The sequence below is a fragment of the Myiozetetes cayanensis genome, unplaced genomic scaffold, assembly GCF_022539395.1.
Source record: "Myiozetetes cayanensis isolate MyiCay16 unplaced genomic scaffold, myiCay2020 scf3, whole genome shotgun sequence".
Lineage (NCBI taxonomy): Eukaryota > Metazoa > Chordata > Aves > Passeriformes > Tyrannidae > Myiozetetes > Myiozetetes cayanensis.
In genome coordinates, this window is record NW_026087521.1 from 222,343 (window position 1) to 338,021 (window position 115,679).

The 115,679-nt window shown below is 55.9% G+C and overlaps 10 protein-coding genes and 2 long non-coding RNA genes across 18 annotated transcripts; 6 read left to right on the plus strand and 6 right to left on the minus strand.

Annotated features, from left to right (window-relative positions):
- Positions 1-1,428: 1,428 nt before the first annotated feature.
- Positions 1,429-20,337, plus strand: COPG2 (COPI coat complex subunit gamma 2). The gene is made up of 24 exons (XM_050325455.1): positions 1,429-1,513; positions 2,383-2,435; positions 2,923-3,003; positions 3,321-3,392; positions 4,366-4,445; positions 5,536-5,611; positions 5,741-5,833; positions 6,351-6,437; positions 7,820-7,977; positions 8,519-8,652; positions 9,383-9,450; positions 9,925-10,113; positions 11,188-11,283; positions 11,740-11,983; positions 13,522-13,597; positions 14,441-14,544; positions 15,126-15,251; positions 15,699-15,761; positions 16,153-16,292; positions 16,422-16,593; positions 17,362-17,459; positions 18,376-18,514; positions 18,624-18,722; positions 19,846-20,337. The coding sequence occupies exons 1-24, from the start codon at positions 1,477-1,479 to the stop codon at positions 19,974-19,976; spliced, it is 2,616 nt and encodes an 871-aa protein (XP_050181412.1). The 5' UTR covers positions 1,429-1,476; the 3' UTR covers positions 19,977-20,337.
- A 96-nt stretch (positions 20,338-20,433) lies between these two features.
- Positions 20,434-27,036, minus strand: MEST (mesoderm specific transcript). Of its 2 annotated transcripts, XM_050325459.1 has the most exons (12): positions 26,986-27,036; positions 26,057-26,211; positions 25,333-25,412; positions 24,890-24,967; positions 24,397-24,533; positions 23,884-23,942; positions 23,612-23,652; positions 23,357-23,427; positions 22,722-22,823; positions 21,957-22,033; positions 21,546-21,609; positions 20,434-21,099 (listed from the first exon to the last, which is right to left on the minus strand). In XM_050325459.1, exons 2-12 carry the CDS (start codon positions 26,208-26,210, stop codon positions 20,982-20,984), a joined length of 981 nt encoding a protein of 326 aa, XP_050181416.1. In that variant the 5' UTR covers position 26,211; positions 26,986-27,036; the 3' UTR covers positions 20,434-20,981. The 2 variants fall into 2 exon arrangements, with proteins under 2 accessions (XP_050181416.1, XP_050181415.1); XM_050325458.1 differs by lacking the exon at positions 26,986-27,036 and having other exon boundaries at positions 26,057-26,287.
- Positions 27,037-27,242: 206 nt separating this feature from the next.
- CEP41 (centrosomal protein 41) lies at positions 27,243-39,599 on the plus strand. The gene is made up of 11 exons (XM_050325456.1): positions 27,243-27,286; positions 28,037-28,100; positions 28,872-28,919; positions 32,243-32,304; positions 32,965-33,034; positions 33,931-34,066; positions 34,776-34,927; positions 35,171-35,238; positions 35,910-36,024; positions 37,160-37,372; positions 37,549-39,599. Exons 1-11 carry the CDS (start codon positions 27,254-27,256, stop codon positions 37,689-37,691), a joined length of 1,104 nt encoding a protein of 367 aa, XP_050181413.1. The 5' UTR covers positions 27,243-27,253; the 3' UTR covers positions 37,692-39,599.
- A 742-nt stretch (positions 39,600-40,341) lies between these two features.
- Positions 40,342-44,350, minus strand: LOC126644692 (carboxypeptidase A1-like). Its single transcript, XM_050324345.1, has 11 exons — positions 44,274-44,350; positions 44,026-44,107; positions 43,580-43,714; positions 43,393-43,494; positions 43,205-43,306; positions 43,015-43,116; positions 42,800-42,910; positions 42,256-42,346; positions 41,651-41,850; positions 40,643-40,727; positions 40,342-40,529 (listed from the first exon to the last, which is right to left on the minus strand). The coding sequence occupies exons 1-11, from the start codon at positions 44,336-44,338 to the stop codon at positions 40,342-40,344; spliced, it is 1,263 nt and encodes a 420-aa protein (XP_050180302.1). The 5' UTR covers positions 44,339-44,350.
- Positions 44,351-45,298: 948 nt separating this feature from the next.
- LOC126644679 (carboxypeptidase A1-like) lies at positions 45,299-50,976 on the minus strand. 2 transcript variants are annotated; one of them, XM_050324311.1, is made up of 12 exons: positions 50,912-50,976; positions 48,991-49,072; positions 48,288-48,422; positions 48,059-48,157; positions 47,565-47,666; positions 47,172-47,273; positions 46,967-47,077; positions 46,691-46,781; positions 46,403-46,602; positions 45,946-46,030; positions 45,616-45,849; positions 45,460-45,475 (listed from the first exon to the last, which is right to left on the minus strand). In XM_050324311.1, the coding sequence occupies exons 1-11, from the start codon at positions 50,974-50,976 to the stop codon at positions 45,662-45,664; spliced, it is 1,260 nt and encodes a 419-aa protein (XP_050180268.1). In that variant the 3' UTR covers positions 45,460-45,475; positions 45,616-45,661. The 2 variants fall into 2 exon arrangements, with proteins under 2 accessions (XP_050180266.1, XP_050180268.1); XM_050324309.1 differs by having other exon boundaries at positions 45,299-45,849.
- Positions 50,977-54,239: 3,263 nt separating this feature from the next.
- Positions 54,240-65,068, minus strand: LOC126644872 (carboxypeptidase A2-like). The gene is made up of 12 exons (XM_050324685.1): positions 65,017-65,068; positions 61,396-61,483; positions 60,659-60,740; positions 59,798-59,932; positions 58,827-58,922; positions 58,231-58,329; positions 58,002-58,103; positions 57,237-57,347; positions 56,865-56,955; positions 56,181-56,380; positions 55,416-55,500; positions 54,240-54,478 (listed from the first exon to the last, which is right to left on the minus strand). Exons 2-12 carry the CDS (start codon positions 61,458-61,460, stop codon positions 54,291-54,293), a joined length of 1,254 nt encoding a protein of 417 aa, XP_050180642.1. The 5' UTR covers positions 61,461-61,483; positions 65,017-65,068; the 3' UTR covers positions 54,240-54,290.
- Positions 55,265-59,569, plus strand: LOC126644873 (uncharacterized). Its single transcript, XR_007630035.1, has 3 exons — positions 55,265-55,548; positions 56,834-56,981; positions 57,786-59,569. It is a non-coding gene; the product is annotated as an uncharacterized LOC126644873 (long non-coding RNA).
- Positions 65,069-65,164: 96 nt separating the features above from the next.
- Positions 65,165-77,028, plus strand: TMEM209 (transmembrane protein 209). The gene is made up of 15 exons (XM_050324683.1): positions 65,165-65,215; positions 66,936-67,077; positions 67,380-67,438; positions 69,005-69,208; positions 69,919-70,151; positions 70,232-70,430; positions 71,016-71,191; positions 71,416-71,487; positions 71,958-72,054; positions 73,170-73,295; positions 73,967-74,064; positions 74,715-74,829; positions 74,918-75,015; positions 75,984-76,057; positions 76,324-77,028. The coding sequence occupies exons 2-15, from the start codon at positions 66,941-66,943 to the stop codon at positions 76,376-76,378; spliced, it is 1,743 nt and encodes a 580-aa protein (XP_050180640.1). The 5' UTR covers positions 65,165-65,215; positions 66,936-66,940; the 3' UTR covers positions 76,379-77,028.
- A 2,795-nt stretch (positions 77,029-79,823) lies between these two features.
- Positions 79,824-86,959, plus strand: LOC126644869 (uncharacterized). Of its 4 annotated transcripts, none has more exons than XM_050324680.1 (20): positions 79,824-79,934; positions 80,550-80,678; positions 80,792-80,892; positions 80,984-81,092; positions 81,174-81,290; positions 81,423-81,490; positions 81,567-81,671; positions 81,818-82,003; positions 82,084-82,186; positions 82,351-82,492; positions 83,193-83,376; positions 83,552-83,651; positions 83,752-83,870; positions 84,349-84,386; positions 84,494-84,606; positions 84,759-84,907; positions 85,087-85,181; positions 85,418-85,496; positions 85,976-86,084; positions 86,576-86,959. In XM_050324680.1, the coding sequence occupies exons 1-20, from the start codon at positions 79,865-79,867 to the stop codon at positions 86,647-86,649; spliced, it is 2,190 nt and encodes a 729-aa protein (XP_050180637.1). In that variant the 5' UTR covers positions 79,824-79,864; the 3' UTR covers positions 86,650-86,959. The 4 variants fall into 4 exon arrangements, with proteins under 4 accessions (XP_050180637.1, XP_050180638.1, XP_050180636.1 ...); XM_050324681.1 differs by having other exon boundaries at positions 81,818-81,979; XM_050324679.1 differs by having other exon boundaries at positions 80,984-81,290.
- Positions 86,960-89,131: 2,172 nt separating this feature from the next.
- On the minus strand, positions 89,132-103,563 carry KLHDC10 (kelch domain containing 10). Its single transcript, XM_050325047.1, has 9 exons — positions 103,419-103,563; positions 101,044-101,265; positions 98,807-98,961; positions 95,638-95,786; positions 95,042-95,126; positions 92,619-92,685; positions 92,158-92,205; positions 91,150-91,289; positions 89,132-90,423 (listed from the first exon to the last, which is right to left on the minus strand). Exons 1-9 carry the CDS (start codon positions 103,561-103,563, stop codon positions 90,214-90,216), a joined length of 1,221 nt encoding a protein of 406 aa, XP_050181004.1. The 3' UTR covers positions 89,132-90,213.
- Positions 95,815-97,664, minus strand: LOC126645091 (uncharacterized). Its single transcript, XR_007630067.1, has 3 exons — positions 96,798-97,664; positions 96,667-96,751; positions 95,815-96,529 (listed from the first exon to the last, which is right to left on the minus strand). It is a non-coding gene; the product is annotated as an uncharacterized LOC126645091 (long non-coding RNA).
- A 992-nt stretch (positions 103,564-104,555) lies between the features above and the next one.
- ZC3HC1 (zinc finger C3HC-type containing 1) lies at positions 104,556-113,077 on the plus strand. 2 transcript variants are annotated; one of them, XM_050325046.1, is made up of 10 exons: positions 104,556-105,003; positions 106,106-106,248; positions 107,776-107,859; positions 108,287-108,414; positions 108,978-109,138; positions 109,957-110,215; positions 110,877-111,080; positions 111,179-111,385; positions 112,637-112,796; positions 112,932-113,077. In XM_050325046.1, the coding sequence occupies exons 1-9, from the start codon at positions 104,822-104,824 to the stop codon at positions 112,703-112,705; spliced, it is 1,437 nt and encodes a 478-aa protein (XP_050181003.1). In that variant the 5' UTR covers positions 104,556-104,821; the 3' UTR covers positions 112,706-112,796; positions 112,932-113,077. The 2 variants fall into 2 exon arrangements, with proteins under 2 accessions (XP_050181003.1, XP_050181002.1); XM_050325045.1 differs by having other exon boundaries at positions 104,557-105,003; positions 110,874-111,080.
- Positions 113,078-115,679: the final 2,602 nt, after the last annotated feature.

Consider the following 115,679-nt stretch of genomic DNA (forward strand, 5'->3'; position numbering starts at 1 on the left):
TTTTGGTTTTTTTTTAATTGGGAAATAATTTGCTTTATCCTAATTCAGGGATTCTGCAGGAAAAGGTGCCCGTGCCGGGAGCTGGATTTGTTCCCCGTGGGAATAAATGCTGGGAATGGTCCCTCGGATCTTCATGTCCTGCCCAAAGTTGGGGGCTGGACTGTTAAACCCAGCTTAAACAGCCCAGGAAAGGACCACAATTAATATAAATCCCTCATAATTAGGATTAAATCCCTGTGAATGACCACACTGAGGCCCTGGAGCGGGAAAAATCCCATGGGAAGGGAAGGAGCTGGCATTATAAGCGGGAAAAGTAGGGAAAATATGACGGAATTAAGAAATCTGTTGTGCTCATGGAACAAAAATTCCACGAAAAACCCAGCTTTGGGAAGAAAATGCCTTATAAATGGAGTTGTGAGCTAAAGTTCCCTCATGCCAGGACACTGATCCTGGGCAGGGATGTGACATTGCAGGCACTGACCCCACCCATCCGTGTCCCCAGGTGCCACATCCACAGGGATTTGGGGGATGGGGATCTGCCCTGCCCCTTCCCGGCAGGAATATTCCCGAAATCCAACTCGAAACTCCCCTGGCACAGCCTGAGGCCGTTTGGTGGCCAAGGGGATCGAGGGGTTGGTTTGTCGTGGGAGTTACAGGGGAGTGACAGGTGAGTTACATGTGAATAACGTGGGAGTTGCACGGGAGTTACATGTGGGTTTATGTGGGAGTGACAGGTGAGCTACACATGAATAACATGGGAGTTATGTGTGAGTGACAGGTGAATAATATGGGAGTTATGTGTGAGTGACAGGTGAGCTACATGTGAATAACATGGGAGTTATGTGTGAGTTACATGTGAATAACATGGGAGTTATGTGTGAGTGACAGGTGAATAACATGGGAGTTATGTGTGAGTTACAGGTGAATAACATGGGAGCTACACTTGAGTTCCATGGGAGTGATGTGTGAGCTACACGTGACTTACACATGAGCTACATGGGAGTTCCGTGTGAGTTATGCGAGAGTTATGTGTGTTCCATCTCAGCTACATGTAAGTTATCTGCGAATTGTGCGTGAGCTCCACGAGTTACACGCGAGTTACGTGTCAGTTACACGTGAGTTACACATGAGTGAGCTACACATGAGTTACACGTGCGTTCTGTTTTTGCCGGGGGCTCAAATGGCCGCTCTGCCCCGGGAGCTGCCTGCGATTTCCATGCGATTTCGGTGTATTTTCCCCGCGTTCCCGGCCGGTTCCTCTCCTCGCTCCCCTCACGCACCGCGCGCGGCCCCTTTAAGGCTCCTCCTCCCCTTCGGCCCCGCCCCTTCAGCGCGCGAAGGGCGCGAACCCGCCCCGGGGGTTGATTGACAGCCCCGCCGTCCAATCAGCGTGCGGGGCGGGGGGGGGCGGTGCTTCCTGCGGGCCGGCAGGCGGCGGGGCGCGGAGGGGGCGCGGAGGGAGCGAGCGCGGCCGCCATGATCAAGAAGTTCGATAAGAAGGACGAGGAGTCCGGTACGGGGGCCTGGGGGGCTCGGGAGGGGCCTGAGGGCAGTGACGATCGGGCACGGGCTGCCCCTGCATCCCTGTGGGTGTCCGAGGCCGGGCTGGAGCAAGCTGGGAGAGGGGGAGGAGCCTCCCAGGTGGGACTGCATGGTCCTCAAAATCCCTCCCAGCCCGAGCCGTCCCGTGGCCTCCCGCCTTTCCCAGCTCTGGGGTGTTTGTGCTTCTGCTCTAGGAACTGACTGTCAGAGTATTTGTAAAGCCAAAGGAAGCGGGGCCTGTTGGTTCTCCTTGTTTGCACAGAGGATTTTACCCATCTCTGCCCAGTGCAGAGTGCTCCCTCCCTTCAGGAAGAGATTCTTTTCATTTACTTGTATATTTAGATTTATATCCGTGCCTGAACAGTGTTGTAATATATATATATAGACAATAAACATTTTTTAAATCATTTTGATACAGAACCCCAAAAGGCTTCAGAGAAGCCTTTCAGCATCTCCCCTGCCTGGACTGTTTTGTTTCACTTTCACTTTCCTTCTGCTCGGTGTGTCAGAATGAGGAATAAATGATCAGAAAATCAGGAATTGCTGCTGAGGGAAGAGGGGCAGGAGTGGTAGGAGGGTTTGGAGGGGGTTTTGTGTCTGATGGTGGCTCTGGGGGTGGTTTCACTTCTGTGTCAGGTCCTTCTCATCAGCTGATGCCTTCAGTGCTTTTGGTGCCTCAAGGGATAAAAATAGGGGATCTAGGCAAAAAAATAAGGTGCAAATCCTTTTATGTAAAGGGGTGTTAATGCAAAATAACTACTTAACACCTTTCTTTTCCTTCACCTTCCAGCTATGTTGAAAATGCCCCTTAATTTCCTTAACCGGTCTGTTGTTCCTCAGGTAGTGGCTCCAATCCCTTCCAGCATCTGGAGAAGAGTGCTGTGCTCCAGGAGGTAGGGATAGTCTGGATATAATATAATTATAATATAATATAAAATAAAAAACTCTGGAGTTTTTTATTCCCCTTCAGGAAATGTGAGTGGATAAATTAATGTAGTTTAATTTAAAACCACTGAGGATGTAAATAAAGTCACTTCATCTGCACTTAACGAGAGAGCTAATTAGATGGCAGGATCCATGTGGACACGTGGCATCTCAGGGGGCTCTTTCTGAAGGAGAGAGAAATGCTTTATTTCTGAATTAAAAATGTTTTCTTTTAAGGTGCTGTGGTTAGATCCAGGTGATAAAAACTGAGTGGTTGTTCAGACCCAGCGAACTGCAGGTGGATGAGCTGAGCGACAGGAACGTGTTCTCTGGGACAAATGTTTAGAATGGAGAGATGTTTAGAGCTGAATAAAAATTATAAGCGGCTTGGTTGAAAATTTCCTCACTTTTTGTGGTGAAAGAGAAATAATTACTGTTTTTATTCCACGTTTCCAGGCACGGATCTTCAATGAGACCCCCATAAACCCACGGAGATGCCTTCACATCCTCACCAAGATCCTTTACCTGCTGAACCAGGTAACTGTGGGGATTTCTTCCCAGCCAGAGTGAATATTCCAGAGGCTCATTCCCACCGGCTTTCAGTGGGGAAGAAGTTTCCCTGCTCATCCTGTCAGCAGGAAAACGACTTGGCAAACCATTCCCTCGTGGGAACGGGATTTGTATTGAAAACCAAGGGGTAAACTTGACATGTATGCCCTGGGAAGGAGGGGGAGGGAGGGAAAACCTGCAGAAAAAGATTCCTGGCGTGTGGGAAGGGATTAGAAATGGGAGTGGAGGTGGAGGCAGCTCAGTGACGACGCTGCTTTTCCTCGCTCCCTCCACGGCAATTCCAGGGCGAGCACTTGGGAACCACGGAGGCCACGGAAGCGTTTTTTGCCATGACCAGGCTGTTCCAGTCTAACGATGTGAGTACCTGGTGCTCTGCTGCTTCCCTGCCTTTTCTGGGCTCGCAGGGGCTGCTCAGGCGGTTGGGATTTCGGGATGTGGGAGGCAATTCCTGCTTTGGAATCGTGGAATGGGAACAAGCGGCTGAATAGTCAGGCGGTTCTTCTGTGGGTGGTTTTGGTGGGCTCTGAGCTGAATGGCTGTTGTTAAGGCTGTGAATGATGGCAGAGCCTCAACACGCACAAATCAGTGTGATTATAATCGTCGCTTTTACCTGCAAACACTCCCTGTGTGCTCGGGAATGAAAGGGCTGCCTGCGGATCAACCGCCGCTGTTCCCGGCACCACCGGGCCTTGAGCTCCCCGAGCTGAGGGGTGAGAACATCCTGAAATCCGGATTAAACTCGGCAATCAGCAGAATGAGGAGGCCTGCTGGGATCCCTTCGGAAAGCTCGGGCCACTTCTTGTGTTGGGTCTCATTAATTTCAGTTAAAAACGGCCTGGGTTTTTTTAGGGATTTGTCCACGGGTAACTGGTTAGAGATGGAATAACAATTTTGGGAGTACAGACTGTCAGGAACCTTCCTCATACCCACATTTAGAGAGTTTTTTAACGTATGGATGTTTTTTTTTAAGATTTACACTTAGAGTAACAAAGTTTACAGTAACAAAGGAAGTCGTTTTTCAAGCTTTTAAACTGATAATTGTGAGGCTTCTGACATAATTCATATGCATTTTCTTTTGATTCTTACAATTTCACAGGATATCTATCTCTTCCTCTTCTGATCTGATAGCAGGGAGTTTTGCTGTCACCCACTTACCAAATGTAGCTTAAAACACCCTGCTTAGAACTTTGAACAGAACACGTTCCATTTAAAAGCTTTTTTAGCTTTTCCAGTGGAATATTTCATGTTTCTTCAAGTTCTGCAGCTTCTGGAAGGATATTTCTGGGTGGGTTTTATGGAGTTTAATGTTCCTCTGCCATGTTTTGGCAGCAAACCCTTCGAAGGATGTGCTACCTCACCATCAAGGAGATGGCCAACATCTCGGAGGACGTCATCATTGTCACGAGCAGGTGGGGGCACTCCCAAAAAACCCAGGATCAGAGCTCTGAAAATGCCTCTGCAGGTGTTTCTTTGAACTGCTCTTTGGAGTGGGGCACAGGGTTACGTGGCACCTCCTGAAATGGTGTTTTTCTCCTCGCCGTCTTCTGTGTTTGCCCAAAAGGGCTGCAGAGTTTTTAATTACAACAATATTTTTAGTTACAGGCAGTTTTTTTTAATTGCAGAAATTAGCAGCTGGTTGCTACTTTGTTTTCCTTGTGGTTTGGGGTTGTTTTTTTGAAATTATTGGTGCTCCATGGGTTTGTCACAGCTTAAGCTGTGACTTCACTTTGTGTCAGGGAAAAGCCCAGTTCAGTCTCCCAACTGAACTATCAATGTATTGGACTATAAAATAGTCATTGCTGTTGTTGCAAGGGCGAAAATGGGCTCTGTAGCATGTGCCAACCACTTTATTTTATATATACTTTATATATTTTTATTATCCATTTTTTATAATACGTTTCCATTACTTATATTTTCTATTGGTTGTATCTTTGAGCTGTTCAGCAAACTGAACTCCGCTATTATTAAATCAGATTTTAATTATGAGGCATTTTAATTATTAAGGATTTTATTTATTAAGGATTGTAATTATTAAGAAGTTGTTTGTAGCCAGCTTATTAGTTCTGTGTTGACAACTAAATGAGATGAGATGAGTATCACAAAAGGAGATATCGGAGAGATGTTAGAGGAGATGTCAAGGGGATGGTTTAAGGGGATGATCAAGAAGATGATTTAAGGAGATATCAAGAAGATGATTTAAGGAGATATCAAGGAGATATCAAGGAGATATCAAGAAGATGATTTAAGGAGATATCAAGAAGATGGTTTGAGGGGATGGTCCAGGAGATGGTTTAAGGGGATGGTCAGGGAGATGATTTAAGGAGATATCAAGGAGGTGTTTTAAGGAGGTGTTAAAGGAGGTATCCCGGAGATGGTTTAAGGGGGTGATTTAAGGGAATATTAAGGGGATGTTTAGGAGATGTCAAAGAAGACATCAGGGAGGTCTGTCACAAAGCAGGAGGTGTGCAGGAGGTTCTCACAGGGGATGTGTTAGCACAGTCTGACCAAGGACATGACGGGCAAGGAGGACGTGTATCGCGGGCCGGCCATCCGGGCGCTCTGCAGGATCACTGACGTGAGTGCCCAGCCCCTCCTGCTCTGCCAGCACCTGCATCTCACTGCAGGCTGCTGGTGTCCCTGCTTCCTCCCTTCTCTTCCTCCAAAGGACCCACAGCTCCTCTGTTCCCTCCTTTCCCCTTCCCAGGGCACGATGTTGCAGGCCATCGAGAGGTACATGAAACAGGCCATCGTGGACAGGGTGCCCAGCGTGTCCAGCTCTGCTCTCGTGTCTTCCCTGGTGAGTAAAGCACTGAGTTATTTCCAGTCTGGGCTGGAATTAGTCTGGTTTGTTCTTTCTCCATCTCCTTTTCCCTGGAGATGATCCTTCATTCATCTCCTTTTCCCTGGAGATGACCCTTCATCTCCTCACTGGGACATAAAAACAGTGGCAAAGGAGTTTCCTTTGTCTTCCCAAACTCCTTCAACATTCCCTTGCTTTGGAGCACATTCATTGTAATAATTTACTACAAAATGCTCATCATCTCTCCGTCTTTTTTAAGGATTGAAGGATTTGACCCCTCCAGGTTTATTTTTGCCAGGAGGGCAAGAGGAAGAAGTTTGCTCTTGTTTTCCCCTGCCTTGTGTGGGAGAAAAGGCAGGGAAAGCTCTCCTTCATAAATATTTTTATTTAAAAGAAAAGCAGAGGTGAAACCCTGGTAGTTTGAGGCTGAAATGTAAGAAAAACATAGTTTTTTAGTTGTGTGGGATGAAGAGGTTGGTAAATCCCACCTGAGTTTGATTGTGGCCTCTTCCAGCACATGATGAAGATCAGCTATGATGTGGTCAAACGGTGGATCAACGAGGCCCAGGAAGCAGCTTCCAGTGACAACGTCATGGTGCAGGTGTGTTTTGGGGATGGCTGTGCCAGGAGACCCCAGACACGCTCCTGGGGTTCAGTGGTATCCCGGGAATTCTTTAAAAACCCCTGGAAAAAGTGCCTGGTTCTGGTTTTCCCCTTATTCTCTGAAAACCAGGAATGGCCATTTCCAAAACTCCCGAGTTTTCCCCGGTCCCAGTGCAGGGTTGTTGATGAAGAGCTGGCTCTGGAGGGCATTTCCCTTCCCTGTCCCTGGCAAACAGTGGGATATCTCTGCCTGTTCCTCTTTGAAGTGCTCACTTTGCTGCCCTCTTTGCAGCCTCACTGAGCCCTGCAGGGAGATCTTAGGGCCAAAAACCCCAGAACAACTCGAAATGTTCCTTTGTGCTTCCATCATAAACCCCTGGAGGGCTTTTACAGTCATTTCAAGGCCTTGGGATACCCTGGGTATTCTATTATATATCTATATATTATATATCTATATCTATATATATAAAAAAATTACATATATACCATTATATTATTATTATTGTATTATATTATTAATATTATTGTAATATTAATAATATTCTTAATATTATAATCATTCTTATATATTGTCATTCTTATATCTGATTCTCATGTCTAATCATTCTTACATATACTCACATATATAGTTGTATATATAATTTTATATACACATTGAATAGATTTATATAAATATATATGTAAATAATATATAATATATATTTTTATATGGAATTATATATACAATTATATATAATCCTATAGTAATTCTTAATTACTGTCATATTTTATATATATTATATGTTATATATAGTATATACTATATATATACAATTGTATATATATTGTATATATTATATATAACTTCAGCTCACTATATAGATAATATATACACTAATATATAATAGACTATAATACATAATAATTATATATAACATACAATTTTATATAATATATAATTATTGCAATAAATAACATACAATATATACAATTATGTATAATTATAATATGTAATATTTTATGTTATTGTCTATATAATATGTACAGTGAGCTGAAGTTCCATTTAAAGGGGAGAAAAAGGCACCAAATCAACCCTGGGGCCCTTTGGGTATTCCAAAATGCTTGTTGGTGTTCAGGGGGAGAAACACCCGAGGGTTTGGGGTGGGCAGGAGGGGCAAAGGGAACCCTGCAGGAATTTCTGGGGCAGGTCCTCCCTCTGGAGCTTGGGGGGGTCCTCTAGGAGGCAGGAGCTGTCTGGAGCTGTGTGGGGGTGTGTGGAGGTGTGTCCCAGGTGTGTCCCAGCCGTGTCCAGGCGTGTCCCAGCCGTGTCCAGGCGTGTCCCAGCCGTGTCCAGGTGTGTCCCAGCCGTGCTCAGCGTGTCCCCCGTGTCCCGTCCCGCAGTACCACGCCCTGGGGGTGCTGTACCACCTGCGCAGGAGCGACCGCCTCGCCGTGTCCAAGATGCTCACCAAGTTCACCAAGGCGGGGCTGAAGTCGCAGTTTGCCTACTGCATGCTGATCAGGATCGCCAGCAAGCTCCTCAGGGACAGCGACGAGGGGTAAGGCATTTAAAGGGGAGAAAAAGGCAGGGGGGCCGAGATTAATCAGCCTTGGAGGCATCAGCAGCCTGAAAACACACCCAGGGACCAGACTGTCGAGTTCAGATGGGACACAGGGGCAGAATGACTCAGCTGGGGGCTGGGATTTTTCGTAGTGCTGTCCTGGGAGTGCTGAAAGCTTCAGAACGAGTCCCTCCGGTTTGCCTTTTCCACCTTTTTATTTGGAAAAACAAGAGTTGTGGCTTGAGGGAGATGACAGAAATCCCGAGTGTTTTCCACGATGCCAGCACGAGGTTGTGAATTGAGAGCTGGCTCTTCAGTGCACTTCTCTGGGTGCTGATGGAAGTGCTGATTGACAGAATGCAGCATTTCTGGCTCGAGGCAGGTCCTGCAAAGGTGAATAAAATGACAGTAAATGTAGAGCTCCAGCGTAAGGGTGGGGTTGAAACGTGAAAGCCAGCCTGGGGCAGTGCTGGGGAGAGGGCTGGGCTTGGATGATCTTGGGCAGGTGCTTTTCCAGCCCCAATGATTCTTTTTGCAGCCACGAAAGTCCCCTGTTTGACTTCATCGAGAGCTGCCTGAGGAACAAGCACGAGATGGTGATTTATGAAGCCGCCTCTGCCATCATTAACCTCCCCAACTGCACTGCCAGGGAGCTGGCACCCGCCGTCTCAGGTGGGCCCCTGACACCCCAAAAAAGGGGGGAATAAAGCACAGCACAGGCAGGACAGCAGAAAGCAGAGGCTCCAAACCCTGAGTTTTCTGCTCCTACCCAAGTTAAAGGGCTTTGGCATGAGGAGCACTTGGATCCCTTTTCCCCCTTCCATCCAGGGCTTTGGAGAGTGGGCAGCAGAGGTGACACAGGGGGACTTGCCTTGGCCCAGCTGTGGGAATTTGGGGTGGGAGGAAGTGATGGAATGGTTTGGGCTGGAAAGGACCTGAAAGACCATCCAGTTCCAACCCCGGCACCTCCCACTCTCCCAGGTTGCTGCAACCCAGCCTTGGACACTCCCAGGGATCCAGGGGCAGCCTCAGCTCCTCTGGGAAATCCAGTCCAGCCCCTCCCCACCCTCCCAGCCAACAATTCCTTCCCAATATCCCCTCTGTCCCTGCCCTCTGGCACTGGGAAGCCATTCCCTGTGTCCTGTCCCTCTCCAGGCCTTGTCCCCAGTCCCTCTCCAGCTCTCCTGGAGTCCCTTTAGGCCCAGGGAAGTAGAAGAAGTGGATGCCCAGACGTGCCCCAGGCAGCTGTGCCACCCCCTGTCATTGATCAGGAGAAAAACCCCAGGAGGTTATTTTTAACCTGCTGAATTATGCACGGAGCTGCCTGAATATTTAGCACAGTTGAGTGGAGATAATTTAGACTTTCCTCTCTTTGAAAGAAACTCTCTTTTTCTGTGCCCAGTGTTGCAGCTTTTCTGCAGTTCCTCCAAACCTGTCCTGAGATACGCGGCCGTTCGGACCCTCAACAAAGTGAGTGCTCCCAAACCCTCTGAGCTGCTTCGACTTCTGACCTTCAGGGCAAGCCAGCAGTGCCTGATGATGGGATTTACTCTACTTGGAGCTACTCCAGGCTGGGGAATTGCCTTTTCCCTGCCAGATACCCTGGGGTGTCAGAAATCCTTGTTGCAGCCGGGCTGTGCTTGCTCGTTTTCGGACTGCTGTGACAGGCTGTGCTTTGACACCTTGTGAGCTGCCAGCTGTGAGGAAGCAGAGTGCTGGGTATTGAATCCTGCCCAATCTGCAGGAGGGAAGGAACCCCTTGATTTCAGAGCTGCCCAGCAGCACTTTGTGCCTTGAACCTGTGAGCTGCCCCTTGGAACGCTGACCCAGCAGAACCCATCAGAGCGTTCCGTCAGAACCAGCCAGCTGAGCCTTGCTTTCCCCCAGGTCCCTGCACTTTGAGACGTTGCTGCCGTGTGATTGGGGACTGCCTTCCTCTTGCAGGTGGCCATGAAACACCCCTCTGCAGTCACTGCCTGCAACCTGGACCTGGAGAACCTGATCACCGACTCGAACCGCAGCATCGCCACCCTGGCCATCACCACGCTGCTCAAGACGGGCAGCGAGAGCAGCGTGGACAGGCTCATGAAGCAGATCTCCTCCTTCGTGTCAGAGATCTCAGATGAGTTTAAGGTGTGCCACTGGAGGCCTCTGCTCTTGCCACCTGCAGGTTTTTCTCCCATTTCTTGTTTTTTATGGAGCTTTTCCCATTTGTGTTTTTTTTTAATCTGGCCGTGGCTTGGTCTGGTAGAGCAAAGCCAGGTTGAAATTCGGGTGTAATGCTCTGCTTTCCAGCTGAAATGTCCTCTCTCCTTTCCTCCCACAAAGGAGAAATGTCCTTTGGTGGATTTCCTGTCTGTCCTTTCTTCCCAGCTCTCCAAGAGAGGAGAAATGTCCTTTGATGCACTTCTGGCTCTGTCTTTTCCTCCCATCATTCCAAGGAGAGATAATTGTGAATTTGGTGAATTCCTGGCTTTGTCCTTTGCTGTCACCACCCCAAGAAAGGATAAATGTCCTTTAATGTACTTCTGACTCTGTCCTTTCAACCCACCATTCCAAGAAGGGACAGTTATCATTTGGTGGATTCCTGGCTCTGCCCTTTCCTCCCCAGCATTCCAAGAGAGGATAAATGTCCTTTGGTGGATTCCTGGCTCTTGTGCAAGATCCTGCAAAACCTTCTCTTGCCTTCTGGTTTCCTCCTTGGGGAGAAGGATGGATTTTTAACTGTTGTGGTTGAATCTGTATCATTTCAGTCTGATACATATTTAGCAACCAGTGTGAGTGATAAATTTCTCCCTCAAAGTTTTTAAACTCTGGTAATGAATTGGTTCAGGGTGGATCACCTGTCCCCTTCGCATCACGGAGTTGCCTTGAGGAGCACAGCAGGTCTCTGCAGAGTCACCACGTGCTCACAGTGCTCCTAAACTCCTGGTTTTGTGAGGAAATGGAGTAAGTACCAGACACATTTGAAACTGAAAAGGGTTTTTGAGGCAAGATGTGACTCGGGAGGTTAGGACTGGGTTAGCAGTCCATCCTAAATCCCAGTCCCTCTTGCAGAGCCAGGCCTGCAGGCTGACAGGAGGTTGTTAAGCTGAGAATCCACCACCCGACTTTTATCCTGGGGCATGAACTTCACCAGGCACGGTGACAGACTGAGATAAACCCTGCGGTTTCCGTGGCAAACCAGCCCTGTGTGCTGCTCTGCAGGTGGTGGTGGTGCAGGCCATCAGCGCCCTGTGCCAGAAGTACCCTCGGAAGCACAGCGTCATGATGACCTTCCTGTCCAACATGCTCAGGGACGATGTACGTGGGACACCTGGGGCTGGGGGACCTGGGGGCTCTGCTCTGGGGGCTGGGGGACCTGGGGGCTCTGCTCTGTGGGGCTGCTGCTGGGGAGCTGGGGCTCTGCTTTGTGGGGCTGGAGCTGGGGGGATTTGGGGGCTCTGCTTTGTGGGGCTGGAGCTGGGGGGATTTTGGGGGCTCTGGTTTGTGGGGGAAGGGTCTCCTGTGTCAGATGTGTCATGGGAAGTGCAGGGACTGAAGGGTCTCCTCCCAGATGTGGATCATGGGAAGTGCAGTGGCTCAGCAGCTGGAGCTGGGCCATCCCAAAGATGCGCAGCCGCTGTGCTGGGGGGCTGTGCTGCCCTGCTGGGTCTCCAGCTCCTTCTGCTCTGTCATTCCCTACCAACCCCCGTTTCTCCCGTGGAACTTTGCCGTGGGAGCACTGTGGGGTGACCGCCCTGGGCTCTCCCCCTGCAGGGCGGCTTCGAGTACAAGAGGGCCATCGTGGACTGCATCATCGGCATCATCGAGGAGAACCCCGAGAGCAAGGAGGCGGGGCTGGCCCACCTGTGCGAGTTCATCGAGGACTGCGAGCACACCGTGCTGGCCACCAAGATCCTGCACCTGCTGGGCAAGGAGGGCCCGCGCACGCCCGCGCCCTCCAAGTACATCCGCTTCATCTTCAACAGGGTGGTGCTGGAGAACGAGGCCGTGCGTGCCGGTGAGTGACCCCTTGCTGGCAATTCCCACCCGGAATGGGCTGGGGGAGGGATCCTGCGGGGGGGGCCGTGTCTGCAGGAGCTCTGCCACACCCCGGCATGCTGGCAATTCCCACCTGGAATGGGCTGAGGGAGGGATCCTGCGGGGGGGGCCGTGTCTGCAGGAGCTCTGCCACGGGTGGGGCCCGCGTGGCAACTGCTCTGCTCAGCAGCGGCGATTGGGCCTCGGGGTTAGGGGGTTTGTAGGGGGTTATGGAGTTTCTAAGGGTTTATGGAATTCTGAAAGGGTTTATGGAATTTTGAAGGGGTTTATGGAGTTTTGAAGGGGTTTATGGAATTCTCGAAGGGGTTTACGGAGTTTCGAAGGGGTTTACGGAGTTTTGAAGGGGTTTATGGAATTTGAAGGGGTTTACGGAGTTTCGAAGGGGTTTACGGAGTTTCGAAGGGGTTTACGGAGTTTCGAAGGGGTTTACGGAGTTTTGAAGGGGTTTACGGAATTTCGAAGGGGTTTTACTGACTTTTTAAAGGGTTTTACAGACATTTTTAAGGGTTTTAGTGACTAAAAGTATCTTAGAGACTAGAAGTCTTTTACAGACTAGAAGTCTTTTACAGACTAGAAGTCTTTTACAGACTAGAAGTCTTTTACAGACTAGAAGTCTTTTACAGACTAGAAGTCTTTTACAGACTACAAGTTTTGTGCAGGATGTTTGACAGAAATTTTTAAGGGTTTTACAGAATTTTTTAAGAGTTTTACAGAAATTTTTAAAGGATTTTACAGACATTTGTAAAGGATTTTACAGATTACAAGTATTTTAGAGAAGCATTTGACAGAATAGAAGTATTTTAGAAAAGAGGAGTATTTTAGAAAATAGAAGTATTTCAGGGAATGGAAGTATTTTACAGAATAAATATTTTACAAATAGATGTGTTTTAGAGAATAAAGGTATTTCATAGAATAAGTATTTTAGAGAATAGAAGTGTTTTACAGAATATTTTACAGAATTGCAGTATTTTATTTTACAGGATAGAAGTATTTTACAGAGTGTAGGTTTTTTACAGGATGGAAATGTTTTCCAGGAGATTTGACAGAGTATCAGTAACAGATTGTCTTCTATGCTGCCCTTGGAGTGTGTCTTGAAGTTGAGAGGCAATTCCTGAGGAGGGGCCGCTGCTACTTCCCTGTTTTATTGGGAATTGCCTCTTGCAGTGTCAGAAACTTTGTACTTCCTAACCATCTTCTCCCTGGGTGTGGAGTTGGTTCCGTGTGAGCTGAGCTGCAGTTGGGTCAGTGGTTGCAGGTTGGGGTTGCTGAGGGGTTCCAGCTCCTTTGTGTGAGGAAACCCCCCCGGACTGATCCCATTCCCCCCCAAACTGTTCCCACCTGTAAGCACAGGAGCCCTGGAGCCTTCCCCCCAGCCCTGCCGGTGTGTGGGGGTGGGGGGAGCTGTGAATTGCACATCTGGGGCCGCAGGGTGCTCTGACTGAGGGCTGGGGGTGAATTGAGCTGAGCCCCCCGTGACGCTCCCTGTTCTCTCTCCAGCTGCCGTCAGTGCCCTGGCAAAGTTCGGGGCCCAGAACGAGAATCTGCTGCCCAGTATCCTGGTGCTGCTGCAGAGGTGAGCTCTGGGGGCTCTGGGTGTGTGCTGAGCTGGGGGGGGGGGATATGGGAGCAGCGAGGTTGGAACTCGCTCTGGGGTTGTCAATCCTGGGGTCCATCTGCACCTGCCCTGCGTGGCTGCAGGGAGCACGAACTGCTGGCAACAAGTCAATAAAAGGTGGGATTAGTCGTGGGAGTGGGGGAGTGGTCTGGTCTGGAACATTCCTCGGTGGGTAACGAATCAGAACCGTGGGATGGTTTGGGTGGAAGGGACCTTAAAGCCCATCCAGGTCCAACCAGGGACACCTTCCACTGTCCCAGGCTGCTCCAGCCTGGCCTTGGACACTCCCAGGGATCCAGGGGCAGCCACAGCTTCTCTGGGAAATCCAGTCCAGCCCCTGCCCACCCTCACAGCCAGCAATTCCTTCCCAATATCCAACCTAAATCCCTTTTAGTACCAAACAGTGTTCCTCTGTATCCTGTCCCTCTCTGCCCACATAAAAGCTCCCTCTCCCTCTGCAGAACTTCACTGCATGGGAACCTTCTTTGGTTTTTAGGCACCCCTTGAAGCAAGGAAATGTGTTCCCAGTTTGCTCCTAAATAACTGCAGTGTCTGCCTGAGCACTCTGGGGTGTTCCAGGCTCGTGGCTCTCTCGTTGAGACACAGTTTAATCTCATTCTCTTGTATTTCCACCTGCATTTAAAGCCCAAGTTAAACTTCAGCTCCTGCTTTTACAATGTTGTGCTTCCTTTGGGAACGCACGGAGGGAGCTCCAGGGACGTTGTTACAGTGTCAGGGCCAGCCTTAAGCTCAGCTCTGGGCTCTGCTGAGCTGAGCCTTGCCCTGCTGTGCCCCCCCCAGGTGCATGATGGACAGCGATGACGAGGTGAGGGACAGAGCCACCTTCTACCTGAACGTGCTGCAGCAGCGGCAGCTGGCGCTGAACGCCGCCTACATCTTCAACGGTGAGAGCAGCAAACAGCCCCAGCTCTGATTGATTCACCTCTGGGGGCAGCAAACAGCCCCAGCTCTGATTGATTCACCTCTGGGAGCAGCAAACACCCCCAGCTCTGATTGATTCACCTCTGGGAGCAGCAAACACCCCCAGCTCTGATCAGCTCTGGGAGCTGGGCCCTGCCCTGGCTGAGTGTGGCACAGGAGGGCTGCATTGTCCAGGGAAAGCTGGGAGGGTGAGCTGGGCTCTCCCCTCTGATGGGCCCTCACCTGGGACGTGTTCCTGACCTTTGCTCCGTGTTTGCCGGGACAAAGCCAGGAGCAGGCGTCTCGGTGCCAGCCCGGGCTGTAAATGGGTGGTGCTGTGTGCAGTGGAAGCTCCTGGGAGCACAGCAGCACATTTGGGATCCCGGCTGCCTGGCTTTGCCCCACTCAGGTGTTTATGCCTGGCAGCTTTGTGTCACCTCCAGAGCAGGTTGTTTTTACTCTCTAAGTGCTCTGTGTGTGTTTGTGGCTGGGAGAAGCACCTTTGTCACCCCTGGAGGCCTTTTCCTGTTCTTACCACCGAATTTTCCTGCTGTTTGCCTGGCAGGGCTGGCAGTGTCTGTTCCTGGCATGGAGAAGGCCCTGCACCAGTACACCCTGGAGCCCTCAGACAAGCCCTTTGACATGAAGACAGTCCCTCTGGCCACGGCCCCCATCTTCGAGCAGAAAGCAGGTACCGCTTCAGCTCGGCTTGAACGGGGTGCAGGCCCAGCTCAGAGCACCCAGGGGTTGTTGTTCAGCTCTCCTTATCAGAGGCAAGTCTGGAATAATCAGGGTTTATTAGTTCACAGCCTTTGGAAAAGCTCCCTTCCAGAAGTGCTGAGTCACTTCCCTGGCTCTCCTCCACGTCCTTGCTCAGCTGCTGCATTCTGACCTTGCCCAGTGCTTTAACAAAAACTTGGGGGCTATTTATTTTTCCCCCTTTTTCCTCCTCCTCCCGTTTTTCTAACTGAGCTAAAATGTGGTTTATTTCTCTCCATAAAATGCAGTATTTCCTCACAAAAAAACCAAAAAAAGGGTATTTCAGTGTGAGAGGAACGGGGCTGGAAGTGGTTTACAGCAGGACATGTGTGAGTTTTGGTGTAGTTGAGGGCACAAAGCCTTTGTTTTTTCTCCCCAGAGATTGCCCTGGTGACCAACAAACCTGAGAAAGTTGCTCCTTCACGCCAGGATATATTCCAAGGTATGAGAAGATCAGGGGTTTTCCAGAACTTTCCCACAGGAGAGCTGGAGAGGGACTGGGGACAAGGGATGGAGGGACAGGACACAGGGAATGGTTTCCCAGTGCCAGAGGGCAGGGACAGATGGGATATTGGGAAGGAATTGCTGGCTGGGAGGGTGGGGAGGGGCTGGACTGGATTTCCCAGAGCAGCTATGGCTGCCCCTGGATCCCTGGAAGTGTCCAAGACCAGGCTGGAGCAGCCTGGGACAGTGGGAGGTGTCCCTGCCTTAAGGTGATCCTTCAGTTCCCTTCCCACCCAAACCGTTCCTGGGTTCTGTGAATTGCTGGGATGATCCCGTGGGTGGGAGCAGTGGACAAGCCTGTCCTTGCCCTGGCTCTGCTCCCTCCCCAGAACAACTGGCAGCCATCCCGGAGTTCCAGAGCCTGGGGCCCCTGTTCAGGTGCTCCGAGCCCGTGCAGCTCACGGAGGCCGAGACCGAGTACTTCGTCCGCTGCGTCAAACACGTGTTCACCAACCACATCGTGTTCCAGGTGAGGCCTCGCCGGCCTGGGGGGTCAGTGGGGGTGGCAGAGGCCGCTGGGAGCTGGGGGGTGGCCGCTGTGTGTGCCAGGGAGTGTTTTTTGGGCCGGTTCCACGTCGTGCCGTGTGCTCTGCTGCAGTTCGACTGCACCAACACGCTGAACGACCAGCTCCTGGAGAGGGTGACGGTGCAGATGGAGCCCTCGGACGCCTACGACGTGCTCTGCTGCATCCCAGCTCCCAGCCTGCCCTACAACCAGCCTGGCATGTGCTACACCCTGGTCAGGATCCCCCAGGACGACCCCACTGCAGGTACCGGCTGTGCACAGAACCCCTCCCAGACTCCCCGAGTGCTGGGTTTGGCATCCCGGGATTGCCCCTGGGGTTGGGCTGCGGGTGGAGCCCGAGTGTGTGCCAAGCACTGCACGTGGGTTTTAAATGACCAGCGGTGTTGGATGGTTGAAGATGGGATTTAGAGAAGGTTTGAGAGTGTGCAGGTAGTGGGAGCTTGAATGAAATCCCTGGAATCAAGGAGAGGAGCAGGTTTGAAAGCGTGAATGTTTGGTGATGTTAAAGACCAGAGCCAGGAAAAGGAAAATGCAAGTAGTAAAACAATGCAAATCATTAGTGGCTCAGGGCTCTGTATAACTGATCAGTGGAATTCTTCCTCTCTTCAGTGAATTAGCATCAACTGTGAAATGTAGGAATGGGATTTTCCTGGCTGTGAAACTTCCCTTTCTTTTGTTCCTCTCCACTGCATCTGCAGTGGGTTTAACGTGACTCAGCTCGTCTGTGCAGTGGGATTGCTGTAACAGCAGGCAAGATTAGGACTAATCTGAATTCCCTGAACTCTGGGTCGTGCTTCCCTTGGCCGAAATCCTTGTGGAGTTGCTCCTGGCAGCAATCCCACTGCAGCACTGGGAGTCAGGCTGCTCGTGATCCCACAGCCCTTTCTGGTCTTCCCCTTAAAATCAGCGTGTTTGTGGTGGCTCTTCACTCCAGTCTCATTTTCTGGGAAGGGAGGGCTGTGGCACAGGGGGCTGCACTGCTGATTATCCTGCATTCCCCTGTCCCTGGCAGTGTCCTGCACCTTCAGCTGCACCATGAAGTTCACGGTGCGGGACTGCGACCCCAGCACGGGGGTGCCGGAGGAGGACGGCTACGAGGACGAGTACGTGGTGAGTGCAGGCTCTGCTTTGCTCCCCCCCTGTCATCAGCTGGGCACACGTGTGGCACACTGTCCTCTCACACCTCAGTCACTTCTGGAGTGACACAAACATCCTTCCTGCCCAGAACGCCAAAATGCTCCCAGCTTGTCCAAAAAACTGCCCTGCGGAGACAGGATTGGTGGGGACAGGCAGGGAAACAAGGAAGGAATAACTTCCCTGGTTTGTTTGCACAATCAGTCCCTCCACCCCAAGCGTTTGCAGGTCTGATTATCATGGAAATACAAGTCAGGTGTCAGGAAGTGCTGGGAGAAGGGAAGGGTCCAGGGAAACCTGAGAGCCCCTTGCAGGGCCTAAAGGGGCTCCAGGAGAGCTGGAGAGGGACTGGGGACAAGGCCTGGAGGGACAGGACACAGGGAATGGCTTCCCAGTGCCAGAGGGCAGGGAGAGATGGGATATTGGGAAGGAATTGCTGGCTGGGAGGGTGGGGAGGGGCTGGACTGGATTTCCCAGAGAAGCTGTGGCTGCCCCTGGATCCCTGGGAGTGTCCAAGGCCAGGCTGGAGCAGCCTGGGATAGTGGAAGGTGTCGGGGTTGGGCCTGGATGATCTTTAAGGTCCCTCCCAACCCAATCCAGTGGCATTCCATGCATCCTGAGGAGGTCTCTCCCTGTGGATGCCCAGTAAGGGCTATAAAGGGATGACCTGATTTTCAGTTCTCTCTTAGTCCCTTTGGTGTGAGTGTTTTCAAGGTTTATAAATGACCAGAATAAACACCATTTCCCCGTTTCAGAAGCTGTTGTTGTGTGCTTCTCCCGAAATCAAAGCCACACCTGGCACAGCTGCCTTGGCAAATGCTGCTGGATCTTCTTCCCAGGGTGAGAATCCTTCCTGTCCCTGCCCTGAAAATCTGCCTCCCTTTTCCCTCAGCTGGAGGACTTGGAAGTGACCGTGTCTGACCATATCCAGAAGGTGCTAAAGCCCAACTTTGCAGCTGCCTGGGAAGAAGTGGGAGATGACTTTGAGAAGGAGGAAACCTTTGCACTCAGCTCCATCAAAACCCTGGATGGTGAGATGGCCCCTCGTTTACTGGGGGGAAATCCTGCCGTGCTGGGAGGTATTTTGGGGATGTTGGGAGTTACCTGGAGGTCATTTCCTTCTTCCATCTCTGAATGCAGAAGCTGTCAACAACATCATCAAGTTCCTGGGAATGCAGCCCTGTGAGAGGTCAGATAAAGTGCCAGAGAACAAGAATTCCCACACACTCTACTTGGCTGGTGAGTGTTCCTGCTCTTGGGTTCCACATTTCCGTGTCCCCACAGATTTCTACCAAAGGAAGGGAAATTATTTAGGAGGTCTCGCTGTTATTTTGGGAACTTTTCCTCTGTAGAAAGAGGGTTTCTTTCTCTGTGAAAGGCTGCAGTGAAGCAGTGAGTTGGTGCTGCCTTGGCTCCTGCTGCCTTGGATGTGCTCAGCCTGAGCTCTCTGTCTCTGGGAATGGAGGAATTCTGCCTGTGGAATCCTCTGGATTGAGAACTTCCAGAGCAGACACCTAAATAAATTCCCTGCCTGGGGATAATCTCAGAAGGGCAGTTCCAGTACCATCTTCTTCCCGAGATCCTGCTGCTAAAGGCACGTCCTGGACTGCCCTGCAGCACCCACAGCTTCTTCTGGAATCAGGGAATTGCTGGCCTTGGAAAAGCCCTCTGAGATCATCGAGTCTGACCACCCCCAGCTCTGTCACCGTCACACCTGACCCATGTCCCCAAGTGCCACATCCACAGGGATTGGAAATCCCTCCAGGGATGGGGACAACTCTTTCCATGGAGAAATTTTCCCTGATATCCCACCTGCCCCTCCCCTGGCACAGCTTGAGGCCCTTTCCCCTTGTCCTGTCCCTGTTCCCTGGGAGCAGAGCCCGAACCTCCCTGGCTCCCCCCTCCTGGCAGGGACTTGCAGAGCCAGAAGGTCCCCCCTGAGCCTCCTTTTCTCCAGATGAGCCCCCCCAGCTCCCTCAGGAGTTCTCCAGCCCCTTCCCAGCTCCCTTCCCTTCCCTGCACACGCTCCAGCCCCTCTGTGTCCCTCTTGAACTGAGGGTCCAGGTCCCAGCACAGGGGGACAATCCCTTCCCTGGTTTTGCTGGCCACACTATTGCTGATACAATCCAGGTGCCAGTGGCCTCTTTCCCACCTGGGCCACTCTCACCAACCCCCAGGGCCCTTTCCCAGCTTTCCAGCCTTCTTGCCCCTCCCTGGAGCTCTGTGGGCTCGCAGTGACCCCCGGGGTTAGGGCTGGCTCAGCGAGCCTGTCCTGAGCTCCCCCCTGCCTGTCTGTGCCCCAGGTGTGTCCAGGGGTGGCTGTGCCTCTGCTGAGCTCCCCCCTGCCTGTCTGTGCCCCCAGGTGTGTACAGGGGTGGCTGTGACGTGCTGGTGAGGTCCAGGCTGGCGCTGGGGGACGGGGTGACCATGCAGGTGACAGTGAGGAGCAAGGACGAGGCGTCGGTCGATGTCATCCTGGCGTCCGTGGGCTGAGGCCGAGCTGGGACCGCCCCTGGAGAGGCCTGTGTGTCCTTCTGCATGTAGTTTTTATTCCTCAGTCCGGGAAAGGTTTTGTATGAGGTCCCAGACGAGTGGCTGGCCGGGGTTTGGCCGTTCCCACATCCCCTGCCCTCGGTGTGCCGCTCACAGGTTCCCACCTCATTTACACATTCCCACCTCATTTACAGTGAAAAGGGGAGGGAAAAGGGGTGTGCAGGTGGGGTGAGGGAAATGGGAGTCAGGCTTTTGAAGGTTTTTTTTGTCCAAAATTGGTTTTTATTAACAGAAAATAAACCCTGGTTCAAGTGGTGGGATTGGTACGAATGGCTTGTTAATAAAATAGAAATCTCTTGTTCTGCTTCTGGCTGGTTTTCAGCACAGGGAAAAGAACAAACCCCACCAGCCCATAATGGCCCTTTGTTAAACAAAAGCCCCCTTATTCCCAAATTAAATCTCCAACACAGGCTGGCAAAAAACCACAGAAAACCTGCAGATTTGCAGGGGCTTCGTGACTCTTCCCCACAGGAAGAATCCACGTGCAAAAGAGACTGAGCTTCGTCTCTTGAGGCAGATTCGTGTCAGGGCATTCCAAACACCAGCACAGCCCGTGCTGGGCTCCAATGGGAAACGTCCCATAGCAAAAACCGGGATGGGGGACCCTGGGGGAACTTGTGCACCTCTCTGCTGCTGAACTGCTGTTCCTCTCCCAAGCCAGGCTGAGGAAGGAAGGAAGAAATACTGATTTAACGCTGAGTTCACCTCTAAATCCGGGCTGGGCTGGTCCAGAAGGAGCAGGAGCTGCTGGCACCCTGGAACTCTGCTTTTCCCACATCCCCGGGGTCTTCCCGGTGGTGAAAAAGGATTCAACTGCCCCCAGGGCAGCCCTGGGTGAGGGGGGGAGTTCCCAGGGCTGGATCTGGGAGGTAAAGCCGAGGTGTTTTCCTGCTCCCAAAGCCTGACTGGGAGCCAGAGAGCGAGAACCGGAGCAGCAGCAGCGGCTCAGAAGGAGTTGATGAAGTTGAGGTATGAGTTCAGGAATCCCATGGGATCCTCCAGCTGGGGATAGTGGCTGATGTGGTCATCCAGCACGGACACCGTGGACATGGGAAGCACCTTCCTGTGGGAAGGATGGAGCCAGGTCAGTCAAAGCTTAAGGTTAAGCACAGGAACAGCAGCAGGCTCAGCCTGGGGCCACCGGGGAGGAGGGCAGGGCTGGGGTTCCACCCTGAGCTGGCTTTGGGATCCACGAGCCACAGCTGGCCACTCCTCCAAGTGCTGAATTTCCCCCAGGTTGGCTGGGAGGAGAAAAACCCCTCGGGGATTAAATCTTCCCTCCGTGATTTTAAAATCTGTCATTGGTTTGACTGAAAACTCTGATGATTTTTTTTTTGGGTGCCTAAAATAGGAAAGCAGTTTCCAAACTGCACAAGGCTTCGACTTGGGGTCACTTGGTTCCAGGTGGGAATTAAGAACAGCCTCCATGAGGACGGGGTTGGAGGGAAAGGCAGCCAAAATACCCCTTGGAATGAGGCCCATTCCCACTCAGTGGGGGTGGGATCTTACTTGTAAAGCTGGAGAAACTCCGGGTGTGGATTCACAGGGTCCAGGGGGCCGTAGATGAGATGCACTGGGAGAGAGAAGAAGAGGGAATTTGCACCCAGGGACATCCCTAAATTAAGCCAAGGGCCAAATTCCCCCCTCCCAGGGAGCTTGGGAAGCTTCCCGAGGAGCCCTGGGTGCTCCAGGGCTCCAAGAGCCCGCAGTGTCCTGGTTGGAACTTCCCTGGAGCAGCAGCTGGGATGAGCCTCTCCGGGAACGTTGCTCTGCTCCGTGGGACAAACCGGCCTCGCCAAGGTGAGGCTGAGCCTTAGGCTGGAAGTCTGGGATGTTCCCCCGGGATTGGAGCTCCATTGTCACCACCAGGGGGACGATTCCCACCCATCCCAAGCAGGGCAGGAAGGGGCTCCTACTCACGTGGGACAGAGGAGGACACCAGAGCCCCGACCCAGCGGTCCCTGTGCTGCTTCCTCTGGTTGATGTACTGCAAAACACTGACAGAAACCCCTGCTGACCGAGCAGCCGGGGCTGTCCGGCCGGGCTGCGCTCCGGGGTCACCCACAGTCAGCGGGGAGCTGCATCTCCCAGGGATCTCCCACGGATCTCCCATGGATCTCCCACGGATCTCCCAGGGACAGGAGCGCCACAGCATTGTCCCCGAGTTTAGGGACTCCAGGCTTCCAGGGGGAGGACATGCTGAACAGGGACACTGAACTCACAACCAAAACATCCTAAAACCCCAAACTGGAGTGAACAGGACCTTCCAAACTGGAATGAAAGGACCTTCCCAAACTGGAGTGAACAGGACCTTCCCAACTGGAATGAAAGGACCTTCCCAAACTGGAGTGAACAGGACCTTCCCAAGCTCCCAAACTGGATCAAACAGGACCTTCCAAAGTGGAGTGAACAGGACCTTCCCAAACTGGAGTGTCATGGTTTGATCCGGCCTCTGCCACATTGGATCACTGCAGGCTCAGACCCAATTCCAAACTTCATTTACCTGCCCTGCATCGTCCCAGTGAGAATTCCCACTCCTACATCACACCCCAGCTCTTTTCTGGGATGAAGATGATCCCAGATTGCCACCAGAGGCAGCTGGAGGCTCCAGAGAGCCTGGATGAGCTCTGGGAATCTCGGAGCAGGTGTCCAGCTGATCTCCTGCAGGAATTCCGGGTGACCCACCTGTCCATGACCAGATTCCCATCATTATTCCGCACTGCCGTCCACATGTCCCAGAATTCTGCCTGCGAGGGTTGTGTGTGGGGCCCAAAAACTGCTCCAAGCCTGGCAAAAAAGGGAGTTTGGAGAGGGAGTTGTTTTTTGGGGGGGCAGGGGGGTGGAAAAAGAGGGTTTTCAACGCTGGGAAAAATCTCTAAAGGTGCTTGTGCACCAAAGGCAGGGCCTGGGTGGGGGTTTGTTGCCTCTGGAATGTGGAATTCCAGTCCTGGCAGGAGAGAAGGAAGCAGGTGGTTTAGTATTAGCCCAGCCTGGACAGGGACCTGCCCGGAAGGTCAAGGTTCAAATCCAGAGGCAAATCTCTCCAGGGAATCCCCTCACCTGCCAAACCCCTGCTGAGCTAATTCATGGACTCATGGAATGCTTTGGCTTGGAGAAGACCTTAAGGATCCTCCATTTCCACGGGCAGGGACACCTCCCACTGTCCCAGGCTGCTCCAACCTGGCCTTGGACACTCCCAGGGATCCAGGGGCAGCCACAGCTCCTCTGGGAAATCCAGTCCAGCCCCTGCCCACCCTCCCAGCAGGAATTCCTTCCCTGTTGTGTCCCGTTGGAGCGGCAGCCGCAGCAGCTCAGCTCACCCGCGGGAGAAGAAGAAGAAGTTCATGAGGCGCAGGAGGAGGGGGGAGAGGAGCCCCCCGTCCTTGAGCAGCTGGGGAGGAGGGAAAACATGGATGGAACACCTGGATAAATCCTGCTCTTCCCAACCACTGCCCAGCTCAGCCCCCACCCCGGAGACGCCCGCAAGGTCTCCTGGTTTGAGGGACCCCAGCGCTCCAAGGGGTGTTTATTTGGGATTCTGGGATTCAGGCCGGCCAGAGGGGGGAGTAGCTCACCTTCTGGATGAACCGGGGGTGGTTGGTTTCCGGAAAAATCCCTGGAAGGAGGCAGAGAGCAGAGCTGGAAACCTGCAGGTGCTTCGCTCCTCATGTCCCAGTCCCTCCCCGTCCTCGTGGGGACAGGAATGTGGGACAGGGAGTGGGGATCGGTCTCCTGCTCACAGCACCCTCAGTGCACCTCTCCTGGGGTTCAGGCCAGGGAGATGGGGAGGCCACCCCATCCCAGGGATCCCCATCCCACAGATCCCACCTCCCCAGGCACCGCTCACCTCCGTTGGACAGGCAGAGGCTGTTGATCAGGATGCTCCCGGTTTTATTGTGCTCGTACCTGGGGACACCAGAGGAGAAGGTGGCACCCATCCCAACCCCTCCAGGAGCCAAGGAATGACCGCCCAGGACAGGGCCAGGCCAGCCCTGGATCCCTGCTGGGATTTGCATGGGTGGGACCCTCGGGAATGACACACCCTGAGAGCTCCCAGCCTTGGGAGGCACGAGGAAAAGGGGGATCCCACTGATTGCTGGGAATCATCTCCATGGGACAGCAAGGGGTGCCAGGGTTGGAATGGTGTCCATGGAGACAGCAAGGGGTGTCAGGGTTTGGAATGGTGTCCATGGGGATAGCCAGGGGTGCCAGGGGTTGGAAGGGTTGGAATGATGTCCGTGGGGACAGCAAGGGGTGCCAGGGCTGGAATGGTGTCCATGGGGACAGCCAGGGGTGCCAGGGCTGGAATGGTTGGAATGGTGTCCATGGGGACAGCCAGGGGTGCCAGGGCTGGAATGACCTGTGGAGCAGCTCCTGGGCCACGGTGTCGCCGTAGTCGTGGGCCAGGAGGTTGATGCGGTGGTGCTGGAGGCCGAGGTGCCGCGCGAGCCCCTCCACAACGCTGGCCTGCTCGAAGATGGAATAGCGGTGGGGCCTCTGGAAAAGTGGGAGAGGGGCCCCAGTGAGAGCCTGAGCCTGCAAATCCCAGGAGAAACCCCCTGCTGGGATGGAGAGCAGGAGTTTGTGAGCCTGGACCGAGCATTGGGATGTCCCGGATCACCGGTGGTGTCCGCGCTGTCCATGCTCCAAAGGGATCAAGGAGTGCTTTGGGATCACCTCAAACCCACGTGAGGCTCCACCACAAAGCTCCCCTATCCCTCCCCCTGTTGGGATCCCTTTTATCCCACGTCTTATCCCCTTTCCAGGTGTGAGTGGGAGGGAAAGCTGTGCTCCAAAATGCCCGGCTTTGGAGCTGGAAAGCACCCAGGAAACCCCTCCCCGGGGCTACTCACGGGCTTGTCACTGAAGCCAAATCCCAGGAAATCCAGAGCGATGACCCGGTGGAAGCGCTGGGTCAGCCCCTCCCAGATCTGGGAAGGGGAGAAATCCATTAAAAAAAAAAACCTCTGGAAGGAGCATCTGGGCACTGCTCCACCCCGACCCCCCAGGGAGCCTCTTCCCACTCCAGGAAAACAGCAGGAGGTCCCAATTTCCCAATAAACAGCCAGACCATCCCAAAAACCCCAAACCAACAAACACCTTGTCCAGGAAACAGCTGTGGGTCCTCCCCAGCTTTGGGCCGGAGCGTGAGGAGAGTGCGGATCCCAGGCAGAGTGTCGGGAGAACGGGGTCGATATCCCAGAGTGGGGGCTCCAGAAGGGATCGGGAATTGTCCCCTGGAGCGGGGCTGAGCCCTCCCCGGGATGTGCAGCCGCCCCTGCCCCGCTGCCCTCACCTTGCTCCAGTCGTAGCTGGAGGTGGGGAAGCCGTGCAGGAGGATCACGACGTCGGAGCTGCCCACGGCGCCGCCGGAGTCTGCAGGGAACGGGCACACCTCGGGATTACCCTTGCCACCGGAATTCCCGCCTTTTGGGATAGGGCTTGGGGTTTGGGTCCCCCCCAGGGCACGGAGGAGCCTCTGCCCTTGCTCCCCAAAACCCAGGGGTGGGGTGGATTCCCACCACAACTTCCCAGTGGGACACCCGGAGCGGCCGCTGGTGCCGGGCACGGGGGGGAATCCAGGGATTCATTCATCCCCAGTTATTTGGAGCTGCCACTGCTGTTCCAGGGAAAAGGGGCTCCCAGGATCTTCTCCGTGCTGGGATCCATCAGAGGCTTTTGGGATCCTTCCCAACACCCCCAGGGTACAGGAACAGACCTTCCCCAGGGTTTGGGGTCATCCTGCTTTTGGGGTCTGAGGAGGACATGGGTCCCATTTGGGGTCTGAGGGGGTGTGGATCCCATTTGGGGTCTGAGGGGGAAGTTGGTCCCATTTGGGGTCTGAGGAGGACATGGATCCCATTTGGGGTCTGAGGGGGAACATTGGTCCCCTTTGGGAACTCAGTGCTGAGCTCCAGCCCCGCTGGCTCCAGGCAGTGGCTCCTCTTGGATCCCTTCCCTTTTGGGACGGATCTTCCCTCGGGAACACGGCCAGGGCCTCAGCCCCGCTCCCCCCTCACCTCTGTAGAAGATGTTCTGGTCCTTGTAGGTGAAGAAGGTTCCGGAGGCTCTCCAGGAGCGCAGGGGGGGCGAGGGCTGGGGGGGGGGGATGTGCAGGTACACGGCCAGGAGGGGCACCCCCAGCAGCCCCACCTGCACCCACCACTCCTTCATCCTGCGGGAACAGCGGCACACGGGAACGCTCCCCCCAGGGCCCACAGTCCAGCCCGGGGGCCCCAAAACTCCCATGGTCCCATAACTCACTTCCAGACCCCCAAAACTCCCCCCATTCCCATAACCCACCTGCAGGACCCTAAAACTCCCCCGGCCCCATAACCTGCCCATCCCCAGGGTGGCAGGTCCAGCAAAGGTCTGGGGGCTGAGGGAGGATGTGGGTCTCTTTTGAGGGCTGAGGTCCCCATTTGGGGTCTGAGGGGGCCATGTTCCTATGTGGGGGCTGAGGGGAGACATGGACCCATTTGGGGTCTGAGAAGGGGAGTCATCGCCCCATAGGGGTCTGAGGGGGTCATGGGGTCATTACGGGATGAAGGGAGAACATGGACCTAGGGGGGAGTCTGAGGGGGTCATGGACCCACTGGGGGGTCTGAGGGGGTCATGGGATCACTGGGGGTTCTGAGGGGGTCGTGGGATCACTGGGGGGTCCGAGGGGGTCGTGGGATCACTGGGGGTCTGAGGGGTCGTGGGATCACTGGGGGTCTGAGGGGGTCCATCGCCCCCCGGAGCAGGGGGGTCACTGGGGGTCCACAGCAGCCCAAGGGGGCTGACAAGCCCCGCCCCCGCCACACCCTCAGCCACACCCCACAAGCCCCGGCCCACACCGCCACGCGCACCGCGCCCTTTCCTCCGCCCCCGCGCGCCCCTCAGGCCCCGCCCCTCCCCTCAGAGGGGGCTCAGTGGGCGGGGCCCGCGCGCGCCCCTCACCCCTCACCTGCCGCGGGCGCCGCCGCGCGCTCGGCCGGCTGGGGGCGTGGCCTCGGCGGAGGGGCGGGGCCGCCAGAGGGAGAAGGGCGCGCGCGCGGCCCCGCCCGCCCCGCCCGGCCCCGCCCCCCGCGTCCCTGCCGTCGCCCGGCAACGCGCGCGCAGCGTCCGGTGAGGCTCCCGATTGGGCGAGGGCGCGGCGGGCGGCCAATCAGCGCCGGCCTTGCTGCGGGGTGCGCGCGGCGCGAGCGAGCGAACGCTGTGAGGGAGGCGGCGCCATGGCGGCCAAGGCGGCGATCGGCGGAGCTCAGGTGGGGACACGGCTGCGGCCACGGCACGGCCGCTCCGCGGGCAGCACCGCGGGACGGGAAACGGAGCGCGCTCGCCGCCTAGAAACGGGAGGAGTTTGTCTTTTAGGGGCAAAAAACGGGAGAAATTTTTGTTTTAGGGGCAAAAGACGTGCCTTTTAACGGCCAAAACCTGGGAGAAATTTGCCTTTTACCGCCCAAAAAGCGGGAGAAATTTGTATTTCAGGGGCCAAAAACGTTAAATTTTGGTGGCCAAAAAAAAAAAAAGGGAGAAATTTACCTTTTAGTAGCCAAAACTTGGGAGAAATTTGCTTTCTAGAGGCAAAACCGGGAGATATTTGCATTTTGGTGGCCAAAAAATGGGAGAAACTTGCTTTTTAGCGGCCAAAAAACGGGAGAAATTTGCCTTTGGGTGGCCAAAGAGCGGGAGAGTTTCCCTTTTTAGTAGTAAAAAAAACACAAGAAATTTACCTTTTAGTGACTAGAAGAGGGGGGAAATTCGCCTGTTAGTGGCCATAAACCGGGAAAAATTCGCCTCTTAAGGTTTTAAGTGGGAATTTAATCCCCGGGTGGGGGTTCAGGGGTTTTCTTGCCTCGCTCCTCTTTCTCCTGCCTTTCAAAAATCGCATTTTCTGTTCGTTTTGTTTGTTTGGGTTTTTTTCCCTTTTAAAAGTATTTAAATATTCTTCAAAAAGCGTTTTAAAATATTTTTAACCCCTTGGCTTTCTCCCTGTCTCTCCCCCTTTTCCCCAGTACCTGACCCGGCGCATCCCCCAGAACCCCAAATACCAGCACGTCAAGACCCGCCTGGACACTGGTGAGGCAAATAAATAAATAAATATATAACATAATGTATAAACATTATATAACATGATGATGATATGATATATGTATAAATAATTACTCATAATATTTTATATTTCTATTTTGTTATATTATTTCATCTCTAACCCCAAACCTGCAGAATTATTAATATTTTTTTATATTTTTATGTATTTATGCATATTCATATATATATTTATATATATTTATATTTATCATCCCAAACCATTTTGCATGTCCTCCAAAACGGAGATTAAATGGTGTGTTTGGAGTCCAAACCTGTTTATTTTCTCTGTTCTTCCTTTTTTAAATTAAAACTTGAGGTTGAAATCATTTAAAAGAGGGGTTGAAATAGCTTTAAACCGGGCCAGGCTCTGTTGTGATGGTTCCCATGGAATTTACTGCCCTTGGAATTCCTCCACGTGGATTTTTCCTTCGATCTTCTCCAGGCTTTGGGCCAAAATAATTATTTGGGGGGGTCTTTCTTTTGGTGTTCAAGCAGCTGAATTTGATCCAGCACCTGCTTCTGTTTTCCTCTCCCAAACCCTGGGGAAGAGGCAGCAGATCCTTGGATTTTTCAGTTTGGAAAAGAGGGAAAAGGTGGGATTTTTGTGCCTTGTGTTGTGGTGGGGAAAGAAAATCCCCAACAAACAGCTCTTTCCTTCCAAAAACTTCAATTTTGGCCTTTAATAGACCTGGGAAAAAACCCCTCCAAGAAATAAATAATTGGGATCAACTGATGTTGTTGTTGTTGTTGTTGTTGTAGGAAACAGTTTGTCCAAATACCTGGAGAAGGTGGAGGAGATGAAGAGAAGTGAGTACTGGGGGGGGAACGGGGCAGGATGGGGCATTCAGGGGGCAATCCCAGGAGATTCTTCCCTGGGGACTCCCCTGGGAAGGCCCAGCCTGGAATTCTGGGGTTTCCTTTCCCTTTGAGGGCCCATCTTGAGCTCTTTGCCCTTTGTGGAAGTGAAATTTGTTCTCAGAATTCCCCAGGGCAGGAAAAAAACACCCAGATAATTTCGGTGTTTCCACTGAGTTCACCCCCAGTAAATGCTGGTATTTTAAACATTTTGGGTTGTCCAGGCTAAGAAATTACCTTTAATTATAAATATATTTAAATATTGTTTACTATAATAATAAATTGGTTTTATCTATAAATATATTTTAATATTGTTCATTATAAATTTATACGTTGGTTTTAATATTTTTATATTACAAATTATATTTCTCTATAAATATGTTCATAAAATTTTTAGTAATACATTTTAATATTACTTATTATTAACTTTTATTTATAAATAGATTTTGATATTATTATTACAGGTTATTTTAATGTATAAATAGATTTTAATATCTACTGTAATATCAGAGTTTAATTTTATTTAGAAATAGATTCTAATATTATATTATTACCCGTTACTTTTATTTATACATAGATTTTGATAGTATTATTACAGGTTATTTTTATTTATAAATAGCTTTCAAGGGTGACAGAAAGGCACATTAACTGCAAGTCCCATCCAGGAGCATTCACTGGGATGGGCATTGGGATTGCCTGGCAATTTGATTTCCAGGTGTGATTTCCAGGGGTGATTTCCCACTAAACTTCCCCAGAGCAGCCCCCTTGGCTTTTCCCCATCTCTCCTTAACCCTGCAGGGCTTTTCCCATCCCCTTCTCATTCCTACTGAACATCCCATTTCCAGAGCAGGGCTTTTCCCATCCCTTTCTCATTCCTGCTGAACATCCCATTTCCAGAGCAGGGCTTTTCCCATCCCCTTCTCATTCCTGCTGAACATCCCATTTCCAGAGCAGGGCTTTTCCCATCCCCTTCTCATTCCTGCTGAACATCCCATTTCCAGAGCAGGGCTTTTCCCATCCCCTTCTCATTCCTGCTGAACATCCCATTTCCAGAGCAGGGCTTTTCCCACCCCCTTCCCATTCCTGCTGAAGGATCCCGTTCCCAGCTCCCGTTCCCAGAGCGTTCCCCTGCATTTGTGTCCCAGGCGGGGTTTTTGTGGCCTGTTTGTTCCCTGTGGTTGCTGAGGGGGAAGGTTTGAACAGAGCCCTTTGTTGGCAGGTGGGACAGAGCCCCGGGCCCCTCCTGCTTTCCCAGGGAAAACCGACACCCTTTGGGCTGGGCTGGGCTGGGCACAGGCACAGGCACAGGCTCCGCTCTGTCTCTTATGTAACCCGAGAGGAGTTAAACCCGCAATCGACACTGCAGGAGTTATCCCGGCCAGGCTGCAGCCACCACCTCCAGTTATCCCGGCCAGGCTGCAGCCACACACGGCTCTCCATCCTCCCCTGCCACTGCAGGGATTCAAAAATCAAACAGCCCCCAAAACATGTCTGAAAACTCCAGCGGAGCTGCCGGGACCCAGCCGGGTACGTGGGGCTGCTTTTGGCAGGGGATGGGTTTTGGGGGTGGAAAAGGTTTCTTTTCTGGGAGAAATAATTGTTAATTAAAGGAGGAAGAAACTGTCCAGGAGCTGTGTCTTTACAGCAGGGTGTTTTTATACATCCAGCATTTTATTTTATCCTTTCACTTAAATTTATTCCCTGGGACTGAAAGGCTCTTTAGGGGGGTTCTGAGCAGGGGGGGTTGTGTGGGGCAGGACAGGGAGATAATTAATGCTGATTGTTTTGGAGGAGTTCAAGGAGGATTTAACAAGCCCAGCTCCAGGCTTGAACACAGGTGGTTTGGCAGGAAGCAGGAGGGGCACTTCCCAGTTAAACTGGATTTGGGGATGCCAATTATTCACCTCCTGTCCTGGTTGGGATGCTCAGGGCACCTTCCAGGGATAGGTTGGGTGGGCTCCCTTTTCCCAGGACAAGTTGGGAGTAGCAAGAAGGGTTGTTTTGCAGCCTAATCAAAATTATAGGGGGTGGGATGTGGTATTTGGGAATTCTGGTTGCTCTGAGTGCGCTGGGAAGAGAGACCTGAACCTCCAGAGTTCCTTCCCTTGCTTCCACCAGCTATTCCTGTGGGAATTCTGTGCAGGAATGTGGCTGGGAGCCCTCCCTCCTTCTCCTGTCCCCCAGGCTAATGGGGCACTCAGCAGATGGTTTTAGGGGATTTACACTTGCTTAACTGAGTGGATTTGCTAAAAATCCCCGTGCTCCATTGTCATCCATTGTTATCCCTCTGGGAGCAGCTGGAGAGGGATCAGGATCTCCCATTCCCAAAGGACAGAGCTGCCCTTGCTCCCCAGGAGAGGCTCTTTCACCTCAGGATCTCTCTGCTGATAATTGTCACTCCCAGCAGGTTCCTCCCTTCCTGCTGTTTCTGCAGCTCCAGGATCCAGCTGGGATCAAACTTCCATCCTTCCCTTGGCTCTGGGAATCTCTGCCTCTCTGTTTTCTTGCTCCTTAAGCTTTGCCTCTAGGATTAAGATCCAATTAGCCCCGTTTCTTGTGTCAATTATCCCTTAAGATCCAATTAGTCCCCTTTCTTGTGTCAATTATCCACCCCTGCAGGGATCCCCTGGCAGCAAATCCCAGGAATTGGAGTTGAATTGTCAGATAAACCACGAAAACCTGGGATGTTTTCATGGGTGAGATCAAACCTCCGTCTTTAGCTTAGTGCTTGGAATGGCCCTGCTCTAATTCCCACTAATTAATAACTCAGGGAAATGAAGCTTTGGAGTTCAGGGGCTTTGTGACCCCAGTGGGCTCCAAAACCAGCGGGACTGGGGGAAAAACCCAAATCCTGAGCTGATTCCAAAAGGGATTCATATTTGAGCCCCAAAACAACTAAATCTGCCTCCTCCACTTTAATCATGTCTGGAAAGGATCTCTCTTTATAACTGGCATTGGTTAAACCCCCTCTTTATAACTGGCATTGATTAAACCTCCTCTTTATAACTGACATTGATTAAACCCTCCCTTTATAACTGGCATTGATTAAACCTCCTCTTTATAACTGACATTGATTAAACCCTCCCTTTATAACCCGAATTTCCCCAAACCTCCAGATTTCCAGCCCTTCGACAGAGACTCAGTGTCCTGAAAATCCTGCTTGGAGAAGAGGAACCTTAATCCCAGAGAACAGCTGGGATTAAGCCAGCTCCTGGTCTTCCCAAAAGCTGGGAATGAGCAGTAACATTTACCTCTTGTGTTTTGTGTTTTGGAAGATTACAGGTATAAAAAGGATGAGCTGTTTAAGAGGCTGAAGGTGACAACGTTTGCCCAGCTGGTAGGTACCAGATCCCTCTCTGGCCTCCCAAAATCTCTTAGGAAACAGTGGTTTTCCTTGGAATAAAACTTTCTTTGTGGTTTTGTAGCCTTAGGATGAAATTCCCCTGGCTTGGCTTCTTGCTGCCCTTATAAATTTCCCTTAATTAAAAGCAAATCCTGAATTTCCTGAGTGGCCCGAGTGTTTTTAGTTACAAATTTAAGTTTGTGGCGACTCCCTCTTTGAGGTCATTGCTGATTTTATTTGTTCTTTAATTTGAAAGGATCCTCAAACCTCTTAAAAAAAGAGAAAAGGTGGGTCCAAAAGCACCTAAACCTGAGCTTTGTGTCCAGTGGGCCCAGGTGGGCAGGTTGGGACTTCCAGGCTTATTGTAAGTCAGTGTAAGAAACCAAGATATTCAACAAAGAAAAAGGGAAAATTGATCAGTAAATGAAGAGAATAAATAAATTCAAGAAAAATCAAGAAAATTATTTAAAAAAAAAAAAACAAACTGGGGGAGAGGGAAAGGGAAGGTTGAGCTCTGAATGTCTCAGGGCTGGAGCTTTAATAACCCCTTGAGTGGGGGGTTGATGCCAGCCCTGGGCTCGGGGCTGGATTTTGCTGCTGCCTTGGGTGCCCTTTGGGCTGTGAACTCAGGGTGTCCCTGTGTTTGTCCTGCAGGTGCTGCAGGTGGCCTCCCTCTGCGATGACAGCCTGGCCGTGACCAGCGAGGAGCTGCGCAGGCTGCAGGGTGACAGTGGCACTGATTGTCCTCACACGGGCTGGGGGGACTGGCAGGGACCCAGGGCAGGGAGAGAAACCTACCCTGAGCCCTGCACCTTGGCCTGCTGGGACACAACATTCCTGACACGCCTGGGGACAGAGAAACCTCCCCTGAGCCCTGCAGCTTGGGACACAAACACTGCTGACACCCCTGAGATGGGGGGGGTTGGAGGGGAGAGGTCTCATCTGGCTGCTCTGCTGGGAGAAATCTGTGAGGGTGCATGGCAAGAGTTGTGTTTTATTGGGGTCTGCAGCCCCTGGGAGCTTTCCTGGGGATTTGGGCTCTTTCTGTAGACTTTTGGGGCTCTGCTCTTTATTGTTTAGGCCGACCTGGTTATTTGGGCCCTTTATTATTATTATTATTATTGGCCCTTTATTGGTGATTTGGACCCGTTATTATTATTATTATCATCAATATCATCAATATCATTAATATCATTGATATTATTATTACGTGGGCCATTTTTTATTATTATTATTACTACTACTACTACCACCTGGGCCATTTATTATTAATATTATTTGGGCTCTTTATTATTAATGTTATAGTTATTATTATTTGGGCCCTTATTATGGCCCATTATTATTATGTGGGCCCTTTATTGATTATTTGGGTCCTTTCTTTATATGATTATTTGGGCTCTTTATTGATGATCTGGGCTCTTTGTTGTTTTGCCCTTCATTGCTGTGAATACCTGAGGCTCTTTGTTTGGCCCTCTGTTTAGAGGGTGGGGCCCTGGGGAAGGATCCCCGTAAGAGGATGAGGCCCAGGCTGTCCCCCTGGAGTGCAGGATTAGGAACAGGGCTCAGGAGCCCCTTGCTGTCCCTGCAGCTCGTTCAGTGACGTCCCCGCTGTGTCCGCAGATGCCGCTGCCGCCGGTGAGGATGCCCAGGTGGCACCGGGGACCAACGGCAAGGGCAGCCCTGAGGAGCCCCCCAATCCAGTCCTGTTCCTGAACAGCACAGCCCCTGGGGAGTCCCAGCGTTCCACGCTCCAGAGGTGCCTCCTTGACACACTTCCCTTCTCTTTGATCCATTGATCCAGCTGTTGAAGTGCCAGCTGAGTGGCTTCATCCTTTATTTCTCATTAAAGCCTGGCTTTGGGGTGAGGGGAGAAGGGTCTGCCAGGTTTTCCTGCTGGACTGAGAGTGGAATCCAGCTCTGGTGCCACCTGGGCATGGTTTAAATGGCTGGTGAGGAAATGTGCTGGTAGGATTCCATCCAGGGGCTGTGTGCTCTACTCAGCTCAGCCCTCTCTGCCTTCCCAGGGATCTTGGTTTATGAGGATCTTCTTAAGAGGATATGGCGTGGCAGGACAAGGGGGAATGCTTTCCTGCTGCCAGAGGGTTAGATGGGAGATTGGGAAGCAATTGCTGGCTGGGAGGATGTGGAGGGGCTGGGCTGGATTTCCCAGAGGAGCTGTGGCTGCCCCTGGATCCCTGGGAGTGTCCAAGGCTAGGCTGGAGCAACCTAGGATAGTGGGATGTGTTGGGGTTGGAACTGGCTGATCCTTCAGTTCCCTTCCAGCCCAAACCATCCTGGAATCCTTGAGAAAGAGCCCAAATCCCGAGTTCCCCTGTCCCTGCTCAGGGGTCCAGGAAGATGCTTTGTCCCAGCTCTCCCCAAGCACTGGGAGCTGCTGGAGAGGCCCAGAGTGCTGGGAATGAGATCCCCCAGCTCCCCCCTCAGCCTGCTCTTCCCTTTCCCAGTGTGATCAGCGGAGTGGGGGAGATGGACATCGAGAAGGACTCTCCCAAGAAGGAGGACACCCAGGCCAAGGACCTGCCCTATCCAGACTGTCCCTTCCTGCTGCTGGACGTGCGGGATCGGGACGCCTACGAGCAGTGCCACATCGTGGGAGGTGAGGGACACAGCTCCACTGCCAGCTGGGCTGGGGTACCCAGCTCTGCCTCCCTCTGTGCCCCAGCTGGGACATCTCGGGGTGCCCTCACCACTCACCTGATCCACCCTGGAGGGACTGAGCTGATCTTAATCCCTCTATTCCCAGGGTTTCCAAGGCTGTGGAACCCCAGTAAATCCCTTTTGTATCCCAGCCACTGGGTGATTTATCCCTCTTTTTTTGTTTTTTCCCCCTCTCCTGCAGCTTATTCCTACCCTATTGCCACGCTGTCCAGGACCATGAATCCATACACAAACAGTATTCTGGAATATGTATCCTTTCCATGGAAAGTGCTGGCACAGGGAAAGAAAGGGGGACGTCTGGGGGAGGGGGGGCTCCCAAAACCAGCTGGATCTCAGCCAAGCAAAATTGGGAATCCCGAGGAAGGTGGGACAGGAGCTCCTGGCATCACCTGGGGCAGCTCCACTGCTGGATTCAAATTCCTCCAGGTTCCTCCTGGCTCCAGAGGGAGCTGGATTTGGCATTTCTTGGGATTTGGGCCGCTGGAAGGCAGAGCCCTCCGTGGTGCTCTCCTGTTGTTGCAGGGATAGATCCCTCAAATCCTTTGGCTTCCTGTCAGCACCTTGATGGGGATTGAGGGCAGAGAAAGAGGATTAGGAGGCTGGATTAGGCTGATCATTCCCAGTTGTTGGCTGGGGGAGGTTGTGGGTTTTAAACAAAGGTGCTTCTTGCTGATCCCTGATACCAGCCAGCCTCCAAAGGCTGCATCCCGTGGGGATTCTCCTTCCAGCGTGTGCCAAGCCTCAGCCCCTGGGAATTCAGCAGGAAAAGGCTGAATTCCTGCTCCATCGTTCCCCAGGCAGGAGCGATGAACGATGTTTGTGAGCTGGGGAGTCCCTCAGTCCCAGATCCCCCTTTTGTGGCCCCAAATGTGTTTGCTGCCCCCTCGAGCCCAGCAGTGCCTCCTTAGCCACCCCCCCAGAAAAACGCCCACGGGAAGATCATCATCGTGTACGACGACGACGAGCGCCTGGCGAGCCAGGCGGCCACCACCATGTGTGAGAGGGGCTTCGAGAACCTCTTCATGCTCTCTGGGGGTCAGTGGGCTGGGATGGGACCCCACACATCCCTGGGGGGGTGGGGAGAGCTCCCACACATCCCCTGGGCCTGGGAAGGGATCCCACACATTCCCTGGGCATGGGAAGAGCCCCCTGAGAGCTCCTGGGGGAGGGAGGAGCTCCTTGAGACCTCCTGGGTAAACAGAGTAGAGGGTTGTGTGAGCTGGAGGTTGGATTGTGGAATGACAGAGTGGTTTGGGTGGGAAGGGAACTGAAGGATCAGCCAGGTCCAACCCCAGAGGACACCTTCCACTGTCCCAGGTTGCTCCAACCCGGCCTTGGACACTCCCAGGGATCCAGGGGCAGCCACAGCTGCTCTGGGAAATCCATTCCACCTCCTCACAAGGAAGAATTCCTTCCCAATCTCCCATCTGTCCCTGCCCTCTGGCTCTGGGAAGCCATTCCCTGTGTCCTGTCCCTCCAGGCCTTGTCCCCAGTCCCTCTCCAGCTGTCCTAGAGCCCCTTTAGGCCCTGCAAGGGGCTCTCAGGTCTCCCAGGGGAGAGGGACCCCCCCAGCTGTCCCAACCTGGCTCCAGAGCAGAGGGATCCAGCCCTGGGAGCAGCTCCAGGGTCTCCTCTGGACTATCTCCAGCAGCTCCACGTCCTTGTGCTGTTCCCCAGAGGGACAGAATTCCCCCTCTCCTCCTGCCCACTTTCCTTCTTGCATCTCCCGCTCCCTGCGGTGTTTCCCTGGTGCCTGGTGTGTCCCAGCCCCGCTGTGCTGATGTGTCTCTGTGTCCCAGCTGTGCTGAGGTGTCTCTGTGTCCCAGCTGTGCTGAGGTGTCTCTGTGTCCCAGCTGTGCTGAGGTGTCTCTGTGTCCCAGCTGTGCTGAGGTGGCTGTGTCCCAGCTGTGCTGAGGTGGCTCTGTGTCCCAGCTGTGCTGACATGGCTCTGTCCCAGCTGTGCTGAGGTGTCTCTGTGTCCCAGCTGTGCTGACATGTCTCTGTCCCAGCTGTGCTGAGGTGTCTCTGTGTCCCAGCTGTGCTGAGGTGTCTCTGTGTCCCAGCTGGGCTGAGGTGTCTCTGTCCCAGCTGTGCTGAGGTGGCTCTGTCCCAGCTGTGCTGAGGTGGCTCTGTGTCCCAACTGTGCTGAGGTGTCTCTGTGTCCCTGCAGGCCTGAAGGTGGTTGCCCAGAAGATCCCCGAGGGGCTGGTGACGGGCATGCTGCCGCTGTGCTGCCAGCTCCCGGCCCCGGGGTCCGCCCGCAGGAAAACCTCCCCCCGAGCACCCCCCGCCCGCGCCGAGAACAAGTGGAGGTTCTCTGCAGAGGATCTGCAGAAGCTCAAGTTCTACCTGGCCGAGGAGCACATTCCTTTGGACACTGCCAGTAAGATCCTGGAACAGGGTGGGTGGGAAGGGACCTTAAGGATCACCCGGCTCCAACCCCAAACTGGCCCAGGTTGCTCCAACCGTCCCTCCTGCCCTTGAACATTCCAGGATGGGGTGTCCACAGCTTCCCCCCGGGCCAGCCAGTGTGTGACTGTGGGTTGTTCTTCCCCCCAGGCCGCCTGAGCCGGGGCATTTCCAGCCGGGATTCCAAGCCCGCATCCGTGAGGAGCAACCCCAGCCTGCACGGCTCCAGCGCGGGATCCCTGAGCTCCCGCACGCTCAGCAGGACCAGCCTCCAGAACAGGCCCTGGAAATAGCCTGGGGGTCTCCTCCCACCGAATAAAGGATTATCCAGGTTTTGGGAATAGCCTGAGCAGTGCAGCCCCTTTGTGGTTTTAGGAATCTGCAGGGAAAAGCAGCCGAAGGTGTGGAAAAGGCAGCTCGGGTAAGGCTGGAATGGGGGTTCCTGGAGGCAGGAATGTCATCCCACAGCTCTGTAGGGGTGGGAGCAAACTGGTAGTGAAGTCTGGGGCCAATAGGAACTTCCACAAAGCTTTTAGTCCAGGAGGTGGGATTTGCATCCGTGGCATTCCCTGGAGCCACCTGTGGACACACATGGAGGTGAAGGGGCCAGAACTGTCCTGGGAGCACAGAGACACTCAGCAAGTTGCCAAAATGGAGAGAAGATCCTTTGAAAGGCTTTTTTTGGGGAGTATTTTAATTAAGTTGTGCTAATGAACAGAAGTATTTCTAATAAAGGTGTTTTTGGAAATCAGCCCGAGGTGGTGCTGGGACCTGAGGGTGGTGTTTGCTCCTGGACTCCGGGAACTGCTGTGGCTTTTTTGCTGGAAGTTTATTCCCAGTTACACCTTTCCCAGAGGTTTTGCAGGAGCTCCTTTTGAGGTTTTGGTGGCTCAAGGGAAACTTTGTGCTGCTGTTAGACCAGGACCCGAAATCCCAGCAGGGCCCTGGAGTGTGGGGCTGAACAGGGCGAGGCTTACGTGGAAAATGAGAGGCACTGTTTTCCTTCTGGGAATCACCTGGTTCTTCCTGGTGACAAAGCAGAGTGAGGCTTAGGAAGGACCTGCTCTTTAGTCTTGACTTCCAGCCCTGCTGAGCCTGGTCCAGCTTTGATTGTCATGGGGGTTTGTGTGTGTATTTTGGGATTTCAGTGCTTTTTTCGCCCTCTTTTTGAAGCAGGAAATGTTCAAGGCCCTCCCCAAAATTCGCTGGGGATTTTGGGATAATTCTGGTGAAAGGGCAGAGGGAGAGAAATTGCACAGAATTCCCAGTTTGGTTGTGTCTCTGAGTGTTCAGTCACTCCTAACTCCAGGAATGGAAGTTTTAGTCTCTTAAGAGCCATATCCTTGGGCTTCTCCAGGAAAGAGGGAGGAGATCCACCCAAAATTGGGATTCTGTGTCAGGATCATCCATAGGGAAAACAGAAGAAATAAAACAAAGCTAGAGGAAGCTTTCAAAGGAATTTGGTGTTGAAGCACCACAGAAATAGCCCATTTAGCTTTGGAAGTTGGGATGTGCAGCAGCTCCATTTTTATCTTGTGGTGGAAAAGATGGAATAAAGCAGCAGCTCCTGTGTAATTCAGGAACATCATCCCCCTTCTCCACAGAGCTGGATGTGCACAGGGAAGGGGAGATCCCAGGGAGCCCCAGGACAAGAGGTAACGGCCTCAAGTTGTGCCAGGGGAGGTTTAGGTTGGATACCTGGGAAAATTCCATCCTGGAAAGAGTGCTCAGGGCAGTGGTGGAGTCCTCGTTCCTGGAGGGATTGAAAATCCACGTGGATGTGACACTGGGGACGTGGATTTGTGGTGGCCTTGGCAGTGCTGGGAATGGTTGGATGTGATGATTTCAGATTTCCCTGATTTATTGGGTGCTTGAAATGCAGGGATTGGTACAACACCAAGGGCCCTGTGGGGTGGGAGCAGCTTTGTCACCTCCAGGAGCTCTTGGAATTGTCCCTGTGTTGGCTGAAATGCTGGCTTTGCTGCCTGTCCCTGGTTCCGTGACAGCCTCCTATGGAGGGGGTGAAACTGGTCTGAGCTGTTTGGTACCTCCCAAATCCAGGAATCCAAGGAAGGACTGAAGGACTTTCCCGCTGCCTTGGTGGATTTGGGTGTGTTTGGACTCTTGGTGCTGTTTGGTGGAGAGTCAGAGTCTGTAAATGCTGAGAGGTGTAATTGTTTAATTTAATTAAATGTAAATGACACCAGACGATTGAGTGGTTTGGGTGTTTGGTTTTTTTCCCCCAATTTGAGCTTTGAGAGTTTTGGAAAATCTGGCAAAGGTGGGAGTGGGCAGGGGCTGGGCTCCCCTTCCCTGGGGACTGCAGCGGTCCCTGAGGAGGGACCATGGAATAGTTTGGGTGGGAAGGGACTTAAAACTCATCCAGTTCCAACCCCAGGAACACCTCCCACTGTCCGAGGTTACTCCAGCCTGGCCTTGGACACTCCCAGGGATCCAGGGGCAGCCACAGCTGCTCTGGGAAATCCAGTCCAGCCCCTCCCCACCCTCCCAGCCAGCAATTCCTTCCAGTATCCCACCTGTCCCTGCCCTCTGGCACTGGGAAGCCATTCCCTGTGTCCTGTCCCTCCAGGCCTTGTCCCCAGTCCCTCTCCAGCCCTGGAGCCCCGTAAATCCTGTCGATCATTGCCTCATATCCCGGAGCTGCTCCAGCTGCCCAGTGCCAAACCAGCCCTTTCCCCTTCCCCTCTACCAGAACAGAGGGAAAACCCCTTTCCTCCTTTCATCCCTGCTATTTTAATGCCCTTTCCATGCCCTTTCCAGCCCAGCACACCCTGTTTGGGTTGGCACACGCGGGAACAGCGGATCCATCTCCCAAAAGGGCTTTTCCACCCGACTTGGGAAAAAGGGAAAACAACAAAACGCTTTTGTTTTTCTCCTCTGTTTATTTCCTGGGCTCTCCCCCTCTGCAGCCGCCGATGCCGCTCAGTACAGGTTGTCCCGGGTGTGCTCCATGATGACCTGGAGGGCCAGCCACGTCTCCTGGGCCGTCGGGACGATCTGGTTGGCGGGCAGCAGGAACCCGTAACGCCCCGTGTCCCGCAGCTCGAAGGTGAAGGAGTACTTGATGCCCTGGTTGTAGGTCCAGTCGACGGTTGCTCCACTCGCCTTGTCTGAGGGAACAGGAGGGCGATTTTTATGGGGTGTTTCATCCCATGGTGGTGTGAGGCATGGGCTTTGGGGTGGGTTTGGGATGGGTTTGGGATGGGTTTGGGGAGGCACTCACAGATGGTGGTGATGATGCTCCCGTACTTGTAGTTGGTGCCGTACAGGGAGGACAGAGCGGCCACGGCCTTGGCAGAGAGCTCGTGCTGGGAGCGAACAGGGAGAAAGGTGAGGGGAGATTGTGGGGGAAAGCCATGAGGGGAAAATCATGAGTGGAAAATCGTGAGGGGAGAATCGTGAGTGGGAAATCGTGAGGGGAGAATCGTGAGTGGGAAATCGTGAGTGGGAAATCGTGAGGGGAGAATCGTGAGTGGGAAATCGTGAGGGGAAATCGTGAGGGGAGAATCGTGAGTGGGAAATCGTGAGGGGAGAATCGTGAGTGGGAAATCGTGAGGAGCGTGAGTGGGAATCGTGAGTGGGAAATCGTGAGGGGAGAATCGTGAGTGGGAAATCGTGAGTGGGAAATCGTGAGGGGGAAATCGTGAGTGGGAAATCGTGAGGGGAGAATCGTGAGTGGGAAATCGTGAGGGGAGAATCGTGAGTGGGAAATCGTGAGGGGAGAATCGTGAGTGGGAAATCGTGAGGGGAGAATTGTGAGGGGGAGATCATGAGCCAAAAGAAAGGAAAAGATGGGTAAAAAGAGGGAAAAGGATGAGCTGAAGGAGGGGAAAGGATGAGCTGAAGGAGGGAAGATAATGAGTCAAAGGAGGTGAAAATGATGAACGAAAGGAGGGAAAAAGTTGAGCTAAAAAGGAGGAAAAGGTGAGTCAAAGGAGGGGAAGTGATGAGTTAAAGGAGGGAAAATGGTGAGGTAAAGAAAGGAAAATGATGAGCCAAAGGAGGGGAAAAGAAGAGAAGATGAGCTGAAAGAGGAAAAGCTGAGCCACAGAAGAGCAAAGCGTGTGGGGTCCAGAGAGGATTTTCCCAGGCAAGAAAGGTCACAAAGTTCAATTCCCAGGGCTGGCAGAGGAGCCAGAGCTTCCCACTGCTCCGTGGGGCAGGATGGAGGTGCCTGGGAGGAGGAGAAGAGCAGCCCCACATCCCCCCCAAACCTCCCCAGGAGCCCTACCAGCTCCTGCTGGTCCGGGACCGGGGTGGTGGTGTATCCATAGGGATAGAGCAGGAGCTGGGAATAGCTGTGGATGGACACGAAGGCCTTGATGTTCCCGTGGGCCTTGACGAAGTCCACGATGGATTTCACCTCGGGCTCCGAGTTGGGGTAGGGGCCATGGTAGGTCTCTGTGCAGGGGTTCCCGCTGGCCCCAGAACCTGTGGGGAACGGGAGAGGGGAAAACGGGATGGGCTTTGGTGGCTCAAAGACTCCCAAGGGAAAAAGGGTCTTTTCCCTTTCCACCCCCCGAGTTTTTCCCACCCCTCCAGGAGTGGCCGGTGAGGAACATTCCTGAGGCTCCTCCTGGAGATCTGCATGGAGACTTCCCCTTGTGGTCCCCACTCTGCTGCCCATCAGACCCTGGTGGGGCCCCCAGGCCTCGGATCTGGCACGCAGAGCAGATCCCACCTCATCCCCAGGGATCTGTGAGCCAGGAATGGGCTTGGATCTGGCACACAGAGTAGATCCCACCTCATCCCCAGGGATCTGTGAGCCAGGAACGGCCTCGGAGCCTCCACCCAGAGAGTGGGAACGCCCCGGAGGGGGAATGGGAAGGCTCTGACCTCCAAAGCCTGCGTCCCAGTTGCGGTTGGGGTCGACGCCGACGCAGATGGAGCCCGAGTGCTTGGACCTGGTCTTGCGCCACATGCGGTTCTGGGAGGGCAGAGCCACCTCAGTGCTGTGCAGGGCCATGGAGTGCCCTCCCCGTCCCATGGGAACGGGACAGGGAGGCTCTGACCTCCCAGGGAGGAGCAGGATCCCTATCCCTCTCCCCTTCCCATCCCATGGAAACAGGGAGAGGGAGCCCTGACCTCCCAGGGGTGAGCAGCTCCCAGCCCTGCTCCCCTTCCCATCCCATGGGAACAGGGACAGGGAGCCCTGACCTCCCAGGGATGTGCAGCACCTCAGTGCTCCTCCCCATCCCATGGGAATAGGGACAATATAGGAGGCTTTGTCCTCCCAGGGGTGAGCAGCTCCCAGCCCTGCTCCCCTTCCCATCCCATGGGAACAGGGACAGGGAGCCCTGACCTCCCAGGGGTGAGCAGCTCCCAGCCCTGCTGCCCTTCCCACCCTGTAGGGAGCAGGGAGGGGGAGCTGGGGCAGTACCGTGCTGTGGGTGTAGGCAAAGCCATCGGGGTTGGTGACGATCTCCAGGAAGATGTCCATGGTGTCCAGGATGGAGGCCACCCCTTCCTTATTGGCGTGGTCCTCGACGATCTACAAAGCACAGGAGGTTTGGGGCTCCCTGGGGTCACCCCCTGGGTCCCACAGCGGCTGCAGGACCTCTGGGGACAGAGGACGGGCACGGGAAGTGTCCAAACCTTCTTGGCAAACCAGACCCCGCTGGCCTGGGTCACCCACTCGCGGGAGTGGATCCCGGTGTCGATCCACACGGCAGGGCGGTTCGAGCCCCCTGTGCTGAACTGGGACAGCAGAGAGGGGGAGTTGGCTTTGTTCTTTGTCCCTGACCCCGCTGCCCCTCCCCGCTCACCCCCAGAGCCCACCCCTCACCTTGAGCACGTAGAGGGGCCGGTTCTCGGTGGAGCGGCCAATCTCCAGTTTGCTCACCAGGTTGGGGTTCTCGGCCACCAGCATGTCCATGAAGGCGTAAATCTGGGACAGGGGGAGGGGAGGGGTCTCCAGCAATTCCAGGATGCCGCTTTTTCCCCCCAAAAGGCCCCGACTCTTGTGCCTCTCACCTCGTCCAGGGTGTGGTAGGCCTCGTAGTTGAAGGTGCTGGTGGAGAGCGCCAGCCGGCGGCTGCTCCGGATCATCTCCCTCTGCTCCTCATCCAGCAGTTCCTGGGGCACACGGGGCACCATGGGCCCTAATTCCCAGCAGGATGAGCCCCTGAGTCCCCCCCAGCTGCCCTGGGGCTCCACTGACCTGCACGTCCTGGATCATGATGGAGTAGGACACCCCGGCGGCCTCCAGGTGGGCTTTGACAGGCTGCAGGCTCGGGAAGGGCACCCGGATATCCACGGGAGAGCCCAGGCCACGGGGGGCCAGCCAGAAATCCAGCTGGACACGGACAAATCCAGGTGAGAAAGGGGAGAAATCAAGATCCTGCTTCAGGCTGCACCCCCCCGGCCACCAGCAGCAGCTTCTGTCCAGGTTGGTTCCCCCCATCCCAAATCCAACCCCCTCCCGGCGCTGGCCCAAATCCCACCCTGAATCCAAGCCCAAAACCCAACCCCAAATCCACCCCCCAAATCCAACCCCCAAAATCCAATTCCAACTCTACCCCCCAAATCCAAGCCCAAAATCTAACCCCAAAGCCCAACCCCAACCCCGAATCCAGCCCCAAAACCCCACCCCAAAGGGCCCTGTACCTTCAGGTGCTCCAGTCCCTGCAGCTCCTGCAGGCTCTGCAGCTCCTCGGGGCTGGTGGGGACCACGCGCAGCACCTGCTGCCTGTGGGGTCGGGGGGTTTAGGACCAGATCTGCCCCCCTGGCTCCAGCCCAGTTCCCACCCCGCCCGTGCCCCCAGCCCGGGGAGCTGCCCTGAGCCCCCCCAGGGGCCGAGGCAGCTCCTCCCGGCCCCGCCAGCGCCGCCGTCCCCGCGGCGCAGCCCCCGTACCCCACGAAGGTCTCGGTGCAGGCGGCCACGGCCACCAGGGCGGCCAAGAGCGCGGGGACCCTCATGGTCAGTGGGGACAGCCGGGCTCGTGTCCCGCGGCCACCCCCGCGCCCCTTAAATCCCCTGGTGCCACCTGCCCCTTTTCCCAGCGCCGTGGGAAGGACCGGCCTGGCACCGCCAAGGTCAGGCCGTGCCCTCCCTCCATCCACGGCCTTGCCAGGCCTGGAAAAACCTGTTCCAGGAACCTGCCGGGCCGCGGGGGAGGCACCGGCCAGGGGGGACAGGAGGGGCCAAACCCCACCAATCCCTCCGGCCCAGCGGGGACAGAAAGAGAGGTGGGGTTGGGAAAGGGGGAGATGCCATTTACACATGGAGAGAGCCGGGAGATGGACCCGAAACCAGGACCGTGCTGGGGGAACGTGGCCTGGAGCTTGGCCTGGGAACATGGCCTGGAGCTTGGCCTGGGAACCTGGCCTGGAGCTTGGCCTGGGAACATGACCTAGAGCTTGGCCTGGGAACATGACCTAGAGCTTGGCCTGGGAACGTGGCCTGGAGCTTGGCCTGGGAACGTGGCCTAAAGCTTGGCCTGGGAACGTGGCCTAGAGCTTGGCCTGGGAATCTGGTTTAAAGAATCTGGTTTAAAGCCCGGCCTAGCAGAGGTGGGAGCAGGTGCTGATTTCCCCTCCCACGTGCACAGAGAGATCCCCATGGAGGGGCCGAGGGGGCGAAGCTGCTCAAACCCCCCCAGCTCCGGCTTTGGGGGCCCCAAAACTGCCCGTCCTGCTCCTGCCCCTCCCTGCAGGGCCCAACACTGGGGGCTGGGGGCCCAACCCACAAGTGGGGATCCCCACCCAGGCCCCTTTCCATGGACAAACAGAGCCAGGAGTGCCCAGGGGGTTTATTGCAGGAAGGGGCCAGGGGGGTTTATTGTGGGAAGGAACCAGGAGTGCCCAGGGGGTTTATTGGGTGAGGGAGCCAGGAGTGCCCAGGGGGTTCACTGGGGGAAGGGGCCAGGAGTGCCAGGGGGTTCATTGGGGGAAGAAGCCAGGAGTGCCCACGGGGTTCATTGGGGGAAGAAGCCAGGAGTGCCCACGGGGTTCATTGGGGGAAGAAGCCAGGAGTGCCCAGGGGATTCATTGGGGGAAGGAGCCAGGAGTGCCAGGGGGTTCATTGGGGGAAGGAGTGCCCAGGGGGTTCATTGGGTGAGGGAGCCAGGAGTGCCCAGGGGGTTTATTGGGGGAAGGAACCAGGAGTGCCCAGGGGATTTATTGGGTGAAGGAACCAGGAGTGCCCAGGGGGTTTATTGGGGGAAGGAACCAGGAGTGCCCAGGGGGTTCATTAGGTGAGGGAGACAGGAGTGCCAGGGGGTTCACTGGGGAGGGGGTGGCTCAGCGGGGCTGCTCCAGGCTGTGGCCCAGGATGGCCAGCAGGGCAGGCCATGTCTCGGTGGCCGTGGGCAGGATGTGGCTGGAGGGCAGGAGGAAGCCGTGCTGCCCCGTGTCCCGCAGCTCCAGGCTGAAGGAATATTTCACCCCCAGCTTGTAGGCCCAGTCGACAGTGGTGCCTCCGGCCGGGTCTGCAGGGAGAGGAGAGCGCCGGGATCGCCTTCCCGGGGGAACGCCGGTCCCGGCTGCGGGCAGGGAGGAGGGAGGGAGGGAGGGAGGACACTCACAGATGGTGGTGGCGATGCTGCCGAAGGTGTATTTGGTGCCGTACACGGCGGCCAAGGCGCTCACGGCCTTCTTGGCCAGCTCGTTCTGCAAGGAGAGCCCAGAATGGGGGGGAGCTGGGGGAGCAAAAACCTTGGGACGAGAGCCCGAGAGGGGTGGGATCTGATGGGCCAGGACCTTAGGACAGCAGGGTTGGGACTGGTGGGATGTGGTGGAGAAAAAACCTTGGGACAGCAGGATCAAGAGCCCAAAAGTGGCAGGATGTGGTGGACCAGGACTTTGGGCCAGGGGGATCAGGAGTCTAAAATTTGTGGGATCTGGTGGATCAAAAACCTTGGGACAGCAGGATCTGGAGCCCAAAAGTGGTGGGATGTGGTGGACCAGGACCTTGGGACAGCGGGATCCAGAGCCCAGAACCGGTTGGGAACAAGCCCTTGGGACGTTTTGGGGCCACCTCACCAGCTCCTGGTGGTCGGGCGAGGGCGCTGCCGTGTATCCATAGGGGAAAAGCAGCATCTGGGAGTAGCTGTGGATGGAGATGACGGACCTGACGTCCCCATGGCCGCGGATGAAGTCCACGATGGCCTTGACCTCCCTCTCAGAGTGCGGGAAGGGGCCGTGGAAGGTGTCGGAGCAGGGATTGCTGCTGGAGCCAGCACCTGCAGGAGCCCAGGTGAGGTCCCTGTCCCTCGGGAAAGCCGGGATGATCCCAGGGATGGCAGATTCCCAGCGTGGGGCCGCCCTCACCTCCAAACCCCACGGCCCAGTTCCTGTTGGGGTCGACGCCCACGCAGTGGGACCCGGCGTTGAGGGACCTGTTCTTGCGCCACAGGCGGTTCTGGGGGCACAGGGAGGGCAGTCCCACCCTCTGGGGACGGGTGGCACCAGGGCCCGCAGCCCAAGCACTGCCAGGGCTGGGAGGAGGTTCTCTGTCCCCCGTGGGGAGCAGCAGGAACGTCCCTCCCCACCCAAACCCACGGAGCCAAGCCCAGCCCGGGCCCCCCTTGGTGCCGCGGCACTCACGGCGCTGTGGGTGTAGGCGAAGCCGTCGGGGTTGGCCACGATCTCCAGGAAGATGTCCATGGTGTCCAGGATGGCCGTGAGCGAGGGGTCCTGCCCGTAGGCCTCTGCGATCTGCAGGGGGGCGGGAATGGCCTCGGGATGAGGGAGGAGCTGGAGCAGCACCGGGAGGGGGGGCAGGGGAAGGGGTGGGGACCCCCCAGGTCACCTTGTTGGCCGTCCAGACGCCGGTGGCCTGGGTGACCCACTCCCGGGCGTGGATCCCGGTGTCCACCCAGGCGGCCGGCCGGGCAGAGCCCCCGGTGCTGAACTGTGGGAATCAGGGAATCCCTGAGGCTGGAAAAGCCCTCCTAGCCCATGGATCCACCCTGTGCCCCATCCCCACCTCGTCCCCCAGCCCAGAGCACTGAGTGCCACGGCCAGGCCTGCCTGGGACACCTCCAGGGCTGGGCACTCCAAACCTCCCTGGGCAGCCCCTGCCAAGGCCTCACCACCCTTTCCAGCAACAAATTCCTCCTCATGGCCAGCCTGAGCCTCCCCTGGCACAGCCTGAGGCCGTGTCCTCTCCTCCTGCAGGAGGTGGGGGGGCCCCAGGACTCACCTTGAGCACGAAGAGGGCTCTGCCCTCGTAGCTCTGCCCGATCTGGATCTTGCTGACGAGCCCGGGGTGATCCTCCACCAGGGTGTCCATCCAGGCATAGATCTGCAAGGAGGAGCTGCCGGCTCAGGAGGCTCACCCTGGGCTGCCTCTTGGGTTGTAGGGCCTCCAGCAGCAGAGGAATGTGCAGGGCTGCCCTGGAGGACACCTGGGGCTGCCCTGGAAGAGACCTGGGGCTGCCCTGGAAGAGACCTGAGCTCCCCTGGAGGAGACTGAGAGCTTCCCTGGAAAAAAAACCAGTGTTTCCCTGGGAAAGCTCTGAGATCCCCCAACACCATCCCAGCCTCCAAAAATGAGGTTGGAAACACCTTCCAGCCCCAGAGCTGTCCCAGGGGTGTCTCCCCTGCCACCAGGAATGTCCCCACACGGATGCAACCACAGCACAGGTGGGGTGTGACCCCAGCCAGGCACAGCAGAGCCTCTCCAGGGAAAAGCACCTCGTCCAGGGTGTGGTAAGAGCCGAAATCGAACGTCCTGGAGCTTCTCTTGACCCTCCTGGCCCTCACCATGGCTTCCCTCTCCTCATCCAGTAACTCCTGTTCGGGAGGCACAGAAACCCCAACACCAGAGGCTGGAGGGAGGTGGGGGTTGGGTTCCAATTCCGGCTCCCCGTGGTTCCCGAGGGTTTGGCCCTGCTTGGGATGGAGCTGCTCCTGCTCCCGTTACCTGCACGTCCTCAATCATGACGCTGTAGGAGAAGCTGTGGCTCTCCAGGAAGCCTTTGACTGCCTGCAGGCTGGGGAAGGGCACCCTCAGGTCGGTGGGGTGGCCAGGGCGGGAGGGGGGACGCCAGAAATCCACCTGGGCAGCAGAGGTGGAGCTGCAGGAGGGAGCTCAGCCCCACCCCGAGCTGGTGCTCAGACTCTGAGCCCCCCAGAACTCCAAGGAGCCTCCCAGGAGGGATCTAGAGAGGCTTTGGTTTGAGTTTTGGGACACAGGCGGGGACCTGGAAAGGAGAGGCTGGGCTGAAAGAGTTTGGCTGGACCTGGGAGAGCCCCCTGTGGTGGTGCTCACCCACTGAACCCTCCAGGGAGCTTCCAGGAAGGATCTAAAGAGGCTTTGGGATGAGTTTTGGGACACAGGTGGATGGGTTGGCCTCACTCAGTGGAGCCTCTACTCAAACATGTCTCAGCCCAAGGGGGTTTCAGGCCACAGAAGCCCCTTTGGACGATGATTTTGGGGATGTCCCCACTCGAGGTGAGTTGGAGCTGAAGGAGCCCCGAGATGAACATCCCATTTACAGAGGTATAAATGATACAGACCCAAAACGGGGAGGGCAGAGGGATGTGAGGGCAAAGGCAGGACCGAGCCCTGGATGTGTCCAGGCTCTCTGATGGGGGGGATGTTTGGGAGCCCCATCCTGGCTCACCTGGAGCTCGTCCTGCTCTCCCAGCCCCCTCAGCAGGGCCAGCTGCTCCTCGTCCCGGGCCGTGATCCGCAGGACCTGGTCCCTGCAGGGGGGCAGAGGGCGGGCAGGGATGGGGGCTCAGGCTGGGAGGAGCCTCGGGAACATCCCGGGGGCTCGGAGGGCTGGGAAGTGCAGCAGGTGTTGGTGGGAGAGCAGAAAGTGCAGGTTTGGAGCAGCCACGGGCAAAGAGGCAGTGCTGGAGAATCTGAGGGGGGTCCCAGCCTGGCTGGGCAGCTCCCAAAATGTCAGGGAATGGCTAATATGGATGTGCTGTCTGTATCCATGGATTTGTGTCCGAACAGCTCCCACTCCAGCCTGGCTGGGCTCTCCCAGGGTAAGTACAGCCCTTGGAAGGGAAGGAATTCTCTCCTCCAGGTTCTCCAGTCTGGGATCACTCCTGAGCCTCTAAGCTCTTGTGCTGTTCCTGAACACCCTTTTCCTTTCTCCCAAAGCCTGAATTCCCTCTCCTCGTTTCACTGATCCTGAAATCCTGCAGGGATCCAGTCCCTTCTCCCAAAATCCCACATGGAGCTCTTCCACCTTCCCCCTTTCATCCCTTCCTTCTCTTCACACCCCCTTTATCAGTTTACCCACGGACAACAATTCCCACCGGCCCATTCCATGCCTGGAGGAGTCAGGCAGGAGTTGCATTCCCAATTTTTCCAGTCCATGATCCCTTCAAACCACGGCCTCCTGTCCAACAAGGGGGATGTTCCCACCCCTGAGGGGGAGAGAGGACCTGGGGTCTGTAAATGCTCAGGATGGAAAGGGATAGAAGTCAGAGGATCCACCTGAAATTCCAGAGTTTTGTTAGGAAATGACACACTTGGCCTGGGAATTGTGGGTTGGAGGAAGGGCTGGGGGAAAAGGGAAGGGAGAAGGAAAAGAAGGGAGGAAAGAAGGAAGGAAAGAAGAAGAAGGAGGAGTAAAAGGAAGGAAAGAAGAAGGAATAAAAGGAAGGAAAGGGTGGAAAAGAGAAAGAAAAGGAAGGAAAGAAGAAGGAATAAAAGGAAGGAAAGGGTGGAAAAGAGAAAGAAAAGGAAGGAAAGAAGGATGGAAAGGACAGGAAGGGAGGGAGGGAGAAAGGAAGGAAATTTTAGGGAAATGGGAATGGGTTGGAGGCTCTGAGGGTCCCTGCATTCCATGCCCTCTCCTGACCTCACTCCTGCACCTGTGCTGGGCTGTTACTTATTTCCAGGAACTGCAACAGGAATGTTTGTCCTGGAAAATCCCTGCCCGACCTCCCCACGGCCCCTTCTCCGGCCACAGCTTGTTCTTTCCCACAGCCTGTTATTCCCAGCAATCCTTGGCTCTTATTCCCTGCAATCCTTGGCTGTTATTACCAACAACCCTTGTCTGTTATTCCCAAAATGCTTTGGCTGTTATTCCCAGCAATCTTTGGGTGTTATTCCCAACAATCTTTGTTGTTCCAACAATCCTTGCCTGTTATTCCCAACAATCCTTGCCTGTTATTCCCAACAATCCTTGTCAGTTATTCCCAACAACCCCTGGCTGTTATTCCCAACAACCCCTGGCTGTTATTCCCAACAACCCCTGGCTGTTATTCCCAACAACCCATGGCTGTTATTCCCAACAATCCTTGGTTGGGAATCCAACCCAACAATCCTTGGTTGGTAATCCAACCCAACAATCCTTCCACAGCCATCCAGCCCCCACTGTTTGGGACAGACCCCTTATCCCTTCATCTCCCGGGATTCTGCCCCCCTGGCAAAGCCTGGGGTGACGCTTCCAGGATCCAGCATTCCCTAATTTCCAACCTCCCTCCATCCCAGGGGGACAGCATCCTTTGTCCGGGTTGGGAAGCAGCCCCGAGCCGATGGATTTCCCCCGGGCCGTCCCCCCTGCCGTGGGAAGGACTCACCCCTGGAATCGCCGCTCGGCGCCCGCGGCTCCCGCGAGGGCTGCGAGCACCAGGAGGACCCGCATGGTGGGGGTGAGGGCACCCCGAGCCCCGCGATGGAGAGACCCCCAGGCCGGGGGAAGCCCCTCCGGGAGCTCGTCCCGAGGCCGCGGAGCCGGGAGCGGGGCAGGGAGCGGGGCTGGAAACGGGGCTGGGAGAGGCTCCGGGAGCTGCTCCGGGAGCCCAAACGTCCGCTTGGCTTGGCAGAGTCAACACCGAGCGGGGCCGGCTCTCAGAAGGGCCCTCCTCGCTCCCGGCCCGGCCCGGCCCGCAGCCCCCGCGGGCTCCGGAGACCCCCAACCCACGGCAGGAGGGGACGGGCGGCACAGCCCCCAAAATCCACCAGCAGGGACAGGCTGGGCGTCCACGAGTGTCTGTGTCCCACACATTCCCTCCCGGGGGACTCTTTATTCTTCATTACACATCCCTCTTGACGAGCCAATTCTAATTATGATTTCTGTGTAATTAGAAATTCACCGGCGGGAAAGCAAGCAGGTATATATATAGATATGATTCTATAGATAGATAGGATTATATACATACAATAGTCATATAGCTATGGAACTAAAAATAGATACAACATTCAAATAAGTTATTCAATTTATTATTCAAATTATCATTCATATTATTATTCGATTTATTATTCAATTTATTGTTCGATTTATCATTCGAAATATTGTTCAAATTATTATTCATCATTCAATTTATTAATCCATTTATTGTTCAATTTATCATCCCATTTATTACTAAATTCTTTATTCAAAATGTTATTCAAATTATTATTCGATTTATTATTCAAAATATTGATCAATTTATCATTCGATTTATTATTGAATTTATTAATCTATGTATTATTATTCGATTTATTATTCAATTTACACCCTTCACTCCCGGTGCTGTTCATCCATCCCCATCCCAGGATGGACGGATTGTGCCCATCCAAATGGATGTCCCGGAGCGGCACAGGGACGTTCACCTGAGAGCCAGGGGCTCTGTTTTGGGTGGAAAGGGAGCGATTTTGGTATTTTCTTGGCGCGGGGGGTGCGGGCGGTGGCAGCCACAGCCGGGCTTTGTTCCGGGCTCACAGCGGCTCTTTGTTCCCGGCACAGCAGCGCCTTTGTGGGCCCTTTATCTGCGGAGCTCCCACCTGGCCCGGCCGGGATGTTCCGGCTTCCCAGGCCGCATTCCCAGCCCGGCTCCCGCTCCCACGGCGCCTTTTCAGGGCAGGCGTCGCCAGGCCAGGTTTTCCCCCTTAAAACCGGGATTTCCTCCCTTAAAACCGGGATTTCCCCCCCTTAAAACCGGGATTTTGCTCCTTAAACCCGGGTTTTGGGGAAGGTGCCGCGGCCCGGGGGGGTTGCGGCTTTGGGAAGGTGCCGGTGGTGCTGGGATGGACCTGGAGGGGGGTGGGCAGGGAAGTCTTTGGAGGGGTCAGGAGGTTGTTGGGGTGGGAAGGGAACACAGGAGGTGGAAATCCACCCTCCTGGATGGAGCACAGCCAGCCCTGGAAGCAGAGCAGGTGCCTCCTTGAGGGGCCTTGGACTCCCCCAGGATGATCCCGGGGTTGTTGAGGTGGGCACGTCAGGTGAGTCTGAACTGAACTGAGGAACCTGAATTCAACTGAGTGTGAACTGAGCTTTTGTGTGGCACATCAGGTGAGTCTGACCTGAACTGAACTAAGGAATCTGAGTTAAACTGACTCTGAACCGAGGTTTTGTGTGGCACATCAGGTGAGTCTGACCTGAACTGAACTAAGGAATCTGAGTTAAACTGACTCTGAACCGAGGTTTTGTGTGGCACATCAGGTGAGACTGAACTGAACTAAGGAATCCGAGTTAAACTGAGTGTGAACTGAGTTTTTGTGGGGCACATCAGGTGAGTCTGCACTAGCACAGGGAGTGTGACCCGAAGGCAGCGGGTGTTTGCTGTCCTGCCCTGCTCACGGAGGGCTGTTTGCTGTCCTGCCCTGCTCACGGAGGGGTGTTTGCTGTCCTGCCCTGCTCACCGAGGGGTGTTTGCTGTCCTGCCCCGCTCACCGAGGGCTTTGCTGTGCTGCCCTCGGGTCCCGTGTGCCGCGGGAGGTGTTTGCTGTCCTGCCCTGCTCAGCGAGGGGTGAGTAACTCCGCAGCTGCTGCGGGGTCACAAGACTGCCGAGATAAACCCGTCAGACCTGACGGCCAGCGCAGCAGCACCGGCTAATCCCTGATCCTCCTGAGCTCTCTGCTCTTAATCCCAAAGAAATTAATTAGCGGGGGGACAACAGGAGAAGGGAGGGGGGGATCCCGAGGGAGCGGGACTGGCGGTGCTGGAGGCAGGGAGGGAGGGACAGAGGTGTCCCCCCTCTCCACCCTCCCCTCACCGCGTCCACCGGGCAGAGGTGGGAGGGGAAAAGGGGCGAGATAAACGTATGGGGACAGTAAGGAAGGAGATCCCCCTGATGGCAGCGCTCGGTGGAACGTCCTGAGGCTCGTTAAAGGCAATTAAATTCCTCTAATCACCTGACAGCCTGGATTAGGGGGCTCCCAGCAGCCCCTCGGCACCTGCCTCTGCAGGCTGGGGAAGAGAGGGAACCAGGGAGACCTGAGAGCCCCTTGCAGGGCCTAAAGGGGCTCCAGAAGAGCTGGAGAGGGACTGGGGACAAGGCCTGGAGGGACAGGACACAGGGAATGGCTTCCCAGTGCCAGAGGGCAAGGATAGGTGGGATTTTGGGAAGGAATTCCTGGTTGGGATGGTGGGGAGTAGCTGGACTGGATTTCCCAGAGAAGCTGTGGCTGCCCTGGATCCCTGGGAGTGTCCAAGGCCAGGTGGAGCAACCTGGGATCATGGAAGGTGTCCCTGCCCATGGCAGAGATGGCACTGGATGGGCTTTAAGGTCCCCTCCCACCCAAACCATTCCAGGATTCCATCACTGCCTTCAACCATCAGGGAATTTCCTGCTTCCCTCATTTCCCTGTTTCCCCTCTTTTTCACTGTTCTCCTGCTTCCTGACAAGGGCAAATCCCGCTGAGCCCGTCCAAATCCCCGTTATCCGTGGCTTTTATCGGACTCTCTTTCCCTGCTTTTCCGAGCCCAGGTCCATCCCTGCCCGCCCCTCCCGGCTCTCCCTGTCCCTGGGAGTGTCCCAGGCCGGGCTGGGCTGGCGGGAGGTGTCCCTGCCCACGGCCGGGGGTGGCACTGGATGCGTGGAAAGGAAGGGCCGTGTCCGACCCCTCCTGGGGGGTGTCCCACGCTCGGGGAAGGAACGAGCCCAGACACGGCACGGGGGGATGCGCGGGGGGTGGGGGTTTATTCATCTGCACCGTCCCGGCCGAGGGGAGAGCGCTCTGCTGACCGCCGGCTCTTAGGGCTGCTTCTTCAGGACGTGCTCCATGATCTTCCTGAGGCCCATCCAGGTCTCGGTGGCGGCGGGGACGATCTGGTTGGCGGGCAGCAGGAACCCGTAGCGCCCCGTGTCCCGCAGCTCGAAGGCGAAGGAGTATTTGATGCCCTGGTCGTAGGCCCAGTCGATGCTGCCCCCGCTGGCCTGGTCTGGAAAGCAGGGAATGCAGGGATGAGCTCGGGAATCTGCGAGCTCGGGAGTCCTGCTTTTTGTGTTTGGGAGGGGTAAGGGGGCAGGTTTGGGGGAACACGCTCAGAGATGGTGTTGGGGGGGAGGTCACGCTGTGGGGGGGTTTGGTTGGGATTGGTGTGCTGGGATAGGGATTGGAGTGATGGGATAGGGATTGGAGTGATGGGATTGGTGTGCTGGGAGAGAGGTTGTTGGACAGGGATTGGTGTGATGGGACAGGGATTGTGGGGGACAGGGATTGGTGTGATGGGACAGGGATTGGTGTGATGGGATTGGTGTGCTGGGAGAGAGGTTGTTGGACAGGGATTGGTGTGATGGGACAATGATTGTGGGGACAGGGATTGGTGTCCTGGGATAGGGATTGTGGGGACAGGAACTGTTGTGCTGGGATAGGGATTACTTGGGGGGGAGAGGGATTGTTGTCCAGGGATTGTGGGGACAGAGACTGGTGTGCTGGGACAGGGACTGTGGGGACAGGGATTGTGGGGATGGAGATTGTTGGACAGGGATTGTTGTCCAGGGATTATGGGGACAGGGATTGGTGTCCTGGGACAGGGATTGGGGAAGGACAGGGATTGTTGTCCTGGGACAGAGACTGTGGGAGGGACAGGGATTGTTGTCCAGGGGCAGGGGCTGCTGTCCAGGGATAGGGATGGTTGTCCAGGGATGGGGATGGCTGTCCAGGGATGGGGATGGGGATTGCTGTCCAGGGATAGGGATGGTTGTCCAGGGATGGTTGTCCCAGGACAGGGATTGCTGTCCAGGGAAGGGACTGCTGTCCAGGGACAGGGATGGTTGTCCAGGGAAGGGACTGCTGTCCAGGGACAGGGATTGCTGTCCAGGGAAGGGACTGCTGCCCAGGCCCAGCCCAGGATCCCAGAGCAGCTCAGCACTCACAGATGGTGGTGCAGATGGGCCCCACTTGGAAGGTGGTGCCGTACACGGATTTGATGGCGTTGGCAGCGGCTCTTCCCAGGGACTCCTGCAGAGCACAGCCAGGGACAGGTCAGGAAGAGCCAAACTTCAGCAGGTACTCAGAGAAACCCCCACCCACCCCCAGCACTCCCAGCTCCCACAGCATTCCTGGGAAGGGGCACTGCAGGTGGAACGATCCCCAACAGCTTCCAGAATGGATCATCCGGAGTTTCATTCACTGCCTCTCTTGTCAAGGGAAGGTTCAAGGGATACCAGAAAATCCCAAGGAATTTTGAGATATTCCAATACTCCATGGCTGGGTTTGTCCTCACTTTAACTACCTAAGAGGGGTTTTATGGAAAACAGAGCTGGGATCTTCATGGGAGTGGGAAAAAGACGAGTGGCAACAAATTGCCATGGGGGAAAAATTGCATTTAGGCATTAGGGACAAAGAAAAAACCCACGAGAGTTTTTGGAAGGGTGGGACTTTGGGAAGGTGTGGGATTTGCCTTTAGAAGCATCAAAACAAATCCAAACAACCACCCCAAGCTCGGTTTGATCAAGGCAAGGCCCTGACTGGGCCACCCCCTCCCAAAGCGGCTCTGGCTCCAAAGGGCTGGAGTGGAGCCCCCCAGAGGGCTTTCCCTTTGGAATTGGGGCAGTGAGGTCCACACTGCTGTTCTTAGGGAAGGGCCTGGGGCGTGGAGAGCCCGGGAAGGAGCAGCCAGGGCAGGGTTTGTGTCTCACCAGCTCGGCGTAGTCGTTGGGCCTGGTGCACTTGTATCCGTAGGGATACATCAGGAGCTGGGAGTAGCTGTGCAGGGTCAGGAAGGCCTTGAAGTTGCCGTGGTTCTTGATGAAGTCAGCGACAGATCTGACCTCCACCTCGGAGTTGGCGCTGGGGCCGTGGTAGGAGTCGGAGCAGGGCTTGTTGCTGGCCCCGGGACCTGGCGGGGCAAGGAGGGGACAGCCCGCTGAGAAGGGACAGTCCTGGAAGGGCCAGGGCTCTCCTAAGGGCAGGTCTCGAGCCAAAGGCAAGGCCTGAAATGCTGGCAAACCCTCCAAGGGCAGGGCCAGGGTGGGAACGTTCAAGGGATGTGCTTTCAGACGCCACAACCTGGAACGGAGGGGGTTGTGCTGTGGAACCCCCGTCCCTGGAGGTGTCCAGTGCTTGGATGGGGCTTGGGGCAGCCTGGCCCAGTGGGAGGTGTCCCTGCCCTGAACTAAAGGTGTCTCAGGTCCCTCCTGAGCCAAAGCAGTCAGATATTCCACAATTCCATGGGTCCCACCTTCCCCCCGTGCTCTTGGGCAGTCAATGGTCTGTACTGGGAACAGCTCCATCCTGAGGGCCCATCTGCTCTCTCTGAGTCCCTGCTGCTGTTCCTGCTGCTCTGTGACAGGATCCAGGACCCAGAGGCTCCTCATTCCTACCTCCAAAGCCTGCGTCCCAGTTCCTGTTGGGATCCACGCCGAAGCACACGCTGCCCGGGTTCTTGGAGCGCGTCTTCCTCCACATGCGGTTCTGGAAGGGAGGAACAGCTTCCAAAGGTGAGGAACCCCGGGTGTTTGTGTCCCAGCTGCTCCCAGAGAGAGCTGCCATCCCCCAGGGAGGGATCCCAGCCTTATTCCTGATGGGCTCATGGTATAAAGGGAAGGGGATGGTGGTGTATTTGAGTGATTTAAAACTGCTCTTTGCAGTTCCTTCTCACGGCACTTCCAGAGCCCCTTTCCCAGGGTTTGTTATTTCCTTGGAAGAGCAGGGCAGCCCCTGGGTCAGCCCAGCCCCACAGCCCCCTCACTCACCGAGGTGTGGGTGTACACAAAGCCGTCAGGGTTGGCCACTGGCAGCAGGAAAAGGTCCATCTTGTCCAGCAGGGAGGTGACAAAGGAGTCTGTTCCGTAGCCGGAGGCAATCTGGGCAGAGACACCACAGCACACCCCGGTCATCAGGGCATTCCTGCCCCAAATGCCCTCCCAGGTGGATTTTGGGGCAGGGGAACAAGAGTATCAGTTATCTGATGGCCAATTAATCTGTTTGATTTGGAGGTTAATGGAGGATGGCAATAAAATTCCCCACTCCCTTTTCCCAGAGAACTGACCGGGGCCCCGCACTGGGACTGAGATGGAGCAGCCAGGCTGGGAATACTGCACTGGGCTGCACTTCTGGGGTGCTTTAGGCATCTCCAGCAGGGTTTAAATGCCTGAAATGGTTTAAATTTACACAGAGATGGAGGTTGGGGCATTGCTGTGGGAGGGGACCAACCACACAGCGTTTCTCTGAGAGCAAAGCAGCAAAATAATCTCCAGGGCCTTGGTTATTTGTGGAATTATCAGCCCTCTTTTTGTCAACAGCTTCACAGGAACTGTTCCACTTTGTCTCCCTGAACTGCTGCCTTTGGTCTCCCTAAACTGAGCTCTTCACAAGACCCTGCGTGTTCCAGTCCTGGGGCTGGGCAGCCACCACACCCGCCTGGGGGTCGTTCTGGTGAGGGAGGAGGCTCAGCACGGAGCTGTGGGATCCCTGGAATGCTCTGGGACGCTGCCAGGGCGAGGCAAAGCTGGAGGAACCTGGTTGGCGATCCAGAGGGCGCTGGCCTGGGTGACCCACTCGCGGGAGTGGATGCCGGCGTCGAGCCAGATGGCCGGGCGGGCGGAGCCGCCGGTGCTGAACTGGGGATGGAAGGGGAAGATTCAGCTCACCTGTCAGCCAGAACCATCCCAGGCAGGCTGGGTGCTCTGGGCTGAGCTCTGCCACGGCTGCCCCGCGCTGGGACGAGCCCTGGCACGCTTGGTGTACCTTGAGGGCATACAGGGGACGCTTCTCGTAGGACTCCCCGATCTGGATCTTCTCCACGAAGCTGTGCTCAGAGGCAAGGTGGTCCAGCTCCGCATAAATCTGCAATGAGGAGGCACAAGGACGCTTGGAACACATTTCATGCAATCATGGACTTGTCTGGTGTGGAAAGGACCTTAAAAACCATCTGGTTCACACCGATCCCAGGGTGCTCCAACCTGGCCTTGGGCACTTCCAGGGACGGGGCAGCCACAGCTTCTCTGGGCAAGGAGTCCTTTATCTCCTGTTTCAAGATTCCTTTATCTCCTGTTTCAAGATTCCTTTATCTCCTGTTTCAAGATTCCTTTATTTCCCTGTCTCTTTGGAGGCTCAGAAGGAAGGGGTTTAGGCACAAGAGCTCATGGAAAAGTTTCCTTAGCACTTGCTCTGCCAGGGCCAGGCTGATTGTTCTGGCCACTAAATCCTTTCAGATAAAACCAAAACCAGGCGCCAAGAGAAGCTGAAGAGACATCTAGATCCTACTACTGGAATTCTGATGGAAGACAGCATGAAGAAAGGCCAGGAAAAAAGAGAGAACCCCCTTGCTCTGAGGCACTCACATCATCCAGGGTGTGGTAGGAGCCGAAGTCGAAGCTGGCGCTTCGCTCCCTCTGGGCGCTCTCAGCCATGTCCTGCTTTTCCTTGTCCAGAATATCCTAAAACAAGACATTCCAAGGGTGAGAGAAGTCTGCTCCGGTTGCAAAATGGATTTGAAAAGGCAGTGTTTGTGCTGAGTTACCCAGAGAATCCTGGAATGGCTTGGTGGGAAGAGAAATGAAGGATCATCCAGTTCCAACCCCAACACCTTCCACCAACCTGGTCTTGGACACTCCCAGGGATCCAGGGGCAGCCACAGCTGCTCTGGGAAATCCAGTCCAGCCCCTCCCCACCCTCCCAGCCAGCAATTCCTTCCCAATCTCCCATCTGTCCCTGCCCTCTGGCACTGGGAAGCCATTCCCTGTGTCCTGTCCCTCCAGGCCTTGTCCCCAGTCCCTCTCCAGCTCTCCTGGAGCCCCTTCAGGCCCTGCAAGAGGCTCTCAGGTCTCCCTGGAGCCTTCTCTTCTCCAGGATGAACATTCCCAGCTGTCCCAGCCTGGCTTCAGAGCAGAGGGATCCAGCCCTGGGAGCAGCTCCGTGCCCTCCTCTGGACTCGCTGGCTCAGGTGCCATGTTGGGATCATTCCTCACGGGAAAATCTTGGAATTGTGCCCACGTGGGTGACTTTTACCCGTCACTACCCTTGGCATGTTTTACTGACTCCTGAGGAACTCCAGGAGTGGTTCCCGAGTATCTGTGGCCAGAACAGCTGGGTGGAATTCCGGTGGAACCCCCAGAGTTTATCGATGTCACCGCCCAGGGAGGTGTCACCTCCTCAGGGATCCTGCAGCGATCCAGGGATTGTCCGTGAGGAAGGAACCCACAGCCCACAAAAACAGCGGGAGAGCCCCCGCTGGGAAGGAGGCCCAGCTGGGAAGCCCTGCCTGCCTGCAGGAGGTGGAAAGGCTCCCCACGAGCCTGTTGGTGTCTCCTACCTGCAGGTCCTCGATCAGGATGGAATAGCCGATCCCCTGGGATTCCAGGAAGGCTTTGACCGGCTGGAGGCTGCCGGCAGGAATTCTCACGTCCACGGGGAGGGCGGGGGCGGAGGGGCTTATCCAGAAATCCAGCTGGGAAGGGGAAGGGGGTGAGTTGCAAACAGCCTTGGGAGTGCTGGTTTCTCCCGAATCCGAGGGTGGTTTTGTGTCTCAGTGGGGTACAAACCAACCAACCCATTCCTTCCACAGCACCAGGAGAGAAGCCCAAAAAACCCACCAGTCCCACTTGAAAAACAGGGGGTTTAGGACCAAGATGAAGAGCAAGAATAATTCAAATCTGATTGTAAATCCAGGAGGGGAAAAAAATAGGAATTCAGGCACTCCTGGACACCGAGCTGGTTCTGGAAGTGGGACACCAAATACAAGGTGTTAGGACAGCAAATTCTATTTTTATATTTTATGTTTATATATTTTATATTTATAGATTTATAGATTTCATAATTATATATTTATATGTATGTATTTATATTGATATATTTTATATTTATAGGTATATATTTTTATATTTTATATTTATATATTTTATGTTGAGATATTTATATTTAGTGCCATATTTTATAGTTATATTGATCAATTTTATATTCATATTTATATAGTTTACATGTATATTTTATGTTTTATATTTATTTATTTATATTGATGTATTTATATATTTCTGTTATAATAAGGCAGTACAAATACTTATGGCAGTGGGATGGAAACCCTCCAGATGAGACCCAATTTCACATCCTGAGCCCTTTTCCAGAGAGGAGCAAAGTCCTGCCCAACCTGGAGCGTTCCCAACCCCCCAGGACGTACCTCGAGGTGCTCCAGCGACTCCAGGAACTGCAGCTGCCCGAGCTGCTCCTCATTTTTGGGGTTGATGCGGAGAACTTGGTGCCTGCAAAGGAATCAGGGCCTTCAGGAACTCTCCCCAGGGTCAGGGAGGAGTTCATTAGGGGGGTTAATTGCAGGGGTTAATTAACCTCCTGACTTGGTGCCACCCCAGAGTTGCCCCAACAAGCAGGGGAGGTGACAGCTGGGGGAGGTTTTGGTGGCTCAGCAGGACCAGCCCCAGGTTTACTGGTTGGGTTTTGGGCAGGAGGAGGACGCTGTGTTGACTTTGGGGGGCTCTGACAGAGGGAAGGAAGGTTGTTAAAGAGGATTTGAACTGCTCAGGAAGGCAGAAATGAGGGAAAGCAGGAGGAATAAACTTGGAAAGCCAAGGGGAAGTCGTGAGCTCTCTGATCCCAAGGCAGGCTCTGGTTTTCAGCTCTGCTTTGTGCTGGACTAGATCCGTAAAGCTTGAGCTTTGCGGGGAGGTTTAGGGCCAGCTCAGGGCTTGGGGAACAGCAAAAGCCAAGAAAAGCCTTGGGGGGAGCAGGAATTCAGGAGCTCAATCCAAATTAAAGTGGAGAGAGAGTCCCTCAAACCCCAGGGATGAAGGAATGAGAGTGATGGGTCAGAGAAGGGTCGGAATGTGCCCCAGGCAGGTTTGGTAAAGCCGAGACCCACAAACAACGGCTTGGGCGGCCCCAAACCCCAGAGACACTCACCCCTCGAAGGTCTCCAGGCCCAGGCAGGCCCCCAGGAGGGCACTGAGGATCAGCAGCAGCCTCATGGTCGCTGTGGGCTCGGCTCAGCCTGGGGAAAGGGGGTTACGGGGCTTTATTGCCAGCTCCACCCTTATCAGGGCCGCGCTATCGCCCCACGTGCCCATTTCCCACCCTTATCGCCACCCTCGAGGCCACCAGCAGGCCCAGGGCACCTCCAGAGCCGGATTTTCCACTGACACAGCCAAAGCAGGGGGCAGGAGGCTGCGAGCCCAGCAATGTGTGTCCTTTCACACGGATTGCTGGGCACGGGAAAAGGGAGCCAGCCCAGCCCTCACCGCGGCTCCGGAGCTCCGGCTGGGGGGGGTTGTCCCAGAGATGACAGGGATCCCAGAGGGGTTTGTCCCAGAGATGACAGGGATCCCAGAGGGGTTTGTCCCAGAGATGACAGGGATCCCAGAGGGGTTTGTCCCAGAGATGACAGGGATCCCAGAGGGGTTTGTCCCAGTCAACGCTGCTTGTTGCAGGTGCCCAGATATTGCAGTTGTTGTTATCCGTGTGCAGGGAGTCAAGGCAGCCTCCTGAGTGAACTTTGGGAATAATCTCCCTTGGAGCTGGATCCGCTGGTTGTTTATCCCACTGAAAATGTTGCTGAGGAACAGGCAGGAGCTGACCCTGCAGATGGGATTCCTGGGAATATGGGATGGAAGGGAGATGGTTGAGCTGCTCCATCCCCCTCAGGAGAACAAGGAAATTCCAAGGGACAATTCCCAGAGGAAGCTGTTAATAAGGACAGTGCCTTTTCCAGCAGCTCCTGTTGTTCTTCCCCTCATCCCCCTCCCTCGTGATGTCCCCACAGCCAGACAGGCCCAGCATGGGGTCACTCCCCGAGCTTGTGCAAGGCCAGCTCTGGTGTTTTGGGAACAGAGGGAGCCCCAGGCAGGGCTCCAGCCTGGCTGGGCTGCTGGGAATGAGTCACCCTGTCCTGGGGGCAGTCCGTGGCAAACAAGCCCAAATCAAAGAGCCAAACTTGATCCTGAGGGTCAGGAACCATCGTGGGCATTTCCTGCTGAGTTCCTGCTTCTGCAGCTACAGTGGCTCTGGTGGGAGTCAGATCCCACCTGTAGCTTGTGGACTCCAACAGTCCCTGAGGAATCAGCAGCTGTCCCTGGACTCACTCCGTGAAAACAGGAAGGAGGGAGTTAACCCCGGGCACAATTAGAGCTTTCATCACTCACTCCACATCCCTCACGGATTTAAAGGCTGCCAGGAGATCCTGCCAAACGTGTCAGGATCCAAAGTATCCCAACCCGCTCGGGGATTCCTGATCAGCCTCAGCCAGGGCCTCCACCCTCTGCATTTAGGGAGCTGCATTTAAATCCAAACCTTTGTACCCACTCCTGACCCTCCAGCTCTGACCTCCGACCGGAGCCAGGAGGTCCTGCAGGGTTTGGAGAGAGCCACAGGTTTGGGTGATGGAGTGAATCCAGAGGAGCTCCCAGGGCTGGATCCCTCTGCTCTGGAGCCAGGCTGGGACAGCTGGGAATGTTCCTCCTGGGGAAGAGAAGGCTCCAGGGAGAGCAGGGCCTGAAGGGGCTCCAGGAGAGCTGGGGAGGGACTGGGGACAAGGCCTGGAGGGACAGGACACAGGGAATGGCTTCCCAGTGCCAGAGGGCAGGGACAGATGGGAGTCCCTCCCAAGCCAACCCAATCCAGGATTCCAAGAGGCTGAAAACATCCAGAGTGCAGATCCCAGGGTCCAAAACACCCCAGGAAATGAGGGAGCAGCAGAAAGCCAAAGGAGACAGCGAGGCAGAGGGGACTGGGGAGTTCAGCAGAGCAGGTGGGATTGGGATTGGGATTGGGATTAGGATTAGGATTAGGATTATGATTAGGATTGGGATTGGGAGTGGGATTGGGAGTGGGATTGGGATTGGGATTGGGAGTGGGATTGGGAGTGGGATTGGGAGTGGGAGTGGGATTAGGGTTATGATTAGGGAGCCCACCACAAGCAGTAGAGTCCCAGGGAACCCACAGAGGAGGAGCAGAGCAGGTCTGGAGCACTGACCAGGTCCAGGTCCTCAGAAACGTCCAGGGCAGCTCCAGAGCCAGGATGGAAACAACCACCAGCCCAAATCCAGCCTGGACTCACCACAGCCAGGATGGAAACAACCACCAGCCCAAATCCAGCCAGGAGGGAAACAACCACCAGCCCAAATCCAGCCTGGACTCACCACAGCCAGGATGGAAACACACCACAGCTCCAGCAAGGACCAAACCCAGCAACCTCGGGGACCCTACACAGGGCTGGTCAGGGCAATTCATGCTCCCAATTAGGGCACTCCAGCGTGGGCAGGGTTGGGACATCCCTTCCACGCTGTCCCAAGAGGATGTGGAGTCATGCAGTGAGTCAGGGACAGCCTGGGGACACGGGAGGCACTAAAGGTCACCTGAACCTCCTCAACACAAGTTCTGCCTGCCTGGACTGCTGGATTGGAGACCCCTTGGGCTGGAAAAGAGCTCTGAGATCATCCCCCTCCAAGATCATCCCCCTCCCCACACTGCCAAGGCCGCCCTGCCCCCTGTCCCCAAGTGCCACATCCATGGGGATTTCAATCCCTGCAGGGCTGGGGACTCCACCCTGCCCTGACAGCCCCTGCCAAGGCTTCACCACCCTTTTGATGACGAAATTTTCCCAGTATCCAACCCAAACCTCCCCTGGCACAACTTGAGGCCATTTCCTCTCATCATGTCCCCAGTTCCCTGGGAGCAGAGACCAACAACCACTTTTGTTGGATTACTCCAATAGTTTTGAACGTTGACGCTTCTCCAATGTCACCATAGGTGAATTCCCAAACCCCTTTTCATTTATGGCATTTCAGAGCAAAATTTAGAAGGTACCCCTGTAGAGAAAGGTGAAGATGATACACCTGCACAGAAATACAAAGGTATGCCTGGACAGAAATAGGAAGTTGTGTTTGTACAGAAATACAAAGTCACACCTGTAAGAAACACGAAATTGTGCTTTTACAGAAATATTACAGAAATATGAAGTTACACCTGTACAGAAATCTGAAGTTACATTGGTACAGGAATGTGAGGCTGTGCTTGTACAAAACATGTGATTTTACAGCTGCACAGAACTACGGTCACACTTGCACAGAAGTTTGAAGTTGTGCAGAAATAGGAGGGTGTGTCTGTACAGAAACAGGAACTTACACTGGCACAGAAAGGTGAAATTTGTTTGTACACAAATATGAAGTTACGCCCGTACATAAATTAGAAGTTGTGCTTGTCCAGTGAAATTGTGTTTGTATACAATATGAGGTTACACCCTTACAGAAAGATGAGGTTATGGTTTTTCAGAAATAGGAATTTACAGCTGCACAGAAACACAAAGTTACGCCTGTACAGAAGTTTGAAGTGATGCTTGTGCAGAAATACGAGCTTGTGCTTGTAGGGAAACACAGGTACACTTGTACACACATCTGAGGCTGTGCTTGTGCAGACATACGGTTACACTTGTACATGTATATGAAATACGAAGTTGTGCTTGTGCAGAAACACGAGGTGACGCCCACGCGGAACGATGAAGGCGCTACTCCGCGTGCCGCATTAATTTACCAATAAGGATATTGATAAGGAGCACGGCGTGTCCGTGGGAGGCGCTCCCCCCAACATGGCGGCTCCCTCAGCGCTTCCTTCCCACCCGCCCGGCCCCGGCCCCGCCCCTTCCGCGCGGCGCCGCCCGTGACGCGGCGCGAGCGCCCGCGCAGGCGCACAGGGCACGGAGGGACCCGGCCGCGTGAGGGGAGCGGGAACGGTGAGAGGGGAATGGGAATGGAATTGGGAATGGGAACGGTGAGAGGGGAATGGGAATGGAATTGGGAATGGGAACGGTGAGAGGGGAATGGGAATGGAATTGGGAATGGGAACGGTGAGAGGGGAATGGGAATGGAATTGGGAATGGGAACGGTGAGAGGGGAATGGGAATGGAATTGGGAATGGGAACGGTGAGAGGGGAATGGGAATGGAATTGGGAATTGGGAACGGTGAGAGGGGAATGGGAATGGAATTGGGAATGGGAACGGTGAGAGGGGAATGGGAATGGAATTGGGAACGGTGAGAGGGGAATGGGAATGGAATTGGGAATGGGAACGGTGAGAGGGGAATGGGAATGGAATTGGGAATGGGAACGGTGAGAGGGGAATGGGAATGGGATTGGGAACGGTGAGATGGGAATGGGAATGGGAATTGGGAACGGTGAGAGGGGAATGGGAATGGGATTGGGAACGGTGAGAGGGGAATGGGAATGGGAATGGGAACGGTGAGAGGGGAATGGGAATGGGATTGGGAACGGTGAGATGGGAATGGGATTGGAAATGGGAACGGGAACGGTGAGAGGGGATTTGAAAATGGGAACGGTGAGAGGGGAACGGGAATGGGAACGGTGAGAGGGGAGTGGGAACGGGAATGGGAACGAGAACGGGAATGGGAATGGGGGGACTGGGGAGAGGAGAGACCGAGGAGGGGAATGGGAATGGGAACGGGAATGGGAATGGTGAGACGGGAATGGGAACGAGATTGGGAACGGTGAGACGGGAACGGGAATGGGAATGGGAGGATTGGGGAGAGCAGAGAGCGGGTAGGGGAGCGGGAATGAGGTGGAAATGGGAGAGGGGAATGGGGGTTGGGGAGAGGAGAGGAAGAAGAGAGGTTTGAAGGGAAAGGGGGGTTTGGGGTTTTTGGGGAAGGAGAGGGGCGGTTTTGGGGGGGTGAGGTTTGGGGAGAGGGAGGGGAGGTTTGTGGGGGGGAAGTGCAGAAGTTTGAGATGGGGAGAGGTTTGGGGATGAGGGAAAAATGAGGTTTGGGAAAGAGGAAAAGGGGAGAGCTGGGGAGGGGAGAAGGGGGTTTGGGAAGGGCAGATTGGGGAGGGGGAGGTTTGGGAAGGGGGAAAGGAGAGGTTGGGAGGGGGGAAAGGAAAGGCTTGAGGAGGGGGAGAGGGGAGATTTTGGGGAAGGAAGAATTGATGTTTGGGGAGGGGGATTAGGGAAATGTGGGATTGGGGAAGGGTGGAGATTGGGGAAGGGAAGAATGAACTTGGGGGAGACAGAGAGGCTTGGGGAGGGGTAAATGTAGGGGTTTGGGGAGAGGGGAGAAATGAGGTTGGAGAGGGAGAGAGGAGTGTTTTGGGGATGGGGAAGTGCAGAGGTTTGGGGAGGGGGAGAAACGAGGTCTGGGGGGAGCTGTGGGGGCTCCCTGCCTGTGACAGGGTTGTTCCCTTCACACAAAGTCCTGCTGGGCACAGAGGAGAAAATACAACCAGTGGGTTTCCTATCCCAGCAAATCCTCTGTTACCTGCTGAAAGGAGTGGGAATTGCCTGTAAAAACCCTGCGGAGCTGAGCGAGGCCGTTCCTCCTCAAAGTTGTTCTTGTTAACATTGAAGGGCGAGGCTGAACTGCTCCTCTCCTGTCCCCGGGGAAGGGGAGCTGCCCTGGGGGGAGAAAAGCCGCTGTAATTTGTGTCTGCTCTCGTCTCCCAGCCAAGATGAGCCCCAGCAGGAGCCCGGACACGTCGCTGCTGGAGCTGGCCGTGAGGATGAGGAAGCAGGCCGAGGCCAGGAAGGTGGTGCTGGCCTGGGGGCTGCTCAACATCTCCATGGCGGGGCTGATCTACACGGAAATGTGCGTTCCTGGGGACCCCCAGCCCCACACCTCCCTTCCCGCTGGAATCCCTGCTGAATTCCCGCTGGAATCCCGCTGGAACCCCTGCTGAATTCCCGCTGGAATCCCTGCTGAATTCCCGCTGGAACCCCTGCTGAATTCCCGCTGGAACCCCTGCTGAATTCCCGCTGGAACCCCTGCTGAATTCCCGCTGGAACCCCTGCTGAATTCCCGCTGGAATCCCTGCTGAATTCCCGCTGGAATCCCTGCTGAATTCCCGCTGGAATCCCTGCTGAATTCCCGCCTCTCCTCCTCCCTTGCAGGACCGGGAAGCTGCTGAGCACGTACTACAACCTGAGCTGCTTCGCGCTGTGGTACATCGGTGAGTTCCTGCCCATCCCATCGGCATCCTTTGCTTCCCCCCTCATTCCCACCCCCGGCAGGGCCTTTCGAAGGGAACTTCTTTTTAATTTCCCCGTTTTAAATTGAACCCAAACCTTCGGGGTGTGCTCTGTGCCCTCCCTCGGCACCGCTGGGGTTTCATCCCTTTTGGTGGCAGAGGAGGAGATTGAACAGCTTTTTTCCCACCGTGGAAGGACTTTCTCTGGAGCATTAAATGTGTTTTAAGGTGTGGATTAAGGCTGTGGAGGTCAGGTTTGACTGGTGTGGGGGGCATTTTGCAGCAGCTGCAGTTTATTTTCCAGGAGGAGACTTGGAGATGCATCCAACAGGATGAGAAGGAGGAGGAATCTCAGAGGCCTGAGATCTCCTGAGGAAATAACCATCCAGTTTTAAAAATTAAATCTTAAAGTACCTAGGCTAAACCTTAAAATAGTTAAGTTACATCTTAAAATAGCTAAGTCAAATCTTAAAATACATAAATTGAATCCCAAAATACCTGAATTATAGCTTCAAATAGCTAAGATAAAGCTTAAAATACCTAAAATTGAGTCTTAAAATATCTAAGCTGAATCTTAAAATGTCTAGGCTAAACCTTAAAATACCCAAGTTAAATCTGAATATGCATAAATTAAATCCAGAAATACCAAAATTACATCTTAAAATAGCTAAGATAAAGCTTAAAATATCTAAATCAAATCTTTAAATATCCAAGTTAAATCTTAGAATATTTTAATTTTCTAAAATATTTAAATTAAGTCTTAAAATACCTAAGTCGAATCTTAAAGTATCCAAGTTAAAAATTAAAATACTAAGTTAAATCTTAAAATACCTAAGTTAAATCTTAAAATATCCAAGTTAAAGCTTAAACTATTTTAATTGAGTGTAAAATATTTAAATTTAATCTTAAAATATTTAAATTAAATTTTAAAGTACCTAAGTAGAATCTTAAAAGTCTAAGTTTAAATACCTAAATTAAATCTAAAAATAGCTAAGTTAAATCTTAAAATAGCTAAGTTAAATGTTAAAATACCTAAATTGAATCTTAAAGTATCTAAGTTAGATCTTAAAATAGCTAAGTTAAATCTTAAAGTATCTAAATTAAATGTTAAAATACCTAAATTGAATCTTAAAATGTCCAAGTTAAATCCTAACATAGCTGTCTTAAATAGCTGAGTTAAATCCTGAAATATTTAAGTTAAATCTTAAAATACCTAAATTGAATCTTAAAGTATCTAAGTCAGATCTTAAAATATCTGGATTAAATCTTGAAATATTTAAGTCTTGAAATGTTTCAGTGAAATCTTGAAATGTTTCAGTGAAATCTTGAAATGTGTCAGTGAAATGTGTAAATACCAGAGTTAACTGTCAGCACCCCGTGTTAAGGGTGTGAAGGTGCCGGTGAGTGCCAGCCTGGCAGGGGAGCTGCCCTGGCTGGTTCCTACCCGAGGAGGTGCCCCCGAGGATGGGGAGCCCCCACAGTGCCCCTTTGTGTCCCAGGACTGTTGTTTTGGTGAGATCCTGCCTCAAACCTGTGCTTTTTCTGCAGAGTTTGCCCTCGCCTCCCTGTTCAGCCTCAACGCCCTCTTTGACTTCTGGAGGTACTTCAAGTACTCAGCGGCACCGGCCGGCCTGGGCACCCCCAGCCTGGGCACCCCCAGCCTGGGCACCCCCAGCCTGGGCACCCCCAGCCTGGGCACCCCCAACCTGGGCACCCCCAGCCAGCAGGTGCTGGGCTGGCTGCGCAGGGCAGGTGGGAATGACCAACATCTGGGGGGTTTGGGGCTGGTTTGGGGGGGTTCTGTCCCTAGGGCAGGGCTCTGGGGTGGGGTCAATCTGCATTTACCTCCTTGGAGCTGGGGACTGAACGGGATTTGGGGGGGTCTGTGCAGGGACAGGAGTTGGGCTTGGTGGTGCTGGGGGTCCCTTCCTGCTCAAAATATTCCCTGATTTTAGATTACCTCCCCTCAAAATATTCCCTGATTTTAGATTACCTCATCTGACACAAGCTGGGAACTGAACTGGGGCTTTGGGGAGTCTGAGCTGGAGTTATGACTGTCAGTGTCCTCTCTAACAGCTGGGGTTGTCAGCAGCAGCTGTCCCTGTGCCATGCTGAGGGTGTCAGTAGCAGCTGTTGGTGACCCTCTAACAGCTGAGGGTGTCAGCAGCAGCTGGTGCCCTGTGCCATGCTGAGGGTGTGCAGCAGCTGTTGGTGACACAGTGTGCCGTGCTGAGGGTGTCAGCAGCTGTTGGTGACCCTGTGACAGCTGAGGGTGTCAGCAGTGTTGGTGACCCTCTAACAGCTGAGGGTGTCAGCAGCAGCTGTCCCTGTGACAGCTGAGGGTGTCAGCAGTGTTGGTGTCCCTGTGACAGCTGAGGGTGTCAGCAGCAGCTGTCCCTGTGACATCTGAGGGTGTCAGCAGCAGCTGTCCCTGTGCCGTGCTGACCCCGCTGTCCCCTCAGCCGTGCAGGTGACCCCTCCCCGCGAGCCGGCAGCCAAGAGGGTGCTGTCGCTGGGGCCGTCCCCGCCGAGCCAGGGCCAGTGCGTGCTGAGCTACAGCCCGTCCCGCTCGCCCGGCGCCAGCCCCAAGTTCCCCTCGGGCTGTGCCAGCGCCTTCGCCCCCCAGCTCCAGGCCCTGCCCGGCCCTGCCCACGGCGCCTCCGGCACCTGCTCCCCCGGCAGCACCTACGGCAAGGTGAGACCCTGCACCGTCCCCCTGCTGAGCCTGGGGAGGCAGAACCAGACCCGCTGGGAGTGCTTCTGTTCTCCCCCCAGGTTTCCAGCTTCAGCCACTCTCCCAATGGATCCCCCCATTCCACCGGAGTGCTGGACAGCGGGGGGATCCGGTCCCACTACCGCTTCTCCCCCATCCTGTACAACAACAACACCCACAAGGACGACTACATCACTGATGTCAAGTCCCTGGACACCTTCCTGAGGAACGAGGAGGAGAAGCAGCACAGAGTGCAGCTGGGTAAATACCCGGGCTGTCGTGGGAACAGCTTGCAAATGGGAAGGTGTGGGCTTTATTCTGGGTTGGGTGAGGAGAGTACCCTTTCTGGGAATCTCTGGGAGCTTGGCAAGCTGCTCAGCAGCTTCATCTGCTGAGGAACAGTGGAACACCGGGGTTTCTACACATCTCCATGGCTTTTTTAGGAAGTTTTTATCCTGGACAGGGACAATCCACCTAAGGATAAAAGGGTGTGAACTACCCCAGGCAGTTTTTATCCTGGATAGGGACAATCCACCTAAGGATAAAAGGGTGTGAACTACCCCAGGCAGTTTTTATCCTGGGCAGGGACAATCCACACAAGGATAAAAGGATGTAAACTACCCCAGGCTGTTTTTATCCTGGGCAGGGACAATCCACATAACGATAAAAGGGTATAAATTACAACCCCCAGGCAGTTTTCACCCTGGATAGGGCCAGTTCAGATAAGGATGAGTCGGGTGTTTGTGCAGAGTGACTGCAGTGTGTTCCTTCACTCTGACTTGTGCCTGTGCTGTTGCTCCAGAATTAACTGGCAATGATGTGACTTCACTGATTGAATCATTGCAGGGAGTTCAGACTCCAGCTCCCCTTCCAACAGCCCAACCTTCTGGAATTACAGCCGGTCCATGGCAGACCATGCCCAGATCCTGAGGAAGTTCCAGTACCAGCTGGCCTGCAGGTCCCAGGCGCCCTCAGCACACAAGGATGAGGCAGATCTGAGCTCCAAACAGGCAGCAGAGGAGGTAAATCCCGCAGCAAAAGTGCTCCCAGGGGAGAAACAGGCCTTGAAAAAGCACAGTTTTGTGCAAAGGTTTGGGTTGGATCTGGGGCAGAAAAATGGAGGGGGGGAAATCCTCCAGTGTTCAACCAGCTTCCTTCCTCTGGGAGTGGCAGGAATTGCCATGGACCCTGAAAGCCGTGGGTGTTGTGTGAGGTTTTCCTGTGTTCTGAACAAACCTTTCCACAGGTCTGGGCGCGGGTGACGATGAACAGGCAGCTCCTGGATCACATGGATTCCTGGACAGCCAAGTTCAGGAATGTAAGTCCCATCTTCAGGGAATGCCTGGGCTTCAGAGACAAGGGGAGTAGGGAATTCTCTGCCTGGGATGGGAAGGGCTGCAGTGCCTGAGGCTTGGCATGGGCTGTCAGATCCCACCCCAAGTGTTGGTCACCTCCCTTTATTCCTGAACATCAACAGTAGGCCCAGAACTCCACCAAGTGACCCCAAAAATTAATCCTTGTGGTTGGAGGGCCGTGATTCCAAATGCCCCTTGTTGTCCAGAGAAGCTTCACCAATGCAGAGCTGTTCTCCCAACTCCTTTGCATTGGATTTTCCGCCCTTCCAGGGGGTGTTAAAGGATCCTTTCAACTCTGGACTGGATCACTGAATTAAAGTGTCCCCTCCTTCCCTGGCCTGGTGTGTGCTCAGCTGTGACGGGGGGGTGTCAGGGGGTGCACACCCAGGGCTGGCCGTTGTGACCCGCAGTTTGTCCCTTGTCCTCGTCCCAGTGGATCAACGACACGATCCTGGTGCCGCTGGTGGAGGAGATGGAGTCGGTGAGCACCCAGCTGAGGAGGATGGGCTGTCCCGAGCTGCACATCGGAGGTGGGAACTCCAGGAGTGCTGCACAGGGGCTACTGAAATACATGACATCAATCTGTAATACATTAAATCAATCACTTCTGTCCCTTTTCTGCTCTTCTCTTGGTGTGGTCTTGGTTCCACCTCCCAGAAAGATTCCTGCTAAGACTCTTTGGGAATACTGAGCTGGCACACAGACACTTGTGTAAAATGCAGCAATGGCTCTCTTTATGGTTTTCTTTTCTTTTTTTCCCCTTCTAAATTTACTTAATTATTTTTATACAATATTATACATTTATATATAAATGTATTAAATATATACATGTATTAAATATATACATATATTAAACATATAGATATGTTTCATATATAAATATATATAAAATATATTTATATATAAATACTATAGATGTGTTTAACATATAAATATATATAAAATATAATATAAATTCATATATAAATATATTAAATGTATAAATGCATTTCATATATAAATGTATGAACTATAGAACTGTATTTCATATCTAAATATATGAAATATAGAAATATGTTTCACATATATATGAAATATAGAAATTAGAACATATAAATAATTATAACTATTATAATATTATCAATTCACCCAAATTATCATCAGTTATTGCCTGTTAATGTCAGGAAGCATTTCAGAGCTAAATGTGCTGTAAACCCTCAGTGTCTCCCTTTGCTCTCTGTCTCCACTGCTGTGTCCTTTTCCCAGTTCTTCCTCCAGATCAGCTGCTTTCCAAGAAATCTGTGGGTTTAAATTCGGGGGGGGGGGGTTTGCTTTTCCAACCACAGCTTGAAGGAAATGGTTCCCTTACTCCAAATTTGTGTCTCCTTAGCCCAGAGCTGGACCTGATGGGGTGCATTTCCACGAAATTCCCAGGTTTTGGGGGGTTTCTCACCGAGCTTTATCTCTGGAAAACTGGGATGCTGCTCTCATTCCCACTTTGTCCCTCCCCTTTTTCTGCTCCCTGTGGGTTCCCTGCAGCTTTGAAATTCCGACGTAGAGGAGACTTGGTTGTCACTGGAATGGCTGGGGGGGGTGGGGTCAGATCCCAGGTGATCCCAGCATGTTCCAGGAGCTCCCTGGTGATCCCTGTGTCCCTGCATTCCAGAGGCCAGCATCAGCAGCCTGAAGCAGGCGGCCCTGGTGAAGGCTCCTCTCATCCCAACCCTGAACGCCCTGGTGCAGTACCTGGATCTCACCCCAAACCAGGAATACCTGGTGGAAAGGATCAGAGGTACGTACTGTCCTCACCCCAAACCATTCCAGCCTGGGTCCCACCCCAAGCCAGGAATACCTGGTGGAAAGGATCAGAAGGACATGGTATCCTCATCCCAAACCAGGGATACCTGGTGGAAAGGATCAGAGGGATGTGGTATCCTCACCCTAAACCCTTCTAGCCTGGATCCCACCCCAAACCAGGAATACCTGGTGGCTTTAAAGGCTCAGAGGGACGTGGTGTCCTCATCCTAAACCATTCCAGCCTGGGTCCCACCCCAAACCAGGAATACCTGGTGGGTTTATAGGCTCAGAGGGACGTGGTGTCCTCATCCCAAACCCTTCCACACCCAGCCATTGGGAGTGTCCCACTCAGTGGAAGTGGCCACAGCAGGGGCTTGGAACTGGGTGATCTTTGAGGCCCCTTCCAACCCAAACCATTCCATGATTTCCTCCATGCTCAGGGTGCAAAGTGCTGGGTTAAAATGTCCTGGATTAAAATGTCTGGATTAAACCCCCTCATGACCAAACCCCACCCTGTAGTTTTCCCTCCCTGCCCAAGTCCCCTCCCAGCCATTCCCTGGGTTGAGTCACTCCTGTTTGGACACCAGAAATGTGCATTAAACCTTCCACACCATTTGGAAGCCCCTTTATCCCTGGATCCCAAATGTGCCCCGTTGTTGCTTGCAGAGCTGTCCCAGGGGGGCTGCATGAGCTCCTTCCGCTGGAACGCCGGGGGGGACTTCAAGGGCCGCAAGTGGGACACGGACCTGCCCACGGACTCGGCGGTGAGATCCCACACACACCGGGATGGGGGCTTGGGTTTGGGGATAGGCTTTGGAAGGAGCAGCCAGGGGGGCCTGGGAGAGTGTGGGGAAGTGGGAACAGCAGAGGAGCTGACTGGGTGAGCTTTGAGGTCCCTTCCAAGCTGAAATAGGGAAAGTGGGAAAAATGGGCCCTGGGAATGTCGGGGGAACTGGGATCCACCAGGATCCTGCCCTGGGATCTTTGGGAATTCATCCCCAGCATCCAGCCATGGAACTGATGCTGCTTCAGGGCCTCGATCCTGAGCTGATTCTGGGGGAAAGAAATGGGAAAAGGGGCTCCCTGGGAACACGGGGGGATCCCTGGGATCCAGGGACCCCTCAGCACAGGGTTCTGCTCCCCCTGCCAAGTCAGGGCCTCGATCCCAACCTGATTCGGGGGGAAAATGGGAAAAGGAGCTGCCTGGGATCATGGAGGGGATCCCTGGGAATGGGGCCAGGGTTTGGGGTGGGCAGAGCTGGGTTTTGGGTTCCTGCCCTGCTGGGTGCTTTATTCCCAGAGCTGTTCCCAAGCCCTGGGTTAAGCCAGGGTGCCAAGCCCGGCCTGGCCCCGCTGTGCTGGACTCCTGGGTGCCTTTTGGGGCCATCCCAGCGAGCTGTGGGTCCATCCCCAGATCCTCATGCACGTGTTCTGCACCTACCTGGACTCCCGGCTCCCGCCCCACCCCAAGTACCCCGACGGCAAAACCTTCACTTCCCAGCACTTCATCCAGAGCCCGGACAAACCAGGTACTGCCCCGCCCTGGGAACGGGGACAGCCGCCCTTTTCCCTCTGGGATCGCCCCAGAGCCCCTAAACGTGCCCCTGTCGTTGGCAGACACCTCCAACGAGAACCTGTTCTGCATCTACCAGAGCAGCATCAACCCCCCCCACTACGAGCTCATCTACGAGTGCCACGTCTACAGCCTGCCCAAGGTACGGCCGATTCCCTGCTCCGGGAATGCCCTCCTGATCCCGGGAATGCCCTCCTGATCCCGGGAATGCGCTCCTGATCCCGGGAATGCCCTCCTGATCCCGGGAATGCCCTCCTGATCCTGGGAATGCGCTCCTGATCCCAGGAATGCCCTCCTGATCCCGGGAATGCGCTCCTGATCCCGGGAATGCGCTCCTGATCCCGGGAATGCCCTCCTGATCCCGGGAATACGCTCCTGATCCTGGGAATGCCCTCCTGATCCTGTGAATGCCCTCTGATCCTGGGAATGCTCTCCTGATCCCAGGAATGCACTCCTGATCCCGGGAATCCACTCATGGGAGTACTCTCCCACTCCCAGGAATCCCCTCCTACTCCTTCCTGGGGATCCCCTCCTGCTCCTGGGAATCCTCTCCTCCTCCCAAAAATCCTCTCCAGCTCCTAGGAATCCTCTCCTCCTCCCGGGAATCCTCTCCTGCTCCTAAAAGTCCTCTCCTGCTCCCAGAAATCCTCTCCTGCTCCTGGCAATCCTCTCCCATTTCCAGGAATCCTCTCCTGCTCAATTAAATCGAAATTTAAACACAATTTAGAATTTTTTAACCCAAACACCCCAATCCCCGATTTGTTGCTTTTCTACCAATTTATTATAAAATCAGAATTTTTTTCAAACCCACTCCCCCAGTCCCTGATTTGTTGGTTTTTCAGCCAACTTACTGTAAAATTCCCATTTTTTTAAACACCAAACGCCCCAGTCCCTGATGTGCAGTTGGTTTTCTGCCAATTTATTGTACATTAAATTGAAATTTAAACATAATTTAGAATTTTTTTAACCCAAACACCCCAATCCCTGATTCGTTGTCACCCCTTGAGGCCCCCAAACCTGGTCCATGAGAATTCCCGGGGGGAAGCTCCAGGCTGGCCAAAGTCCCTGTTGTAATTCCCGGTTTTCCATTCCCTCCTCCTGCGGATCCAGGGCAGGAACAACATGTTCCACACCCTGCTCATGTTCCTCTACATCATCAAGAGCAAGGAATCCGGGATGCTGGGGTAGGTGCTGGGAAAAGGGGGGATGGGGTGGGAAAAAATGGGAAATGGCACTGGGGGGATCAGGAATGGGGTTATTAATGGGGGTTCAGTCACTTATTAATGGGGTTAAATCACTTATTAATGGGATTAAATAACTTTATTAATGGGATTAAATCACGTTATTGGTGGGGTTAAATCACTTATCAATGGGGTTTCAAGCCCCTTTCTGGGGGGATAACCCAGCAGCTCTCCCCTCAGGTCTCATTCCCTCCCTTTGTGTTTTCCAGGCGGGTCAATCTGGGCCTGTCTGGCGTGAACATCCTGTGGATCTTCGGGGACTGAGGGCCCTGCTGGGACCATCTCCCTGCTGATTAAACCCGGCTCACTCGAGCTCAGCTTTGCTCCCAGAGGGTCTGTGGTTCCTGCAGGGATCCATCCCCTGCCCAGGCACCCCATGAAACGTTTCCCTGCGAGTGCTCCGGGAATGAGCTCCAGGCAGGGCTCTCCTTCCTGCTCCTCACCTGAGGGGCCCCTTTAAACTGAGCTTAACTGAGCCAGCCTAAACCTGGGAGGGCTCAGCCAGAGCAGCCTCCCGTGGGTCCCGGGCACACCCAGGGATGATCCAACCCAGGGGAGGGCCCAGGGAGCTCCAGGATCCAGGAAACCCCCTCTGGGCATGAGGAAATCCCGGTCAGGGTGTTCAGACCTGGCTTTGCTTCCTTTGATGCCAAAACCCCCCGAGCTCTGATCCTGATTGTTGGTGTGATGGTGTCTCTGACCCCACAGGGGCTGCTGTCAGTGGAGCAGGAACCAAGATTGACTCAGCAAATCACACTTTTTACTCACATTTGACAGTTTTATTGTCATTTTGTTTCAGTGAATTGTTTAGTCCCAAACAGCAGCTTTGGCCTCCCTGTGGGGCCCCCACACTTCACCTTGGGGTTTGATTCTCCTGCTCCCCTTTTTTTCACTCATCACCTCTTTTTTTTTTGGGGGGGGAGGGGGGAAGTTTTAGGGACTGGGATGTGGCTTCAGCACCTTGGTGGGAAACCAGACTTTTTTTGGGGGTGGGGGGGAAACCACTTGGATTTGTTTCCAGGAATGGCTCGGTGGATTTCTGCCAAATCTCCACTTCAGTTGTTTCCACTAGTGTAAATTCTGGCAAAGGAGCACTTGGGGTGAATTTGGGACCACAGGAACACGGGATCACTGCACGGTGTTTTTTGTGGGGGTGGGAAAAGAGGGATTTGTGGAACTCTGGGCTGGTTTTTTGGTGTGAACTGACGGGTTTTGGTGACTCTCCCTCTCTGGGGGGCCCCGGGTTTTTCCAAGGAATGGGACCAAAGTGGCTCATTTGGTTCCTGAATTAAATAGTTCATTTCATCAAACACTTTTTGAGATTTTTTTTCTTGGGTTCAGCAGCACCAAATCCACCCCAGGCCAAGGGGGGATGTGCCAGGAGCAGGTTTTGTTGGTTTTACCCCAAAAGCCCCCTGGAGCTGCATTTTTCTCGTGTTTGAAGACCTGAAGTGCAGAAACCCTGACAATCCCCTGCTTTCCCCCCAAAAAAGGGGTTTTCTCACAGAGATCCCGTCCCTTGGGGCTCCCTCGGGCTCAGGGCTCTGCAGACACCCCACCCTGCACAGCTCTGGGGTCTCTGGCACCCCCAGCCCCCTGGGCAGCCCCTTCCCAGGAGCCCAGATCCATGGGCACCCCAATACACCAGGCACCCCAAGAGACTGGGCACCCCACTACACTGCACCCCATACCCTGTGCACCCTAATACACCGGGCACCCCAATACACTACACCCCATACACTGGGCACCCCAATAGACTGGGCACCCCCTACCCTGTGCAATCCCATACACCAGGCACCCCAATACACTGCACCCCATACCCAGTGCACCCCATACCCAGTACACCCCAATACACTGGGCACCCCATGCACTGTGCACGCCAATAGACTGTGCACCCCAATAGACTGTGCACCCCAATACACCGGGCACCCCAAGAGACTGGGCACCCCAAGAGACTGGGCACCCCATACCCTGGGCACCCCATGCACTGGGCACCTGCAGACATGGCACACCCCAGTCCCTGTGCACCCCAATACACCCTGCTCCCTGGTCCCCATCCAACCCAGTCCCTGTGCACCCCAATAAATTGTGTGCCCCAATCTCTGTGCGCCCAATACACTGCACTCTGCTCCTTGTGCACCCCAATGCATGGCACACCCTGCTCCCCGTGCACCCCAATACCTCACACCCATCCCTGTGCACCCCAATAACACACACACCCCAGACTGTGCAGCCCAATACCCCACACCCCCAGTCCCTGTGCACCCCAATAGATGGCACACCCATCCCTGTGCACCCCAGTACACTGTGCACCCCAATACCCCACCCCCCCCCCCCAGTCCCTGTGCACCCCAATAGATGGCACACCCATCCCTGTGCACCCCAATACTCTGTGCACCCCAGTCCATCACACACCCCAGTCCCTGTGCCCCTGGTCCCTCTTACACCCTGACACCCTGTGCACCCCAACTCCCCATGCACCCGAGCCCATCTCACACTGCTGCACCACAGCCCTGCTCCCCATAAACCCCCTCCCTGTGTACCCCAACACCCACCCTGTTCCCGAGCCCCCCCTCCCTGTGTACCCCAACACCCCCTCGTTCCCGTGCACCCCGATCTATCACACACCCCAGTTCCTGCCAGCCCCGCCCGTGCCCCCCAATCCCTGTGTCCCCCCATACCCCACACACCCCAACTCCTGGCCATCCCCAATCCCGTGCACCCCACACCCTAGTTCCTGTGCACCCCCATAAACCACATCCCCTATTCCCGCGCACCCCAAATCCCTGTGCATCCCCAATCCCTGGGCACCCCGATAAACCACATCCCCTATTCCCGCACACCCCAAATCCCTGCGCATCCCAATCCCTGTGCACCCCAATCCCTGTGCACCCCAATCCCTGAGCATCCCTATCCCTGGGCACCCCAATCCCTGAGCACCCCAATCCCTGGGCATCCCAATCCCTGGGCACCCCGATAAAGCACATCCCCTATTCCCACACACCTCAAATCCCGCGCATCCTAATCCCTGGGCACCCCCACTCCTGTGTACCCCAATCCCTGTACACCCCAATACCTGAGCATCCCAATCCCTGTACACCCCAATCCCTGTGTACCCAATTCCTGCATACCCCAATCTCTGTTCATCCCAATCCCTGCATATCCCTATCCCTGTGCACCCCAATCCCTGTGTACCCCAATCCCTGAGCATCCCTGTCCCTGCATACCCCAATCCCTGTGCACCCCAATCTCTGTGCATCCCTATCCCTGCGCACCCTGATACACAGCGCACCCCAATCCCTGCGCACCCCAATCCCTGGGCACCCCTATCCCTGGGCACCCCTATCCCCGTGCACCCCAATCCCTGTGCATCCCTATCCCTGTGTACCCCAATCCCTGTGCACCCCAATCCCTGCGCACCCCAATCCCTGCGCACCCCAATCCCTGCGCACCCCAGTCCCTGCGCACCCTGATACACAGCCCACCCCAATCCCTGAGCATCGATCCCCCTGCGTACCTCAAATCCCTGTGCACCCCAATCCCTGCGCATCCTATCGCCGTGCCCCCCATCCCCGCCCCTCCATCCCGGCTCCCGCCGTTCCCCGGCGCATCCCCCGGTGCGGGGGCGGCCCTGCCCGGCGCGGCCCTGCCGGTGTGCGGGGGCGGCCCGTGCCGGGGTCGCGCATGTCCGGCCCCGCCCGTTAAATTCCGGCGGCCGGGGGGGCTCCGGGATCGCCCCCCGGGACCGCCATGGCCAGCGAGGCCGAGCCCGCCCGGCGCCGCCGCTGCTGCCGCCGCTGCTGCGGGCAGGACCCGCCCGGTGAGCGCGGGGGGCTCCGGGGAGCGCCCCCCCTTCCCGGCACCGCGGGGGGCTCCGGAGGGTACTCCTTCCTGGCCACTGGAGGGTCCCCCCTTCCCCCCCTCCCCGAGCACCACAGCGGGCACCGAGTGGGATTTCCCCCCCCATTTCCCGGGCACCTGTGGGGTCCCCCCTCCCGAACATCACTCCGGGCACCAGCGGGGCTCGGGGACCTGGGAGGGTCCCCCCTCCCCAGCCTCACTCCGGGCACCAGAGGAGGTTCCCCCCTGTCCTGGGTACTGCCGGGTCCCTCTTCCCAACCCTTTCTCCGGGCACCGAGTGGGATTTCTCCCCCATTTCCTAGGTACCTGTGGGGTCTCCCCTCCCGGGCTTCGCTCCGGGCACTGTGGGATCCCCCCTCCCAACCCTCGCGCCAGGTACCGCGTGGGATTTACCCCCCTTCCCCTTTCCCAGGCACGGGTGGGGTCCCCCCCGCAGCATCCCTTGGCTCCCACCCTGGGAACTCCGTGTCCCCGTCCCCCGTGGGGTTCGGGGACCGGGCTGTCACCCCCCACAGCAGCACCTGCTTGTCCGGGGCAGGAGCGGGACTGGATGTGACTCCAGGCGCTCCCACAGACATTCCCAAGGCCGCGGATTCCCGGGGGGATTCCCGCCGGGGCTCCCTGTGCGACCGGCACTGCTCCACCATCAACAACGACCTGGGCGAGCCGGGCTGTCACCAGCACCGGCCCCGCGGCCCCGCGGGTAGGTGGGCGTGGGGGGGGCCGGGCAGGGGTGCTGGGGGTCCCGTCTCCCCACCGTGACCGCCGTGTGCCCCTGGGGGTCCTGTCCCCCGTGACCGCCGTGTGCCCCCCCAGCCGCGCCCCCCCCGCACCTGGAGGAGTGCGAGAGCTGCGCCAGGACCACCCTGACGGCCGAGAACGCCGTGGAGGCCAACAAGCTCTCCAACAACTACAAGGTGGGTGCCCGTGGGGCCGGGGGAGCTCCGGGGGGTGTGACGGGCTGGCTTTTTCTCCACCCACCCCAAATAACCCCCCCGGTGTCCGCAGTTCGGCTTCAAGAAGTGGAAGAGCCACGTGACGGCGCGGCCCTGGGAGGAGCGCTCAGACATCGTCAAGGAGCTCTACTCTGACCTCACCGTGCTCCGGGGCCCTGCAGGTGGGACCGGGGACAGCCCTGCGGCTCTGGGGGGGCTGCGGGTGCCAGGGGGTCCCAGCTGTGCCCCCTCCATCCCCGCAGGGTCCACGGTGACGTGCGGGAACGTCCTGTACCTGCTGCTCTTCGGCTGGTGGCTCTCGCTGCTGCACGGGCTGGTGGCCGCCGGGATGTTCCTCACCGTGGTGGGGGCTCCTCACGGTGAGTCCCAGCGCTGGGAGGGGCTGGGGGAGCCGGGGGTGTCCCGGCTGGGCTCCCGACAGCGTGGGGATCTCCTGCGTCCCTTCTCCCCGGAGCTGGAGGGGACACGAGAGTGTCCCCGGTGTCCCCCAGGGCGGCTGTGCTGGGACCTGGCCGGGTATTTCCTGTGGCCCTTCGGCAAAGTGATCCAGAAGGTGGAGGTAAAGGTGCATCCCGAATCCCAGGGGGTGGGTGGGGTGTGCTGTGCCACGCTCTGACCCCCCCCGTGTCCCCCAGGTGCCCAAATCCCAGGAGGCCGGAGCGGGGGAGAGCTCGGCCCTGCTGGGGGGTCGCACCCCAGCCCGCTGGAGCCCGCGGTGCTGGGAGGGCACGGGATACTGGGTGAGCTCCACACCGGGCAGGGTGACACCCCCCACACCAGGCACTGCACCCCCAGAGCCCCCCAGGGTGGGGAGAGCCCCCCCGGGCCCCTCCTCTCCCCGGGGTGGGTGTTTGGGGGCCGACCCTGACGGTGCCTCCCGTTGCAGCGCCGGGTGGGCTGTGCGGCCTGGCTGTGCCTGGGGTACCCGCTGCTGGCCCTGTGCCACGGGCTGGTGTGTGTCACCGCCTGGCTCCTCATCGTCACCATCCCGGTGGCCAAGCTGAGCGCCCGCAGTGCCACCCGCGTCCTGCTGCTGCCCCCCGAGCGCGTGCGTGTCCGCAGGGTCAGGATGGTGAGGCTCCCGCAGGGGGTGGGGGGCGGTTTGGGGGGCTGGGGTGGCAGCAGGGGGGTCACCCAGCCGTGTCCCCGCAGACGGAGGTGCCGCTGGAGGGGGAGGTGCTCCTGTGCTGCCACCGCGCCGCCAACCCCTACTACTACAAGTACTCCGTGCACGGCCTCAACGTCTTCGCCATCAGTATCCATCGCCGGGGGCGCTGGGACGGGACCCCGATCCCACCCCGCCCTGGGTGTCTCCCTGAGCAGCCCCCGGACCTGCTGGGGATGGGGTGAGATGGAGGGGAAGGGGAGGGGGTGACCCCAAATCCCACCTGCTCTGTAGTGTCCTTGACCAGCCCCCAGACCTGCTGCCGCTGGTGCTGGTGACGCTGCTGTTGGGGTACCTGGACAGCCACAACCACCTGAGCAGCTCCACCCTCAAGTTCTCCCTGGCCCTGCTCTCCATCATGCCCCTGTCCTACTACATCGGCATGGCCATCGCCAGGTGAGCTGGGGCAGCCCGGGGACACTGCCTGGGAACGCTCAGTTCTCTGGGACCTGCACATCCCGTGGGATGTGCCCACGTTTTCCAGCTGTTCTGAGGCTTATTCCAACGTGGTTGGCTCCCTCTGGGCTTTGTGTGTCCTTTGCTGGGATCTTCGCACAGTGTCCTGTTTGTGTCTTCAATCCCCACCTGGTTTTCCCCTCTTGACAACTTAAAGCTTGGTGTGCCCAGCAGCAAAATCCATGTTTTTAAAGGTTCTGGGGAATTTGGCCCTTCTCAGAGGTGAGGGCTCCAAACCAAGGTTCCCTGGGAGCAGAGCCTGACCCCCCACTGCTGTCAGGGACTTGCAGAGCCAGAAGGTCCCCCCTGAGCCTCCTTTTCTCCAGGCTGAGCCCCCCCAGCTCCCTCAGGAGTTCTCCAGCCCCTTCCCAGCTCCCTTCCCTTCCCTGCACACGCTCCAGCCCCTCCGTGTCCCTCCTGTCGGGACTGGCCCCGAACTGGGCACAGCACTCGAGGCGACGCCTCCCCAGGTGCCACCAGAGGGGACAGTCCCTTCCCCGCCGTGCCCGCTGTCCCCGCCGTGCCCTCTGTGCCCCTGACCTGCCGCTGTGCCCGCCGTGCCCGCTGTCCCCTCTGTGCCCGCCGTGCCCCTGACCCATCGCTGTCCCCGCTGTTCCCCTGAGCCGCCGCTGTCCCGCAGCATCTCCGCGCAGAGCACGTTCGCGGTGGGCGCGGTGGTGAACGCCACCTTCGGCTCCGTCACCGAACTCACCTTCTACATCAGCGCCCTCCTCAAGGGCTCCCGCGAGGGCAGCGCCTGCTACGCCGAGGTGGTGAAGGCGGCGCTGACCGGGACCCTGGTGGGCTGCGTGCTCTTCATCCCGGTGAGCGGGGGGCTCGGGCGGGGGGGATGGCAGGACCCGGGCGCTGATCCCGGTGGGGACCTTCCAGCTTTCTTCCTGGGTCCCGAGTTTTGGTGGGTCCCTTCCCCCTCTTTTGGGGCGGGTCCCCCTCGGCCGGGCTGTCCGTGCGCTGAGGGGTTTGGGGGCTGTGCCGCAGGGTCTGTGCATGGTGATCGGGGGCATCCGGCACCAGGAGCAGCGCTTCAACAGCCGCTCTGCCGGCGTCAGCTCCGCGCTGCTCTTCCTCTCGGTGGGAGGTGAGTGGGGACCGGCGCGGCCCCGGCTCCGAGGGGGAAGCTGGGGGGGTCCCCCCGGGGTTTGGGCGCCCACCCCGCGCGTGCCTTTGTCCCCCCGCAGGAGTCTTTGCCCCCACGCTGTTCTCCAAGGTGTATGGGAAGCTGGTGTGCGGAGAGTGCCACAACGTCACCCAGAACCCGCTGGGCCACTACCTGTGCCACAGCTGCCACTTCGACCTGGTGAGGGGGCTGGGGCACCCCAGCGGTGGCCCACGGGTTTGGGATTAACCATGGAACTGGGATTAACCATGGAACTGGGATTAACCATGGAATTGGGATTAACTCGGCTGGTCAGAGCCTGGTGCTAAAATGCCAAGCGGTGGGTTCAGTCCCCACATGGGCTGTTCAGTTATGAGATGGACTTGATGGTCCTTGTGGGTCCCTTCCAGTTTGGGTTTGGGATTAACCCCAGATTTGGGGTTAACCCAGTTGGTCAGAGCCTGGTGCTGCAGTGCCAGGGTTGTGGGCTCAGTCCCTGTATGGCCATTCACTTACGAGCTGGACTTGATGACCCTTGTGGGTCCCTTCCCACTCTGGGGTTTTCTAATGGGGATTTTGGGGCTGGGGATGCTCTGATCGCCCAGCTGTGGTGCTGTGGTGGTGGCAGCAGGGCTGTCCCTTGTCCCTGTGTCCCCCCTGACCGGTGCTCTCTCTGCAGATGGACAACAACGGCACCCTCTACTACAGCCACGTCCAGTGCGTGTCCTGCCCCCTCCTCCATCCCTGCCACTCCCCGCTCTGCCCCCATCCCAGGGGTCTCCAGGTGGCCCTGGTGGCCCTGATGTGTCCCCTGTGTCCCACAGACCCCTGGTGTACACGGTGTCCCTGCTGCTCCCTGCTGGCTACCTCGTGGGGCTCTGCTTCACCCTCAAAACCCACTCCCACATCTACGACATCCACATCAGCGGCTGCCACAGTGAGTGTCCCCAATTCCTGGCACCCTGGGGTGTCCCACCGTGCTGCTGTCCCTCCCAGGGCCAGGACACCACCACAGCGCCACTGTGTCACTGGTCCCAGTGTGTCTCTGGTCCCAGTGTCACTGGTCCCAGTGTGTCCCTGTCCCTCCAGTGCCAGGCCACCACCACAGTGCCGTGGTGCACTGGTCCCGCTGGCGGGCCCTGGTCATCCTGCTGCTCTCCACCCTCTGCATGTCGGCCTGTGCCGACCTGGCCACGGAGCACATCAGCCCCATCCTCACCAACTCCACCATCTCCCAGGTGAGACAGCCGTGGGGACGCTGGGGGGGCAGGGCTGGGTGGCCCTGGGGACCGGGACACCCCACCCAGGGGTGCAGTTTGAGCCCCAGAAGCTGCAGGGAAAAGGTGCTGAGCTGCTCCTCCCCCCGAGGAGCTCCTGGCTGTGGCTGGGCCGGGCTGATGTCCCCTCTCCCCTGCAGTACTTCATCGGTGTCACCGTGCTGGCCATGGTGCCTGAGCTGCCAGAGATTGTCAATGGCATCCAGTTTGCCCTCCAGAACAACCTGAGCCTGAGGTGAGCTGGCTCCAAGGAGGAGTTTTGGGGTGGTGCCCGTGGCCTGTCCCAGTCCTGTCCTGCTGCCTTGGGTGGGCTGCCCAATCCCTGGGGGGGCAGATCCTGCCAACTCGCCCCTGAGGGGACTCGAAGCCGCCCAAAAAGCGGGATCAGAGCAGGATGGGCTGCCTGGTTGGCTCCCCGAGGGGGGTTTTGCTCCCTCCCGGGGCAGCTCCCGAGTCCTGGTTCCTCCGCAGCATCGAGATCGGGAACTGCATCGCCGTGCAGGTCTGCATGCTGCAGATCCCCATCCTCGTGCTCTTCACCATCTTCTACGTGAGTGGAAGCCCCGGGTGACACCCCCCCTCCCCCCCGCAGGGCTGGGGACACGCAGGGACACGGGGAGGGGACGCCCCCACCCCGCTGTGTCCCCTCTGCTCACGGCGGGGTTGGGCGTGTCCCGCCTGGGCGGGGGCAGACGGGTGGCCCAGGGGGTGACACACAAACCCCCCCTGATGGGCTGGGGACACGCTGCTCACCCCGGGGGTGACACACACCCCCCTGATGGGCTGGGGACACGCTGCTCAGCCCGGGGGTGACACACAACCCCCCTGATGGGCTGGGGACACTCTGCTCACCCTGGGGGTGACACACAACCCCCCCCTGTGTGGGGCTGGGGACACGCTGCTCACCCCGGGGGTGACACACAACCCCCCTGATGGGCTGGGGACACGCTGCTCACCCTGGGGGTGACACACAACCCCCCCTGTGTGGGGCTGGGGACACGCTGCTCAGCCCGGTCCCGCCTCCCCCAGCCCACCAACTTCACGCTGGTGTTCAGCGACCTGCACGTGTACGCCAGCATGTTCAGCGTGGTGCTCATGAACTACACCTTCATGGACGGCAAATGTGACTACTTCCAAGGTGACCTGGCACGTGGCACGTTTGGGGGGGGGGGGGTTGGACTCACCCTGGGGGCTTCTGCGCGCGGTGGGGTGACCTGAGCAGTGTGGGGGTCCTGCTTGGCTGCCTCGGAGGTGCTGGAGCTGCTCCAAGGGAAATCACTGCCATTTAACCCTTAAAAAGGGTTTTAAACCCCTTTTAACTGAGACTTTGCAGAGGCCCCTGAAATTCCTCTACAGGGGGGCTCATCCAGAGCACCCCAGAACGCCTTAAATCCACCTCTCTCCTTGCTCCATGGAACAACTCCCTCCAACCTGCTCTCTGGGGTCTGGTTTGGCCATCTTAGAGCTGCTCCGGGGGGGAATCCCTTTTTACCCTTTAAAAAGGCTTAAACCCCCCTTTTAACTGGGATTTTGCAGAGGCCCCCGAAATTCCTCCACAGGGGGCTCCTCCAGGCCAGACTTTACCTGCCCTCCAGACTTTAACTCCCCCTCCCCGCTGTGTCCCCCCAGGCACGGTGCTGGTGATGGTTTACTTCATCCTCCTGGCCGTGTATTTCTTCGCCCCCTCGCCCCGTGGCTGCTGAGCTCTGGCCTCTCCCGCCCCTGCCCGGATTCCCGGAGTTCTCCGGCTGGCTCCGGGCGGGCAGGACCACTCCTGGAGCTGCTGCTGCTCCCTGGCCCCTCCCGCGGGGCTGGGATCGCTCCTGGAAGGAAGGGGGAGCCCCGAGGCCGGAGCGCGGCACGGAGGGGTTGGCACGGGGGGACCCCCCGGGTGCCTGAAGGGAATGTTTGTCCTCGGAGGAGGGGCTGGAAGGGGATCCCGGGACAGACCCCTCCCCTGGGGAGCGTTGCACTGGGAGAAGGTGCCGGGGAAGGGGCCCCGGGGTGATCCCATGGCGGGAGTTGGGGTTTTGGGGTCACGGGGGGCTCTCTGGAGGCACCCGGGGGTTTTCTGAGCCGGTTGGTCATTAAAGCAGTTTTGTACAAACCAGCACCAGGTGGGTTCTCCTTGCGGGGGCCTCGGTGGCCTCGGTGGCACGAGCTGGGCCAGTGACGGTCCGGGAGCATCTCCGGGACAGGGCGGGGCGGGATGAGGTGACGATGGGACAAAGCCTTGGACTGATTTAGGACCGGGGCTTTAACCCCAACCCCTGCCAGCCCCACGGACACGGGGGAGGAGCCTTCTGTGCCCCTTCCCTGTCCTGATCCATTCGGATACACCCCGGGAATGGCGGTGCTGCTCCCTGCCTGCCATTGGGATGCTGCACTCAGGAAGATCCCGAGAGCCCGGGATCCCCCTGGGATTCCCGAGGGCAGCAGCTCCTGGGGCATTAATGAAGCTGCCCTGTTTTCCCAGCCAGGCAGCAGCGTGGACAGTGCTGGCATTAGTGTGGATGGCTGGGAGCGTTCCTGGGGGAGGATCTGCAGCAGCTGCACAGGCAGGGATGGGAGGCAGGTGTGGGAGAACCTGCTCAGTGTCCTCACACTGAGGTAAACAGGGAATTCTTGGGCTCTCCCTGTGTCCTGTCCCCATCCCAGACCCCAGAGAGGCTGCTCTGATCTCCTCTCCATTGGTGCTGCAGGGCCTGAATCCTTTCCCTTAGGGAACTGCGATCCAAGCTTTTCTCCTTCCCTGCAGAAGCCCAGTAGGAATCCCAGCAGGAATCCCAGCAAACCCTGCCATGGGAGCTCAAAATGAGCCCCTTTTTCAGGAGGAGCAGCCCCCGAGCTCTCGTGCCCCTCATGCTCCAGCCACCCCTGGGGCCTGGAACAGGAGAGATCCCTGGAAATCCAGCAGTGGGCGATGCCTTTACCTGATTTATCAGATCCCTGGGGGTTTATTCCATGGCTTTCCTGGTGGGAGCAGCTCCAGGCTGTGGGTGGAGGGTCCCACAAGGATGTTGGAGACCCCGGTGAGTCTCCCCTTTTCCAGGCTGGACAATCCAAGTGCCCTCAGACATTCCTTGTGTGGCCCTTCCAGGCCCTTCCCTGCCCTCAGGGAGCCAACAGCTCTTCCCAGTCCAAAAAACTTGGTATTCCTTGGAGCCTGTGTCCCTGGAAGATGTTGGAGAGCCCTGTGGAGCCCCCCCAGTGTCACCCCACTCCCTGGAATTCTTTGCTCCTGTGAGCCAGCTGCTGACCCCCAACACGGTGTGTTTATCCAGCGGTATCCCAGACAGCTTTTCCAGAAGGATCCTGGGAGACACTACCAAAGACAGCATCTGCTGGCTTTCCTGGAGCAGCCAGGTGGGTGTCCCTGTCCTGGAAGGAAATCAGGTGGGAATAAGCAGGACCTGAGCCTGTGCTGGCTGTTGTCCTCCAGGTGCTTTTCAGGACTTCCCAGAATAATCTTTTCCATGATTTTACCAGGCACTGAAGTGAGAACAACAGGCCTGGACTTTCCAGGCTCCTCCTTCTTGCCCTTCCTGAAATCCTCCAGCTTCCAGCCTGCTGGGACCTCTCCACATTCCCAAAAATCATGGGGAGAGAGGCTTTGCTTTCCTCCAGCACAGGAAAGCTGAGTTTTCCAGAGCAAGGCAAGAGCCTAAGGAAGCTGCTTGCTCACAGATATCCAGGTTTGGATGGTTCTAATGGCACCCTGGGAATGGTGGGAGATGCTCCTCGGAGGGAAGAACCAGCCCAGGGATGAGCAGGAAGCTCCAGGACCAAGGGAACTGGGAAGGCCGAGGTGGATGTTGAGGATGGAAGGAGGAGCTGGAGAAATGGTCCTGCAGGAGGGACCCCACAGACCAGGAACCCTCCCCACAGCTGCCAGCAGGGTCTGGATCCGGCTCCTGAGCCAGGAGCTGCGGGATCTGCAGCCAGGGAGGCTGGGACAGGGGCTGGAACAGGATCATTCAGGTTGGGAAAGACCTCCCAAGATCCTCAGGTCCAACAGCTCCCATGAAAAGGGACCAAGACAACAACCCCGACGACCAACACACCCGAGGGAGCCTCAGCTTTGGTTTTCCTGAGCCTTGGGGGGGAAAAAGGCAGGAACCAAAGGAGGAGAAGGAGCCCGGGGAAGGTCAGTTTTGGGTGGCAGTGACTGCAGCAGGCAGTGCCTCGGGATTAACGCTCCGGTTTATTGGGACGGGAACGCCGGAACGCGACCCCTCCAAGGGAACTGAAAGCCCAGAGCGGGACCCTCGGCCCTGGCAGAGCGGGAGAAGCCGATGTTTGAAAGAAAAGGCACTTAAAAAACGGTCTGCAACGGAAAAGGAAGGATTTAGCAGGAATTCCGGGGGCCACTGGAAGGGCCAAGGTGAAGGTACGGAGCACAGGAGTGGGGACAGCCCCTCCTTCCCCCGCTCCCTTGGCTCCCTCTCCCCGCTTTTCCCCCTGGAATTCCCAGGCTGAGGAAGCCACGGCCTTCCACACTTCCAACCATTTTCCCCGGGGCGCGGGGACAGCGGGACACGAGGGAAGGGCCGAGGAACGAGGAGTGGGAAGGAGGGAAAGCCGCAAAGGCAGAGACCCAGGGCCCCACGTGGGTCCAGCAGATCTTGGGCTCAGGGTTTTCCAGGGGTTCATTCCAGGAGCAGGAAAGGTTAAAACAGCCTCGGCCCAACCTCCTCCCTCCCCCTCCTGCGGCAGCCCCTGCAGTGGCAGCTTTTCCTGGGAGTTTTCCAAGCAAACCTTTCCACGCGGGAGCACGGCCGGGGTAGGACTGGGGGGGGTGGTGGTGTTTCCAAGCGGTGCTCCAGGGAAAGCTGGGACATTCCTGCGGAGCCTGGGGGTGGGAACATGCCCGGGAGACACGTGCAGAGCAGGAGGAATTGCTGGGAGCTCAGCTGGGGGGCAGGGAGGGGTTATCCAGGGAAAGCAGCAGCTGGGGGGTGGGTATGCAGCGACTGCTCCTGGGCAGTGGAGACATTCGTTAACGAGCTCCCTAATTAATCACCGAGCGGGGGATGGTCGGGGGCCGAGGCCCAGGGAAGGTTTTTTGGGATGGGTGAGCTCCATAAATAAAAAGGGGATTGGTTTGTTGTTTGTAGTTTGTTTTCCCAGCAGGTCCGAGGGGAGGCTCCGGCAGGCACGGCTGGATTTGCAGGCTCAGCTGGGCGGGCTCTCCCTGCTCCTGCGGCTCCTGGATCCATAAATAAGGAGTGGGAAGGGGGCTCTGCAGCAGGGGAGGAGCAGGGCCCTCATTTTAGCCGCTCCACCAGTGCCTGCGTCAGTCCGAGGTGCAGGAGCTGAGGCCTGGGCAGAGTTGCCAAGTGGGGGAAATATTCCAGGAGCTTTTCCCAGCACAGTTCCAGCAGGCTGGGAACAACCAGCCACATCTTGAACAGGGAGCCAGTCCTTTTGTTCTCGTGGATGTCCACCACCCCTCCGTGCACGTACATGCAGCCGGCCTGCGGGAACACAGGGAATCACTGCTGGGAACAGGGAATCACCGATGGGAACAGGGAATCACCGCTGGGAACACACAGGGAATCACTGCTGGGAACACACAGGGAATCACTGCTGGGAACACACAGGGAATCACCGCTGGGAACACAGGGAATCACCGCTGGGAACACACAGGGAATCACCGCTGGGAACACAGGGAATCATTGCCGGGAACACACAGGGAATCACTGCTGGGAACACAGGGAATCACCGCTGGGAACACAGGGAATCATTGCCGGGAACACACAGGGAATCACTGCTGGGAACACACAGGGAATCACTGCTGGGAACACAGGGAATCACCGCTGGGAACACAGGGAATCATTGCCGGGAACACACAGGGAATCACCGCTGGGAACACAGGGAATCACCGCTGGGAACACACAGGGAATCACTGCTGGGAACACAGGGAATCACCACCAGGAACGCCCCGGGAACACTGGGAGCTGCTCCAAGCCAGAGGAGGCCCACCCCAGGAATTCTAGCACAGTGGGATGGGACAGTGTTAATGCATTCCAGCCAGGAGAAGCAGGTGAGTCCCACCCGGGAATTCCATCAGAATGGAACGGCACAGCGTGAATGCATTCCAGCCAGGAGAAGCAGGTGAGTGCCGCCCAGGAATTCCATCAGAATGGGACGGGACAGTGTTGATGCAGCACAGCCAGGAGAAGCAGGTGAAGGGCACTCACGGGCGTGACGGCGGCGCAGTGGAAGTACACGGGCTCGGGCATGGCCGCTGGCAGCCTCAGCCACTGCAGGCTCTGCAGGTTGAGCTTCCACACGTCCCCCAGGATCACCTCCCCGTTGTAGCCCCCGCACACGAACACGTCTGCAAGACAAACACGGCCGGGGGGGCTCCAGGGGGAGTTCCAGGGGGGTCCAGGCCCTGCCATTCCCTGCCCAGGAGAAGTCAGGGATCGCCTTCCCTGAGCAGCCTGGGGCTGGAGGTGGGTTTAGCTCAGCACAGGGGGCTCCCACGGCACTGAAACAGGCCTGGAAGGGCTGGGGGGAAGGGACTCGGGGATCAGCCACTTCCAACACCTCCCACTTATCCCAGGTTGCTCCAACCTGCCCTTGGACACTCCCAGGGATCCAGGGGCAGCCACAGCTTCTCTGGGAAATCCAGTCCAGCCCCTCCCCACCCTCCCAGCCAGCAATTCCTTCCCAATCTCCCATCTGTCCCTGCCCTCTGGCTCTGGGAAGCCATTCCCTGTGTCCTGTCCCTCCAGGCCTTGTCCCCAGTCCCTCTCCAGCTCTCCTGGAGCCCCTTTAGGCCCTGCAAGGGGCTCTCAGGTCTCCCTGGAGCCTTCCCTTCTCCAGGATGAACATTCCCAGCTCTCCCAGCCTGGACTTCAAACACACAGGGAGCAGCCCCAGCTCCCAATCCCACCTCACTCCTGGCTTTTCCCAAGTTCTCAGCCCAGAGGCAGCAAATCCCTGCTGGCTGCAGGCCCTGGAATCACCTCCCAGCTCCTGCCTTGCTCTTACAGGCACCCTTTCCCTCCTGGAAAATAGACCCCCCCTCAGGAGTTGGGGAGAGAGGGATCAGTGCTGGAACTGCTCCTTCAGTGCCACTCAAGGCTTGGGAAGGAGGGAAGAATCCTTTTCCAGGACAGCCACGTGTTCCCTGCCGCCCTTCCACCTCTCCAGTGCCTGCTTGGACAGCACATCCCTGATTTTCCAGAGGCAAATCTTACCATTTTTTATCTGGACGCAACTGTGGCACCTTCTGGCTGCTGGAAAACCTGGGGAGGAATAAAGGAATTAATAATTGATGAATAAATAAAATCAACTGGAGCTGGTTTAAAGTGCCCGTGGAAGGGGTGATCCTGCCCCACCCCTCCATCCCAGGCTCCTCTGATTTTCCAGGGAAGGGAGAAACGCTGCTGGAATGCTGTCCCAGGGCGGCCCTTGGTGCCTCAGGGGGCTGTGGATTTTCTGGGAGCAGGGCCAGGCACTGCCCCCTCTCCCCTCCTGCCTTTTAGGGTTTATTATTAACCTTTCCCCGGGGTCAATCCTCGCTGCTAAAGGATGAGACCCCAGGCCCATTTATTCCCACATGGATTTAACATTCCTATGGACCTACCACCCAATTTACCCCCGATTTGACAAACCCAGCCCCCCCAGCCCCGTTTTCCCGGGGTTATCCCAGACCCACCGACTTTGTCGTGCGGCTTGGTGGGGATCTCCTCCCACGTGTTGGTCTCCAGGTTGTAGGCGTGGATCTGCAAGGACAGGCGGGGTCCAGGAGCTGTCCCGGGCTGGGCCTGCTCAGCCTCGCCCCCAGAGAGCTCCTCTTACCCCAAATGGGACCCCCAAGGGCTGAGCCTGCTCAGCCTCCCCCCCAAAGAGCTCCTTTTACCCCAAATGGGACCCCCAAGGGCTGAGCCTGCTCAGCCTCCCCCCAAAGAGCTCCTCTTACCCCAAATGGGACCCCCAAGGGCTGAGCCTGGTGGGGACTGAGCGGGACCAAACCCCCTCTAAACCTGGCTTTGCTTCCTGAGAGCAGGGAAAAGTGGGATTATGGCTCCTCCAATCCCCGGGAACAGGAGGAATGCACAGCTGCCAGCTCCCAGAGCTGTCTGGGAACGCTGGGCTCGCAGGGAGGAAACAAAGATGGGAGAGTGCAGACAGGAGAAGCTGCAGAGTCCAGGGTTTTTTAGGAAGCAGAGCACAGTTTAAGCCGGGATTTGGGGACCACGGGAGGCCAACAGGAGGTTCTGGGGCAAATCCAGGTTTTAGGGAAATCCAGGAACAATCACAGCCCAATTATCTTTTTTTTTAACCAGGCTCTCCAGAGGGAAAATCCCTGATCCAGGATTTCAATGTGGACAATCCCTGATCCAGGATTTTCCTGTGGACAATCCCTGATCCAGGATTTCACTGTGGGTAAGTCCCTGATCCAGGATTTCACTGTGGATAAATCCCTGATCCAGGATTTCACTGTGGATAAATCCCTGATCCAGGATTTCACTGTGGGTAAATCCCTGACCCAGGAATTCACTGTGGACAATCCCTGACCCAGGAATTCACTGTGGACAATCCCTGACCCAGGAATTCACTGTGGATAAATCCCTGATCCAGGATTTCACTGTGGGATATCCCTGATCCAGGATTTCACTGTGGGTAAATCCCTGATCCAGGATTTCCCTGTGGATAAATTCCTGATCCAGGATTTCACTGTGGACAATCCCTGATCCAGGATTTCCCTGTGGGATATCTCTGATCCAGGATTTCACTGTAGGATATCCCTGATCCAGGATTTCACTGTGGGTAAATCCCTGATCCAGGATTTCACTGTGGACAATCCCTGATCCAGGATTTCCCTGTGGGATATCTCTGATCCAGGATTTCACTGTAGGATATCCCTGATCCAGGATTTCATTGTGGGATATCCCTGATCCAGGAATTCACTGTGGACAATCCCTGATCCAGGATTTCCCTGTGGGATATCCCTGATTTCACTGTGGGATATCCCTGATTTCACTGTGGGATATCCCTGATTTCACTGTGGGATATCCAATATATTCCAATTCCACAAAATAAATTAGAAATGAGATTGGATCAAATGAAATCAAATCCAGTTTCTTGCAGTGAAATGAAGTTTTAAGGAATGAAAGGAAAAGTCGGAATTTTGGTTTATTTTGTGGATCGAAATCAAATCAAGATTTGGGAATTGAGTGGAGATTTAATGGAATGAAATAAAATCAGATTTTTTGGAAGGAAATTAAATTGAATAAAACAGAATGAAATTAAATAAAGATTCATTTCATTAAAGGAAATGAAATGCAATGGAATTCAACCAAATCAAATCAAATTTCAGGAATTGAAATGAAGTTTAATGAAATGAAATGAAATAAAATCAGGTTTCTTGAGATGAAATGAAACAACAAAATGGAACGAAATGAAGGGGTAGAAATTTCATTTTTGTCTCCTTAAAGAGAATTAAATGTAATTTCATAAAATGAGATCGATTTGAATCGAATTTCAGGAATTGAGACGAAATTTAAAGAAATGAAACCAGATTTCCTGAAATGAAACCAAATGAAATGAAGAGCTGAAATTTCCCTTCCTGAACCTGAAGATCATTTCCTGACAGAAAATGGAATTTGTAATTCCAAACAAAGTCAAATCCAATTGCTGGAAATGGAATTTAATGGAAGGGAAAGTCGACTTTTCATTTTATTTCACCAATAAATTCTTTCTGTGTTGGGGGTTTGAGAGGAAAAAAGCCCCAAATCCGAGTTCACCAAAGGAAAGGGGATGAAATGAAAGTCAGATTGGGTGGACTGAAATGAAAAATAAGTGATGGGAATTTAATGAAATGAAAATCAGATTGGGTAGAGTGAAATGAAAAATAAGTGATGGGAATGGAAAGGAAAAGTGGACATCTCATTTTGTTTCGTGAAAATAAAAACGAATAAATGAAAAACATTTAAAAAAACCCAAGAAAAAACAAACAAACAAAAAAACCCAAACAAAAAACCCAATGAAACCCACAAATGAATAAAAAAAAACCCCAAAAAACCAAACCCCAGTGGGATTTCTGGAGTGCTGGAGCTGGGGCTGGCCCTGGCTCACCTTGTCCAAGGAATAGGCTGTCCAGGACGTGCCCCCTCCCAGGATGTAAATCCTCTGCCCGTCGTGGGCCATCTCGTGTCGGTACCTGCAGGAGCAGAGCACCCCCAGATCCATCAGGGAATGGACAGCACAAACCTCTGGAATGCCACCCAGGCCAGGGAGCAGCTCCAGGCCTGGCCCTGCTCCACCAGGCCCTGGATTGCAGAATTCTGAAGGGCCTTTCCTGGGAGCACCGGGGGAGTCAAAGCCAGAGATTTATGGGGCACCAGGACTCCACAGCCATCAGCATTCCAGCCCTCCTTTGCCATCATCCAGGATAAACCCGGGATCACCATCTGGTCCAGCTCCCCGGGGTTGGGATCGCCGGAGCTCCGGCTGGGGAACATTCCCAAGGCCTGGCGAGCTCCCCACTCCAGCAGGGACCCCAGGGAGTGCAGGTGTGGATCCCAGGAGTGGATCCCAGGAGTGGATCCCAGGGAGTGCAGGTGTGGATCCCAGGAGTGGATCCCAGGAGTGGATCCCAGGAGTGGATCCCAGGGAGTGCAGGTGTGGATCCCAGGAGTGGATCCCAGGCAGTGGGTGTGTATCCCACTCACCTCTCCTCGGGCATGTCGCAGGACAGGCTGTTGGGTTTGAGCTGCACCCACTCGCGCGTGGTGAGGTCCAGCCGGTGCAGGTCGGTGCTGTAGATGTAGCCGGTGGTGCCGCCGAACACGTAGAGACACCCGTTGATGATGGCCATGGCCTGGGGACACACAGCCCGGGAGAAAGGGATGGGACACCGGGAATTGCCCACTCCCAACCCCACCCACCACGGGCCTGGCAAAGGGGAGAGCCTTTCCTGCTGTGAACACCTCCAATCCCGCTGGGAAGCCCGGGGAAGGGGGCACTGCCATGGGAGGGACTCCCTGGGCACCACCCTCACCCAGGACAGCCAGGACAGCCCCACAAGTTGTTGTTATAAGAGAAGTAAGACCCCAATCCCCTTTTTTTTTGTTGTAGTTAAAAGTTTGTATTTAAGAGTTTGGGGCTTGCAAAGAAGAGCTGCAAACAAGGGTTTCATGGAGGACTTGGGGCTTTCATCTGCAAAGCCCTGTCTGGAGTTCTGGGCTCTGGAAATGAAACCTAAATCCTGGTATTATTTGGAGTTTTGGGGTTTGGAAATTAAACTTATATCCTGTTATTATTTGGAGTTCTGGGGTTTGGAAATAACTCCAAATCCTCTGTTTTCAGGCAGAGTTTGTGGTTTCACACCACTGTTTTCAGCAGAGTTTGGGGTCTGACCCCACTGTTTTCAGGCACAGTTTGGAAACCAAGCCTTCCAAAGCCCTGTTTTCATTTGAGAGTTTGGACTTTTGATCCCTGTTTTCATTCAGTGTTTTGGGGTTGGGAAGTCAGACCTATAAAAGCCACTCTTTTAATTTGGAGTGCTGGGGTTTGATCTGCAAACCACTGTTTGCATTCAGAGTTTGGGGTTGGAAATAAAACCTAAACCCACTGTTTGCATTCAGGTTTGGGGGTTGGAAATAAAACCTAAACCCACTGTTTGCATTCGGAATTTGGGGGTTGGAAATAAAACTTAAACCCACTGCTTGCATTTGGAGCTTGGGGTTTAGAAATAAAACCTAAACCCACTGTTTGCATTCAGAGTTTGGGGGTTGGAAATAAAACCTAAACCCACTGTTTGCATTTGGAGTTTGGAAATAAAACCTAAACCCACTGTTATTATTTGGAGTTTGGGGGTTGGAAACAAAACCTAAATCCACTGTTATTATTTGGAGTTTGGGGGTTGGAAATAAACCCCAAATCCTCTGTTTTCATTACAAGTTTGGGGTTTGACACCCCTGTTTTCATGCAGGGTTTGGGGTTTGGAAATCAAACCACTGTTTTCATGCAGAGTTTTGGGGTTTGGAAACAAGACCTACAAGCCACTGTTTGCATTTGGAGCTTTGGGGTTTGAAAATAAAACCTAAAAAACTCCTGTTTGCATTCAGAGTTTGGGAATAAAACCTAAACCCCTGTCTTCATTTAGAGTTTTGGGGTTTGCAAATAAAACCTAAATCCTCCATTATTATTATTACTATTACTATTATTATTATTATTATTGAGTTTTGGGGTTTGGAAACTAAAACCTAAACACCCTGTTTGCACTCAGAGATTTGGGATTGAAAATCAGACCTGCAAACCACTGTTTGCATTTACAGTTGGGAGTTCTGAAAACAAGACCTGAACCCCACTGTTTGCATTTGGAGTTTTGATCCCCGTTTTCATTCAGTGTTTTGGAGCTGGAAAATAAAACCTAAAAACCCACTCTTGTAATTTGGAGGTTTGGGGTTTGATCTGCAAACCACTGTTTGCATTCAGAGTTTGGGGTTTGGAAATAAAACCCACAAACCACTGTTATTATTTGGGGTTTGGAAATAAAACCCAAATCCTGTTATTATTTGGAGTTTGGGGTCTGGAAATAAAACCTAAATCCACTGTTTTCATTTAGAGTTTTGGGTTTGGAAACAAAATCTAAATCCTCTGTTTTTATTTGAGTTTGGGGTCTGACCCGTTTTCATCTGAGTTTGGGGTCTGTCACCACTGTTTTGAGTTTGGGGTTTCACATCACTGTTTTCAGGCAGTTTTGAAACAAGGCCTCAAACCCTGTTTTCATTTGTGAGTTTGGAGTTGTCCGTTTTCATTCAGTGTTTTGGGGGCAACAAGACCTAAATCTCTGAGTTTGGGGTCTGTCACCACTGTTTTGAGTTTGGGGTTTCACATCACTGTTTTCAGGCAGTTTTGAAACCAAGGCCTCCAAACCCCTGTTTTCATTTGTGAGTTTGGAGTTTTGCCCCGTTTTCATTCAGTGTTTTGGGGTTGGAAAACAAGACCTAAAACTCCCACTCTTTTAATTTGGAGGTTTGGGGTTTGATCTGCAAACCACTGTTTGCATTTGGAATTTGGGGTTTGGAAATAAAACCCAAATCCTGTTATTATTTGGAGTTTGGGGTCTGGAAATAAAACCTAAATCCACTGTTTTCATTTAGAGTTTTGGGTTTGGAAACAAAATCTAAATCCTCTGTTTTTATTTGAGTTTGGGGTCTGACACCCGTGTTTTCAGGCAGTTTGGGGTCTGACCCCACTGTTTTCAGGCAGTTTGGGGTCTGACCCCCCTGTTTTCAGGCAGTTTGGGGTGTGACCCCACTGTTTTCAGGCAGTTTGGGGTGTGACCCCACTGTTTCCAGGCAGTTTGGGGTGTGACCCCACTGTTTCCAGGCAGTTTGGGGTCTGACCCCACTGTTTCCAGGCAGTTTGGGGTCTGACCCCACTGTTTCCAGGCAGTTTGGGGTCTGACCCCACTGTTTCCATGCAGAGTTTGGGGTCTGACACCCCTGTTTTCAGGCAGTTTGGGGTTTCACACCGCTGTTTCCATGCAGAGTTTGGAAACCAAGCCCTCCAACCCCCTTTTCCCGTGTAGGAGTTTGGAGTTTTGCCCCATTTTCATTCAGTGTTTTGGGGCTGGAAGGTTTTGAGGTCCCAGAACAACTCCAGAAAGCCCCAAGTGCTCCTTAACTCATCCCCCTCTTTGCCATCCCCCACTCCTGCTGTTTAGGGCCCACATTTTACCCCTCCTGACCCCAAGACAACCCCTCCTTTTTTCCCCTGGAACCTCCAGGCCCCGTTTTCTTTCTGCGTGAGGGATTTCCCGGCCTTTATTTACGGGGGGTTGGGATAACTACGAGGGCAGGGCTCTGGGAGGCTCAGGGAATTCCTTCCCACCTGTCCATAGATCCTGTTGGGTTTCTTGCCCCTGCAGCTGAGCAGGGCCCACCTCTTGTACTTGACGTTGCAGACGTGGACGTCGTTGCCGTTGCTCTCCCCGAAGGGGATCCCGGTGCCCCCGAACACCAGCAGGTTGTTCCCGTGCAGGACAACTGGGACAGGGGGCAGAGAGCACACACTGGGTGGGATGCAGTGGGAAAAGGACAGGTCTGGAATGATTGGAATGGTGGGTCTGGAGTGGGTGATGGTGGCCCTGGTGCTGGGGCGGATGATCCTTCGGGTTCCTCCCCGCGCATTCCGTGATTCCCAGCCCTGGGGAGCAGGGAGGGCTCAGGGTTCAAACACTGCTCTGACAGCTCGGAGGGGCTCCAGAGGGACCTGGACGATCCAGGATAAATCCAGGGAAAGCAAAGGGTTGCCTGGGAAAATGGGGAGCCAACACAACCAGCTGGGTTTGGATGCTCAAAGATGTCTGTTGGAAGGGAATGCCCTGGAAAACACCGCCTGCCTTCCCAGTTTTCTTTTGGCCAAAAGGGAAAGAAAAACCCCCAAATCCCAACCCAAACTCGGGGTCTCCTCACAAAACAGCTGGAAACACATCCAGAATTTCCAATTCTAGTGTGGATAAATCAGCCAGGATTACAGCAGCTCCAGGAGCAGGGATGGGGTTCCCACAACCATGACACGGATGCTCTGAGGTGTCTGCTTGGAACCCTGGAAAACACCTCCTGCCTTCCCAGTTTCCCTCTCCCAATCCCAACCCAAACTCGGGGTCTGCTTGGAGAATAGCTGGAAACACCTCCAGAATTCCCAGTTCTTGTGTGGATTAAACTACCCAGGATTAAAGCAGGATTAAGGCAGCTCCAGGAGCAGGGATGGGGTTCCCAGATGTTCCCATATGCTCTGAGGTGTGTGCTGAAAGTTTCCAGTGAAACCCCTGGAAAACACCTCCTGCCTTCCCAGTTTTCCCTTCCCTCTTCCCTTTTTTTGCCAAAAGGAAAAGAAAAAAACCCAATCCCAACCCAAACTCGGGGTTCAATTTAAAAACAGCTGGAAACACATCCAGAATTTCCAATTCTAGTGTGGATAAATCAGCCAGGATTACAGCAGCTCCAGCAGCAGGGATGGGGTTCCCACATCCATGACATGGATGCTCTGAGGTGTCTGCTTGGAACCCTGGAAAACACCTCCTGCCTTCCCAGTTTCCCTCTCCCAATCCCAACCCAAACTCGGGGTCTGCTTGGAGAATAGCTGGAAACACCTCCAGAATTCCCAGTTCTTGTGTGGATTAAACTACCCAGGATTAAAGCAGGATTAAGGCAGCTCCAGGAGCAGGGACTGTGTTCCCACACACCCATGACATGGATGCTCTGAGGTGTCTGCTTGGAGCAACCATCCAGTGAAACCCCTGGAAAACACCTCCTGCTTTCTCAGTTTCCCTCTCCCAATCCCAACCCAGACTTGGGGTCTATTTGTGGAACAGCTGGAAACACCTCCAGAATTCCTGGCCTCGTGTGGATGAAAACAGGCAGGATTAAATCCCAGCTCCAGGAGCAGGGATGGGTTCCCAGATGTTTCTGTATGGTTTAAGGGGTGTGCTGGAAGTTTCCAGAGAAATCCCTGGAAAACACCTCCTGCTTTCCCATTTTCCCTTTCCCTCTTCCTCAAGTGAGTGAAGAGAAATACCCCAATCCCACACTGAATTCCCAGGTCTGTGTGGATTAAAATAACTGGGATAAAGGAGATTAAAGGAGCAGGGATGGGGTTCCCACACCCATGACATGGATGCCCTGCGGTGTGTGCTGGAAGTTTCCAGAGAAACCCCTGGAAAACACCTCCTGCCTTCCCTTTCCTTTTCCCTCCTGCTCAGGCGAGTGCAGAGGGAAAGAACTCCCTGATCCCAACCCAAGGCTGGGCTTCTGCGGGTGCAGCTGCGGGTGGGTGGGTACGGGACATGGGGGCAGCTCTGGGGTGGGTCGGTACATATGGGACATGGGGTGTGTGTGGGGTCAGTACTCACGTGACATGGATGCCAGCTCCCTGGGCATGTAGCCCTCGGTGTTTTGGGGTGGGTAGGTATGGGACACGGGGGCAGTTTTGGGGTGTGTGTGGGGTCAGTACTCACATGACATGGATGCCAGCTCCCTGGGCATGTACCCCTCGGTGTTTTGGGGTGGGTAGTTAGGTATGGGACAGGGAGGCAGTTTTGGGGTGTGTGTGGGGTCAGTACTCACGTGACATGGACGCCAGCTCCCTGGGCATGTAGCCCTCGGTGGCCAGCAGGTGCCAGCGGGCGGTGGCGAAGTGGAACCTCCAGAGCTCCCTGAAGAGCGGGTAGTCCTCGTTGTCGGCGCCCCCCGACTCGTCGTAGTCGGGGTTGTACCCCCCGAACACGTACAGGTTGGAGCTGTCGGCCACGCAGCGGTGCCCGCTCCGCGCGGGGGGACAGCGCTGGCCTGGGATAGGAATACCCGTCAGCAACGGGAATGGGGGCAGGAACAGGGAATACAGCTCTGGGAACAGGGAATACCCGTCAGCAACGGGAATGGGGGCAGGAACAGGGAATACAGCTCTGGGAACAGGGAATACCCGTCAGCAACGGGAATACGGGGCAGGAACAGGGAATACAGCTCTGGGAACAGGGAATACCCGTCAGCAACGGGAATGGGGGCAGGAACAGGGAATATCTGTCAGCAACGGGAATGGGGGCAGGGAATAGGGAGTACAGCTCCAGGGAATACGGATCAGAGAAACAGGGAATACAGCTCCAGGGAAACAGGGAATACAGAGAAACAGGGAACAGGGAATACAGAGAAACAAGGAACACAACTCCAGGGAAACAGGGAATACAGCTCCAGGGAACGGGGAATACAGAGAAACAGGGAATACAGGGAAACAGGGAATACAGCTCCAGGGAAACAGGGAATACAGCTCCAGGGAAATGGGGAACACAGCTCCAGGGAAATGGGGAACACAGCTCCAGGGAAATGGGGAACACAGCTCCAGGGAAACAGGGAATACAGCTCCAGGGAAACAGGGAAACACCTCCTGCCTTCCCAGTTTCCCTCTCCCAATCCCAATCCAAACTCGGGGTCTCCTTGGGGAACAGCTGGGAACACCTCCAGAATTTCCAGGCTAGGGAAGCACAAGGGATGGCTCTGGAAGGATCCCAGCAGGAAAACGGAGAATGTCTGTGTGGAATCTCATTCCCTGGAACACCTGGAGAACCTCCCCCAAAAGCTCTTCCTGAGAGAAATCCCCCTCTGTTTCATCCTGTTCCACAGATTTCCCTTGGAAAACCATTCCCAAATGTTTGTATCTCAAGCTCTCTGACAGGAATAGCGAGGAAAAGTCTGGAATTCTTTCCCTGCTCCACAAACCTCTGGGAATCACCCAGTGAGGATCCCAAACGTTCCTGTCAGAGCCTGGTTCAAGGACCAGCCGGAGCAAAGGAAAAGGAGCGGAAAAGCTGGGGCAGGAAGGGATTTTCCTGCAGGAAAAGGGACACGGGGGGTTTTCCAGCCTGGAGAATGAACTTGGAGTTTCATCCCATTCCCTGTTTGCTGCTCCTGCAGCTCCAGCTCAGGCCTGGAATTCAAACTGCAGGGGCAGATCCAGGCTGGCTCCTGCCAAAATCCTGTCCCAGCCATTCCCACCTGGAAAACTCACAGGGAGTGGCTGGAACGGGAAGAGAGGGAAGGAATTAAGGGAAAATCTGGGGATATGGGGCCAGAGCATGGGAGGGGGGGTAAATATTCCAGGTGTTCGTTTAAACGGTAGGAAAATAAACCTGGAATGTCTGGGAGAAAATTGGGAAGCAAGAAAATAAACCTGGAAAGTCTGGAATTCCAGAGAAATGGGAGGTGAGGAAATAAACCTGGAAAGTCTGGATGGGAACTGGGAAGAAAACACACTGGGACACTCTGGAAGAACACTGGGAAGTAAGAAAATAAACCTGGAAAGCCTGGAATTTCTGGAGAACTGGGAGGTGAGAAAACAAACCTGGGAAATCTGGATGGGAATTGGAAGGTAGGAAAAGCAATCTGGAAACTCTGGAGAATTGGGAAGTAAGAAAATAAACCTGGAAACTCTGGAATTCCAGAGAAGTGGGAGATGAGAAAATAAACCTGGAAAGTTTCGAATGGGAATCGGGAAGAAAACAAACCTGGAAATGCAGCCCAGCCCCCCCAGGGGCTTTAGGGACACCCCTAGGGACCTCGGGAATGGGGTATCCCAGTCCCGGATCCCCTGGATTGGGTGCTCCTGTGGGGCCGGGGGTGCCCCGACCCGGGCACGGCAGGGATGGGGGGGTCACCCCGACCCCTCGGAGCGCCGGGCACGGCGGGTTCCCAGCCCCATAAACCCCCGACCCTGAGCGGGAGAGCCGCGGCCCCCACCCCTCAGAGCCCCCGGGCCGCCCCTCGGGGTGTCGGTACCGGCCCTGCCCCGACCCCCCTGAGCCCTCAGAGCCGGGACCGGCCCTGCCCCGACCCTGCTCAGCCCTCAGAGCCGGGACGGTCCTGCCCCGATCCCACTCAGCCCTCAGAGCCGGGACCGGCCCTGCCCCGACCCCGCTCAGCCCCCTCCGCCCGCCCGGGCCGTCACTCACCCGCTGCCCGCGGCCCTGCCGGCAGCCGCACGAATCGGTTGAGGATGCCGCCGGCGCCATCGCCGCCCCCCGAGGGACCCCCAGAGGGACCCCCCGCGCCCTCCCCGAGCCCCGGCCCGGCCCGGGCCGCGGCCGCCGCCGACATGGCCCGGCCGTCCTGAGGGACGGAGCGCACCGACCAATCAGCGCGCGGCTTCTTGGGCTGCGGCCTATCGGCCGCGCGCTTGTTGGCAGGTGGGAGAGCCGAGCGGTCGATGCAGGCCGGAGCAGTAGAGCGCCGAGCGCGGCGGCGCGGGGACATCCGCGGGGACAATCACGAGGGGACTCGCGGGGACATCCCGGGGGCGGCGTCACCCCCAGAGCCCCGCGGGGTCCCCGAGGCCGCGCGGGGGTCGTGGCTGGGGGGGTCAGGAGCGGCCCGTTATTGCGGGGCCGGAACGTTGTGGGGGCCGGAACGTTTGTTGCGGGCTGCGATTTCCCGGCCGGAGGGGCGGGGAGGGGCCAAGATGGCGGCGCCCAGCGGAGGGGCGGCTGCGGCCCAGCCCGAGGGGCGCCCCGGGGTCCAGTGACCCCCGGCACATCAGGGACCTCCTCGGCCGCGGCATCGCCGCCGGGGGCACCGGCAGCGACGGGTGAGCGGCTGCAGGGGGCGCGGGGCGGGGCCGGCACCGGCGGGGGCAGCAGGGGAGGCCGCGCCGGAGCAGTACCGGAGGGGGACTCCTCGTTGGGGTCCTGGGGAGAAATGGGGGGCCTTGGGACCCTCAGGAGTCTTGGGACCCTCAGAGAGGGCAGGGGAGCCCCTTGAGGGGGTTGGGGGTCCCTTGGGGTTATTGGGGTCCTGGGAGGGAATTGGGGGGCCCTGAAGGGGGCGGATTTCCCTCGTTGGGGGTCGGGGGGGGGGGCTTGGGGACCCCCCGGTGAGCACTGGGGAACAGTGGGAGGAACTGGGGAACACTGGGAGGGACACTGGGAGACACTGTTGTGTACTGGGGGCACTGGAGGACAGTGGGAGGAACTGGGGGACACTGGTGTGTACTGGGGGGCTCTGGGAGGAACTGGGGGACACTGGGGCCTGAGCCCTGGGGGTGTCTCAGTCCCCCTTTTCCCAACTATCCCTGAGTTTTTTCCCTTGGGAGGGGGTTGGGAGAGGCCAAATGGTGGCACTGGAATTCCAGCCCTGGATTTGGGATGTCTGGGATCCCCCCTGGCTCCAGAGACATTCCCAGCCTGTCCTCGCTGAGCTGGGAGAACAAATCCCTGTCCCCTCCTTTTCCCGTGCAATTCCCCCGGGAATGTTCCCCCCAGTCTGGGATTGGCGTCTGTTAATTGGTTCCATTGTTAATTAAGGGAAACTCGGGAATGGGGAGCTCTGGAGAAGATCCCTGCCCGGACAGCCCTGAGGGATGAGGGGCTGGGAATTCCCTGTGCTCTGGGTCCCTTTTCTTGAGGAATGTTCCCGGGATTTTCCCCTCAGGAAGGACTCGTCGGAGCTGTCCGAGTCAGCCAAGGGCTCCTCCCACGTGGAGGGGAATTCCCTGGAATCTGCCAGCAGGGAAGCCTATTTCAGCAGGGTGGAGACCTTCACCATATCCTTTGGGATGCTCCCCCCTGGAATGCCGGGATCTCCTCGGCCCCACAGGGATCCAACCCAGCCCCTGGCCCTGCCCGGGACATCCCAAATCCCTGGGAGCGTTTCCAGACATTCCTGGAGCTCCTGGGGCCGTGACCATTCCCTGGGGAGCTGTTCCCATTTCCCTGAAATCCAACTCACCCCCCTGGCACAGCTGCAGGATTCCTGGGATCTCCCAGGGAGCAGGGATCGGTGCTCCCTCCACTGCCCTTCCTCAGGGATCTCCTCCAAGCTCTTTCCTTCTTCCTGGAAGCTTTTTGTTCCCAAATAAACTGGGATTTTGGGATTTACCCCCTGGCCCAGCTCCAGCCATTCCCTGGGATCCTGTCCCTGCTCTGTCCCTCCATTTCCCTTCCTGAGGAATCCCCTCGGGGCTCTTTCCCCATTCCTGGAAGCCTCTTTTCTCCCATATAAATGGGATTTTTTTGGGATATTCCCCTGGCCCAGCTCCTGCTGCTCCCTGGGATCCTGGCCCTCGCTCCCTTTCCCTTCCCAAGGAATCCCTGGGTCTGTCCCGGTGCTGGGGTGGGTGTTGGTGTTGGGATGGGTGCTGGATGTTGGGATGGTTGTTGGGGTGGGTGTTGGGATGGGTTTTGGGATGGGTGTTGGGATGGGTGTTGGGATGGGTTTTGGGATGGGTTTTGGGATGGGTGCTGGGGTGGGTGCTGGGATGGGTGTTGGTGTTGGGATGGGTGTTGGGATGGGTGCTGGGATGGGTGTTGGGATGGGTGCTGGGATGGGTGTTGGTGTTGGAGTGGGTGCTGGGATGGGTGTTGGTGTTGGGATGGGTGTTGGGGTGGGTGTTGGGATGGGTGTTGGGATGGGTGCTGGGATGGGTGCTGGGATGGGTGTTGGGATGGTGTGGGATGGGTGTTGGGATGGGTGTTGGGATGGGTGCTGGGATGGGTGTTGGTGCTGGGATGGGTGTTGGGATGGGTGTTGGGATGGGTGTTGGGATGGGTGCTGGGATGGGTGTTGGGTGTTGGGATGGGTGCTGGGATGGGTGTTGGTGTTGGGGTGGGTGCTGTCCGTCCCCAGTGTTGTCCTTGACGCTGCACCCCCTGCAGTGGGCGGGGCAGCCGCTGTCCCTGTCCCCTCTGCTCTGTGCGCGTTTCGGCTGGGCCAGCGTGGGCCCCGCCCTGCTGCGATGCTGCGCCTGCCACGCCCTGCTCGGCACCGCCACCCGCGGGGACACACAGCGTGAGTGGGACACACAGCGTGAGTGGGGACACACAGCGTGAGTGGGGACACACAGCCTGAGTGGGGACATGGGGACACACAGCGTGAGTGGGGACACACACACAGCGTGAGTGGGGACACACACCCTGAGTGGGGACATGGGGACACACAGCGTGAGTGGGGACACAGCGTGAGTGGGGACATGGGGACACACAGCGTGAGTGGGGACACACAGCGTGAGTGGGGACATGGGGACACACAGCGTGAGTGGGGACACACAGCGTGAGTGGGGACACACACCCTGAGTGGGGACATGGGGACACACAGTGTGAGCGGGGACACACAGCGTGAGTGGGGACACACAGCGTGAGTGGGGACACACAGCATGGGTGGGGACATGGGGACACACAGCGTGAGTGGGGACACACAGTGTGAGTGGGGACACACACCCTGAGTGGGGACATGGGGACACACAGCGTGAGTGGGGACACACAGCGTGAGTGGGGACATGGGGACACACAGCGTGAGTGCCATGGGGACACACGGGGAGCACAGCCCGGGAGAGACAGGACCGGGAAACAGGGATTCCATCCCGGGACACACAGGGCCGGGAAACAGGGATTCAGGACACACAGGGCCGGGAAGGAGGGATTCAGGGAGAGCCAGTGCCGGGAAGGAGGGAGTCGGGGATAACCAGGGTGGGAAGGAGGGATTCAGGGATAGCTGGGATGGGAAGGAGGGATTCAGGAGGGATTCAGGGATAGCTGGGATGGGAAGGAGGGACTTGGGGATAGCTGGGATGGGAAGGAGGGATTCAGGAGGGGTTCAGGGATAGCTGGGATGGGAAGGAGGGATTCAGGAGGGATTCAGGGATAGCTGGGATGGGAAGGAGGGATTCAGGAGGGATTCAGGGATAGCTGGGATGGGAAGGAGGGACTTGGGGATAGCTGGGATGGGAAGGAGGGATTCAGGAGGGATTCAGGGATAGCTGGGGTGGGAAGGAGGGATTCAGGAGGGATTCAGGGATAGCTGGGAAGGAGGGATTCAGGAGGGATTCAGGGATAGCTGGGATGGGAAGGAGGGATTTGGGGATAGCTGGGATGGGAAGGAGGGATTCAGGAGGGATTCAGGGATAGCTGGGATGGGAAGGAGGGATTTGGGGATAGCCAGTGCCGGCAGGAAGGGATTCAGGGATAGCCGGGGTGGGAGGAGCCCCCCACGCATGGACTGGGGTGGTGGGTCTGGGAATGGATCCCCAGGGGGAAGAAACGGCCTTGGGTGGGTGGGAATGGTGGGGAGGGGGGGAAGGAGTTCCAACTGGGAAAGGGTGTGGGATCACAGAGGGGATCAGGGAGGGACCAGCAGCATTCCTGGCAGGAAAGCTGCAGGATGGGGCAGTTCCAGTGCCAGGGACTGCGATTCCTGGGAACGGGGGGAATTCCAGGGAATTTGGGGCAGCCACTCGTGGTGGGAAGGGAGGGAACGGCAGGGATTCCCCCTGCGGAGCGAGCAGGGAATATCCCAGGAGGATCCATGTTTGTTTCCCAGACCGGGAGCGCTGTGCGGAGCTGAGGAGAGCCCTGAGCTCGGCCCACGAGCGCTTCTGCTTCTGGCCCGACAGCCCCTGCCCAGGTGGGGCCTCACAACACCCTGTGCCCACTTCCCACCCTTCCCAACTTCCCACTGCTGTTCCCAACTTCCCACCACTGTGCCCAACTTCCCACCCTTCCCAAACTTCCCACCACTGTTCCCAACTTCCCAGCACTGTTTCCATTTATCCACCACTATTCCCTATTTATCCACCCTTATTCCCTACTTATCCACCACTATTCCTTATTTATCCACCACTATTCCCTGTTTTATCCACCCCTATTCCCTATTTTCCCACCATTTTCCCCTGTTTTTTACCCATTATTCCCTATTATTTCCACCATTATTCCCTATTTTCCCCACCATTAATCCCTGTTTTTCCCAGCATTATTCCCTATTCTTTCAACCATGATTCCCTAATTTCTCCCCCATCATTCCCTATTTCTCCCCCATTATTCCCATTCCCCAGCACACTTTGCTCTGTTGCCGCTGGACGAGCCGCGCCTGCTCCTGCGGGAATTCCGGGAGCGCTTCCAGAGGCTGTGCCGGCTGGAGCTGCAGCTGCCACGCCTGGCCCCGGAGCAGCTGGGCAGCCTGGTGGGTCCCTGCCCCAGCTTCCCAAACCCAGGAATGCCAACAGATTGGGGATGGCAGCGGGGGGCCCACAGGAGGGCTGGGATCCCACAGGCTCCCTTGGGAAATGGGATTTGGGATCTCACAGGGGATTTGGGATCCCACAGGCTCCTTTGGGAAATGGGATTTGGGATCCCACAGGGAATTTGGGAAATGGAATTTGGGATCCCACAGGAGGAATGTGCTGCTTTTCCCTGTTAGTAGAAATCATGGAATGGGGAGTCTGTTCCCTGTTAACCCGAGCTGAAGTCCTGGAATTTGGATCCAGAGGGACACAAGGCAGGAGGGAGAGGTTCCTTTTCCTTATTAGAAAGAATAGAAGTCCTGGAATAGGGAGTCTGTTCCCTGATAACCAGAGCAGAAGTCTTGGAATGTGGATCCAGAGGGCCCCGGGGCAGGAGGGATCCGTTCCTTTTCCCTGTGGGGCGGCACTGGGGGCGTTGGGCGCTGGGCAAAGGGGTTTCCCTGCCTGTGTAAATGCCTGGAATGGCACTGGAATCCCAGCCGTGCCTCCCTGTGCTCCGCAGGCGCTGTCGGAGGACACGCTCGGGCTCCTCCTGGAGCTGCTGGAGGAGGATCCGGAGCCCCCCCGGGAAGGGGAGAAACCCCCCGGGACGTTTTCCAAGGAAAGCCCGCAGGGCCACGTGGTTGCCGCCTGTGTCCTGGCGCTGTGCGGCTGGGATTGCAGGTGGGGGAGCCGCGGGAGGGGCCGGGACACCCCCGGGAAGGGCCGGGACACCCCTGGGAAGGGCCGGGACAGCCACGGGAAGGGCCGGGACAGCCGCAGGCTCCTCCTCCCGGGAAAGGGGCGCTCCCCCGGCCCACCCCCGGCCCCTTTTCCCTCCTGTTTACTCTGCTCTCGCTTCCCTTTCTTCACTCTGTTCCTGTTTTCCCTCTTTTTCACTGTTTTCCCTATTTTTCTCTATTTTTCACTGTGTTCCTTCTTCCCTTATTTCACCATTTTCCACTCTTTTCCCTCCTTTTCCCTGTTTTTCACTCTGCTCCTGCTTCCCTTATTCCACTGTTGTCCTATTTCCACTGTTGTTCACTCTTCCTATTTTCCCTCTTTGCCATTCTCCTGATTCCCTTATTTCACTCTTTTCCTATTTTCCTTCTTTTCCAGTTTTCCCTTTTTCCCCCTTGTCCCTACATTCCCGTTTCCTTAGTTTCCTCCCCACTCCTGCTTCCTTTCACTATCTTCCTATTTTCCCTCTTTCTCCCTGTGCTCCCAATTCCCTTATTTCAGTTTCCACTATTTTCCTATTTCCCCTGTCTCCCTCTATTTCCATATTTTCCCTGCCCACCCCTGGAGCATCCTGGGCCGGGCTGGAGGGGTTGGAGCACCCTGAGCTGGTGGGAGGTGTCCCTGGGATGGAAATGCTGCCCATTCCCAGTTTCCCATCCCCTCCTGGCCATGTTCCCGCAGTGCTGGTGGGAGGTATCCCTGTCCCTGGGGTGGGAATGCTGCCCATTCCCAGTTTCCCAGCCCGTCCCGTGTTCCCGCAGTGCCAGCAGCTCCCCGGGCCTGCCGGTGATCTCCTGCTCGCGCTGCATGAGGAAGGTGGGGCTCTGGGCCTTCCACCAGCTGGAATCTGCGGCTCCGGAGCCGGATCCCACCCCGGCGCCCTCGGAGCGCGTCCCGCCTGCTGCCACCTCCCCCGTGTCCCCGTCCCCCGTGTCCCTGTCCCCCATGTCCCCGTCCCCCATGTCCCCCCGCAGGATCGGCACCCGCAGCCAGGACACCCTCCCGCCCACGGCAGAGCAGGTACGGCCGGGGCAGCCACGGGGACACCCACGGGGATATTCCAGGGGGACACCCACGGGGACAACACACAGGGACACCCCATGGGGACAACACACAGGGACACCCCATGGGGACAACACACAGGGACACCCCACGGGGACACCCCACAGGGACACCCCACGGGGACACCCCGGGGGCTCCGGCCACGTCCTTGTCCGGCTGGACTCATCCGGCACCACCCATGGGCTCCCTCATCCATGGCCAGGTTGCTCCTGCTGGGAAGGGAATGTGGGTGTGGAGGGAATGTGGGTGGACAAGGACCTGATCCCCTGTTTGAGCTGGGCAGGATTCCCCCACCCCCGGCACGGTGGTGTCCGTGGATCTCCACAGTTCCATGGGTTTACCCCCTGGCAGCACAAGAAGGGCCCATCTCCATCCATCTCCCACCCTGGGGGTTGGGATTCTCCCACTCCATGGACTCCATAATTCCCTGTTTTCCCCCCTGGCTGAACAAGAAGAACCCCTCTCTATCCATGTCCCACCCACGGGGTTGGGGTTCTCCCACCTCCATGGATCGGGGGGAGCTGGAAGTGTCCAGAGGAGCTCCCTAATTCCCATTTTCCCCCGTCAGCAGGAGAAGAGCCCATGGCCATCCCTAATTCCCATTTTCCCCCGGCAGCAGGAGAAGAGCCCGTCCCCGTCCGTATCCCGGCCCGTATCCCGGGACTGTGGCGGCTCCCTGGAGCGGGGGGAGCTGGAGGCGGCGGTTCCCGCTCTGCGGAGCCGGCCGGTGACGCGGAGCATGGGCCAGGGGGACACGGCGGAGGTGCCGTCCAGCCCGGTGCGCAGGGCCAAGCGGGCGCGGCTCTGCTCCTCCGGAGGCTCGGTGAGCACGCGGAGCTGGGAATGTTCTTCCCAGGGGGGGATGTGGGCTCGGACAAGGATTCCACCGCCCACCCCCCCTCCCTTTCTCTCCGTTCCCAGGACGCTTCCCCCAGGAGCTTCTTCCAGCCCAGCTCCCAGCACCGGGCCTGGTGCCCCTGGGTGAGCAGCGGGGAAGGACAGGAGTCCCTGGACGACGACGCATCCCAGCCGGAGAAGCCCGGGAAGGCAGAGCCGGGCTGGAAAATGGTGCTGAACGCCCTCCTGGGCACCCGCAGGGGCGACGCCGTGCCCGACACGGAGCCGGTGGTGAGCATGGGATTCCCAGGGATTCCCAGATCCATGGGCTGCATCCCTCTGGGCATGGTTTGGGATGGATGGGCTTGCTCTGGGCTGAATCCAGGCCTTGGGAGACGAGGACCAAATGTGTGTCTGCAGGGTCCCAGTTCCCAGCCCCTTCCCGGGATTCATCCGTGGCAATGCTGTGTGTGGAGCTGGATCCCTCTGGGCATGATTTGGGATGGATGGGCTTCCTCTGGGAGCTCAATCCCAGCTGGATGGCAGGGACCCAACTTCCCTCAGAGTCTCAGCTTCCCTCTGGCAGCTCCTCACCGGGATTCATCCCTGACAGTGTTGTGGAGCTGCTCCAGGCCTGGATCCCTCTGGGCACAATTTGGGATGGATGGGCTTCCTTTGAGAGCTCAATCCCAGCTGGGAGACAGGGACCAAACTCCCCCCAGCTCCCCCCTGGCAGCCCCTCGCCGGGATTCATCCATGCAGTGCCTGCTGCTAGAAATAACAGCCTTTCCCAAGATCCAGAGTCATTCCCTGTTCCCAGAGCTCTGCAGCCATCCCGATCCCTGGCTCCTGGGTTTCCCAAGCCAGGGGAGCAGAGCTGAGGCCACAACTGCTCTCCCAGTGGCTGCTCCTGCCTCCTTATCCACTGGGATTCCTCCTGCTCTGCTGGGAAGTCGGAGGAAGCAGCAGGAATCCTGCTCCAGGATTTCTCTCGGGGGCTTCCAGTGAGCTGTGTCCCTCCTGGAGAAGGTGTCCCTGCCCACGGCAGGGGGTTGGAATTGGATGATCTTTGAGGTCTCTTCCAACCCACACCATTCCATGAATCTGTGATTCTGGCTGTGCCAGGTGCCAGGAAAACTCCAGCTGGAGCAGGGCATGGTTGGAGTCCCTTCCCGCTCCCTGGAGTCGCTTCCTGCTTCCTGAAGCCTCTTCCTCCTTCCTGGAGCTGCTTCCTGGAGCCCTTTCCTCCTTCCTGGAGTCCCTTCCTGCTTCTGGGATCCTCTTCCTCCTCTCCCTGTTCCTGGCAGTTCCTCCTCCTTGGAGGCCTTTCCTGCTTCCTTGTTGTCACCTTGGGTTTTTTTTCCCCTCCATCTGGTTGGTAAATTGGGATAACGAAGAAAAGGAACAAATTGGTGTCCCTGTGTGTCCATGGTATCCAAGCTGGGATATTCGGGGTGGATCTTTTGCTGCAGTTTCTCCTCGTGTCCCTTTGTCAGGCCCTGCTCCTGCCTTGACTCCAGCTGTTTGCTCCCGTTTTTCCAGAGCCTCTCGGAGAAGTCCTGCAAGGTGTTCCGCATCTTCCGGCAGTGGGAGAGCATGAACTCCTCCTGAGCTGCTCCTGGATTCCTCCCGGATTCCTCTGCCTCTGGAGCCCAGCGCACCCCGGGGCAGACACATCCCCTTCCCATCTCCCTGCAGGCACCTCCACTTCCCAGCTCCCTGCAGGCACCTCCACTTCCCAGCTCCCTGCATTCACATCCCCTTCCCATCTCCCTGCATTCACATCCCCTTCCCAGCTCCCTGCATTCACATCCCCTTCCCAGCTCCCTGCATTCACATCCCCTTCCCATCTCCCTGCATTCACATCCCCTTCCCATCTCCCTGCATTCACATCCCCTTCCCATCTCCCTGCATTCACATCCCCTTCCCAGCTCCCTGCAGGCACATCCCCTTCCCATCTCCCTGCATTCACATCCCCTTCCCATCTCCCTGCATTCACATCCCCTTCCCAGCTCCCTGCATTCACATCCCCTTCCCAGCTCCCTGCATTCACATCCCCTTCCCAGCTCCCTGCATTCACATCCCCTTCCCAGCTCCCTGCAGGCACCTCCACTTCCCAGCTCCGTGCCTGGGGAGGGGATCCCAAGGGAGCTGTGCCAGGATCCCCCTCCCCGCCTGCCTCCCCCCGTGGCTCCAGGGGCTCCGGGAGCCCTCGGAGCGCTGGGATTGCTGCGGGATGAGGAGGAGACGCCGTTCCCATTCCCGTTCCCGGAGGGGTGTCCGGCGCTTCCCACTGGGAGTGACTCCAGGTGGGAATAAACATTTCAGTTTGGGTTGGTTGTTTCTCCTTCCTCCTCTCGTGGTGTTTTTTCCCAGGGGTGGGATGAGCTCTGGGCATGGGCTGTGGCCCCTGTATCCCTGGATTCTGTGGATCAGTGTCCATCTGCCTCCCGGGCTTTCCCACTCCTCCATTCATCGCCCTCCCAGCCTTTTCCCGGCCCCTGGGTCTGGAATCAGCTGCCCAAAGCAGATTTCCCTGGGGGCCCCTTTGGGATGAGAAATCCCTGGGATTGGAGGGTGGGATGTGGCCAAAACCCGGGAAGAGGAGGGGGAGGCTTTCCCATGGCCTGGGGTCTCATGGAGGGGGGGAAAAGGAGAAGGGAGACCCTGATCTGTCATCTCCGTCCTCGAGGATGTTGGGAAAGGGCTCTGGGAAGGGCTGAGATTCCACAGAAAACCCGGGCACAGCCGGATCTCCTCCCCCCAGCTCTGTCCCAGCCACTGGGACCTGCCATTCCCTGTTTTCTGGAGCAAACCAACCCCCTCTGGAGCGGGACCCCCTTCCTGGGATTCCTCAGCCCCAGCTCTGGGATTTCATCCGTGTCTCATCCTGCCTCCTTCCCTCTGAGGGAATTCTCTGGGAGTTGCTGGGAAAGCTGCAGGTGCCCTTGGTCGGGATCCCTGCTCTCCCTGAACCCCAAAACTTGGGAATGCCCCTGCCCAGCTGGGACACAGCCATGCTGGGACACAGCTATCCTCGGTGGGTGCTGGCAGGAATCCCTTGGGATCCTTCCTTTCCCCAGAGGATCTCAATTTCCATGGGGCTTCCTCACCCCATGGCCCTGCTGGGCTGGGATTTGGGATGAAGAGGGGGGTATTCCCAATCCAGAGGGGTGGGGATGGGCTGGGAAGTGCCTGGGCTGGCCATGGAGGAGCCCCTTTTCCAGCTTCCTGGACCTTCCCTGTGTTCCCAACAGCCCCCTGTGGTTTCCCTGGTTCCCCCTCTGAGCTCCCACAGCTCCTGGAGCTTCCCAGAACTCTGGTCCACATGGATCCCCCTTTCCTGCGGTTCCCTGCAATTCCCAGTGGCTCCCCTCGTTCCCCACATTCCCCATCCATGGATTCTGACCCCACCTTGTTCCCCCTCCCTTGGCTCCATGATCAGGGAACCCCCCTGAAAAACTCGGGATTCACCCATTCCAGGGAGGACAACGTCCCCATTCCAGGGAGGCCAAGGCCAGACACAACCCCTGCATCCCAATTTTCAGACCCAGGAGGGCTCAGAGGATCCCAAAATTCCTTGGGCACTCACATCCCAGGATTTGGGTACTGCGAGAGTGGCCTTAAGGCACCCCCCAAAAAATACCAGGATGCTGTCATAGCCCCTGTTATCCCAGAATTCCTGCTGCCAGGCTGTGGTGTTTCACCCATGGAATGTGAGGATTCCAAGGAATTTAAAGAGAAAATCCTGGTTTTCCCCTCCTGTTCTCCGGGTTCCTTGGAGCCAGTCTGGGAGAGAGGGGCTGGGGAAATGGGGGATCCTCTCTCCCCACTTTTCCAGGTGCTCTGCTCGAATAAACCCTCCCAGATTCCCCCCGGGAATTCCCATCCATGGAGGGGGGGGTGGATTTGCCCCCCCTCAGGTGTGTCAGCTCCTGCTCCAGCAGGACTCAGGGAATGCTGGGCCATGACATGGAGGAGCTTTTTGGGATTGCTTGGCTGTGTCTCCTCCCCTGCCAGGGCAGGAAGCGCTGGGGTGAATTTCTGGGATGATGCTGGAGCCAGGAATGCGGGGTGTGGAGCTTCCACAGGGGCTGGAGAGGCTCCCATTTGTGCCCTGGGCAGGCCCCGGGAATGCTGTGCCGGTGTCGCTCCGGAAATCCGGGATATGACTCTTCCACCTGCCACATTCCCGGCGTGGGATCCACGGGAAGGCCTGGATTTAATGGGGGATGACACGGACACCCCGCCCTGGCTCGGGAATGTCGTTATCCCTGGCGTGGGGGAGTCCCAGGATTTGGGGGGGTGGTTCCCTGATGGGGACAGGAATGTGGGGGGAATAAGGGGGCGTCAGAATCCCCAGGGAATGGGAGGAAACCCAGGGAAAAGGGGGAGAACATTGGCCCTGTTGGAGGGGCACCCCAGGATCTGGGGGGTGGTCCCTGGACCTTGGTGGGGGTGGGAAAAGTGGAGATGGGGGGTGCCAGAATCCAGGGGGAATGTGGGGGAGGCAGGGAAAAGGGGCAGCTGGGTGGAATTACGGGAAACCAGGGAAATGGGGAGCCCTGGGGAATTTTGGGAAACC

What these genes read in the sequence shown, in the direction of transcription:
- COPG2 (XM_050325455.1), top strand. Translation starts at nt 1,477, where the DNA reads ATGATCAAGAAGTTCGATAAGAAGGACGAGGAGTCCG. An exon ending in CGCCGCCTACATCTTCAACG is followed by an intron (nt 14,545 to 15,125) that starts GTGAGAGCAGCA and finishes TTTGCCTGGCAG; the next exon opens with GGCTGGCAGTGTCTGTTCCT. An exon ending in GCTACGAGGACGAGTACGTG is followed by an intron (nt 17,460 to 18,375) that starts GTGAGTGCAGGC and finishes CTTTTCCCTCAG; the next exon opens with CTGGAGGACTTGGAAGTGAC.
- MEST (XM_050325458.1), bottom strand. Translation starts at nt 26,285, where the DNA reads ATGGGAGTTTTGGGGCCCCCGGGCTGGACTGTGGGCCCTGGGGGGAGC. An exon ending in CCTCTGCCTGTCCAACGGAG is followed by an intron (nt 23,653 to 23,883) that starts GTGAGCGGTGCC and finishes GCCTCCTTCCAG; the next exon opens with GGATTTTTCCGGAAACCAAC. An exon ending in GGTGTCCTCCTCTGTCCCAC is followed by an intron (nt 21,610 to 21,956) that starts GTGAGTAGGAGC and finishes TCTCTCTCCCAG; the next exon opens with TGCATCTCATCTACGGCCCC.
- CEP41 (XM_050325456.1), top strand. Translation starts at nt 27,254, where the DNA reads ATGGCGGCCAAGGCGGCGATCGGCGGAGCTCAG. An exon ending in CGGCGATCGGCGGAGCTCAG is followed by an intron (nt 27,287 to 28,036) that starts GTGGGGACACGG and finishes CCTTTTCCCCAG; the next exon opens with TACCTGACCCGGCGCATCCC. An exon ending in CAAGACCCGCCTGGACACTG is followed by an intron (nt 28,101 to 28,871) that starts GTGAGGCAAATA and finishes TTGTTGTTGTAG; the next exon opens with GAAACAGTTTGTCCAAATAC.
- LOC126644692 (XM_050324345.1), bottom strand. Translation starts at nt 44,338, where the DNA reads ATGAGGGTCCCCGCGCTCTTGGCCGCCCTGGTGGCCGTGGCCGCCTGC. An exon ending in TCATGATCCAGGACGTGCAG is followed by an intron (nt 43,495 to 43,579) that starts GTCAGTGGAGCC and finishes CGTGTGCCCCAG; the next exon opens with GAACTGCTGGATGAGGAGCA. An exon ending in GAGCATCATCACCACCATCT is followed by an intron (nt 40,530 to 40,642) that starts GTGAGTGCCTCC and finishes CTGTTCCCTCAG; the next exon opens with ACAAGGCGAGTGGAGCAACC.
- LOC126644679 (XM_050324309.1), bottom strand. Translation starts at nt 50,976, where the DNA reads ATGCGGGTCCTCCTGGTGCTCGCAGCCCTCGCGGGAGCCGCGGGCGCC. An exon ending in GAGAGCAGGACGAGCTCCAG is followed by an intron (nt 48,423 to 48,990) that starts GTGAGCCAGGAT and finishes TCTGCTGCCCAG; the next exon opens with GTGGATTTCTGGCGTCCCCC. An exon ending in GCGTCTGGACGGCCAACAAG is followed by an intron (nt 47,078 to 47,171) that starts GTGACCTGGGGG and finishes GCCCCCCTGCAG; the next exon opens with ATCGCAGAGGCCTACGGGCA.
- LOC126644872 (XM_050324685.1), bottom strand. Translation starts at nt 61,460, where the DNA reads ATGAGGCTGCTGCTGATCCTCAGTGCCCTCCTGGGGGCCTGCCTGGGC. An exon ending in AGTCGCTGGAGCACCTCGAG is followed by an intron (nt 59,933 to 60,658) that starts GTACGTCCTGGG and finishes TCCCCTTCCCAG; the next exon opens with CTGGATTTCTGGATAAGCCC. An exon ending in GCCCATCTGCACCACCATCT is followed by an intron (nt 54,479 to 55,415) that starts GTGAGTGCTGAG and finishes CCTGCTTTCCAG; the next exon opens with ACCAGGCCAGCGGGGGCAGC.
- TMEM209 (XM_050324683.1), top strand. Translation starts at nt 66,941, where the DNA reads ATGAGCCCCAGCAGGAGCCCGGACACGTCGCTGCTGGAGCTGGCCGTG. An exon ending in CCGGCAGCACCTACGGCAAG is followed by an intron (nt 70,152 to 70,231) that starts GTGAGACCCTGC and finishes TTCTCCCCCCAG; the next exon opens with GTTTCCAGCTTCAGCCACTC. An exon ending in CCTGGTGGAAAGGATCAGAG is followed by an intron (nt 73,296 to 73,966) that starts GTACGTACTGTC and finishes TGTTGCTTGCAG; the next exon opens with AGCTGTCCCAGGGGGGCTGC.
- LOC126644869 (XM_050324679.1), top strand. Translation starts at nt 79,865, where the DNA reads ATGGCCAGCGAGGCCGAGCCCGCCCGGCGCCGCCGCTGCTGCCGCCGC. An exon ending in GCTCTTCCTCTCGGTGGGAG is followed by an intron (nt 83,652 to 83,751) that starts GTGAGTGGGGAC and finishes GTCCCCCCGCAG; the next exon opens with GAGTCTTTGCCCCCACGCTG. An exon ending in CCACATCAGCGGCTGCCACA is followed by an intron (nt 84,607 to 84,758) that starts GTGAGTGTCCCC and finishes CTGTCCCTCCAG; the next exon opens with TGCCAGGCCACCACCACAGT.
- KLHDC10 (XM_050325047.1), bottom strand. Translation starts at nt 103,563, where the DNA reads ATGTCGGCGGCGGCCGCGGCCCGGGCCGGGCCGGGGCTCGGGGAGGGC. An exon ending in GGAGCTGGCGTCCATGTCAC is followed by an intron (nt 98,962 to 101,043) that starts GTGAGTACTGAC and finishes CCCCTGTCCCAG; the next exon opens with TTGTCCTGCACGGGAACAAC. An exon ending in CCAACAGGATCTATGGACAG is followed by an intron (nt 95,787 to 98,806) that starts GTGGGAAGGAAT and finishes GTGTGTCCCCAG; the next exon opens with GCCATGGCCATCATCAACGG.
- ZC3HC1 (XM_050325045.1), top strand. Translation starts at nt 104,822, where the DNA reads ATGAGGGGCTGGGAATTCCCTGTGCTCTGGGTCCCTTTTCTTGAGGAA. An exon ending in GCCCGACAGCCCCTGCCCAG is followed by an intron (nt 107,860 to 108,286) that starts GTGGGGCCTCAC and finishes CCCATTCCCCAG; the next exon opens with CACACTTTGCTCTGTTGCCG. An exon ending in CGGAGCAGCTGGGCAGCCTG is followed by an intron (nt 108,415 to 108,977) that starts GTGGGTCCCTGC and finishes TGTGCTCCGCAG; the next exon opens with GCGCTGTCGGAGGACACGCT.